Here is a 144,179-nt window from a genome sequence, read left to right as displayed (position 1 = left end):
AAATGCCTTTTCGAGATTGATGTCTGAAATACTCCTCTGTGATACAGACAAGGGGGAGATTGGGTCAATAATTAAATCACTGAAGACTAAGGACTCTCATGGACATTTTGGAATGCCTAGCAGAATATTAAAGTAATGTGCTGCACATGTTAGCCCTGTATTTAGCCATATTTGTAATTTTTCCTTTACGAATGGCCATTTCCAGAACGATTAAAGTACTCAGTACTAAAGCCACTTTATAAAAAGGGAGAAAGGAATAATGTAGAAAATTTTAGACCTATTTCTATGCCATCAGTCTTTGCTAAAGTTATTGAAAAGGCTGTATACGTATAGACAATTGATCATTTTATATCACACGATTTGCTATCAAGTTTAGTTCGGCTTTAGAAGTCGTTTGACAACTGAAAATGCTATATTCTCTTTTCTCTGTGAGGTACTGGATGGATTAAACAAAAGGTTTGGAACGCTAGGCATATTTTTTGATTTAACTAGGGCATCTGATTGTGTTGATCACAAAATATTGCTCCAGAAGTTGGACCATTATGGAGTACAGGGAGTAGCTCATAATTGGTTCACCTCTTACTTAAGCAACAGACAGGAAAAGGTCATTATTCACAGTGTTGAGAAAGGCTGTGATGTGGGGTCTGAGTGTGGTACTGTCAAATGCGGTATGCACCAGGGATAAGTGTTGGGGCCACTCTTGTTCCTTATTTATATAAATGATATGCCCTCTAGTATTATGGGTAACTCTAAAATATTTCTGTTTGCTGATGACACTAGCTTGGTAGTAAAGGATGTTGTGTGCAACATCTGCTCGGTTTCGAATAGTGCAGTTCATGACATAAGTTCATGTCTTGTAGAAAATAAACCTCCGCTAAATCACAGTACGACTCAGTTTTTACAGTTGCTAACATACAATTCAACGAAACGTGGCGTTTTAATTTCACAGAATGGGCATATGATTAGTGAAAATGAACAGTTCAAACTTCTAGGTGTTCAGATAGATAGTAAACTGTCGTGGAAAGATCACGTTCAGGATCTTGTTGAAAGACTTAATGCTGCCATTTTTCTATGCGAACGGTATCTGAACTGAGTCATCGTTCGACACGAAAATTAGTCTACTTTGCTTATTTTCATTCGCCTATGTCGTATGGTATTATATTTTTTGGGTAACTCTTCCCATTCTAAAAGGATATTTTTGGCTCAGAAACTGGCTGTTCGGACAATAAGTGGTGTAAGTTCACGAACCTCTTGTCGACCCCTGTTCACGAGTCTGGGTATTTTGACATTAGCCTCTCAATATGTATATTCCTTACTGTCATTCCTTGTTAACAATATTAGCTTATTCCCAAGAATAAGCAGCTTTCACTCATTTAATACTCGGCAGAAATCAAACGTGCATTTGGATCGGACTTCCTTAACTCTTGTGCAGAAAGGCGTGCAGTATACTGCTGCATCCATTTTCAATAAGCTACCACTATAATTCAAAAATCTTAGCAGTAATCCATGAGCTTTCAAATCCAAACTGAAGAGTTTTCTCATGGGTCACTCCTTCTATTCTGTCGAAGAGTTCCTTGAAAAATTAAACTGATTCTTGTTGTATTGTTGATTCGTTTACTTAAACTTATGGCTTGACTTTTTTCGGGTTCATAAACATTTTATTTTTGTGTGTTATTACTTTTATGTTGTAATTTCATGTGCTGACACGTTCCATGACCGTGGAGATTTGCTCCTCTATTTGGTCCTACAGAACTTGACGTGTAAATAGAAAATAAATAAATAAACAAAGCAGCTGGTTTGTTATCGTTTCTAAGATACAGAGCAGACTTGCAGACGATCTATAAAACCAAAGAGCGTATATAACAGCCTTCTAGATGCATCTCGTGCAAGATTACATGAAAGTAATACGCGTAAGTGTAACTTTAAAAAGTAGCTGTGGCTGATGGTCGCATAACACATTTGATTATTTTTCAGGCGCTACAGATGCGTTTTTACCATTGAAATTTTGGGAACTTATTGAATATGAGTTCCCCTAACAAATAAATTTCATGAACGCCTCTCCCTTCAGGCCAGAGGTGGTTCTGTGATGTTTTAGCGGTGTATTCGTACCATAACTTTCACAGGGCTACACTAATATGTTCATGGTTTGCCGAACACTCACGCAGACTATCACACTGTGACGAACCCTCTAAAACACACTATCTCAAATGGTTCAAATGGCTCTGAGCACTATGGGACTTAACATCTGAGGTGATCAGTCCCCTAGAACTTAGAACTACTTAAACCTAACTAACCTAACGGCATCACACACATCCATACCCGAGGCAGGATTCGAACCTGCGACCGTAGCAGTCGCGCGGACCCGGACTGAAGCGCTTAGAACCGCTCGGTCACCACGGCCGGCACACTATCTCAGTCCCGTGGAAATGCAAGTGACACGTAGCAGACATCATGTCCGCAATTTGGTAGCCTTTCAGGAGGTACACTGAGGTGACGTAAGTCATGGGATCGCTCGGCATAGTGCAGCAACACGACGTGGGATGGACTCAACAACCATGCTGCCTCTACAGCCGTCCATAATTGTGACCGCTGCGGGATTTTGTACACGAACTGCCCTCTCGATTATGTCCAATAAATGTTCGATTGGATTCATGTCGTGCGGTCTAGGTCGCCAGATGTTCTTGAAATCAATTGCGAACAATCTTGGCCCGGTGACATGGCGCATTGTCATCCATAAGCATTCCATCGTTGTTTGCGAACATGAAGTCCACGAATGGTTGCAAATGATATCCAACTAACCGAACATAACCATTTCCAGTCAATAATCGATTCAGTTGGACGAGAGGACCCAGTTCATTCCAAGTAAATACACCTAACACCAATACTGAGCCACCACCAGCTTGCACAGTGCCTTGTTGACAACTTGTGTCCATGACTTCGTGGGGTATGCGCTACACTTGAACCCTACCATAAGCTCTTACCAAGTGAAATCGGGACTGATCTGACCAGGACACGGTTTTCCAGTCCTCTAGGGTCCAACCGTTATGGTGACCAGCCTAGGAGAGGCACTGCAGTCGAAGTCGTTCTGCTAGCAAAGGCACTCGCGTAGGTCCTCTGCTGCCGCAGCCCATTAACGCCAAATTTCACTGCACTGTCGTAACGGATACGTTCGTAGTACGTCCCATGTTGATTTCGGCGGTTATTTCACACAGTGTTGCTTCTCTGTTAGCATTCACAACTCTATGCAAACGCCACTGTTCTCGGCCGTTAAGGGAAAATCGCCGACCACTGCTTTGTCCGTGGTTAGATGTAATGCCTGAAATGTGGTATTACCGGCGTGCCCTTGACACTGTGGATCTCGGAATATTGAATTCCCTAATGATTTCCGAAATGGATTGTGTCATGCGCCTAGAGCCAACTGCCATTCGACTTTCAAAGTCTGTTAATTCCCATCGTGCAGCCATTATCACGTTTCCACATGAAACGCCCGAGTACAAATATCAGCCCTGCTAGTGCACTGCCCTGTTATACCTTGTGTACGCCATACTACCGCCATCTGTTAATGTGCATAACACTATCCCATGACTTTTGTCTCCTTAGTGTAATCATCAGTGAGTGGATACAGTTGGATATGACACACCTGACGAATCATGCGGATCGTCTTTCTCACGGAAATGGGGACTTTATCATGACTAGAGGGCGTGTTATGAAGTGTTAGCGTGCTTTCTCCTGAAGGAGATTAATTTTTTGACCGGTCAGCTTACAAAAACGACTTAAGCCCGTGAAAATTCGGCGTCTCAAATACCTGTTAACATTGCTTTCAGCATGGCACCGATGAAGCATTTTCCAGATTATTGCACTTAAGACTGAACTGCAGTTTGTTGTCATTTCTCCAACAGCTTTCGCATATAGGACTGTGTACCATTTGTGTAAGAGCTGTTACTCACATGGTCATCCTGGATTCTTTCTGGCTCCCAAAATGTTCATTTCATCTTCTGGACATTACTTTAATGGATGGCACTCCACGTTACCTACAGCCATTGTTCATCATTGTTCATTATGTAGTTTACATTTTGGTGCACACACACACACACACACACACACACACACACACACACACACACACACACACACAACATGCCTTACATTCATTGTATGTTATAATTCTGTATATGTTGGGAGTTACTGACAGTTTATAATTTGCATTCATATGAGACAGTGAAATATTAGATATACGGAACAATGTACGTGGTTATTTCATTGAATCTGAAGCGACGAGAAGATGTCTTGTACTTTATAACGTAAGTCAGCAAAATCTTAACGCTCTCAGTGATCCTGGAGTTACAACAGAAACAGATCTCGCTTTCTTTATGCATTTAAAAATGACCACGAAGCACCAATGCATGAATGGTATCGACGAAATGACTGAACCAACCACATAGGGGCGGTTCAAAAACCACCTGTGCCGTCGTGTGATTTTGGAAACTGAACAGGGTAGATAGTACATACCTTCCTCGGCTTATTTTAAAGGTTATAGCAATGACAGTACAAAGTGTTCAACAGTTTCCCGCTGCGTAAGTGCGTTCCCCGAGCGTGCACCATCTTACACGTGGCCGTTGGCTGCAAACGCGTGTTTACCTGCAATCCTGCACCACAAACATTTCGTGCTTGTACAGAGTGCTGACTTAAGATGAATTTTCTACGATAATCATCGATGCTACTGATGGCCTGTGGGAGATGATGTGGCTGTGCACTTGGCAGCACAAAAATTGGCAGGCGTAAATCGCAGCCATAGTTGAAGTCCGTTGTAGCAGCGACGTGAATGAAATGCTACATGACACATTTTGATATTTACCTTACGAACAAGCAGATGAGGAAACTTTACGTCACACATTACAGCAACCTGACCTTGTCAGTATTCCAGGCTTGTTCCACGGAGACACCACGTCTTTTCTGCAAATAGAATACACTGGTATTAGCTATAGATATAGTGCATGTTACGTGAATAGATACAAGTCCGTAAATGGTCACTGTAGCAGAATAAACAGCGTGCAGGCTTTGTACGTAAAGTATTTCGTGTTCGAATCCATTTCTTTTTTCTTCTTAATCACAAGAGACACATTCTTCTTGTTCGGCAATTTGTTGTCTATGACGCCCTTCACTGTATTATATGAACCACATTGCGACTATCTGCAACTAATTTCCCATAGTAGATACGTTCTGTGATAGCCGATGACAAATGGTTCAAATGGCTCCGAGCACCATGGGACTTAACATCTGAGGTCATCAGTCCCCTAGGACTTAGAACTACTTAAACCTAACTAACCTAAGGACATCACACACATCCATGCCCGAGGCAGGATTCGAACCTGCGACCGTAGCAGTCGCGCGGTTCCGGACTGAAGCGCCTAGAACTGCTTGGCCACTGCGGCCGGCAGCCGATGACAAAACACAGGCGAGGACAAATACCTACACCATATCGCTCTCAGTCAAATCGCATTATTCGGGCGCCATGCCTCATCGCCAACAGGCTTTCCGCGACCGTGTCATCGCTCCTATGGAGGAAGGGAATGTGATGGAGTCGGGAGCCGGAGCACAGTATGTCATTCCTGAGCGCACTGCCTGACGGTGGATAAAACGTTATCGAGATACCGGAGAATCAAATAGAGATGTAGGAACTGGACTTTGGCGTGTAACAACACTGTCCAGGATAAGGAACTTGTCAACACGTCACGGCAAAATCTTTCTTAAACGCGATGCAGTTGAAACATACTAGTACATGAACAGGTCGGTGGATATGGTTCGGCGACTACTTCGGGAGGCCAGACTCCTTAGCAAACGTTCGACCAGCAAAGTCCGTAATGGTCATCGACTCTGCCAACTAGCTTTTCCGAGGACAAAGTTAATCGTGAATGTCGGAACGTCATTTGTTCCGACGAATCGGTATTGCCCTTAGTGAATGGTGGTACAGTACGAGTATACAGGTCGTAAGGTGCTCGTTCTGACCTCAAATACATTCACGAGTCATCTCGCAGAGGCCGAGTGGCTGATGCAGTTTGGCTCTGGATGTGTTCTCGTGGACTTGGAATGCTTCACAGTATAGATGGTCGACCTGTTTCTGTCCAGTGTGCCCGTAATGTAGGTAATATTATGGTCCCATCACTGAGACAACTATAGCCTGAGGCAGGTTAAACAAATAAATAAATAAAATGATGTATTTACAGCACGGCCAGTCTCCCATTCACACATGAGCGGTGTTGAGGAGTGGTTTGCAGAACAGAATGAAATTTGTCTTCTCGACTGGCGTCCTTCCGCACCATCCCAACGCACGAAGAACCCGTTTCGACCTTTGTAACGTCCCCTAACCACCTGGGAGGAAGTGCCACGATATGAGAGATTTATTACCTATCTCATAGATTCCTTTCTTCGCAGACAACGGACAGTAACTGAAGCTGAAGGCATTTTGGGAGGATACTAAGTGGTAAAGAAGCCATATACGGTGTCCTTTTGAGAACCTGTTATAGCCGGCGCAAGAGATATGGGACACAACATCTCCGAGGTAGCAATGAAGTGGGAATTTTCCCGTACGAAGATTTCACGAGTGTATCGTGAATATCAGGAATCCGGAAAACATCAGATCTCCGACATAGCTGCGGCTTAAAAAGGATCCTGCAAGAACGGGGCCAACGACGTATGAAGAGAATCGTTCGACATGACGGAAGTGCAACCCCTCCGCAAATTGCTGCAGATTTCAATGTTGGGCCATCGATAAGTGTCAGTGTGTGAACCATTCAACGAAACATCACCGATATGGGCTTTCGGAGCCGACGGCCCATTCGTGTATCCTTAATGACTGCAAGAGACAAAGCTTTACGCCTCGCCTGTGCCCATCAACACCGACACTGGGCTGATGACTGGAAACATGTTGCTGGTCAGACGAGTCTCGTTTCAAATTGTATCGAGGGGGTGGACGTGTACGAGTATGGAGACAACCTCATGAAACCATGGACCCTGCATGTTAGCAGGGGACTGTTCAACCTGGTGGAGGCTCTTTAATGGTATGGGGCGTGTGTAGTTGGAGTGATATGGGACCCCTGATACGTCTACTTACGACTCTGACAGGTGGCACATACGTAAGCATCCTGTCTGATCACCTACATCCACTCATGTCCATTGTGCATTCCAACGGACTGGGGCAATCCCAGCAGGGCAAGGCGACACCCCACAGGTCCAGAATTGCTACAGAGTAGCTCCATGAATACTCTTCTGAGTTTAAACACTTTCGTTGGCCATCAAACTCCTCACAGATCCCCACCCCCTAGTACTCTTACGGATTTATGGACAGCTCTGTAGGATTCATGGTGTCAATTCTCTCCAGTACTACTTCAGACATTGGTGGATTCCATGCCACGACGTGTTGCGCCACTTATGCGTGCTCGCGGGGGCCCTACACGATATTAGGCAGGTGTACCAGTGTCTTTGGATCTTCAGTATATATATATACGGGGTGGTCCATTGACGTGACTGGACCAAATATCTCACGCAATAAGCGTCAAACGAAGAAACTACAAATAACCAGATGGTGCTATAGTTGGCCCGCTAGATGGCGCTGCCATAGGTCAAACGGATATCAACTGCGTTTTTTTTAAATAGGAACCCCCATTTTTTATTACATATTCGTGTAGTACGTAAATAAATATGAATGTTTTATTTGGATCACTTTTTTCGCTTTGTGATAGTTGGCGCTGTAATAATCACAAACATATGGCTCACAATTTTAGACGAACAGTTGGTAACAGGTAGGTTTTCTAATTAAAATACAGAACGTAGGTACGTTTGAACATTTTATTTCGGTTGTTCCAATGTGATACATGTACCTTTGTGAACTTATCATTTCTGTTACAGCGTGATTACCTGTAAATACCACATTAATGCAATAAATGCTCAAAATGATGTCCGTCAAGCTCAATGCATTTGGCAATAAGTGTAACGACATTCCTCTCCACAGCGAGTAGTTCGCCTTCCGTAATGTTCGCACATGCATTGACAACGCGCTGACGCATGTTGTCAGGTGTTGTCGGTGGATCACGATAGCAAATATCCTTCAACTTTCCCCACAGAAAGAAATCCGGGGACGTCAGTTCCGGTGAACGTGCTTCGACGACCAATCCACCTGTCATGAAATATGCTATTCAATACAGCTTCAAAAGCACGCGAGCTATGTGTCGGAAATCAATCATGTTGGAAGTACGTCGCCATTCTGTCATGCAGTGAAACATCTTGTAGTAATATATGTTGAACATTACGTAGGAAATCAGCATACATTGCACCATTTAGATTGCCATCGATAAAATGGGAGCCAATTATCCCTCCTCCTATAATGCCACACCATACAGTAACCCGCCAAGGTCGGTGATGTTCCACTTGTCGCAGCCATCGTGGATTTTCCGTTGCCCAATAGTGCATATTATGCCGGTTTACGTTATCGCTGTTGGTGAATGACGCTTCGTCGTTACATAGAACGCGTGCAAAAAATCTGTCATCGTCCCGTAATTTCTCTTGTCCCCAGTGGTAGAACTTTACACGACGTTAAAAGTCGTCGCCATGCAATTTCTGGTGCATAGAAATATGGTACGGGTGCAATCGATGTTGATGTAGCATTCTCCACACCGACGTGTTTGAGATTCCCCATTTTCGCGCAATTTGTCTGCTAGTGATGTGCGGATTAGCCGCGGCAGCAGCAAAAACAGCTACTTGGGCATCATCATTTGTTGCAGGTCGTGGCTGACGTTTCACATGTGGCTGAATACTTCCTGTTTCCTTAAATAACGTAACTATCCGGTGAACGGTCAGGACACTTGGATGATGTCGTCCAGGATACCGAGCAGCATACATAGCAGACGCCCGTTGGGCATTTTGATCACAATAGCCATACATCAACACGATATCGACCTTTTCCGCAATTGGTAAACGGTCCACTTTAACACAGGTAATGTATCACGAAGCAAGTACCGTCCGCACTGGCGGAATGTTACGTGATACCACGTACTTATACGTTTGTGATTATTACAGCGCCATCTATCACAAAGCGAAAAAAGTGGTCCAACTAAAAAAAAGGTTAGTTACCTTTGAGATTGTGGGTGGAGAGTTGATGTTAGTAACGAATGCCTTTAAGGCTACAAATACACCATTATCAACGCCTCACTGGTTTTAACGAGGTTGTATAATAGCACTACAAGATGCTGGTTGTTGCTTCTGCGATACTGCAGAAAGGCTTGGCTAGAATGCTCGCAACGGTGTACGAGAATGTACAGTCGCAAGAAGATGAGGCGCCGGACGCCCATGTGCCACTACCGAAAGGGAGACCATCGTGTTCGGTGTATGGCACTGGCGCATCGTTCCGCATCTGCAGCAGCAATTTGAGCAGCCGTTGGCACCACAGTGACACAACGAACTTTTACAAATCGAGTACTTCGAGGACGGCTCCGAGCCAGACGTCCAGTAGCGTGCATTCCACTGACCCCAAACCACCGCCATTTGCGACTTCATTGGTGTCAAGCGAGAGTTCATAGGAAGGCAGGGTGAAGGTCTGTTGTATTTTCTGATGAAAGCTGGTTTCTCCTCAGTGCCAGTGATGACCGTTTCTTGATTAGAAGGAAGTCAGCTGAAGGCGTCCAAACAACGTGTCTTCGTGCACCCTGGAGCTGCACCTGGAGTTATCGACTGGGGTGCGATTTCGTACGTTGGCAGGAGCTCTCTCGTGGTTATCCCACGCACCCTGACTGCCAGTTTGTACGACGATCTGGTGATTTGACCTGTTGTACTGCCAGTCATGAACAGCATTGAGGGGTGTGTTGTACAGCAGAATAAACCTCGTCCACATGACTCTGTTGTAAGCCAACATGCACTACAGAGTGTCGACATATTGCTTTGGCCTGCTCTATCACCAGATCTGCCTCCAATAGAGCACATATAGGACATCATCGGACGACAAGTTCAGCAATATCCAGGAACAGCATTAACCGTCCCTGATAGATCGACCAAGTGAAACAGGCATGGAACTCCATCCTACAAACTGTCAGCCAGCACTTGTGTAACACTATGCATGCTTGAATTCAGCATTCTGGCGGTTACACTCGTTATTAATATACCAGTATTTCACGTTTGAAATGGTTTATTTCGCACTTACATTAACCTGTGATCTTGCAATGTTAATCAGTTTATTATGTTACCTAACTCCTCCCGACCAGGCCAAGATGGTCCAATGGTACCGACTGGCCGCCGTGTCATCCTCACCCATAGGAGTCACTGGATGCAGATATGGATGGCCATGTGGCCAGCACACCTCTCGCCCAACCGTATGTCAGTTCCCGATACCGGAACCGCTACTGCTCAATCGAGTAGCTCCTCAGTTGGCCTTACAAGGGCTGATTGCACCCTGCTTGCCAACAGCTCTCGGCAGACCGGATGGTCACCCATCCAAGTGCTAGCCCGGCCTGACAGTGTTTATCTTCGGTGATCTGACGGGAACCGGTGTTATCGTTGCGGCAAGGCCGTTAGTAATTATGTTACCTAGACAAACGTATTCCCGAAATTTCATTACTCTGCATTAATTATTTTTTGGTGTTGCGATTTTTCTTTTATCCGTCAGTGTACTACTATACAAAGGTGTGTGCTTCTAAAGATCCATCTTAGCCTGCCTCGCCCCACTAAGCACCAGGAATTTATGAGTATTAGACTACCTTTCTGCAAAATTATTGAGAACCTACCATTTGACGATAGTACAGAATTTTTCTGCTGCTCTGTAATTTCGAAGGGTAGTTCGAAATGCCTTACTGAGTCGATGGCTAGTCCTGCATGCATAAGTGCTACATCGATAACATGAAATCTCTATGTTTGAGTTTCAACACTCCTCCATAAGATGCTGTTATTCTGTCACACAGTTCAGAGATTTTCACGTTGTCGCAACCAACACTGCTCGCTAGAGAGAAATTAATACCATAACGTCATCGAAGGTTATTTTCGTAACTTCTTGTAGCTGTGATTATCCTTCAAATGAGGTTGGTCTAGGAAAATTTTTGTCAAAAGTAAACTTCAAGGCAGCTTTCCTGTCAGTTTGAGCCATTATTTCACGTTAGTTTGCACAGGAGTTGTCACAATTACAGCTAACAAGGGAAGACCGCGACATTCAGACCACGGATTGACTTCAAAGTTGGTAATTTTTTATAGCCCTTTAGGACAAGATAATGTATAAGTAGTAAGACGTACTACGTAGCCGATTTCGAGAAAATCGCAAGAGAAGCTTTACGCGGCAGTGATTTACCGGCATGTTGCGACCCCGAGCTCCCCGCTGGCGGCGGTAATGTGCTTAGCGTTGAAGCTCCGTAATCGGTGGCTTCTTTCTGAAAGTATTTGCATGGAAGTGAATCATGGGCGATAAATAGTTTACACAAGAAGAGAATAGAAGCTTTCGAAATGTGGTGCTACAGAAGAATGCTGAAGATTAGATGGGTAGATCACGTAACTAATGAGGAGTTACTGAAGAGAATTGGGGAGAAGAGGAATTTGTGGTACAGCTTGACTAGAAGAAGGGATCGGTTGGTAGGACACGCTCTGAGGCATCAAGGGATCATCAATTTAGTATTAGAGTGAAGCGCTGAGGGTAAAAATCATAGAGTGAGACCAAGGCATGAATATACTAAACAGATTCAGAAGGATGTAGGTTGCAGTAGTTACTCGGAGATGAAGAAGCTTGCACAGGATGGAGTAGCATGGAGAGCTGTATCAAACGAGTCTCTGGACTGTGGACCACAACAACAACGACAGTCGGTGTGTCGTTGGAACGAGTCGAGCTCATTTTTTATTTTCTTAATTCATATTTTTTCAACACTAGGATGATGAGGTTGAAAGTTACGTCCATTGACTGGAATAGCACTCACATAGTGCATATTGAAAAGTGTATTAAGCTTGCGTTCGAAAACATAAACGCACGAATATCTCGTCAGGCAGAACTACACAGCTCGTAAGTACACTAACCTGCAAGTATACTAATGTTTATAAAAACCATCTCATGAGCAATTAGATTTTGTAAAAGAAGTAAATCTTTCGTAAAAATACCATTACCGATATGACAACAAAAATATTTCTTTTCTTTCCCAGTGCAGCAAGCGAATAACATAAACAAAACTAGGTCCAACTAAGAATGCTTGTAACCTGCCATCTGAAGATGGATTTGTAATGAAAAATCCGAAACCGGTCATGGTTTGAAGATAATAAACCTTTTTAAACCATACATGTGGCTGGTAGCTGTTTTTTATATAAATTATAAACCTTAAGTACAACAGCAACGTTTCTTTACATGTCGACGTTCGACAAAATAGCGTTAAGCTTACCTAGCCAGGTAATGAGAATGTTACATGCGTTCAAAAAATGTAAGATTGATGTAATGAAAACAATTAACAACATAAAATTCAACAAAAAATGTCTGTTAGAAAAAGTGACCCCAAATTATGTTAAAGTTAAGGTCAATGGTCAAACAAAAGCTGCTAAGCTTGCTAAAGTAAAATGTGAAACTATTTGAATAAAAACAGAAATCAAATTACAATATAAGAAGAAAGATAAGCTGAATAAATTTATGTACAAGCTGCATTTACAATTAGGAAATAGTCTCACACCTCTACAGTTCATATATGTAACACACCATATTAATCATGCTCTTAGCAGAGAACAACAACAAATCTCCTCTAGGCACAAGAAGAAGTTAAAATCCCTCATTCAACTCAAATTAAAGGAACCACTTAACATTGGTGAACAGCAGAAGCACATATTCTATAACAGAGTGGTAAACACAACAGATATTTCTTTCAATCCCAATGAACTTAACCTCTTAGATAAAGGCTTCAAGCATAATATTGCCCCAAGATTAACTAATAAGAACATAAAAGACCTAATAGCAGCTACAAAACTGGCATGTGACACTGCCAAACTTAAGTCTAATGAGAAAAATGCGTTGGCATATAAAGCCAACAAACTCATGACTAAACACATGCTTTCAAAAAATAATATAATTAATAATGAACAAAAAATTCTTAAAGATATCAATGATAAACTTACAGCTAACAAAGCTCTCATGGTAAAGGCTGATAAAGGAAATTCAGTTGTTGTTTTGTATGAATCAGAATACATTGAAAAAACTCTTGAATTTTTTCAGTCCAATAACTTCACAGAACTAGAATCAGACCCCACAGCAAAATTTCAAGCTAAACTTCGTAAATTACTCAACAGTTTTAAATCCCTTTTAAATAAATATGAAATTCGGGACTGCATTACCATGAATCCAACTGCACCGAAACTTCGGTCACAGCCTAAGATCCATAAAGAAAATTCCCCCATACGCCCTGTTGTGAACTCAAGAAACAGCCCAGCATACTACATAAGCAGAAAATTGAAGGATCTCCTTACCACTTATTACATGTTCGTACATAGTTATGCAGTTAAAAACACAATGGACCTTATAGAACATATCAAAGACATCCACATACCACCAACAGCTAGATTTGCCCCACTAGATATTGTAAACCTATACACTAACAGCCAAGTAGAGGAAACAATTAACATAATAAAAAGTAACCTTTTAAAATATAAAAAGATCAATCTACCAGAAATACATGAGTTAATAGAGATCCTCACACTCATCTTGTCTAATAATTACTTCACCTTCAATAATAAAGTCTATAAACAAGATGATGGCCTTGCAATGGGTAGCAGTCTTGCTGGATTATTAGCCGATATTTACATTAACCATCTTGAGCAAAAGTTCTTCTCATCCAATAACCAAATGAACAGTAAAATAATTTACTACAAGAGATACGTAGATGACACTCTATTACTTTTTGATGGCAACAGCAGCGAAATTGATGCCTTAGCTGAAGATCTGAGCAAATTACACAACAACATCAAATTTACAGTGGAGCATGAAATAAATAATAGCATCAATTTTCTCAATTTTCTGGATCTCAAAATATCAAACATAAATAACAAATACCATTTTGGTATCTTTCGAAAACCAACAACCACAGATGTTACCATCAGTAACACATCCTGCCACCCGAACCAACATAAGATGGCTAATTTCCGGTCAATGCTACATCGTATGCATAAAGTCCCCCTCACCCCCACTGAACAGCACAAAGAAATCAGCATAATCAAATCAACTGCCCAAAATAATGGCTATGATGCTTCAATCATAGACACACTCTCTCAAAAAACAAAAGTAAAAATTGCTAGCAATAAGTCTTTGCAACAAGCAACAGCCACAATAACTATGAAAGACAAAAAATCAGTAAAATATGTAGCCCTACCATATATAGGCCCACTTTCATATAAAATTTCCAACTTATTCAAGAAGAAGAATGTCAAAATTAGTTTCTCTACCAATAACAAACTCCAACAAAGAGTCATACACTCACTCCCACACAATAGCATACTCCATAAAAGATCTGGAATTTATAAACTTAAGTGTAACAACTGTCCTAAATTCTACATAGGCCAAACAGGTAGAGCTTTTGAAACAAGATTCAAGGAACACCTTGCTGCCCTACGTCTGAAAAACCTAAGCAAATCTGTTTTTGCCACCCATCTTGCAGAAAACAATCATACAGTTGAGAATATAGAAAACAACCTGCAGATATTACACCTCAAAGACAAAGGTTTCACATTGAATCTCCTAGAGGAGATTGAGATTCATACACATAAAAACAGGTTCCCTGATCTCATTTTGAATGAACAGACAGAGTCAGTTAACACCCCCTTCTTAAATAACTTTGAAGAAGCTTTTACTTTTTTAAAATAACTTAAGCCCAATATTCCATTAAAAACATTCAGTATTCAGGCCCCAAAAACTGTTTATATGTCATTGAAAAATTGCATAATGAAAACAGGTGCATTGCATATTATGTCATATATTAGAATTTATCTCCTACTATTGTAACAAATAATTAGTAACACACAGTATTTCTGTACTACATATAAGGTTTGTAATCTTATTTGTATGTAATTGTATTTATTCCATTTTAGATTAATTTCATACAATAGCAAAGAGATATTTTACTGTACCCATATCGACTACACTCCATCTGTAAGTTAACTTCGTTATGACTGTAAGCTCTTTGCAAATATTGTTTTCGTTTGTAATGTGAAGCTGGGCCACGTTTTGTAAACGTTATTCGTGTGTGCTGCGTGTGAAACTAAGATGATGAGGTTGAAAGTTACGTCCATTGACTGGAATAGCACTCACATAATGCATATTGAAAAGTGTATTAAGCTTGCATTCGAAAACATAAACGCACTAATATTTCGTCATGCAGAACTACACAGCTCGTAAGTGCACTAACCTGCAAGTATACTAATGTTTATAAAAACCATCTCATGAGCAATTAGATCTGTCGTAAAAATACCATTACCGATATGACAACAAAAATATTTCTTTTCTTTCCCAGTGCAGCAAGCGAATAACATAAACAAAACTAGGTCCAACTAAGAATGCTTGTAACCTGCCATCTGAAGATGGATTTGTAATGAAAAATCCGAAACCGGTCATGGTCTGAAGATAATAAACCTTTTTAAACCATACATGTGGCTGGTAGCTGTTTTTTATATAAATTATAAACTAGTCATATTATTTCGTACATATTACATTTGAAGTTAAGACGATGAAAAGACACGTGTAGTTGCTTGAACTTTTATTGAATTTCCAATGTTACTTGGCTGCTCACAAATTGTTATTACGACAACAATTATTATGCGTCTTTTATTTCTACAGGCAAGTTTAAAGTTTATCAGACGCCTTGAGAGTTGTTCATATTTGATTGACAACGAACGGAAAATTGCTTCTCGTGAAGACAGTTGGTTGGTTGGTTGTGGGATTAAAGGGACCAGACTGCTACGGTCATCGGTCCCCGTGAAGACGGTATTAAAATACATTCAGTCTTAGATCGCCAATTTTCGGCACCGGTAATTACGAAAATATTGCGTAACGAATGGTTTGCTTTCAAATTTTAGGAAGAAAGATAATTTTTTTTAAATGTAAGGAACTTTGTTTTTCCTTGTGCAAAGGAGAAAATTTCATTCATTCGATGTAGCAGATGCCTTTTTAATTTATGTTTTCTGCGTCTGTATGAAAAATATCATTCTGCCACTTGTAATGTCGAAAGCACATCTGACGATTACTCATACATTACCATCACATTCTGGCAACTTGTAACTCATTGTGTTATTGATTATGATATTGACGCATTTAATTATCGATGTTTGACTTGGGCTTTCCAAGCCTGTCCCTCGTCCTCGAAACCAGTGTCTGCAGATAGTAGGTCCAGGTGCAAAACAGTCCTCGGTGCCTTACCCGACTGCAGGTATGAGGCATTTCGGAAATCAAGACAGGCATACGTTTTCAGGAAAACTTTATGCGTTTGACGTTTAGTTGTCGATAATTATGAGTATACAATGTGACAATAAAAATTAACAAACCAAATAACATTGGAAAATCAGTATATGTAAATTAGAAAACGGATGAGCGGGACTGTGTCCAGCGACCCACCGATTAAGAGGCTTGAACGCCAGGGTTTCACGCACTGGTACATTACTGACGCGTAGAACTTCTCTTGCGATTTTCTCGAAACCGCCTGAGTAGTACGCAGTACTATTTACACACTATGTTGACCTAAAGGACTTCTAAAAGTGGACAAAGTCTGTAGTAAACCTGTGGCCTGGCTTGTAAGACACGTTGTACGCCGTTGTGCACAGCAACGTGAACACCTCCTGCGACTGCTCCTGACAAAGGGAACGCCTCACACGTCTCCTTGTGTACTACCTAAAATGAATGACTCTAACATATTTTGCCTCAACAATCCCTCGTTTTTGAGAAAACTACCCCTGAAATTCATGGACCCATATCGACTCACAGTTGACGGATCGATAGAAAATTGAAAACTGAACATTTTTCATCAACTTCTATGGGGTCCCATAAATCGAGGAAGTAAACGTTTTCGGCTACCGCGTATGTACACATTCGATAAGAGCTCTTTATCGACAGTCCCGCTGATGTAGTGAACAAGGCGTAGACATGCGTGAAAACATACCTGGATGACCAAGTGTAAGGAAAGCAGCGGCGGACCCTTCTGCATCGTGCTATGTAGCACATTTTCCGCCTCCGCATATATATTTCCTCGGCGTAGGACAGTTTGGGAGTATTTGTTTTGTTTACTTAGTACCCGACGCGGTCCTAGTAGCACATATTCTAGGTGTGCATAAAAAATTTAAAATAAAATACAATAAAATACAAAAAGGTCCCGCTGTTGATTTCCCCTCGCCACCACCGTGGTTCTCTCAGCCCCCCTCCCCCTGCCGCCCTTTCCCAAGAGAAAAGCCGCTTCATAGTCGGTGATCGCTTGGAACGAGTCCCGCTCTTCTTCTTTTTTTATATTTATATTTTAAAAATAAGAAAGAGAAAAAAAGGCCTTTACGTCGAGCGGAGAACCTGCAGTTTTTGTTATTTGTATTTTATTCCGTTCCGAAACCGAGACGCATAGGATAGTTAATCAGGTAAGTAAATCGATAGGTAATAATATTAATAACGTAGGTAAATAAATTTCTCAAACGACTTTTCCATATCTTCAGTTTCCTTCGAACAACTATAAGGATGGTAGTACTCATATAAACTTTCGAAGCAGATATGCTAGCTGCACAAAGAACTTCTAACAAATGCAATTTTCGAGCATCTACGTCGTTCCTTCCGAAGGTTCGGAGGAAAGCAAACTTGGTTTACTTTGTCAAGAATTAATTTTATGCATATCAAGTATACGATAGCGTTGTCTGAAAAATCGGTGGTGAAAGATGATCATGAGTTATGCTATGAATCGTTATTGTATTCACTCAGTTGCGCAATTCCCACTCGTTTTTCAGAAGCAGAATGTAATGTTGAAGCCTCGAAATATTTTCTTTTGGCGAGCAAAATAAACATCACATCGCTGACTCACATGTATGCGGTTTGGCGGTATTACTTGTACCGTGCAAGTAGGTTGAGCCTCGTTATCTACAAACTTGCTATCACGCATGAAGGTGTTAGTTTTTCCACCCCAGGAATCCAGTATCAGATAAAACTTGTTACCAGCAACGTATGAGTTTAAAATTTCTCATGAAATGTTTTGCAAATTGAATTCTTCTATTCACCAGCTTTGGAGCGAGCGAAGAAAACATTTTATGACGAATCGGTCAAACGATTGACCTATACTATATCCCAAGTAATCATTAGTTTCTTACAAGCAGGGGAAAACTTAAGGAAGCAATTTTCCAGATGCTATCGTGGAATATTGTGCCGTGTACGAATGCGTTATTTTATGTACGCGTACACTTCCAATTGCTACAAGGGTATGTTTTTCTCGCTTACGGGGTAACGGCGTCGAATGCTCGTCTTTTCAGCAATCTTACTCAGAATTATTTTCAAACAAAGAAGCCTAAAGTTTTAATTCTGTACTAATCCATATTGTTTGAGAAATTTATTTGTCGAATTTGTTACTACTGCCGATTGATTTACTACCTTTTTAACCCTCCTATTCGTACCAGTGTCAATGTGGGAAAAAATGAAAAAAACTGCAAAATGCAACGGGGAGTCGAATGTAGGTTCTCTGCTTTCCAGCCACATGCCTTGGTCGTCACGTCAGAGGCTCTTTTATTTAATAGCGCACAACTTATGGGTACATAAACGTCTCTCGGAAAATATGCGTTTTCTGATCCCATATACGACGATGAAACGTACTCAGATTTCAGTTAACCCTGTCTGTCGATTATGTCAATTCTGAGTCGATTTCACGTCATGTAGTTAAGGGGTAGCTATCTCTGAAAAAGGAAGTCGGGTAATGCGCCAAAATACCTTAGAGTCTTTCATAATAGATTGTAGACAAGCGACTTGCCAATTATGAACTGAATAATTTGGCCGTGTCCGAGACCTTCCCTTTGTGAGCCACTAATGCATTATGCTGCCGGCATTTAGATAATTCTAACCATTCTTGATTCCACATCACGAAATGAAACGCCCTCACGAGGCCTGGAATGCTACAAATGACGCGGCGCAGTTTTCTTGTGTGTTTGTAGAGGATGCGTCCTTATGCTAAGTGTCAAGAAGATATTAATCCTCCTACTAAACTTACAATTACAACTGATCTTTACTTTTATGAGCAGATCTGTTCACCTCGTAATGTTATTGGCTCCTGTGTAACATGGTGGGCAGTTCAAATTTCGCCCACGGTCATTTTCTGTGCTGTCAAATGTGCAGTCTGACGGTATCATGCTGGTAGACATTTTGAGTGATGCCAGTAAGGGTATTGAGCATTTGTTACGTAGTATACTAAGATAACAAATTGAACATACTGTGATGAAAGTGTGCGTGTTTCCTCTGAGGGCTGTTGCATTAACTCTTAGTTTTGTGTTTTACGTTTTGGTGATTGCATATTACAGGCTTCTTTCACTGATGTGAAGATATTTTCACATAAATGTAGATAACGGAATTAACAGAACGAATGTATCATATCATAACTAAGTAAGGAGCTGCTGGAGAACACACGTCACTTAAACCAAAATACTCATTAAACATATCTGACCAACTTCAATAATTTTGTCAGTGGAGTTTTTGTTCATACTGTATGTACTATGTCATCTTGATTTTAGTGTCTTTTATAGTGTTTAATTGCAGTTTGAATTTAAACTGCAAGAAATAGAAAAACTGAATACGGGGTGATCCGAAACTATTTGTTCAAATTAATACAGGCGTTAGAGAACATTAAAACAAATATATTTCAGTAACGCATGGTCTCTGGAGTCAACTTGTAATATTTGGGAGCATCTCGTTAGTGGTGCTGACGTGTCAGTGTCGGTGACCGGGAATGTATACTGTCGTTTCAAAACTGCTCCGTGTGCGGATGGACTGCTTGGAAACACCTCGAAGGATGGGGTGCCAGCCATTTCAGCGCTGCTGTGAGGAATTATCTGAGAGCTGTGGCTGAACCACCCGGCTCACATGAACTCACTTGCCTTGGCATATGAAGCAGCTCGTGTATGATACAGAAGAACAAAGAATTGCCGTCGGTGTTGGTATCATTGCGGACGTGCCAGGAATCTTTCAACGAACACGATAGTCAATGGTCCGACGATGTACTGCGTGCATCAACCGAATGATCGCAGTTTCTGTGAACGCCACTGAGGTAATTAGCATGCTAGACTACCAAAAAGTCCCTAGCATCAGAAACTGTACCGAGCGAGGTGGGCCCACCGGTTAGCAAGCATGCGATTGTATGGGTCAAGGGGTGGACGGTCACCTACATGTATACTGATGGCGACAAATAACGCCTTGACTTCTGGCAGTACTTACAAACCGGCCATAGTGAAGCTGAGCACCGACCGCGCTACCGCGCCTTCTTCGCCCCCGCGATCTTTGCGTCACCGCCACTCACCTGGATGGTGCCACACTCCGACCACACTCCCCCCCCCCCCCCCCCCCCCCCCGTGCTGACATCTCAGACCCTCCGCGCTACTTTCTATACCGTAGCCTCCTTTCTTTTATGCACTATACCAGAGCACGCTGGTCATTCCGCCAACTCTATTGTCTATTGCTTCACACGTTTTAGCTCACTTCAGTATTATTCTTATTATTTTTTCTGACACCTTGTTAATAAAGACTTTTGCTCGCCTTGTTAGAGTGTAATGTCTCGTGTTGATTCCGCCGGAAGGATGGCATTTCTATTGTATTTATGCTTGTACAAATAAAGATATTTTGTTTATTTACCCTATTCCCGGTAAAAAAGAAAAACAAACCTAGAGGGGAGTGATTCAGGGATTAGAAGGGGGAAGCATTGTGGTGGCCAGGCCTCGGGTTTCGACTCCTGCCCCCCTTGTCTCCACCAGTTCAGGACTGATTACTCTACTGTTTATTCCTAAAAAAAAAAAAGGTGGAAGAAAAAGGAACAGCATATAAAAGAAAGCACACTGGACTTCCATTCGGGACTAGGACGGTAGAAACCCACGTCCGGCCATCCCGATTTAACCTTGAAGGTGGGGCAGCCACAGCTTCATCTTGGATATTATAAATCGCTTCAGTTGTTTTTTTTTGGTCCTTTATTACTGTACCACTACCGGTTTCGTGGCGTTAAAGCCACATCTTCAGGTGACATCTGTATAACAATAAATCCAGAAGAACTAACAACCCTGTTTCGTTGTCCTAGCATATATGCACGTGAGTTCCTCTTTCACACCCTAGTTTTAACATAACTTAGTGGCGTTAATAACGAAAAATGTCAGCTGTCACTATTATATTGAAATTCAACACACGGTCAAAAAAGTTTCTGTTCTTTGTATCCCAATATTCCTTGTTCTCATTCACCATTCGTGTAGTCCTCGAAAGACCACCAACCATTCGGTGGAGCCTGCGCTTCATCAGCGCATCCGCAGGCTAGCTGTTTAGTTTCTGGCCGTCAGTACGGCAGAGCACACGGCTCGGTTCCATATAGGTTGGAGGAGCCGTAAGTGCATTTCTCAGATTCTGCTTTTCCGCCATCTGCTATTTACTTAACGACTTTGTCTAGGTAGAGCATCCCTCCACTGTGGGACAACCACTTCTCGGTTTTTCGTTCTGGCCCAATATCAGGTCTTAATTCTATTCATTTCTTCCCTTCTTACCAATAGACAACTATGATACGATTTGTTTTGGGCTCATCCACTATATTGGAATTTGTCAGTTTTTAATACATGACATACCGTCTTTAGCGGCGTTTTGTATTTGACAGACAACGAATGTTGGGAAAAAGCTTCCGAGCTTTTCCGCTCTAATGTTTTAATCGTGTGAGTAATAACATTTTCATATTCTCATGTAAAAGTTCTTAATATTTTTTAAAATTTTAAAACAATTTAGCATGCGAGTGGATGTGTCAGGGTTGCTATTGTTATACGGAAGTCGCCTGAAGATGCGGCTTTAACGCCACGAAACCGGCTGTGGTACAGGGATAAAGGACCAAAATACAGCTGAAGCGATTATTAATACCCAAGATGAACCCTGATTTAAGTTTTCCACGATTTCCCTGTATCGCTCCAGGCAAATGCCGGGATGGTTCCTTTGAAAGGGCACGGCCGACTTCTTTCCACCTCCTTCCCTAATTCGATGGAACCGATGACCTCGCTGTTTGGTCCCCTCCTTCAATTAAACCAACCATCAGAGACCGCCGTCAAAGATCGTATGTCCCATAGCTTAATATATTTGTTTCGATGTTCTCAATCTCCTTTACTGGTGTGAACGAACAGCAGCGATTCTGCCTGGCATGGATTTTTCAAGTTGTTTTTAGGTTCCCGAAGCAGATGTGAACGCACATCTCGCGTCAATTATGGGCCGCTGGTTTGTGGCCGCGGAGCTTGTTCACGATATGGTTAGCGTCCCAGATGTATTCCATCGTGTTCTGATTAAGCGAATTTGGTGGTTAATACGTCAACGTGCGTTCACTATCGTGCTGTTCAAAGCACTGTAGCACGATTCCACGTGCATTTATCCCACTGGAAAGTGCTGTCGAAGTCGGGGAAGACATCGAGCTTGACTGTATGCAGGTAGTCCACAATAATGGTCACGGAGTCCTAAGCTGTCACGGTGCCTTCGATTACTTCAAATGGTTCAAATGACTCTGAGCACTATGGGACTCAACTTCTGAGGTCATCAGTCCCCTAGAACTTAGAACTACTTAAATCTAACTAACCTAAGGACATCACACACATCCATACCCGAGGCAGGATTCGAACCTGCGACCGTAGCCGTGGGCGGTTCCAGACTGTAGCGCCTAGAACCGCTCGGCCACCCTGGCCGGCCTTCGATTACTATCGCCGCCCCAGGAATGCATAATTGTGCACCCACTGGCCTGTGTGGGTGGCGCGGAACACCTTTCGTGCAGCCGTTCACCTGGATGAGGGTGAATTAGGACACCACCATCGAATTGGTGTAACAACAAACGCAATTCATCCGACTGGGTGAAAAGTTTACGTAGAGCCACGGTCAGTTTCGTGGATCCCGAACCTTATGTCTGCACCATCGTTGTACCAGGTGAGTCAAATAATAACTGATTTCAGTTGTTTATTACAGGCGAACAATGAAAGATAGAAACACATTACGCACGCCACTGGACAGAAGACGGTTCAAATTTTTGTCACAGCTGAGCAGTCGTTACTTTTTAGCAACATGATGACACACCACAAGGGAAATCATTTTGTGTGTCGGACTTGTCAAGTGCAACGTGCATTTCGCCGTCGATTCGTCAAGAAACAGCATCTGCACAAGCAGTTTTATGACTGGTATACAGAATTCTTGGAAGTTTGTCGCATATGCGAAGGGAAAAGGACTGGTCGGCCACTGACGTCTGATGAAAATGATGAGCGTATGCGACATGCGTTCAAACGGAGCCCTCAGAAGTCCACAAGACGGGCAGGCCACGAACTTCGACTTCCTCAAACAACAGTGTTGTGTATTCTGAAACGACGCCTGCATTCGGAGCCTTACAAGTTACTGCAACAACTGCATCCCGGTGACCTAACAGAAGGCACTAATTTTGCATTTCAGTTCTCCAGAATATAGCAGAGGACGCATTTTGAGAACGGCTCGGGCGAATCGACGTTTCATCTATCGGGTAATGTGAACTTCCATAATGTAAGAATTTGAGGATCCCAAGATCCTGGCGTTGTCGTCGAATATCAAAGAGACTATCAGAAACTGTGTGATTTTTGTACTGTTTCTGTTCACAAAGTTTATGGACCTTTCTTTTTCCGGACGAAACTGTGACAGGAATTTCGTATCTGCACATGCTGCAAAATTGGTTGTTTCTTCTACTTCACGAAGATTCCATTGATTTCACTTTTTTGCATAACGTCCCGCATCTCACTATTAACTTCAGATGCGGCGTTATCTTAACAACACCATCCCATAACGTTAGATTGCAAGAGGCGGACAACAAAACCTTGTTCAGTGAGTATAGCCTACCAGGTTACCAGAACTCACACTTTGCTTTATTTTTCTGTGGGGATTCTCTCACCTCTATGACAGTTACTCTTCGAGAGCCGAGAAATCGAATTGTTCAAGCTGTCGATTCATTAAACAGGGACCTGTAGATTCGTGTGAGGAATGAAATGGAGTATCATTTTGATGTATTTCGAGTGTATAACATAGCGTCCATGTAAACATAAAACTTAGGATCTTCCTCCATCCAGTGACATGCGCAATGTGTTTCTACCTTCCATAGTTCGTCTCTAATGAACAATTGAAATCTATTCTTTCTTTTTGAATCACCCTTTACTCTGTCATTAGATCTGTCTTAGATCGCCGTCTGTCTGCCTGCAGAGTCGGTAAACCACCGAGCTCCACTTTATATTAAAAAATTAAATGTCGTATGACGTTGCTGGCTAGAATATCCCATAGAGTGTGTTCATCCACCTTGTGGAAAGAGTGTACTCCCTCAATGCAAACGAGTAGTGAGGCAATAGTGGTGCTGGCTCATTTTTGTTTTTGCAGGTTGCATACATTCTGGGGCAAGCATACATTAAGAGTCAAATCTGCTGTTATGCTGATTGATTTATGTCCCCTTGATGGTTGATTTATGACTCTGGGGATGATCAGTCATTCTGAGAAACCCCCAGCCCTCCCCCTCCTCCTCCCCATCCCTCTAGGAAATCCCTAACACTACCCCTATCCCCCTTGCCAATAGAAGCACACTTTTGATACCAAATTAATTAAATCAATCACTTAATCAATCCCTCCCCCTCTAGGAAATCCTCCAGCCCTCCCCTCCCCCCACTTCCTCCTCCACTCCCTAATCTGGAAATACGTGGGAAAAAGGCTTGGTCTGTACTGAGCTGCAGGAAAAGCAGGACACAGGGTAGGTTATTATCTTTGTTTTTGGTGCATCCCTCGTAGAAATTGGTGGGGGAAGCTTAGCCCCTGCCTCCCCTCCCCTCCCCTCCTCTCCACCTGGCGAAATGGAGGTAAATGCTCAATATGTGCTGAGCTATGGACTGGAAGACTCAAGTATTACCTTGTCCAGCAATCAAATGTCCTACTTACATAATTAACCTACACTGATGCAGATCGGAAGTGTTGCCTTGTTAGAAAATTTTCATGTGTGTGCTCACCTTGACATGCATGGATCGACAGAAATAGTGCACAATGTTGCCACCAGAGGATGTCCCACCCCAACGCTCACCTCCTCCCACCCCACCCCTCGTAGAAAAAACTGGCTGGAAAAATCACTAAGCTGGTGGACTTGAACGAGCCCATGACATGAAATTCATCTAAAATGCAGAGGGGGTAATAATATGCAGTTTACTTATAGAATTCAGTTTGCATTGCCAATTTGTGGGGGTTGGATCTTTTTATTTGTTGAGAAAAGCTCATCATTCTCTGCTGTTTATTTAATTCTGGAAGATGCAGGTCTTTAAAATACACCGAAATGAAGTAATTAAATACAAATAGATAGCTTTTTCCCAATCATGCAAGGAATTCCATAATGAAATCGACATCAATATAACTCACTGCACATAATTACATTGTTAAAAACTCCTGATCATGTCTTCACATATGTGCACACACCATCTGCTGGGCTGTGCCACGTGCCGGTGTCCACTCCAGTGCTCCAAACTGGTGGCGAGGCATGCACACTGTGTCTGCTGGAAGTTGTGGTGTGCCCGGGCTTGAGACACTGCATTGCCCTGCGAGGGACTACCACCATCTACCATTAAGAGCACACCTCCCAGTATTAGCAAGCTGACTGTACAGAGTCTGTCAATCAATACTGAAGTTACTCAATGCTACTCAGAGCCCAAGGATATCTGCTGCCCACGACAGTGGATGCAAGCTACATTTTTTGTGACCATCCCAGTAGCCAAGTCACCCCACAGCCATGGTCCCCTTTATTCATGGTGGAGTCCTTTGCTGGAGAATTCCCACCTCAAGTGGCTACTTTTGGTTGCAGCACCTGCACATTCTGCTTCCAAACACACACCTTCCACACCAGATCAGTGGAAGCAGATGCTCTATGTGGTTGCCCTGCTGTGTAGTTACTGACTGAGTCAGTTCACAATACCACCAGCAGAGGACACTAGGCGAAGCAACCTCCCCACACCTTCTCCTTTCAATCCCCACTTCCCCTTCCCCTCACTGCTCCAGTTACTTTCTATAATACTAAGCATCAGGTGACAGCAACTCTTTGATTCAGAAAGCAGAAACTCCTTAATATTGATACCTGGGAAGTTCCTGTCGAAACACATGCTATCTACCTTCCTCCCTCCCTCCCCCTCTCCCTCTCCCTCCCTCCCTCCCTCCCTCTCCCTCTCTCTCTCTCTCTCTCTCTCTCTCTCTCTCTCTCTCTCTCTCTCTCTCTCTCTCTCTTTCTCTCTCTTTCTCTTGAGTGGCTACTCCCTGCCCAGAGAGCATCTGCCATGTACCACACTAACCCCCTCTTTTGTCCTGAAGGAAGTAGTGGATACCTGGCAAATCCCTTGCTGTGAATAGTCTACTTGCACTACCCTGTCAAATTGATTGACTAATTAATTAAGTCGATACCCTCAGTGTAAGATAGTTTTTCGTTGCTTCCTATTGGAGGATACTAGAACTGTTACATGTGGTGGGAAATTCTGGTATTTATCCCCACAACAGCCAGGTTTGTAAACCCTACTCTCCCCCCTTTCTGAATTATCCTTGCATCCTGCTGGTGGATACTGGCACAGGTTTCAGGTTTCACCTCAACTACATGCAATGTCGTTAAACAATTTGTGGGAGACAGGGAATAGGTTGGAACGATGTGTGCGCTCACAATACCATTGTCAGAAACAATAAATTGATCATTTAGGACTTTGACAATGCAACTGGGTTTTCAATGCACTATTCATAATTCCTAAATTTATTCTCTCAGCTACACCACGATGAAGAATGAGGAGGAGGAGGAAACACCTACCACGTGACAGGATACTGATATCAACAAACCACTCCCACCTTTCTGCTGCAAGACACAGGCTACTTTACTGTATTGAGAAGCAGTAAACACCACACACTTAAACGATGTTCCATTCCAGAGTAGTAGCTGTCACAGATAGACACTAGAGATCACTGAAACACTTGTACATCGTGTGTGCTCCTGTTCTGATGTCCACACGCAGTGCCCCAGGCTAGAGGTGGTGCAGCGCTGGATGCCGCCATGGACGTGCGTCTCAGTGACCATTCCATGTCTGCAGCTGGATTCGGCATGCCAGAGAGGACTGTCCAGCCGTGCATGGCGTCCAGGATTACCAGAGTGGTAAGAATTCAGACGTTATCAATGCATCCATCGCCAACGCTTGTCAGTGAAGGTGTTGAATTTTGTGAAATATCAACGTTTCAGAGCATACTCGTTACACATGATCACCAAGACTGCCCAACACATACTAGTATTATTTCGCTATTCACCCACTCAGAGGGCCACACGATGAGTTGAACCACATCTCCATACCATCCCTGACTGGTTCAGGAGGCTCAGTGGCAGCTTGCACCCTAAGCCAGAAATGTCCATTCATTCTGGATATCTCCACCACGTGCCCACATGTCAGGCAGAGCCATCCTCGGCAACCGACTACATATTTATCAGTGTAATTATAACTAAATATTACGATCATAGCACCAATCTGGTCACATTTGGCAAAGAGCGAGGTATCAGAAATACCTTGTCCTGATGGCCTGGTGACTCTGGCTCTGGAAATATGAATTTCCCTTGCAAATCGATATCCTTCTTAAGAGAGGACATAATTTCCCACGTAAAATCTTTCATCACCCTTACAGCTAGCTATCAGTGGATTGTAATTGCACTTTTCTTCATCAAATCCATACCTCCCTTATGACTGGATGTAGTCATTTTCTTTGCACATGTCAGAACACTGACCACAGTAAAGTACATTCCAACAGCACAATATTCATAAAAAGAGCCGTAATTATTATTTATAGGTGCATAGCATCTGAAAAATTATGGTATGTCCACACTCATACCAGCAGGGTGTCGTTTTACACAGCCTACCACAGCTACACAGCTGCAAACCCCTCCCACAAAATCGTCATTATCACATATTTGTCGAGGAATAAAGGGTGTAATTAAAATTAAAAAGCCCTCACATCTTTTATTTATGTCACAATAGCTGGCGTTTGCCAGAGCAGGAAGAGCTGATACCCCCAGCCAAGTCACAGACTGCTGCCAATTCTCTCAAAATCCTATCACATTCCAACAGCTCTGTCCCATAGTTAGAAGGCTGCCTAGTCCTCCACCATCACTGACTAGGCAGAGAACTATCACAATGAGAAAAATTGCGTACTAACTTACAGGAGGAAATTCACAACTATGCTGAGTGTACATGGACTGCACAAAGAAATTCAGATGCATAACGCTTACAATTCATTGATACTGAATGATAGGCCATAAATATTCCCCTGTACATGTCCTAATCTCCTTCATTGTATTCCTGTGATTACCATGCTAGAACTATGACAGTGAAATTGTGTCAGAATCTCTCTCTCTCTCTCTCTCTCTCTCTCTCTCTCTCTCTCTCTCTCTCTATCTATCTATCTATCTATCTATCTCTTTCTCTCCCCATTTTTTGTAACATCCAGTGGAGTCAAAATACGAATAATAGAAGCTTCGCTAGCATCACCTGTTAGAGAACTCAATAAAATTTTATTGCAACTCTCTCTCACGATATGTCGGAAACAAATACCGTCTGCCTATTGACATTCATCATATGTGGTGAACCTATTGAAAATACATGTATTGGTCCATTGGAGCAGCAGCCAGTGCTCGAAGTCCCTTCCACAGACACGTGTGAAGTTTTTTCCGCACTACTGGAGGAAAACCATAGCTCACAGAGTATCAATCACAATAGAGGGTTCTTGTGTTGTTATTTCATAAGCAGTATGATACTTTGTTGTTCGCCCTAACACATTGATGCAGTGTATGACTACAGTTGTGTACATATCAGTACTTTTTGTTTTTCTACCATGACTCTAAGGTAAACCAAAATTATCTCATTTTGATCTATTGAATCTCACAGAAAGCTGAAAATCATATGATGTAAACTGAGCTACTCCCACAACAAATAGAATGGTTGATATAAAAGACAGAGGTGGTGTTTCTTTTTCACGTAAATGTGTAACACATTTCAATACACAAAGGCGGGAAGAGTTTCGTGGCATTGTGGAGCGTTTCCAAACAGCTATACAAAAGTGATGACTTCTACATTTACTCTCAGTTTCCACAATGATGAGGTGGCAGATACCTCGATGTTCTATTTTCAAAGAGGCCAGAACATTGATTCCTGTTTCAGTGACCTAAAGTGGTAGTCGCGGTGACCACCAAATCTTTGGACATTGCATGTTTTATTTTTATGACTTACAAGACACAACCGCATGTGGAGCAATGGGCTATTCTGCAGGACTTAACCCATCAAGCACAGATAGTATGCACCATCAGTTGTCAATCCCATCAGTGAAGGATTGGAATGATTTTCACACACCGAGGCGAGCATGTAAGTATCCTCATCTCTCCCCATTTCTTGTTGTATTTTCATATATTTTAAGTATTTTTCATCAATTTTCGTAATTTTACCAGGTTTTTCATAATTTAAATGCATTTCACTCAATTACTCGAGATCCAACCCATCACTCTCGATGAATTGTCATGTCAACAAAATGTCTCATCACATCTATATCATGATGTTATCAGCCAATGACATTGCAGCACAGTCCTCAATCTTTCCCACCAATTTCCAGATGGGAAGGGGAGGGGGCAAGAGAGGGAGTGGAAGGCTGGGGGATTTTCCAGAGGGGGATTAATTAATTGATTGATTGAATTAATTAGTCATTAGATTTGATATCAAAAGTGTGCTAGTATTGGTGAGAGGGGGAGGGAGGATTGAGATTTTCCCAGAGGGGTGGGGGAGGGAGAGGAGAAGGAGGGGAGTGGTGGGCGCTTTCTCAGAAGAACTGATTTCCCCAGTGGGTCATAAATCAATCCTTAGGGATCATAAATCAGTTAGCATAACAATAGGTTTGCCCCTCGGTATATGATTACCTCTGAATGTATGGAATCCACATTAACAAAATATGTCAGCACCACCATTGCACTGCTACTCACACGGATACCTTTCCTTGTGACAGGTGTGATGTATGTGTATTTGTGATGTGTAGGTCAATGCAATGGGTGCATTTATAGTGTAGTGGCATATCTGTGTTGTACGATGATGATGAAAGAATGATGAGGCTTCAACCTGAGGCCAGCACATAGCCTACTCCTCTTAAATAGCACCAAGGGGGTCACTGAGCTTAATTTTCCCATGTGACACTGTCTAGATTTTTGGAATTAAATTCAGGACACTGGCGCAAAGACTGGTGATCGGTAAGTTTACTCACTTCCCTTTGCCAGCCAAATACTGTCAGTGTAAAATTCGTCCACAACCAAGATTCGAACCGGCTTATTTCTGAGTTGTGTGCCACATACAGACATTCAACACCTATACGTGCTTTCAACATCCTTCAACGAATTCCATAGATGTGTTTATGACAGTAGCACACCCAACAGACGACCAGCTTCGTCATTTCCGAGATGCTCGTTCCCAGGTGCCAGACCATAATGATCTGCCCTTTGTCATAGTCACTTATGTCAGTATATTCCCCCATTAGCAACTCATGTTATCGCTGGAATGATTTCTGATTCGTTCTGCACCACTTATATACCTACCTTACTGTGTCAAAAGTTCTTGATGCCACCAGGAGGCATTCAGTCTGGCAGTGGGCAGTGGTCACAATTTTTTGGCTCATCAGTGTCTGTTGAATCCTCATGTAATAGACTACACTTGAATCAGAAATGAAACTATATGCTTCTAGACAGCTTTTCAAGTCTCTAACATCTACATTGTATATATGCATTCTGAAGCGATGAATGAAAATTTGCACCAAAGCTGGGATTTGAACTTGTGTCTCCTGTTGCTGCCCGAAGTCCAGGCACAGGCACAGGCACTTCAATCAAATGAAATTATATGGTTCCAGAGACCTTTTCAACAAGTCAGAAATATATATATATGTATACTGGGCAACGGTCTTGCCACAGTGGATACACCGGTTCCCGTGAGAAGTTAAGCGCTGTCACACGTGGTCGGCACTTGGATGGGTGACCATCCAGGCTGCCATGAGTTGTTGCCATTTTTCAGGGTGCACTCAGCCTCATGATGCCAATTGAGGAGCTACTCGACCGAATAGTTTGGCTTCGGTCAAGAATACCATCATAACGACCGGGAGAGCAGTGTGCTGACCCCACGCCCCTCCTATCTGCATTCTCCACTGAGGATGACACGGCGGTCGGATGGTCCCGGTAGTCCACTGGTGGCCTGAAGACGGAGCTTTATATATATATATATATATATATATATGTAAAGCACTCCATCTTCAGGCCACCAGTATGTATCAATGAATGATAATTTCTACCAAGGCCAGGATTCGAGCCCAAGTCTCCTGTTCACTAGGCAGACACGCTAACCACTAGGCCACTCTGGCACAGTGGCTTTGTTTAATGGCACACACTACAGTAGCACGCATCTCTCCTCAATGCAAATTGCCACTCATGCATCAGCCCATTTGGATCAAATGGGCGACTGGATTGAGGAGGGAGGCATGCTATGGTAGTCTGTGCAGTTGTGCAAAGCCACTGTGCCAGTGCGGCATAGTGGTTAGCACAACAGCCTAGTGAGCAAAAGACACAGGTTCGAATCCTGGCTTTGGTAAAATTTTCATTGTTAGCATCAGTCAGCATACATGCATGCAACTAAAGTGTTGGTTGGAGGAAGAATGGGACATTGGAGAGGGAAGATTTCTAATTGTGTTCAGCCCTCCATCACTTGATGCGAATGCCGGGATGCCACAGCTGCTTCCTTCCTCCTCTTTGTCAGACTAGGCCACTGCTCTACCTAACACAGCCTCACTGTCGACGAAGGAAAGAACAAAGATTTTGGTTTAGAGTCTCTCGAGCTGGAAGACTACCTCAGGTGGCGAGTGAAGACGGAAGATATCTGTGATGGCCCAATGGCAACAACAGGCTCGACTCGGTACACACCTCAGTAACTTAGGCACATCAAAATGCTCAGACAGAAAACCCTATCATTTCTGTTTGTTCACTGGTGCAGGAAGTATTGTACGAATTTATATTCGATAATACCAATTTCATAAAAAGATTTTCTTCTGCAACATTTAATAAACAAATTTAAGAATTTGCACACAGCATGTCAGTGTCAATGATTTCTTCTGGTCTTGCTCATTTCAGATTTAGTGTTTCCAGCATTGTGTGTCAGTTCCAGGAACTTCATTTGTGATGAATGAAGACAATTTCTCGTCGAATAGGTTTAGAATTGAAAATTATTTGCTAACACAGTAACAATTTTGTTACTAATTAATTTTCAGTTGCTAGAAAATCTACTCGTCTTACACATTTTTTTAAAGAAAATGGTGGGATTACTTTCATTAGATATCACATACTCCACATAACGTCAAAATATTTCTTTAATTCAAGGAACCTACTAGTTTATAGTAATAGTGTGCAGGTATTCTCAAATTGTGTAATAACTTAGTACATTTATGATAACAGTAACAAATAAATTACTTTTATATGCTCTGTACAATTCATATGGAAAACAGTACAATAATTACTTTTAATGGAGACTAGCCATTGAGATCACTGTTACATGTAAAAGTCTTTGGAATATTGTTTCAGTGCACTTCTTGAAAATATACAATACCGTGTTGTTAAGTCTTGAAATTATTCAGATGCTACTTTCAAGAGGTTACAATACGAAACAGTTATATACATTTTTTTTTTTTTTTACAAAGACACAATCTGAATGGAAACAGGACGCAGATACGTTGACATGCTTACTAACTGCTTATATTAAGGCTCTGCCATTTTCTGTTAGCCGTTCGGTTTTACAGGTAGCGTTCTTACTACACATAAAAATAAAGTCTTTGATTAACGTGCTTCTGTACACTATCTGATACAGTTCAGTTGTTCTCCGCACGAAATGTTTTTCGTTGGATTTTAGATCTTTGGGAAATCATGAGAAAGTAAGAATTTGGCTTCTGCATTTATCATATGGCCTATTCAATTACGACTATTGTATATATTTTATGTTTTAGACATCGCAGATGGTGTTAATACTTATATCGGTAGACCAGTCTACTGTCACAATTGTCATAAATGTTAAATGTTTCAAATCGCATACTGAGTTCAGTTCTGCTGCTAACAGATACATAGACAAAGAAATGAATGTGTTTCACTCACAGTGAAAGGTTCAGAACCAATATTCAATTCAGGAAATCTTCAGACATTATAAAATATTATTTGTAATGGTTAAACGTATTCTGCATATCTACATCACATGTTTAAAAATTTGAAGATCAGGGTATATTTCTATTTTCGACTCATAAGAGAGTTAAATTCTTTTTCAATAAATTTTAATTTTGAATAGTGTGACCATCCCCCTTTATTGTTTCTGACCTTACACTACTTATTGCACGTCTTGTTGATATCACATAAACAACCTTCCTATCAGTTTTCGACGTCTTTGATTGCCTAGCATGTGTTCGTGCAGTGCTTTACCATACGTCAGGATAATTTCAAGTTATGGTGGTTCAACTAATCAGCTATGTGAACTCGATGCAATACAATAATATAAAAGGGTAAGTCTTTCATCCTTGAAAGGCAAGTGTCATATTAATTCACGTTAGAATACATTGGAAACAAGTTGTACTATTTGTCTTTTACGTCTTGCGGAGGATGGGAGTAGTAGTGCTATTGATCAAGTATGGGTTTCCTTACAAACTCCGCTCTCATGCAACGCGCACTACCATTTACATGGGACTAGATAGTCCAGGGTACACTTCTTGTCATTTCCAGGAACATGATCCCCTACATTACAGTGTTTCTTCCGTATCTGTAAATCGGTCCACAACAGAATAGTTTCATGTTTCTGACAACCATTTGGAGTACTTCATCTCATTAAGAAATAAGTGAAAGAGGAACTTAATATACTTCTCCGATTTGCTAAGTCGTCCACACAAAAAGTACATAATGTATGTGTTTATAGAACGAGAAAAGGAACGTTTCTTTGAGCTTCTAAAGGAATAGTGAAGTGTAGAAAGTTGTATTTAACATATACGTTCAAATATTTGGAGCGCATTTTGTCTGTATGACGAAAGTGATGGAAATAGTTGGGCGAAGTCCTTAATAAGCGCATCACATTAATTACTGACGCACAAGGAATGAGGTTATTCAGATCTCTTGTTATGTGGAAGGCAACAGCCTGGCTTGGAAACGCAATTTCTAGTAACATGGAAGAAGCTTTTAGGATAGTGCACTTAACACTGAGTTGTACCACACTGGGTCATGAGAATTCTGCCCCGTAGCCCATGACCTGTGTAAACTGTCTACAAATAGAAGCAGCACACACTATCGCTAAGATTCCAATTGCCTTAAATGCGAGAGTATTACAAATGACTGGAGCAGTTTTTCCATTGTACTGCAACTATATTTTTGACAATATTATATAGTCATTTTCCATTATAGAGAAACTTATAAAGCTTTCTTTGTTGTAACACTTTCCGCTTTCTTCCATCAGAGTGCAGCAGTAATCAGTTAGAAAAGATAGCGACTGGCATTTAGAAAGCTTACGTTGTACACAAATTTCATTTGCATTATTCTATTACTATAGTGCAACTACAATGCTTAAAGATATTGGACGAAGGTACAACCTAGTTGAACTCTATTCTGCGATGGTATGGACAGTTTGCAGACGCAGAATACCTCTCATAGCGGAAATCAGGACGGCCGTTTTATTTTAATGTTTTTCGCGTTTGTGAATGCTATCAGTCCTTTGGCTGAAGAACGGCTTGATTGTACCACCCATAAGGGGCGTGGGGATGAAGCAACAATAAAGGGAAAAATGTGTTTAATAATGCCTTCGCCAAAAGGAAATGGACATGTTACGTCGACGTCGACTTCATTAGAGACTTGAAATCTGCAAAATGTGCACGGAGAAACGCATTGAGTATCTTTGTACGGAAAAAAAGTAGCTCATGCACATTGGTGAAATCATTTCAGTTATTTCTGAAAGTTGTCTACAAAACTGTCAAAAAAAATCTTGTAGCTGCTTTTAGGGGGAATTGGACACTTATTTTCTTTACGTTGAGATAGTTACTTTTTTTCCTAAGAAGGTATTAGACATTCAGTTGAAGCAGGCCACACAGAGTTAAAGACCAAGGCACGGCTGTAAGCCACAAGCGCTCTCTAAAAACCAGTTATTTGTAGTAATGTGCTCAAGCGTATTCTTCATGCCATAAACATTGTACGACATTCCCGTACGCATACTCCTATGTGTTTCTGTAATTGGAAATGTACGATTGTCCGAAACAGTTAAGTGACTTGCAATAAAATATAAATTTTACCTTTAAGTAGTCGCGGTGTTTAATCCTGTTAGATCGTCTTTCGTATTTACATTACAGCTGGTGCACCCAAACGCACAATATAGTTACATTATGTTGATTTCAAATCTGTTGAACCGCACGACAGCCAGAGACATGAAATCGTCTGTCGATGTTTTCTTCTCGGCGCTCGCTACAATAGAAAAGTTGGGAAAAACGTAGTTTAAGGAGATATGTCTCGTTTCAAACTTATCGAATTCCTGGACAACCTCACATTTGTGGTGGCAGCCGAATTATGACATAAATTTTGTTATTTGTCTGAGTTTCGTTTCTGTTCACTCACGAGAAGGCATGTAAAATAATTGTGTATAATGTAAGATTGTAGTTTTCAGAAAGAAACGTTTTTCAGCACACTGTCTCTAGTGTGAGAGCCCACAGATTTCCCAATACATGTTATTTAATCCGCATGCCTACACTGGCTAACCACCTTAGTAACTCATAAGATTATTTTACTGTTTGCAATCTTAATATTCTGCTACTGTCAAAACGTCCTGAGAGATTCTATTTAAACTGAAAGTCTGGCACCTAATTGAGAGAACTGATATTTGTTCATATTTGGAAAAGGAAAGAGAAAAAAGCAGTGTTTGTTTCTTAATAAATAGCAAATTGAAGTTTTTATTGTTTCGTTGCCATTCATTCTTCTTCATCTCTCGTGTTCGACGCGCAAGTCGCCGAAGTGGCGTCAAATCGAAAGACTTGCACCTGGCGAACGGTCTACCCGACGAGGCCCTAGCCACACGACTTTTTTATCCCTTTTTCTTGGTAACTACGATCAGTCCAGAATCCGAACTACAACAATAACGCAAGGCAAAATGCTCCAATGTCAATCGATGCTTCCCTCGTTCGACATGAAACCATTTCACTTTATTTCAGTTTTAATTTCGTCAGCTCACGTTACACGGAATAACTGAACTGACTTGTTTGTGGCCGTAAACTCTGCATCTTAAGACATTTGCACCTAAATATTTGTATTCTCCCGCATGAAGGGATTGGCTTTTCTGTGCGAGGGAAACATTCCTCAGCTTAGCAGGAGTTGCAGTCACGTGAAGTTCAACTTCATGCAACGAAGAGCTGTTGCGTTGTGTAGATTCTCTTCGATTCGTAGGCAGCGACGCTCGGTGTCGGGATCAGACTCGTAGGGTATACACACCCAGATTGCTGCATTTCGCGCGAAGTGTAAATTGTCCTCAGTTATCTCGCGACGCAACTCGTGGCACCAGTCACACGCGAGTGGCACTCCTCGGAGATGATGATGTTTCGTTAGCGGCCGCTCCTCGGAGAGAAACTAGTTCCATGAGACGTGGTCGCGCTACAGTTGGCAGCCGTGCACGTAGGTGACGTTGCGGAAGATGGCGGCGGCCGTGGTGAGGAAGGCGGGCGGCTGGTAGGGGCAGCAGGCTGCCGGCTCTGCGGGCGCATGCGCAGACAGCAGCTCCTTCTCCACCGACGCCTGCTGCCGCAGCTGCTCCAGGCGCAGCTGGTTTTGCCGCTTCCACTTAGTCCTGCAACACAAACCCGAGCTATCATTCCTACTGATCATAGATGAAATAACGCGTGTATCATCAACAGTTTACTTCGACCAAACTGCTATGCCACTTAATGAGGACAAGGCCAAACCTCGGTCGAATAAACCCCAGTCACTACAATGACAATGGATCGTTTCCTTACATTCAAAGCTAACCGTGAAGAAACGAAGCTCAGCGTATCTATACGGAACAACACATCTGCAGACTTACAGGAACCACCTGTGGCGCTAAACCGAGCTTCGACCATCTGCTTTGGTACTAAACTAAGGCGACGAAGTCACGGAATAGCGATGTAGCGATGTGGACATCTGCAGATGGCGTTAGTATTGCATACACGAGATATAAAAGGGCAGTGGTGGAGTTGTCATTTGTACCAAGGTGATTCATGTGAAAAGGTTCCCGACGCAGTTAAGGTCACATGACGGGAATTAATAAGACTCAGAACGCATTGGTAGTTGGAGCTAAACCAATGGGACATTCCATTTCACAAATCGTTAGGGAATCCTATATTCCGAGATCCACAGTGTCAAGAGTGTGCCGAGGATACAAAATTTCAGGCATTATCTGTCACCGTGGACAATGCAGAGGCTGACGACCTTCACTCGAGGACCGAGAGCAGTGGCGCTTGCGTAGAGGTGTCAATGCTAACAGTCAAATGGCTCAAATGGCTCTGAGCACTATGGGACTTAACTTCTGAGGTCATCAGTCCCCTAGAACTTAGAACTACTTAAACCTAGCTACCCTAAGGACATCACACACATCCATGCCCGAGGCAGGATTCGAACCTGCGACCGTAGCGGTCACGCGGTTCCAGACTGTAGCGCCTAGAACAAATCCAGTCGTGGAAGACGCAAACCATGTGAGAAGCGCCCCGTCGGCTTGGAACACATCATCACATTGTACGATTGGATGGACCTGATCAGTTAAAGCGGTGACGTAATCCTTGACAATAATGCGATTTTGCAGGGGAACTATGGGGCCCATGGAATACCACGTTATGACTTCCCAAATCATCATTTTACGCAACTAACGTACTATTTCGTCACATCGGCAGTCTTCAAAAACAACTGCTGAAAATGATGAACAAAAGTCTAGACAACAAGACTGGTCTTTGCAGTGGACAGAGATGTAATCGGCGCTTGTCGCTACCAACAGCTACTGCAACGTTTAGCTTCACCGCGCTGGCGTTCGCAGAAATGAAAAACCAGGGAAGTCGATACGAAGTTTTTCGGACAAATCCGACCCATGGGACACCTTTTATTGCGCCACTTATATGCAGTTACCATTGTTAGCACAGTGGTGAACGTACGTATTTTTCCTTTCAATTCTTGCTCTAAGGGGAATAGGCAGGCTGCTAGTTTGTCGATTACAGGATATATAATAATAAATCAATACTTACATATACAACTCTAAAACCGGCAGTATATTTACAAGTTGAAGTCGATATTTTTATGGGCCGGTACGTAGACCCTCTGCCATCAATGGTTGATATGTCGATAATTTTTCTCGATATATGAAAGCCAATGACGAAATTATGTTAAATAACGATATATCGGACTCCCTACATTTTTAAAAATACCAGAGTCCTACTGCGAAGTAGCCCTAAGCGCCTACAGGTAGGCAACTGCTTGACACACCTCAAATGTCAGTCGCCTGCCTACTTGACTGACAGTTCTCATCTCGATTTTATCTTTGGTTTGAGTTATTTATCCGACTGTTTCTGCGACGCATGCACAACATACTACGTAGTATAGCTTTGAATGACGAGGTTTTATCGTGGCAGCGAATGAATATGCCCGCTGGGATACACCGAACGCAGTCACCGACTCGCCCTGAACATGGCTGCAGAGTTCACATACGAACTGTCACGACGGGAAGCGTTAATGTCGCGGATGCAAGTACGTAAAATGACGGAAGACGATTTCTTTCTTCTGTGTGCGGGGTTTTTACGCCTGAGCTTTCTCGTTCGTGCCGTCATTATGAAAGCAGTGTTCGTGGTTCTTACGTGATTAGTCAAAGTATCCTGCATTTCAGGTCTCCACCCAAGCTATAACAAATGTTAATTCAATACTTGTTTCCATCTTGTTTCTTGACGATTCTCTCTCGCCCCACAAATCACCAACATTTGCGTAAGCAAACTCCCTAATACAGTTTCGTACAACTTTGGAGGCAGCATGGCAATACGCTTTCGATGCGCATCTCATTGACGGTTTCCACTCCTCTGACTGGTGTCCAAATCTCTGGAGATTACAGGCCACTCTGGTGATACTATCAACGACAGCGTCAGATTTAGGGAACAGTCTTATATCAGTGATACAGTTTAAAAGGCATTGCAGTGAAAACTGTCTCCACGGTGATGCTGCCTGTCTGACAAAATGTGTATTAGGTTGTATCTAACTATTGTACTCACCAGTTTGTCAGACTGTTGAGAATTCTGCATCGAGTGACTGAAGTTTGTTTTGTGCCCTGACGAGGTAAATATTTCTTTTTCAAGCTAAGCATCTGTACTCTTATAGGTATTTAAATTCTATTTATAATTTATATAGCAGATAACTATACTTATTCAGTGATAGAACAGCGTAGAAACATTTAAAATCGCCATAGTCCCTCTGCAGTGAAAGGTAAGTTAGAAAAGTATAGCGCCGTTTTCTAAATTGCACTATCACTTTTCTTATATATTGTACCGCTACAGTTTAAAACAGTGTTCAGTATACATGCTTCAACTACTGATTTGTTCTAATAAATGACTTAATAATTATGCTGCTATAAGACTTGACAATAGTGAAAATATAAATATAGGAGGCACATTTATGGCTCATCTTTCGAAGATTGAATTTCGCACGTTTTGCTATTTCATTTCATTTAACCACGAAAGAGAATAGATTACACCTGATCTGTAATTACAGTTTTCACATCTTGTCTTACTACAATTCATGTGCTGAATCATTCTATCGACACACGTAATCATAAGACATGTTAATTGGCAATCACGTAATGAGAAACAAGAGATTTATTCTTTTTTTTTATCAGAATAACAAAGTGTTACTTTACTTACCAGAGCCCCAGTGAAGTAGTAAAAGTGGTTTAGTAATTATAAATAAGAATAGTATAAAGTTGTCACATTTTTCAACATTGCAAATTTTTCACATGATGACACCTACAAAATATGGTTTCTGATCCCGAAAAAGACATGGAGATGGGTATTGATATTTCAGAAATATTCCAACAGAATAAGGAAAAAGAAGCAGAGCAACATCATTTACTGTTGAGATCGCTGATAGTCCTTACAAGAGGCCATCCTTGACAAAAAATCTGAAGAAAAAAAAAACAAAAGTACCGACTACCGTTTTGTGGCAGTTTGGGCATTTATGTGGTTATGTTTGGAAGTTATTTGCGTGTGAATTTTCTGGTCGTACTTCAAACTCCACGTGACGTGTTTCGTGAACATCACGGAACACTTGGGTGAGCACTTCTTTATAAGACGACTTGATGTAGTATCTCGCAAACAGCTGTGGGTCAGTAACTCTATAGAACGGGTCGGGCTGGTAAACTTCTGGCTGCCTTAGTGTGTACAACCTGTCGTAAAAACGGTGACTAATGTACAACAATAACACTTTGATAGTAAATGTGGACTTGATAGCCATTTACAACATATTCTGCAGGCAATAAAACCTAAGAAGTTGAACTTTACAACATTTTCAAACAAGTTATTAAAGAGATCTTCACAGATTCAGTAATACTGTCAGATTGTCAATATATTGACCGTCTGAGGGCGCGTATTGACGTATTGTCAACCGTAGAAATGTTAATGAGCAGTATTGATGGGCTTCAAAATATTCTCAGTATTGTCAATATGTACTGAACGTTTGAGGTCAAATATTGACTGTTTGACAATATTCCCCATTAAGATTGTGACAGAGCTTCAGGAATCAACCACGCGGAGTTAGTGTGCACTACTTATTTTTTCAATTCGCCGTTGTGTAAATCACACCTTAGATTCAATTCTTAAGGAGTCTTTTAACACAAAATAATTTTAATAGGCCTATTCGAGGGTAATCATTGTATATGCCACTTTAGAATGGTTAACGAAGGATTCACTATGACGTTGCTTACTGCATTAATTTTAAAATATAGTATAGATTGTTGTATCACTTAGCAGTTTTGGAAAACGCACCCATTTCGAAAAATACGTCACATATCTGCAGTGACTAGTAAGAGGTCTGGGAAGTGAGTGTCAATTTCACCAAATTATCACAAAGCGTAAAAAAGAAATGTTTGACGTTAATTTCCTGAACAGGTCCTTGCTAGGTTTCCATACAATTTTTTGCAGATATTACAGAACTAAACGTCTGGGAAGTGAGTGTCAATTTCACCAAATTATCACAAAGCGTAAAAAAGAAATGTTTGACGTTAATTTCCTGAACAGGTCCTTGCTAGGTTTCCATACAATTTTTTGCAGATATTACAGAACTAAACGTCGAGCACTAGAATGACATGTCTGTCGCCAGACACCTTTAAGTTACTCCTAATATCTTGTCGAATGCGATTTCCTCTCTCATTAAAGTGCTTTCCTATTTTATCTCGTATCAACAGTAATAACTTGTCGTACGATGCAGAACCATCGGAGAATAATATATAAAATCTTTTGTGGGCCGTGATTCTGATATCAGTGAATAAGTTAACATGTGACCACTGGCTCCTTTTTTTCAGCCAATCTCTGACCCATTTCCTCATTTTCGTTGTTTTCCGTTGCTTGCAAGCTATAGTTCACGTAAGTGCAGCACACGGTTCCTTTTGGGTCTTCGACATCGTAACCTTGTACAATCATTCTTTCAGCTGACCATTTTTGTCAGTGTTATTGATAGTCTCAGGTCGCTTCAATATATTGAAGGTTTGACAATCTAGTGTTGTCAATAAATAGTGAATGTGTGCAGGCCCCTTTAGAATTCCGAACCGCCGATATTTTTACGATCTGTCAGATGCTGCCTCCAAGTCTGAGTTACGCTGGGTAGCTATTTAACCGAATTTCCCTGAACGCTGCTTTTGCAGGCTGAGGCAGTACCTATCAACGGAGAACGAAGGAGCGGACAACAACAAGCCTATTGCGGTAGGTGAACTGAAAGTTAGGGATGAGAAGTTATTATCCTTGTGGAAGATTCCATCGCTGTCGGGGAAGAACTGAAGCATGCAGGGATTAACACTCGTGTAGTAAGCAGCTGTCATGGTGACTTCGATTACTACCATAGGTGCATGGAAACGTTGGTGAATGTCCCCCATTGCATAATACTGCCCAGACCGGCTTGTGTCTGTGGTGCAGTTCATGTTTGCATGTTTGAATCCTGGAGCATCGACTTGCTGTAACAAGAAACGTGATTATCAGCCAATTTTCCCTCCATCTACGGTCGAATCTCGATGATACCGTGCCCATTGACGAGGTCGTTGTGTCAGCATGGGAAAATGTAGGTGGTCACCTGCTGCAAGGCCGCATTTTAACAATGCCCACTGAACGATGTGCTCCGAAGCACTTGCACCCGCGCCAGAATTGTTCCCTGTCGTCCGATCGCGCCCTACCGTACTTTACAGAGCGGGGCAGCCTCTGCGATGTGGCGTGGTAGTGCAATAACTTGTCGCCCACTCACAGTTTCGTCGTCCTTCAACAACTTTCCAAATATGCTCACACCACTATCGTGCGAACAGCCCACCATCATCCCCATTTCCGGGATGCTCGTTCCTAAGATCCAGGCAACAACAAATTGCCCTTTATCAAAGTCGCTTATGTAGATGAATTTGTCCATTTGAGTCCCGTATGGTTGGCATAATTATTCCGCTTATATTCTTTTCTTAGCACGCCACCTGTCCGTAACGGTACCACGCAGCATATCGTCTCTCGGTGGGAAGTGGTCGTAATTTTTTGAGTTATCAGTGTACGTAGGCGGCAGGTCCGGATTTAATCCCAGTTCGGTTTTATAAAGAGTACTCTATGGTTTTGGCCCCTTACTTAGCTTGAATTTATCGCGAATCTCTCGCTCAGTGCAAAGTTCCAAGCGACTGGAAAAAAGCGCAGGTGACTACTGTATGTAACAATGGTGAAAGAACGAGTTCACAAAATTACATTTCTGTAGTTCCATCTTGCATAAATGGAGAAGGACTGCGGCTGGTCGAAGACTTGAAGAAAATAAATACCGACAGCCGTAATTTTATTAATTGTTTTATTGGCTACCCGTTTCGATGCCTTATTGGCACCATCTTCCGGCCTCTACACACATGGCTAGATAAGTAAGCTAAACGTCCACGCTATTATAGGAACATTAATTTCTGCTGGCTTCCATACATTTCTGACACTTCTCTGTAGATGTGGACTGTCCACACCTCTAGTCCAATAGAATAATTAATAAAATTACGGTTGTCTGTATTTATTTTCTTCGAGCCACTATGTTACAGAAAAATCTCCCTAACATCGGTATTCTGCAGAATCTTTGAACAAAATGGTTCAAATGGCTCTGAGCACTATGGGACTTAACTTCTAAGGTCATCAGTCCCCTAGAACTTAGAACTACTTAAACCTAACTAACCTAAGGACATCACACACATCCATGCCCGAGGCAGGATTCGAATCTGCGACCGTAGCGGTCGCGCGGTTCCAGACTGTAGCGCCTAGAACCGGTCGGCCACCCCGGCCGGCAATCTTTGAACATATTCTCATTTCGAATATAATAAATTTTCTGAAGACCGAGAAGATTGTGTCCCCGAATCAGCACGGTTTTAGAAAGCATGCGAAGCTCAGTTAGCTATTTTCTTACTTTATATACTGCGAGCGAACTATGAATGAGGGGTAACGGGCAGAGGTTTCCGGAAAGTATTTGATGCGCTGCCCCACTGTTGACTGTTAACGAAGGTACGAGAATATAGGATACGTTCCCAGATGTGCGAGTGACACGATGACTTGTTAAGTAATAGAATTGAGTGTATTGTTCTCGACAGCGAGTGCTCATGAGAGCCAAGGGTGTCGTCAACGATCAGGCGGACGGGCTGGGCAGCAATCTGCAATCGTTTGCTGACGGTTCTGTGGAGTACGGTATGGTGTCAAAGTTGAATCACTGTGTGAGGATACAAGATGATTTAGACAAAATTTACAGTTGGCGTGATGAATGACAGCTAGCGCTAAACGTAGAAAAATGTAAGTTAATGCGGATGAGTAGGAAAAACAAAACCATCATGTTCGAATACAGCATTAGTAGCGTCATGCTTGATACACACACGTCGTTTAAAGATCTGGGCGTAACGTTGCAAAGGGGTATGAAATGCAACGAGTGTGTGAGGGTTGTGGTGGGAAGGCGAATAGTCGACTCCGGTTTACTGGAAGAATTCTGGGAAGTGTAGTTTATCTGCAAAGGAGATCGCATACAGTACGCTGGTGCGACCTATTCTTGAGTATTGCTCGACGATCCACCCTAGGTCGGATTAAAGTAATAATTCGACACAATTCAAAGGCGGGATACCAGATTCGTTACCAGAAGTTGTGAACAACACCCAAGTGTTACGAAGATGCTTCGGGAACCGAAAAAGTTATCCCTGGAGGGAAGACGATGTTATTTTCGAGGAATAAAACTGAGAAAATTTAGAGAAGCTGACTACAGATCAATTCTACTGCCACCACCACGAAGATAAGATACGAGAAATTAGGGCTCATACGGAAGCATATAGATAGGGTTTTTTCCTCGCGCTATTTACGAGTGGAATAGGAAATTAAAAGACTAGTAGTTACTGTAAAGTGTCTTCCGGAGTATATATGTAGGTGTAGTGACTTCTTTACGACAAAGTGTACTAGGCGTGATAAAAAAGTAACAAGGAATTTTCTAATTTCGCGGGTTTTATATATCCGATTTTCAATTTTTTTTTACATTGGTGGTAAGCATGTTCCCGATGAATGTTTGCACTTTCGGCTGCTCGGCGAATTTTTACTTTCTAAAAAGATGTATCAAAGAATTTGCATTAAATTTTACTTGAAAACTGGAATAAAGTGAAGCAGCTCATTCATTCGAAATGTTGATTATGGATTTTAGCGAATCTGTTACGAGTAAGACAAGAGTTTACAAGTGGTATAAACATTTCAAAGAGGGTAGAGAAGACGTTTTAGACCACGACCGCCCTGTCCCCTCCCCCCCCCCCCCCCCACATTAAACATTAATTACTGACGAAAATATGGTAGAAGTAAAGAAAATGGTTCTCCAAAATCTCCAAATGAGCGTCAGAGAGGTTGCTCATGACGTCGGCATATCCTTTGGCTGAGGTCACGCACTTTTTTCGGATGATTTGGGCATGAAAATTGTAGCAGCAAAGTTTATTCCGAAATTGTTGAAGATCTACCAAAAACGACGTCGTGTAGACGTCGCTCAGGAATAGCTGAATGAAGTGGACAACGATCCGTAACTTCTAAAAAAAGATTATGACAGGTGACGAAACGTGGATATACGCATATGACATCAAAACCGAGGCCTAATCGTCCCGACCGAAAAAGCTTTGACAAGTTCGATCACACGTGAAGGGACTTCTCACTGTTTTCTTCCATTGCAACGGGATAGTGCTTCACGAGTTCCTGTCTTATGGTTTTACAGTCCATAAGGAATACTACCTGGAAGTCACGCAGCATTTCTGTGAAACAATCCGAAGAAAGTGACTAGAACTGTGGCAAAACCAGTTGTGGAAACTGCATCACGATCATGCTACCGCTAACACCTCGACGCTTTTTCCCGATTTTTTGGCAAAAAACAACCTTTACGTTGCCTCAGCCACCGTATTCGAGGGACATGACCCCCTGTGCCTTCTTTTTATTCCCGAGGTTGAAGAGAACAGTGCAAGGACGTCGTTTTACCACCGTTGACGAGATAAAAACGGAACCACTGAACGAGTTCCGACATTTGTAAAAGCGCTGGCACGGGAATATCATATCTTAGGGGGATCACTTTGAAAGGGACGAAGATGATATTGATGCGTGAATAATCTTTTTTCTTTAAAAAAAATAAAATTCCCGTTATTTTGATCACATTCGGTTTTTGGTGCAGAGGGAGCCGAGTAAGAGAATGCAGGTACCTGCGGTTCTGGTACCAGGTCTTGACCTGCGTCTCGCTGAGGTTGAGCGCGTCGGCCACGTCGCTGCGGTCGGCCACGGAGAGGTACTTCTGGCAGCGGAACTTGCGCTCCAGGTAGGCGAGCTGCGCGTGCGTGAACGCCGTCCTGCGCCGACGCGGCTTGCGCCCCTTGCTTGCCGCCGCCGGGCCCGCGTCGCCCCCGCCGCCTCCGCCGCCGCCGCCGCCGCCGCCCCCGGCCGCCTCCGCCTTGGCGTCCAGCGCGCTCACGACGCCGCCATCGTTGCCGCCGCCCCCCGCGCTGCCGCTGCTGGCGCTCGCGTCGGCTACGTGCTCTGCCTCCCGATCCTCTTCCGACTCTTCTGCTGAAACAGTCACACACCGGATTCGCTAACAGTTCACGTAAATACGAGTACGCGCTAGCTCGACGAAGGCAGTCGACAGATTTGGACTACCATTGGTGTTCGGCCTATCATTCTCACCAAACCGATAGGTCGGGACCGAGAGATTCGGCCTCGTGGAATCGCAGCTGGCGCAGATAACTTGTCGAGGCTGCTCTCTTTTGTTATTGTGGTAAAGCAGCGTTTCAGTATCAATTCCACCGGCCGATACGATGAGGGAAGAAGAGGATTTACTATTCCTTACATGCGCAGTTTTTATTTTACTGCAAGAAACTGACAATCGGAAAAAGAAGAAGATACGTCGTTCATGGACGACCTCTCTTTTAAAATGTAGGCAGCAGAGTGATGGGACAAAATTAACGTTTCACCTTAAAGCTGAAATGGAATATGGGCTGTTTCATAATTTTTTGCCAATGAGAGCTACGGATTTCAAATTTTTATCGAACTGTGTAAACCCTAAAATTTCCAAAGATGACCCCTCCTTTAGAAGAGCCGTTCCTGCACTAAAACGATGTGCATAAGGAATCCACATTCTTTTTCACATCGTGCACGTTATTTTCTAACAGCTGACTTATTTCCCTCCGCGCGCCTAATCTTTCCAGTTTTTTTTTACAATCACAATTCGTAGGCCCCATAAACATTCCCGTTCACGATAAAACTACCAGCTTTAATGATGTCTCCGTATTCCACTCAATACTCCAATATTTTTAGATACAGTAAATACATATCTGTACGACAGGCAGCAAATCGCTACTGGACCGACGAACAGTGGACCCGCCGTCAGCACTAGGAGCTGGGTTCCAAGCCTAACTCACCGCCAACGCTTGGATGCTACCCCCGGGGGTCAGAACCCCAACCGAGGCCAACCGCTTCGTACACGCTAAGCAGATTTCGAACAATGAAGCGGTTAGTTGTCGTTCGTTGCCTTTCTCAAAAAAAAAAAAAAAAAAAAAGCTTCAATTGGCTCTGAGCACTATGCGACTTAACATCTGAGGTCATCAGGTCATCGGTCCCCTGGAACTTAGAACTACTTAAACTAAACTAACCTAAGGACTTCACACACATCCGTGCTCGAGGCAGGATTCGAACCTGCGACCGTAGCGGTCGCGCGGTTGAGGCTGAAGCGCCACGAATACAGATTTCCGTGATTTAGCAGATTCCAAATCACGACCTATAAGTTACAAAGTCAAATAACGTCTTTCTCATATCTAGACAATCGGCAAACGTGTCTTCCACCTGCTAGATGCACACTCTACAATCGACCTCCTCTCAACTAAATAAAGAAGTCAAATGCGAAGAAGCACTCGTCTGAACAATTTACATGATAAAAGAATAATGAGCCAGCGCAAACACACATCCATTTCAATCTTATCAAATTCCCACTTGATAACGAAAGCTGTCCAACACATACTAAGCATTAGTTCGCTATTCGGTCGTCTGGACGACAACACGGTGAAGTCAGATACATTCCCGCATTGCAACAGCTCTCTCCGGTGGATGGCCTCCCACTGTCAGCGGGACACTTGAATCATTCCTACCACAGGCCCCACATAGACACAACCATCAAACCAAATCGAACACATGTATATTTAACCGCTATACTTACAATTGAATGACATTAGACAATGAGCAAAGTATCCGAAATACACCCTGATTACGGCTCTGGAAATAGAAATATCATACCATTCTTATCACTTGACATACTCTCCCCTTTGGTATTACAGTATTCCACGTCAAATCAAAGCCTTCCTACCACTGGACATAGTCATATCCTTTACACACATCTCAGAACACAAGCACATACTCTATAAAATAGATGCTCCCAGTTTAGAAAATTATTCTGCTAAGGAACGTGTTATGAAACCGGTATTTTCAACCACCTCAAACCATCGTGGCTAGATGTTTATCCAGTATTTGTAAAGCATTCTCTCTCTCTCTATGCCATTTCAGAAGTTCCGTGATATATCTACAGGCTATAGGCGATGCTTTATTGAGAAAGATCGCAAGCAGTGGATGATGCGTAAGAAATGTACACTAGCTTTTCAGATCTCTAGTGCTACGCTATCCGCTAGAAATGAAGTGTCCGATTTTGAATCAACTCCTTGCATTCAAGCACATACCTGTGTAGCATCCTATGGAGAAGTCCTTTATTACAGCCACTAATGAATCATATTTCTAGCACTCTCATATCTCGAAACGACTCACATTTCTCTAGCCAATCTGCTACAGTAAAATCCCAGCCTCGTTTTAGTTAGCCACCATGCAACTGCTGCCACTTTTCCAGCTTTACGGATCTGATATTTCCAATTTAAATCGCAACTGGAGTCGGAGGAAAATATATCTACCACATTTTGCAACCCATGTAGAAACAGGCTAAGCTGCGTTACTGCGACAGGACAGTGTTTTAACCACTCGATGCAAACTGGAACTGCTGAAAGGACAATGATTTTTTCTACCTTACTGCAGTGCACCCCCCCCCCCCCCCGAAGCTACATACAGGTACTAAAGATCCGAGTCTAATCACATCTATCTTCGTTATTCTGTACCATCCAAGACAGAAATATTAGCAACTATAAAGCTCCACTGACTTCATCCGATAGACAACCAGATAAGATTTTCACTGCATCTCTCTCCTACCATATATCGAAAACAAAATACCGCATGCGTGCTAGCATCGAGCACATGTGACGATCCTATTAAATATACACGTTTTTATCAACTGCACACCTCAGTTTAATGTTTCACCACCTGTACCGTAGGACAATGATCATATCCTGATGACCATACTGTAAGTCGCAAGAGGCACACCCTGTGACCCTGTCTCGTTGTGTGAAACATTAATTTTTCTGCTCTAACATGCTTTGTACACTGTCAAACATTTTATTTATTTTTCCCCGCCACGACTTCGAGGTCTGTGTCAAGTTCTAAACTGACATTAACACAGCCTCTCGCAGAAAACTAGACTTCGCACAGTGACGCGATTGAAGTCATCTGATGACGTGAGTACCACTACCCAAGATCATAGGAGAGTGCCACGCCCCATGCCAAGCCCCCCTTTGCGGGAAGTTTGAATTTTGGAGGTGAGATAGGTGAATTGGGACACCTCTACACTTCGCACAGTGTAAATAATTTTTTTACTGCTGTTACTATAACAGATACTCGATGATTTTAAATAAAATTCACTTACAAGATAACAAAATTGGAATATTTCCAGAATGAGATATTTTCACTCTGCAGCGGAGTGTGCGCTGATATGAAACTTCCTGGCAGATTAAAACTGTGTGCCCGACCGAGATTCGAACTCGGGACCTTTGCCTTTCGCGGGCAAATGCTCTACCATCTGCAAGGTTCGCAGGAGAGCTTCTGTAAAGTTTGGAAGGTAGGAGACGAGATACTGGCAGAAGTAAAGCTGTGAGTACCGGGCGTGAGTCGTGCTTCGGTAGCTCAGATGGTAGAGCACTTGCCCGCGAAAGGCAAAGGTCCCGAGTTCGAGTCTCGGTCGGGCACACAGTTTTAATCTGCCAGGAAGTTTCGAAATTGGAATAGTTTTACCACATTCGCGTGGGTTTCCAAACTACAGTCCAAATCTGATTGCTATGCGTTCCGTTTCGACTGATTCCTCATATTGCAGTCATGTACGCAATCACTGTTTCGGTGCCAGCATCCCCCAGAAGGTATCTCCCCTCAACAAAACTGTTTCTCCAACTCGAACAAGCATTGTGAGTCAATCATAATGTGGTAACCAACAACGTCACAGTGGACGGAAAAGACACTGCCGATCTACTGAGATAATAAGCATTACAATTGATAATATGAACAATTTTACCAATTCTAAATTAATTTCAACTCTGATGTGAGAGCTTGTTTCCCAATTTCAGTATCATAGCTAAACTACCCCTTGGCCACTTTGCAAATCTGTATAGATGACTGTGCAGTACGTCCATTCATTGTTAATTCTCGAACACATATATCATCAAAGTATATTAGACAGCGCTCTACATATTTCTAACACCTATAGCATATAGCTTAATTTACGATCTATGTCTATGCTGATGGGACTCACAGAACATTCCCATAGTCTTATGCCAAAATTAGAGACTGAAAGACCTCCCTCACACTGTCATCGACCAACCCGCCCTGCGTCACTGGTACCTGTTTAATCTGCAACCGATCAGAAGTAGTCAGCTGTATTTCACGTCTCGTGAATGGATGGAGCTCGCTGAGTCCTCGCCCATCCAAGTGTACAAGATTTCTCGAAATGCGTCCATGTCGAGGAGGTTAGCATTTCTTATCGATGTACAGTAACAGATTTGATAGTGTTGTCCATCAATTTTAAACTATTATTCCAGAGTCTAGGATCAATAGCTGGAAGGTACTGTTAAGAGAGAGAAATAAACACACGCACTCCTAAGGCAACAACGTTCCTCACTTAAAACGGGCTATTATGTTAGATCACATAAGTTTCCAATCTATCACTCATATGTAAGGTAGCCCTGTTAATATTCCAATGTAAGAAGTATATTTTAAGCGCATGACATACATCCTTCTTCCCGATTTCTCTAGGATAAACTATGCTATCGAACAGTAAAACGAAAAAACTATTTTCTTAAAACTTTTGCTCTGTGTGATACAACATAGCTTTCCAGTGATAGATAGCGACCACTGTTCACATCCGATCACAGTTCAGAAATTATGCTATCCGTGAATCAACCCTATATATAAAATGACCGTTACTAACGGGGAAAGCCTCTTACAAGGAAACAGGTAAACGCATAGCAGCAGCGCCCGACATGCGAAAAATACCAGTCATTCTATCGCTAGCTCTGTCAGGCTCATATAAAAAGGTTGGCCATTGATCGTTGCCGGGCCAAATATCTCACGAACTAAGCGTCAAACGAAAACCTACAAAGAACGAAACTCGTCTAGCTTGAAGGGGGAAACCAGATGGTGCTATGGTTGGCCTGCTAGATGGCGCTGCCATAGCTCAAACGGATATCAACTGCGGTTTTTTTAAAATAGGAACCCCCATTTTTATTACATATTCGTGTAGTACGTAAAGAAATATGAATGTTTTAGTGGGACCACTTTTTTCGCTTTGTGACAGATGGCGTTGTAACAGTCACAAACATATGGCTCACAATTTTAGACGAACAGTTGGTAACAGGTAGGTTTTTAAATTAAAATACAGAACGTAGGTACGTTTGAACATTTTATTTCGGTTTTTCCGATGTGATACATGTACCTTTGTGAACTTATCATTTCTGAGAACGCATGCTGTTACAGCGTGATTACCTGTAAATACCACATTAATGCAATAAATGCTCAAAATGATATCCGTCAATCTCAATGCATTTGGCAATAAGTGTAATGACATTCCTCTCAACAGCGAGTAGTTCGCCTTCCGTAATATTCGCACATGCATTGACAAAGCGCTGACGGATGTTGTCAGGCGTTGTCGGTAGATCACGATAGCAAATATCCTTCAACTTTCTCCACAGAAAGAAAGCCAGGGACGTCAGATCCGGTGAACGTGTGGGGCATGGTATGGTGCTTCGACGACCAATCCACCTGCCATGAAATATGCTATTCAATACCTTTCAGCCGCACGCGAGCTATGAGCCGAACATCCATCATGTTACAAGTACATCGCCATTCAGTGAAAAATCTTGTAGTAACATCGGTAGAACATTACGTAGGAAATCAGCATACATTACACCATTTAGATTGCCATCGATAAAATGGAGGCCAATTATCCTTCCTCCCATAATGCCGCACCATACGTTAACCCGCCAAGGTCGGTGATGTTCCACTTATCGCAGCCATCGTGGATTTTCCGTCGCCCAATAGTGCATATTATGCCGGTTTACGTTACCGCTGTTGGTGAATGACGCTTCGTCGCTAAATAGAACGCGTGCAAGAAATCTGTCCTCGTCACGTAATTTCTCTTGTGCCCAGTGGCAGAACTGTACACGACGTTAAAAGTCGTCGCCATGCAATTCCTGGTGTATAGAAATATGATACGGGTGCAATCGATGTTGATGTAGCAGTCTCAACACCGACGTTTTTGAGATTCCTGATTCTCGCGCAATTTATCTTCTACTGATGTGCGGATTAGCCGCGACAGCGGCTAAAACACCTACTTATGCATCATCATTTGTTGCAGGTCGTGGTTGACGTTTCACATGTGGCTGAACACTTCCTGTTTCCTTAAATAACGTAACTATCCGGCGAATGGTCCGGACACTTGGATGATGTCGTCCAGGATACCGAGCAGTACACATACCACACGCCCGTAGGGCATTTTGATCACAACAGCCATACATCAACACGATATCGACCTTTTCCGCAATTGGTAAACGGTTCATTTTAACACGGGTAATGTATCACGAAGCAAATACCGTCCGTACTGGCGGAATATTACGTGACACCACATACTTATACGTTTGTGACTATTACAGCGCCATCTATCACAAAGCGAAAAAAGTGGTCCAACTAAAACATTCACATTTCTTTACGTACTACACGAATATGTAATAAAAATGGGGGTTCCTATTTAAAAAGAACGCAGTTGATATCCTTTCGACCTATGGCAGCGCCATCTAGCGGGCCAACCATAGCGCCATCTGGTTTCCCCCTTCATGCTAGACGAGTTTCGTTCTTTGTAGTTTTTTCGTTTGATGCTTACTTCGAGAGATATTTGGCCCGATCACTATCAATGGACCACCCTCTATACTCAGGGGGTTGCAGTACCTCACAAGCACCTATTGCTAACTTAGTTATGAAGCTGAAGTCTCGATTTTACACCCAACATGCGACAGGGGGGTTGGAGACATCACATAAATCATAGTTCGTTTAGAGGTATTGTCACGTTTTATCACACGTGAGATTGAAGTTATCTGATGCAGGAGAGGTTTACAGTTAACGATCGCAAGTAGACAGTGCTTTAAATCATATACAGAACACGTGGCTGTATGCATGTTTAACGCAGGCTATGTCACGTGACGGCAAATGCATGTAAGTTTATAGACGAATGGTTCTTTTTCTTCCAAAAATGCGTCAAAACGATAGGTAACTATCCCCCCTCACTTTTCTCAGTTCTATCTATTTTATGTCAGTTCTATCCATGTGATCGTGTAATAACCTCTCGTTCTGTTTTCTAGAATTGGTTTTAAATTTAGTACAGCTGCCAACATCTAGCCCAAATGCACTGATGGGTAGGCATTGTATGGCGCAGTACTCGATTGTATCCAGTCACCCACACATTTGGAGAGCGTTTGCCCTGTTTTCTGTATGAGTGTGTATATGCATGTGTCGCAGAAAACTCCCCAGGACGCAGTACAACAGAGTTAGTGTTCGAGTGTGGACCCCCCGCGCGTTTTTCCCTGACCGATGTTGGCGTGCGGTCCGGGGGGTCTTCTGCGACACATGCATATACACAGTCATACAGAAAACAGGGCAAACGCTGTCCAAATGTGTGGGTGACTGGATACAGTCGAGTACTGTACTATACTACGCCTCCCAATCAGTATATTTGGGCTAGGTGTTGGCAGTTGTACTAAATTTAAAACCAATTTTAGAAAACAGAACGAGAGGTTATTACACGATCGCATGGACAGGACTGATATAAAATAGATAGAATTGCGGAAAGTGATAAGGGACATAGGTATAAAATGACCGAATGTAAATGCTGCGAAATTGAACAGATACTTACGTATCTTCTGGTTGGTGCGGAACAATTTGTACATGTGATCAAGTATGCTGCAGCAAGAGGAATCTGAGAAAATATCGACATGGTATTGAAGGCAATGAGGGAAGCAGTCAATTTTTGTCCGTTGAGGCAGCATTATACTGTATGTCTATTGAGGTCCCTGTGATAGGCACGAGTTGACTACTGTATTTGACGCTTTTCAGGAAGACAGAGAACCATCCGTCCATAAACTTAAATGCATCTGCCGTCACGTGACATAGCCTGCGTTCGACTCGCATACAGCTGCGTGTTCTGTATATGATTTAAAGCACTGTCTACTTGTGATCATTAACTGTGAACCTCTCCTGCATCATATAACTTCAATCTCATTTGTGATGAAACGTGACACATTCCTCTAAACAAACTATGATTTATGTGATGTACTCCAACCCCCCTGTGGCATGTTCGGTGTAAAATCGAGACTTCAGCTTCATAACTAAGTTAGCGATGGATGCTTGTGAGGTACTGCAACCCCCTGTGTATATATTTGCCTGACAGAGCTAGTAGTAGAATGACTTGTAATTTTCGCATGTCGGGCGCTGCTGCTATGCGTTTACCTTTTTCCTTGGAAGAGGCTTTCCCCGTTAGTAACGGTCATTTTATATATAGGGTTGATGAAAGCATAGCATAATTTCTGAACCGTGATCGGATGTGAACAGTGGTCCCTATACATCACTGGAAAGCTATATTGTAACCATATCACACAAAGAAAATGTTTTAAGAAAAATGTTTTTCGTTTTACGATCCGATAGCATAGTTTATCCTAGAGAAACTGGGAAGAAGGATCTATGTCATGCGCTTGAAATATATTTCTTACAATGGAATATTAAGAGGGCTATCTTCCATATGAGTGATAGGTTGGGAGCTTAAGCGATCTAACATAATAGCCCATTTTAAGTGAGGAACGTTGTAGCCTTAGGAGTGCGTGTTTTTACTCTCTCTTAACAATACCTTCCAGCGTTTGCCTGAAGCTATTTAGGGAAATCACGGAAAACCTAAATCAATCAGGATGGTCGGACACGGGTTTGAACCGTCCCGAATGCGAGTCCAGTGTGCTAACCACTGCGCCACCTTGCTTTGGTATAAATCCCCTTGATTATTTCCTTTGGGGATATCAAAAGTCACTTGTGTATGAGTCGCCAGTGGATACGGAGATGGGATTAAGTGGTTCAAATGGCTCTAAGCGTAATGGGACTTAACATCTGACGTCATCAGTCCCCTAAACATAGAACTACTTAAACCTAACTAACCTAAGGACATCACACACATCCATGCCCGAGGCAGGATTCGAACCTGCGACCGTAGCAGCAGCGCGGTTCCGAACTGATGTGCCTAGAACCGCTCGGCCACATCGGCCGGCAAGTGGAATTAGTTGCTAGAATAGTAACTGCCTGTGATGTGATTCGAAACGCACCCGGGATATTTGTCAGGGTGCGTCAGAATCTTGTTCGCCAATTTCATGCTTGTATTGAGGTTGACGGCCGTCAGTTTTAGCTCACTTTGTAAGATACAGTACAAATGGTATGCTCATAGTGTCAATGATGGTATTTGCAGTCAAGTGTAACTAATGTAAATAAAAAAGTACACAGTGCTGCGATTTTATCTCTCCAACCCCAGGTTTCCTACCTCAAATTGTTCAGTGGAGCATCATCTGTGTTCTGTTAAATTTTTGCACGCTTTTACGGAAACACCCTGCACAATGCAGTCAGATTACATACAGTGAAAGAATGTCTGCTTTTCTGACAATTATTAGTTCTTCAAAAACAGATTATGAGAGCTGAGAACCCCAATGGAAGATAAAAGATGACTGACAACTAACCACCACAAACGCACGTAATATCATCTCTGCGAACTAATTCTGACACAGAGGATGTTGCGAAATTACGATACTTCCAGTTTCAAGCCTTAAAATTAAACATAACTTTTGAAGAAAAGATAAATCGCAAATTACAAAGTTACAACAGAAAGGAACAATGCTTATGGTACGTGAAGAATTCCATAACTTATTTAATCTGCGAACCACTAGATCAAACGTGCTCCTATTCAGCAGCTTTACTAGACACATTAATAGCAATTTTCGCTGTGTAGTTCACCGCAACATTGAATTTATATTCTCAGATAAGTGTGCTCATTAAACTGATAACATTTCTACATTTTTCTGCAGCTCTGCTGCTCGAGGTTACATCAAAAATTTCAGAGCAAATAAACTGATCAAAAACCCCTCTAGTTTGGCGTGAAATAAACTACGTCACACTTCAAGAAAATCTTTCTACGTCTAGGGCTACTTCATGTTCGGAAAGTTTCACAAAACTTTTCTGACGTCTACACGTCACGCAGAACAATTTTCATATCTGTTGTGAAATAAATATTTCCCTTTTGTAGTATTCAGGACAATCTTCCGCGCTCTCTGAAAGTACTGATAACTGTAGAACTAATGACCAGTCTAATCTGCAAAGAAGTGTTATCACAATAAGGCACTGATTTCCTAACTCTCCTGTACACACGGAGCTGGAATCGCTCCCTTTTCCCCCAGTCTTTACGTTGGTGATAACTCGAGGTGCTACGAATGGAATCGGGGTTGCAGCAGCTTGAACGCACGAACTCCGTTAAAGTTAAAGTTAGCAGTGCTGAATTGAATAGCAGACGGCGTGCTTGATGACATAAGCCGGTCGTTCTTTAGGGAAATAAAGGTGGAACGTGTTGACATTGAGTATATGCAGAAGGCACGCATAACGATGTAATGGGGCACAGCACACAACCACTCCGGTCGCATTCGATTTAAATTGAAGCGCTAGATGCGGGCGAGCACCGACGAGAACCGCAAATGAAAAGAGCCAACACTACACACTTAATTTCTGTTCTGTGCAAATGAACGCTCTTGCCTCTTACGCTTGACGGCTCGGGCGAATATGCCGGAAAGCTTCGGTGGCTTATTTAAGTGCACATTTGTAGCTCATTATGAACTGAAAAGCGGGTCGCAGCGTTGCTGCGCCATGAAGTAATTAGCCTGGCCAGATTTGACGTATGTTGCGAACTAATTTGCTTCACAGAGGAAGGTCACGGTTTCTCTGTCAAATAATCGAGAAACATCAAAAATGTCTGAGTGATGCTCCCGTTTTGTAGATTATATGAAAACGCCCGATAAGGCTACTCACGAATTATGTAGAGCGCTCTGATTTTTGCTGTCCACAATTTTCTAAGATCAGCCAATGCAAATGATGAGATGTTTCCTTTTATCAAATTACAGCCAAATTTTTCCTTCACTTATGTATTCAGAAGATTTATAAAAACAGGAAAATTCTTAATATTATTACTTTCACTGCATCTTTAACTAGAGAGTTCCATTGCTTCACTTTTTATTTTTATGTTTGCTAATCCCCTAAATTCTGTTTGTCTAATTAACAGTTGTGTGACTTTGATACAATGACAATACAGAGGCGTACAAAACTGTGGACAATGACAACACATTACTATGCCTATTAGTGTGTAGTAAACCAGATGGCATTGAAAACAATCATCTCGTTATGTATAAATGCAGGTTCTTTGTGGGAACGTTATAGCATTCCTCCTGCAACATTGTGGCAAGTTGCAGGTTACGACGATGGAGGTGAATAGCGATCCGGGACACTTCTCTCCAAATTAGACTACAGAGGCTCAATAACACCGAGACCTGCTGGGTGGTGGCGAGTGGAGACGCGTGCTCGCAAAACCAGTCCGGGACGATGCGAGCTGTGTGAACACGAGCGCTGTCATCTTCGACCACAGCATCGTCTTTTGGGATCCAATTTGTACCAAAGGATGGACTTGATCAGCCAAAATGGTCATATAATCCTCGAGTAAGAAAAATAAAAGCGACCTCGTAGAGCAGTCACAGAGCCCACGATATGGCTGCCCAAATCATCACCGAAATCCCCGTCATGTTTCACTCTTGGGGCAACGGCCTTGCCGCAGTGGATACACCGGTTCCCGTGAGATCACCGAAGTTTAGCGCGCTGTTGGGCGTGGCCGGCTCTTGGATGGGTGACCATTCAGCCGCCATGCGCTCTTGCCATTTTTCGGGGTGCACGCAGTCTCGTGATGCCAATTGAGGAGCTACTCGACCAAATAGTAGCGGCTCCGGTCAAAGAAAACCATCATAACGACCGGGAGAGCGGTGTGCTGACCACACGCCCCTCCTATACGCCTCCTCAATGAGGATGACACGACGGTCGGATGGTCCCGATGGGCCACTTGTGGCCTGAAGACGGAGTGCTTTTTTTTCAATCTTGGGACGTAAACTGTACCACAAGTTGGAAACGTACAACCAAAGGAATATCTTCCATTGCTTCGTAGCTCAGGTTTTATGGCTTCGACACCACGTTTTCCTATTACGGGCATTTGCATCTCTGATGAGTGGTTGTGGAATTCCATCTCGCCCTGCAATTCCCTGCTTATGGACCTGTCTCCGTGTTCTTCTGGTGCTGACAGGTTTACCACGTGTAACTTCAGTTCTCGAGTGTCTTTTGCAGCTCTCGTCCTCTTATTTTTGCCCCAGTCCTGTTCAATGACCATCCTTCAGAATTACTTAACACATCCTTTTGTCCGCATTGTGACTTAGCGGATGATGTTGTTCTACTTTCTTTTTTTTGCCGTATAAATCTTCGATAGGCTGCCTCTAAACACTTCCGCTCCCTCGGTTATAGAGGCAGCCACCATACGAGCACCAGAAATTGGCTCTCGTTCCAATTAACTTCGATTCGACATAATGAACTCACAACTGCACAGAACGCTGTTATAATCACGAATGTGCTGAGCCCATACTATAGTCGACGTTCGTGGTCACAAACAACAGCGCGACCAGCAGGCGTGGCTAGTATCTGCACTTACATTAAAACGTGCGTTTTTCTTAATGTAATTATATTTTTGTCCAACACCTGTGTGTCCTATAAAAAAGAATGAAATAAATAAAAGAGAGGAATGAATTTCCACTTCATAAAAGTAAGAAACTAGCATATACTAAGACTGAGATAAAAGCAGTGTTGTGTATTAAGATTCTGATGGAGAAATAGATCTAGGTAACTAACAGCATGCTTGTTTCATTTTTATTTCAGCGATGTGTGTATAATATTAGTGTTAAGTATCATTATTGAGTAATAAGTACAGGGTGACAATTATTATACACTACTGGCCATTAAAATTGCTACACCAAGAAGAAATGCAGATGATAAACGGGTATTCATCGGACAAATATATTATACTAGAACTGACATGTCATTGCATTTTCACGCAGTTTGGGTGCATAGGTCCTGAGAAATCAGTACCCACAACAACCATCTCTGGCCGTAATAAAGGCCTTCATACGCCTGGGCATTGAGTCAAACAGAGCTTCGATGGCGTGTACATGTACAGCTGCCCATGCAGCTTCAACACGATATCACAGTTCATCAAGAGCAGTGACTGGCGTATTGTGACGAGCCAGTTGCTTGCCCACCATTGACCATTTGGTGAGAGATCTGGAGAATGTGCTCGCCAGGGCAGCAGTCGAACATTTACTGTATCCAGAAAGGCCCGTACAGGACCTGCAACATGCGGTCGTGCATTATCCTGCTGAAATGTAGGGTTTCGCAGGGATCGAATGAAGGGTAGAACCACGGGTCGTAACACATCTGAAGTGTAACGTCCACTGTTCAAAGTGACGTCAATGCGAACAAGGGGTGACCGAGACGTGTAACAAATGGCACCCCATACCATCACGCCGGGTGATACGCCAGTAAGGCGATGACGAATACACACTTCCAATGAGCGTTCACCGCGACGTCGCCAAACACGGATGCGACCATCATGATGCTGTAAACAGAAGCTGGATTCATCTGAAAAAAAGGCGTTTTGCCATTCGTGCACCCAGGTTCCTCGTTGAGTACACCATCGCAGGCGCTCCTGTCTGTGATGCAGCGTCAAGGGTAACCGCAGCCGTGGTCTCCGAGCTGATAGTCCATGATGCTTCAAACGTCGTCGAACTGTTCGTGCAGATGGTTGTTGTCTTGCAAACGTCCCCATCTGTTGACTCAGGCATCGAGACGTGGCTGCACGATCCGTTACAGCCATGCGTATAAGTAGCCTGTCATCTCGACTGCTAGTGATACGAGGCCGTTGGGATCCAGCACGGCGTTCCGTATTACCCTCCTGAACCCACCGATTCCATATTCTGCTAACAGTCATTGGATCTCGACCAACGCGAGCAGCAATGTAGCGATACGATAAACCGCAATCGCGATAGGCTACAATCCGACCTTTATCAAAGTCGGAAACGTGATGGTACGCATTTCTCCTCCTTACACGAGGCATCACAACAACGTTTCACCAGGCAACACCGGTCAACTGCTGTTTGTGTACGAGAAATCGGTTGGAAACTTTCCTCATGTGAGCACGTTGAAGGTGTCGCCACCGGCGCCAACCTTGTGTGAATGCTCTGAAAAGCTAATCATTTGCATATCACAGCATTATCTTCCTGTCGGTTAAATTTCGCGTCTGTAGCACGTCACCTTCGTGGTGTAGCAATTTTAATGGCCAGTAGTGTACAATACAAAATACACTCCTGGAAATTGAAATAAGAACACCGCGAATTCATTGTCCCAGGAAGGGGAAACTTTATTGACACATTCCTGGGGTCAGATACATCACATGATCACACTGACAGAACCACAGGCACATAGACACAGGCAACAGAGCATGCACAATGTCGGCACTAGTACAGTGTATATCCACCTTTCGCAGCAATGCAGGCTGCTATTCTCCCATGGAGACGATCGTAGAGATGCTGGATGTAGTCCTGTGGAACGGCTTGCCATGCCATTTCCACCTGGCGCCTCAGTTGGACCAGCGTTCGTGCTGGACGTGCAGACCGCGTGAGACGACGCTTCATCCAGTCCCAAACATGCTCAATGGGGGACAGATCCGGAGATCTTGCTGGCCAGGGTAGTTGACTTACACCTTCTAGAGCACGTTGGGTGGCACGGGATACATGCGGACGTGCATTGTCCTGTTGGAACAGCAAGTTCCCTTGCCGGTCTAGGAATGGTAGAACGATGGGTTCGATGAGGTTTGGATGTACCGTGCACTATTCAGTGTCCCCTCGACGATCACCAGTGGTGTACGGCCAGTGTAGGAGATCGCTCCCCACACCATGATGCCGGGTATTGGCCCTGTGTGCCTCGGTCGTATGCAGTCCTGATTGTGGCGCTCACCTGCACGGCGCCAAACACGCATACGACCATCATTGGCACCAAGGCAGAAGCGACTCTCATCGCTGAAGACGACACGTCTCCATTCGTCCCTCCATTCACGCCTGTCGCGACACCACTGGAGGCGGGCTGCACGATGTTGGGGCGTGAGCGGAAGACGGCCTAACGAAGTGCGGGACCGTAGCCTAGCTTCATGGAGACGGTTGCGAATGGTCCTCGCCGATACCCCAGGAGCAACAGTGTCCCTAATTTGCTGGGAAGTGGCGGTGCGGTCCCCTACGGCACTGCGTAGGATCCTACGGTCTTGGCGTGCATCCGTGCGTCGCTGCTGTCCGGTCCCAGGTCGACGGGCACGTGCACCTTCCGCCGACCACTGGCGACAACATCGATGTACTGTGGAGACCTCACGCCCCACGTGTTGAGCAATTCGGCGGTACGTCCACCCGGCCTCCCGCGTGCCCACTATACGCCCTCGCTCAAAGTCCGTCAACTGCACATACGGTTCACGTCCACGCTGTCGCGGCATGCTACCAGTGTTAAAGACTGCGATGGAGCTCCGTATGCCACGGCAAACTGGCTGACACTGACGGCGGCGGTGCACAAATGCTGCGCAGCTAGCGCCATTCGACGGCCAACACCGCGGTTCCTGGTGTGTCCGCTGTGCCGTGCGTGTGATCATTGCTTGTACAGCCCTCTCGCAGTGTCCGGAGCAAGTATGGTGGGTCTGACACACCGGTGTCAATGTGTTCTTTTTTCCATTTCCAGGAGTGTACAATCGTCATAACTTCTGAACGGTTCGCATTAGGTCATTCAAACTGCACGGTTGGCCCCGGGGCATGATGAGAATTAGTATGCGCTGTATGGTTTGATTTAGCGACGGTGCCCACTTTCATTTGGATGGCTTCGTCAATAAGTAAAACTGGCGCATTTAGGAGACTGAGAATCCGCATTTCGCCATCGAGAAGTCTCTTCACCCTCTACAGGTGACTGTATGGTGTGTAATGCCCAGTCACGAAATAATAGGTGCGATATTTCTTGATGGCACAGTGACAACCGAACGGTACGTGAAGTTTTTGGAAGATGATTACATCCCCATTATCCAGAGTGACCCTGATTTCGACAAGATGCAAGACGGAGCTCGAACCCGTCGAAGCAGCAGAGCATTTGATGTCCTGGAGGAGCACTTTGGGGACCGCATTCTGGCTCTGGTGTATCCAGAGGCCACTGGCATGGGCCTCGATTGGCCGACATATTCACCAGATCTCAACAAAGACGACTCCTTTCCGTAGGGCTATATTAAGGACAAGGTATACAGCATTAACCCCAAAACCAGTTCTGAGTTGAAAACAGTTATTCAGAAGGTCATCGATGATCCGACACTTCAGCGGGTCACGCAGAATGTCGCTATTCGTCTGCGCTACACATCGCCAATGATGCAGTCACATCGAATATGTCATAACCTAAATCCGAACATCTTTAGTGACGTTTACATGTTGAATAAAGTGTGTGCACCCCGTAGTTTGTAACTAATTTAAATTTCTTCATATAGTTCAACAACTGTCGCACTGTACCATACATGTATCATTAAAAATATAATTATTGCAACGAACATAACATATGCCGAGGTGCTTTACCAATGTGCCATGGAAGGAAACCTTGCGAAAGTTTTCGACACTCTTTGGAATCTTCCGAACGATGCGATAATCGATAACCTGAATTGTGAGTAGAAGAAAAAGGACGTCATTTGTCACATTTCCTTAGTTATTATGAATTAATGACACTGAAAAATATCAGTGACTTGTTATAATCTACTGCCTGGAATCTCATTGACTGGAGTGGAATCGTGTTCAGTGATGACCAGCGGTGACGTGGTGGGATACCAACCCGAGTACTGCCAGACAACCGGAAGTAATGGTCTGGAGTGGCATTTCTTGTCACACAAGGGCTCCTTTGTTTGTCACAGCGGTGCATCGACTATAATCTGCGCCTGTTTTGTTGCCATTGCTATCAAGTCATTCTAGGCTTACATTTCAGCAAGGTAATGCCTGCGTTCACACGGCGAGAGTCTCTATTGCTTGTCTTCGCACTTGCCAGCAAGGGCGCCAGCTCTCTTCCCATTTGAGAACGCATTATTGGTTGGGCCCTCTAGCCAATCCGAGATTTTGACGATCTAATGTGCCAATTGAACAGAATTAGGCAGAATGACATACAAGCACTCTATCAATTAATGCCAAGCCAAGTAACTGGTTGCATCAGGACAAAAGGTGGACCAACGCGTTATTAGCTTGCTCACTTTGTAAAGATCTTTCTCGTGGATAAATCATCTAATTTTTCTGAAATTATAATAATTTGTCTGTACATGTACACCATATCTGCCGAATACCGATTTCCATTCGGGTAATTCTTTCGTGGTGGGCCTTTTTTTTCTTAGAATGTATGTTAATTTTAGTTTCAAGCTTGTGTTCACTGTAGCACCTTTAGAACAACAAACGAAATGTTTGCATGAACACTGACTCACCATTACCACTGACACACATAGAGTAGGAAACGTGCTAAGTGTACAGTGATCGTTTAGTCAGGTTTCCAGAGGCATGAATTACTTAACACATGCATTCCCCCACCACTATCCTTGTATGCAAGTTACGTTTTCGCATACCGAATTTGGAATTTAAAAATGGTGACAAGTGAAGCTATTCATGTGGGAGTTGCGCAGCTTCTAGCCGAAGAGCGTATAGTGACGTTGACGAAGAAAAACGGACCCTCAAATGCTGCGTATGGAAATGAGTATCTAATACCAATCATTTGGGAATAGCTAATACGTTAGTAAGAAAGTTATCTACGAAGAAAGACGTTTCATACGAAAATCGTCTAACGGTTTATACAACAGTCTGATACACGTATGCGAGTACACAAGTAACATTGTAACTTCCGGCAACTAGAGGCACTACAACACGCTTATCGCATTCTGAAGTGCACTGTTTCTAAATTTTCATTTTATCTACAATACACTGAAGGTACATGTGAAAGTAATTTTATTGTCTCAACGATTCCGCTTTATTTTTGTTTCTAAAGTTAGTGAAGGTTCTGATAGGTACTGTAAATACAACGATACAACGTTCCCTTTGCCGGTAGGATACATAATATTGTAACCAAACTTTGTACTATTATGCAGAATATTCATTATTCAATGATACCGCCAATACGAACACTGTTGCAATTGCCTAAGATTTTATTGAGCAAAATCTTATCTGTATTCTAAAAAAAATGCGTTTTCGATATTGACAGTTCTGGAGTAATCTGAACCTCAGGAAGTCCACACTCTCAGCTGCGATACTTTTAGAATCCGTTCAAACAACGGTGTGCTTGATCACAAATGACTGATTATAAGGAATTACTGATTGCTACAATGAGATTCCTATCGCAGAGTCTAAGAGCATTTTGCCACTTTACAAAGGTATATCTTTACTTAGTTAAAGGCTAAGCCCCTTGTTTTGGCAATAAGCTAACTTGTCATGTGCATAAACAAATGATTCAAGATCTGGGCTGTGGAACGAACCAGAGCAGAATGAGAACATATCCACCTAGCGACACTTTCTGAAACTCGTAGGTGATGGTGGGTAAGCGACATCGTGCTAGAAAGTTAACTTTCGTAACTTATGCGTAAGTTGGAATGACAGTGTGCAGGTATATCGCTTCAACATGTAAGGTGAGTTACTCGAGTGGTTGGAAGAATGCATCTGTAAGCATTTCATGGCCGTGGAAACCCGGCTTCAGATTCACAGTAACAAATACGCAGCACAAGTTACATTAAATTTATGTAAAGCACGAGAAGCTTCCTGCATTTATTCCGGTTGTCAGGCACAGGGTAAAGATCCGTAAATTTAAATTTTAGTTTAGTCATCCTACAAAGTCGCTTTGTAACGGGAAACATGATGGACACTGCAGTTTTACTGAAAATTTTCCGTCAACCTCCTCTCCTCCCTTTTCCAACCGAGTACTGACGGTGAATATTTCTTTGGATACCAGGGGTCGAACCTGGCCGTCTCCAAGTCTAGTGCGTCAGCAAAATCATGCATTTGCGATTTCCGCTAAGCGTAAAAGAACCGCGCTCGTACATTCATGTGTTTTTTTGCTCTTTACCCACTTGAGTCCGCCATCAACTTGTTCAGTAATACGTTTAGTGTTAATTCTGGTACAAGAATTAACTGAATGGAAAGGAAACTCTAGAAGATTGATTGTGAAAAGCTGAAGGAGAGAGTCACTTCGTGAAAAACATGTTTCGTTAGACGTAGCTTACGTACATAGGGAAAATCTATGGGATGCATTTAACGTCTAAGTGAATTAATGTCTCATTATCAATGTGAATATGATGTACCGACAAGCTACGGTATAGTGAATAGTGAATAACAACAATCGCGTGTTCATTTAGAGTGTGACGCAATTTTGGCAGTGGTCATAGCTTTTGCTCGTTAACAGTGTGTGCGGAACTGAGCTGATATATTATTATTGGAGAGTCCCGTAATGCTCCCAGAATTTTAGACGAAGACATAAAGAAACATAATTTATTAATTTCGCAACTATTTTAAAATGACAGCAAGTTTACTAACATTGTCCATGTTATCAAAAAATACGTTGGAGCACGTACAGATGTCCATGGCACAAAATAAGTTGTATATTTAAGGTAGCGTCAGTACTCACCCTTGCAGCTAATTGAGTAACGCTTTGTACATACATACTAGTGAAATCTTTGTAATGTAAGACGAGAATATCACTAACTCATCTGCAATTAATTTTTTTGAATAAGGCTTTTCTGGTACATTACTTTTGAACAATATATACTTTTGCTTAAATGCAAATGCATAACGTATTAATATTACCATAATATCTGCACGTTTCCCATAGCTGATGTGTCAGCAGCTAACATAGTGAAAATAATTTGGCCTGTCTTGCCTAGTGCAAGATGCTGATGCAACTGCAGATGTTACATCATTCCATCTCAGAACTTGTTATTAAAACTAATGCATTGCAACGGCTTCCGTCTGACTTCTGATAACTCATGGGTGAGAGTGCCATCTTGTAAGGTATCAGGCAAATCCAACACCTTCCATGAAAATCCTGACACAATAGCAAATACGGCAATATGTCACATAGCTCCGAATAAATCCTGACATTAAATTAACCAAAGTAATACGATCAATGAGTGAGTAAATGGAATACCACAGACTAACACAAGAATGCCTAAATACATGTCATACCTTCTCACCGTGAAACAGACGGAGTTCCGAGGGGAGAAACGAGAACAGAAGCCGAGAGCAGAACTGTGTAGGTTAGAAGGCCCTACGATAAAGAGCGGGACCATGGGACACCCACATCGCCGGCCGACCGCCTGGAGGTCCATCCCCCAGCCCACGTTAAAAGATAGGGCCCTCCAGAAGAACAGTATAGATCTTACGATAACACTAAAAGGGCCACACCAGCTGCAAGGTTTAGCGTGAGACTGTACGCGTCTGTTATGTAGCACACATTAAAAAAACTGCCTCACCACGAAAAGTATAACGTTTCTCATTGGATAGACAGAATTTTTGTAGGCGGAGCTTAAGGTTAACATTGAGACGCTGATTGGTCAGTTGAAAACACAGCCAGATACCTTTTTCTTAAACCAACTTCGGTAAACAGTAGTAAGGATAAGTTCGAGAGAGTTGCTACCGAGATGGCGAGGTGTATGGAGCCGCGCCTCCCGCCATCCCTGACGCTGCCTAACCACTGACAAGGTAATGAACGCACGCGATGCCGCATAAGAGCGCATAAGGCTTTACTCAGAACTGCAGAAGTCTCATCTGTTAATTCCCTTTTTACGTAACGCTAGTGTCGATCGTCAATTAAACTTCATGGTATTCACATTTGCTACTTTAAGTTAAAATCTGAAACGCGATGATTTTTCTGTTATATAATTATTGAGAAGCCACTTTAATTTACGACAAGTTAAATAAGTAATTAAAGATAACTGAGGGTCACTGTAGACCATTTTTGATCGTTTTCTCTTTTATGAAACTTAATTTAAACCTATATTATAGATGTGATATGGCATAGGTCATCCTTCGATCCATTATAGAGCTTGGAAACACATTCGGGGAATATTCGTTCACATTTTTGTTGAACGCAGTTGGTTTTTCTCATCCTGTATTAAAATATTTCCTTTTATCAATAGTACAATTTATAAACAATGTTTTGTGAGCAGAATAAAAATTCCAATGGTAAACTTAATTGCTTTTTCGACGTTATTTTACCAGCTAACTAAAAACAGGAAAGCCTTGAACCCCTTCCACTAAATTTAGTTAGTATTAAGAGTCTCTTACAGGGAGTACGGTAGAACTGACGCTGAAGTCATTAAGTATTTGATTATATCATCGCTAGTCTCACTGAACTCTTCTGAACTCTACATGTCATGTGTGGTCTGGCGTCTCCTTACCACCAACAGGTTCCAGGTTCAAACTAGTCAATTCCCTAAAAACACGCTCAGAGCGTCGTTGCGCGAAAATGGTAGGGAGACACGACTTAGAACAGACAGACACCACTCAGAATCTTAGAATCTAAATTTCTGTAAGTGGGCGCTTGTAACTATTACATTGCAGTTAGTATTTTAAGTATTTTGCTATTCTTTTCGAATCCATATTTTTTTCATCCCACATAAATTAAACATTAATGATTGTTTAAGTATACGTTAGTAAAGAAAAAGATAACTTGTGTCATGTGAGACGATTAATGAATCAGCTAGTAAACTTCTACCTGCTGCTTAGTTTCAAGTTGAACGTAATTTGTGGCCGGGATATAGTTGTTCTTCCCGTTCTTAATACATTGCACACGCACTGCTTTTGTTCTGTTGATTTTATGCCCGACGAACATGTTACTGAATCTGGAAATTGTGTGAATTAAATACATTAAAGAAGAATTCTTTGAAGATAAAAAATCATAAGTGTAAAATGTACTCACATCACAATGTCCGTAGCGACAAACACACCCATCACAAGGCGCAGGTCGGCAACCACAACGCACGTATGACACAGTTTACAAAACTCAATGGCGGCTGAAATGTTGTCAGAAAGAACTGCACAACTATTGACGATAGTGGCATCTGCAGGTAGAACCCAGACTCCACCTACGGTTTCTTCAGGGATATTTTCAGAGTATTTCAGTGTACACTGAGGTGACAAAAGTCATAGTATACCTCCTAATATTGTGTCGGACCTCCCTGTGCCACGCATAGTGCAGAACACGACATGGCACGGTTTCAACAAGTCGTTGGAAGTCCCCTGCAGAAATATTGAGCCACGCTGCCCTTACAACCGTCAATAAATGCAAAACTGTTGCCGGTGCACGAACTGACTTAACGTTTATGTATCATAAATGTTCTATGAGATTTATGTCGGGCGATCTGGGTAGTCAAATCATCCGCTCGAATTGTCCAGAATGGTCTTAAAACAAATTGGGTACATTTGTGGCCCGATGACATGGGGCGTTGTCATCTATAAAAATTCCGTAGTAGAATGGCTGTAAATGGTCTCCAAGTAGTCGAACATAACCATTTTCAGTCAATGATCAGTAGAGTTGGATTAGAAGACCCAGGCCATTCCATGTAAGCATAGTCTACACCATTATGGAGTCACCAACACCTTGCACAATGCGTTTTTGGCATCCTGGGTCCATGGCTTTTTGAGGTCTGCGCCACATTCGAACCTTACCATTAGCTCTTACCGACTGAAATTGGGGCTCATCTGGCCAGGCCACGGTTTCCCAATCGTGCAGGGTTTAACCGATGTCGTGCTGTTAGCAAAGGCACTCGCGTCAGTCGTCTGCTGCTATACTCCATTAACTCCAAATTTAGCTGCACTGACCTAACATTCATTTCTCCGGTTATTCCGCGCAGTCTTGCTTGTCTATTGGCGCTGACAACTCTACACAAACGCCGCTGCCCTTCATCGTTGCCGGCCGGAGTGGCCGAGCGGTTCTAGGCGCTTCAGTTTGGAACCGCGCGACCGCTACGGTCGCAGGTTCGAATCCTGCTTCGGGCATAGATGTGTGTGATGTCTTTAGGTTAGTTAGGTTTAAGTAGTTCTAAGTTCTATGCGACTGATGACCTCAGATGTTAAGTCCCATAGTGCTCAGAGCTATTTGAACCATTTCTTTACTTCACAGTAAAGAAAAAATTGCTCTCAATAAACGAATAAAGAGGCTAAACAGCGATGAGAATTTAAACAAAAAGTTCGAAGGTGGGGAAGAGGTAGAGGGATGCCAGTTACCCAGTAATGGCACTGGCTTACGATGAGTGAGGAATATAACTCGGGACATTGATGTAAAGACGGTCATCAGGCACTGAACACTGCCACCTCTCCTCCCCAAGCTGGCCAAATGCCAGTAACATAAAATTTATTCCACATTCACAGTACGAGCCGAACGTCAATTCACAGGCTCCCATTAGAGATACCGGCTAACGAGACTGCGTTCTAAGGCAGGAAACAAATCTTGAGGTTAAAAACAGCAGGCGTTCCCAACGAAGAGTTCAGATATAATTGTTATGGATTAGTCGAATACATATTTAGCTGCCGGTGTCTCCCATTTGTCCAGTTCAATCCACAGGACGTGCATTGACGAGCAAAGAGATTTCGATAACTGACCACTGTAACACTGAATGCCGCCTGCTGGATTTATGGGCACGTGAGGAGAGTATTAGTAAATCCTACAAACTGCAGAGTTGGATTCCTGACTGGAAATGGCAGAAAAAAAGGTCGTATGGACATGTGTCCGGAAATGGACGGTGTGCATACAACGTCAACAAATCGTCCCGGAATAAGATACAGAGCTGCATCGCACCCACGTCGCAACAGGTGTTCAAAGCGGTATCCGTGCTGTGCAGTGTCATACAGGATACACATAATCGTACTTGGGAGGGACACTTGCCTGAAGCTTATATTAGGGTTCTTCTCAGTACCCTGTAGAGCAACGTGCTCCAAATATGATGTACACACAGTCCATCACCTCCTTGCACGTTCGTCTGTTTGAAAGGATCCGTGATCACACAAACGGCCAAAAAGAGCTTGTGATGTTGTGTGACGTGGTTGGTGTCTGTGTTTTGGTATAGCCGTTCTGCCTCTCGACCGTTTCTATCTGCTTGGTCGTACACAGACACCACATAGGCTTGTTGCCGTCACTAATAGCGGACCATTCCGGCGATTACAGGACGTTGCGTCCATCACACAGCCTGCAGCAGACAAGGAACACAGGAACTGTCATATGTCGGCGCCATCTATCGTGGCAACCATGTATTTCCGGAAACATGTTCATAGGACCTTTTTTTTCTCCATTTCCAGCCAAGAATCCGTCCCTGCAGTTTGTCGGTTTTATTAATATTCACCCTGTACGAGCGGACAAGAGACGAACGCGGATTCACTGTAAAGTAGATACGGATCGCAGATGCTGAAATCCACTCACACAAGCGACTTTCACAAACAGGAAATCGTTATGGCTCGGAACGAGCTTATCAGAAACGGCGAAGTTGGCCGGCTGTTTGCGAGCTAGTGTCGTGAGCATCCGTCAGAAGTGATTGAATGACGGAAGGCAACGAGTAGATGACGAGGTGTTGGATGTCCACGCTTCCTCGCTCAATATGGAGGTAGGAGGCTCTGTAAAGCAGGATAGGCGGGCACCTGCGGGGCATCCGGCGAGAGAGGCCAACTGTTTCAAAACACGACATAGTCAGTTACAGTGGCAGTGGATCAATGGAGACGTCTCAGATAATTCTCATTTCTTGTTACACTAGGTCGATAGTAGTGAACAGATACGCGTCATCGAAGCGAACGTCTGCACGAAACACGGACCATATTACAAACGCAGGCTGTGGGGTAGTATTATGCAGTGCGAACATTCACCTCGGCTTCTATGGAAGCTGTGATTGTAATCGAAAGCACCGCGACAGCTGTGGAATGCACGAGCAGTGTTGTGAACTGGAACGGTTTTACTTAACACGTACTTTGTTTAACCTTTAAATCTAAAGGGAGTAGAAGGACTGACCCAATAAAGTGAACATTTCAATTCCAATGTGTTTATTAACTGTCAGAAACAATCACACATACAAATTGACTGACGCCACTCAGGCAAGATTATTTCCGAAACGCTCATTACATAAAATCATAAGCAAGTTAATAAATCATTAGCCAACGATCTCCCATAAACATTGAGAAACGCCACTAAGGCTGAATTTCACCATAACTTTAACAAAACAACTCTAGTTAAGGCACGTTATTTAAGATCCTTTCAATTCCAATACTTTAACATTACATGAAAAATAACAGTGGACACACAGCCTCAATTTTAACACGAATACTTAGAACATATTTATTAAAACGTAACTTGGGCAGTCTTGCAAATTACTAGACTAGAGAACCTTGCAGAGCGAACCACGAAATTATTCAGATGCCCATTGGCTTTTAAGATGGGCTTTTAGGACATAGAAAGTTAAAACTTTGTACAATCATTAACGTGTAACAACAGAAATAAGGCCCAAGCTTCTAAGTCGGAAGTTTAACCACGAACGGTGGAGCCGATTGGGGGAAGTAATACTTAACTTCGAACTAAGACGTGGCTCCGTTTGCAGCCCCATATCGAGTAGTCCATCGAAATGCGAACCCAGCAAACGCTACAGAAGAGGAACACACGAGCTCAAGCGAAGTCTACCGCCCGAAAGCCAAACTTTTAATCTAAATGGAAGTTCTGCGCTTCGGTTGCCCGCTGCCTCAGCTCACTGAAACACAGACCACACGCGACAACAGGAGGCCAAAAAACTTTTCTTAACTTTAACATTAAATATTGACCAGTAAATTAACACTATAAAATAAACGCTAAACAACTAATTTCACTCGCAAGTCCTTTAAGTGAAACAGTACCTGATAAACAAGCGCGAAGAGTGAGAAATGAACTGGCTCACGAGAGCCGACACTCCCTAACATATTGGCCACCTTAAGAGGGCCTGCAAAGCTCAACACCGTAACCTTTAGAAATAAAAACTCAAATGCCCGCAGAGGACATATTGACATGGATCGTAAGCAAATTAAACACTTGCTAATAATAGCTAATGAACTAACATTCTGCAAATACATCAATATTATGCGGAAGCAGAGCACACGCTTAGAAAGAGGCATCAAATGAAATTGAACACACATGTCACGCGTCCGGCAACGTCTTACTATGCCGAGAGCGATCACAATCACAGTTAACTAAGCGCTCTTAGTAATTAGAGTACTTAACTGGGTGTCGTGATGCTGGGGCAATTTTGCGAAGATGTCAGACCGTCACTTCGCAAGACCTTAACAAGGTGTCCCTCCAAGCTCACGAGGTTACCGGAGAATGCACAGCGCCGGCCAACTCCCTTCGGCTCCAGTATAACCACGTGATAAGCGCCGCCGTCTTCGCTTCTGCCCGCCAGCCAATCACCGACTCGCGCACCGCCGCCTTCCGTTCTCAAAGCGTTATTCCCCTTACTCCTGAGCCAGCCCAAGCCCCGAGACAAACCTCTGTACTAGGAAATAGATGACTCATGTCAGAGATACGCCACGGCTCACCAACCACTTGCAACCCTTTTATACACGATACCTAAGGGATAGCTAAGGGATCTTCCAGCACCATAACTGTCCGTGTCACAACGCAAGAATCGTGCTATGGTGATCTGTGGATCACGATCGTGAACTCACGTTGATGTCTTCGCCACCAAATTCGCGTGAGGTGAACCGGTCGGGAAACGTCGTGGATGCTACCGGGCACCTGTCCTGCGACCAAAAATCAGTGGCCCGAAGAATCAAATAAGGCAGTCCAGGCGGGGAAAGCGAAATGCGAATGATTCTGGGGGTATACGGCAGATGCATGCGGGTGAAATATGCAACGATCTACCATTGTGATCGAAGGAGTAATGTGGTACAGATTCCATACTTCTAAATTCCCCACACGGTTCCCCACTGCAGACTTAACGAAGCTACGAGCATAGGAAATACGTGATTGGCTCGAAACCTTCTTCAGTAACAGAACTCAGTATGTCAGTGTTCATCAGAGACAAGGGTATCATCAGGAGTGTGATAGGACCGCTATTGTTTTCTGTATACATAAATGATGTGGTGATAGGGTGGACAGCAATCTGCGGTTGTTTGCTGATGACGCTGTGGTGTCTGGGAAGGTGTTCAAAATGTTCAAATGTGTGTGAAATCTTATGGGACTTAACTGCTAAGGTCATCAGTCCCTAAGCTTATACACTACTTAACCTAAATTATCCTAAGGACAAACACACACACACACACACACACACACACACACACACACACACACACACACACGTGCCCGAGGGAGAACTCGAACCTCCGCCGGGACCAGCAGCACAGTCCATGACTGCAGCTCCTTAGACCGCTGGGAGGGTGTCGAAGGTATGTGACTGTAGGATGATACAAGACGACTTAAACAAAATTTCTAGTTGGTGCGACGAATGGCAGCTGCTTCTAAATGTAGAAAAATGTAAATTACTGTGGATGAGTGGAAAAACAAATCAGTAACATCCAGATACAGTGTTTAGAAGTTTCGTGTCTGACACGGTCACGTCATTTAAATATCTGGACCTAACGTTGCAGAGCGGAATCAAATGGAGTGAGCACGTGAGGATTGTGGTAAGGAAGACGAATGGTAGACTTCGTTTTATTGGGAGAATTTTAGGAAAGCGTGCTTCATCTGCAAAGAAGATCGCATATAGGGCGCTAGTGTGACATATTAGTGAGTACCGCTCGAATTTTTGGGATCCATACCACGTCGACTTCAGAGGTGGGCTGCTAGTTTTGTTACTGGTAGGATTCGACAACACGTAAGTGTTACGGAAATGTTTCGGGAGCTCAGATCGGAATCCGTGGAAGGAAGGAGACGTTCTTTTCGAGGAACACTATTGAGAAAATTTAGAGAACCGGCATTTGAAGCTGACTGCAGAGCGATCCTACTGCTGCTAAGACACATTTCGCGTAAGGACGACGAAGATAAGATACGGGACGGAAAGTGACGTCATTTGACAAATTTTTGCACCCCGAGTCGCGTGCTTTGGTGGTGCAGTGTAACACTGACGAAGCGGATACGTGTCTGAGCCTTCCTTTGTTAGAAACTGATCCTAATAGGACACACTTCACTACGAACATTTTTGTGAGAGAAGTCGATAGTGACAGCTCGTAGCAACCGATCTTTTGAAATCCCTGCGGGTATGCACGTCTCAGATGTTTGGATGTGCGGGTGTGTTTCAGGGGATCCCGTGAAATGTGTCGCCACGGCTGTTGATCGGCGCGGCTTTCAGCGGCCGGTGTATTCAGTGCGAGGCACTGCGGTGCATTGTCTTCTGGCGCCAGCTCTCGCAGCCCTCTCGCCCCCCGCTGCGTCGCGATAACGACAGCCACGTGCTCAAAGAGAAGCCACCGCAGCTCCAAACGCAGCTCCCCAACAACTGCAGTCTTGCAGTCCCACTCGTTGTACTAAATATCTCCTGGCTTTTCTAGTAAATACTCTGATGGGCTAAAATACGAGAGGTGTTCGAGAAGTAATGCAACACCTTTTTTCTGGAAGCAGGTTGATTTTATCCAGAATTCGAATACGCCATACGCTTCATTACTCTTTTAGATACGAAACCCTGTCTTTCAACACAATTTCCGTTCAATTACTGGGTGGTCCTGTATGCCTGCACAGTACCACTCTACTGGTCGGCGTCCGAGCAAACTTGTAGCAGCATGAATAACGTCTCCACCATGCACGTATCCTTCAGTTGTGCAGTTTACACCTCTGAGTACCGCGACTGGCGGACGAGTGTCCGTCCATCACCTCGAACGAGACACAGGTGAGTGCTGCAGGCCGGGACATTGGACAGTTTGTGCTACCTCGGTGCGACGATGACAGCCTTCCCGCCCGACGACTCACAGAGCTGTTGTTCACAGCCAGACATTCTGCAAGCGCCTACAAACACCTGCGATGCTTTGGTTTTCCGAGAAAAGAAACTCAGTGACAGCTCTCTGCTTGGAACGCTCCTCCATTACAGACGCCATTTTGAAGGCTACGTATAGTGGCGCACCCTATCGGAACTTCAGCCGCTATAGTTTCGTGAACATGGAATATTTCACGATGTCTCACAACAAATTCCGAATTTTTCAACCTAAACTGACAGAGAAGAAAAATACAGCTGCGATTCTGCGTGGCACGGAATCGACAATCTCCTTTGTAGGTTTCCAGTGGTCCGTGATGCCATTTGTCTACGAATAGGTCACGCATTTCTCGTAAATTACGGGCTGGTAGTTTGTAGGCGTGGATCTGGAGGATGCCTCACCGTCCGCGAAGATGTCAGCGTGAAGTGATGCAAGTAATGTGCAATAGTGTTCGTGTTGTCCGGTGCCTTCGACTACCGTCACAGGTCATATGGAATCCCCGACGAATGTCCTCCACACCATAAAACCCATAATAGTGCCCCCACTGATCTGTGTCCACGATGCAGTGAAAAATTTCGAGCAGCCATACAGTTGGGTGACAGCGTCTCCGGACTGACCGTCTATCTGGTTCAAATGGCTCTGAGCACTATGGGACTTAACACCTGTGGTCATCAGTCCCCTAGAACTTAGAACTACTTAAACCTAACTAACCTAAGGACATCACACACATCCATACCAGAGGCAGGATTCGAACCTGCGACCGTAGCGGTCACGCGGTTCCAGACTGAAGCGCCTATAACCGCACGGTCACACCGGCCGGCCGTCTATCTGGTGTAACAACAAACGCGGTTTATGCGGTTAGGCGAAATGTTCCCGTTGGTCCACTGTCCAATATCGATGATCCCGTGCCCACTGCGATCGTAACTGACGATGCTGTTGGATCGACATAGGAACACGTGGAGCCCCATCTTCGACAATGAGTGCTGAACTCCGGAACACTTGTACCTGCACCAGTAGTGTTTTCTCTCGTCTCTTGAAGAATAGGAACATCGCGCGGCGAGGACAGAGAAGTGCCCTGGTAGGCTGTCAGGAGCTTTCGACATCACGTCAGTGGAATCACTCTGCGTGGTGCTTGGAACTTTCCCTATCGACATAGCCGTTCAGTTTCCGGCTGCAATGTAGCGGATGAGGAGGGAGAGATAGGATATGGTAAACGAGATTACCGGACAGGACATCACCGAAAAGCGCCAACTCGTCAAATCGGAGGTGGATGCCTGGCAAACGGAATCGGAGTCAAGCGATAAGGGCCGCGAGGTGTATTATTTCTTCCCGGACATGAGGGAACGTCTGAGACTGAGCCATATGAATACCAGTCGGGGTACGGTTCACTTTCTGACGGGTCTCTGTCCTTACGCTGCGTAGGCAGCAGCCAGCATGTGGAGAAGGTGGATCCCCAGAACACATACTTTTTCATTGTCACCGATACAGAGCAGCGCACAAGGCTCCAACGCAGTACGACAGTGACATAACACTGGCAATAACAGACAAAGAAAGATAAGTGGGAGATAATAAACGAAATGGCTGATGATGTTTCAAGGACATTACATGACGAATACAGACAGTCACTGCCGTATAACAGAGCACAATAACACACACGAAGCAAGTAAAACAGCAGTTTCAGTTCGTACACCAACACAGACAACAGTACCGAAACACACACTAACTCAAACAGCGAACACTTTTCCATAAAATTTCTGGCGTGCAGCCGCATAAATTCAGCATTTATTAATATTCCCGCTGAATACCGTCCAGCCATCTTCAGAGTAAGCTGAGGTGACTAACGTTCCAGTACTTGCTCCGTCCTTTTCAACCCGAGGACCGAACCACTGCGTATGCGGCCAAAGATACACAAGGCGCCAGAGACGTTGATAGGCGGGAAAGAGGTGTAATATACGGGTGGAAATTAAATCTGTGGCTGCGCATTCGATTCACACGGTGATACCGATGTGTTACGGATAGCTACACTGTCGTGATTTCTTTGTGATTTAATTACAGAAATTGCCGGATTCCATGATTTGTACAAGCTGAAGCCGCTGTCTCTATTAATTAAATTCGTTGCCAACTGAATTTCAATTGCTTCTTTCTCTGCAAACTTTAAGAATTTCTTGCAGTAGTTTACCTAATATCACAATAACTACGAGCATTAACGAAATGCTACGCCGTGCATCATGAAGCCGACGAATTAACCTACAAGATGTGCGAGAATCAGATGTTTTTAGCTAATAGTCGAGAAAGATTGGAGATCGGCCAGCTTGCGCTGTCACCTGCTGACGCTAGCAACTATGCTTCCCTCCAGTCATTCAGCACTCAACTGTCAAAAGTCGCAACTAATTTTAAACGCACTATAGTCCCATGTTTTCATGTGCACCCTGGATTTCCCGAGGTAAATTTTTAATTTCAAAATGACTTCATCAGGCTGGTAATTACGTAAACAGTAACATAACTCATTTATCCATCTGACTATGAAAAACGTGACATACTGCACAAAAGTTTTCAACATAGCATTTTAAGATGGCTATTACCACACAGCAGCGTTTTTTTTTACATTTCAATAAGTTTTGTGGGGCATATATGTCTCACTACATACGAATTATGAACAAAACTCTAAAATTACTGAGGTTTGTAATAATGCTTCAAAACAGTGTCTAAGACGTATAAGAAAACATTATTAGTTATTTCAGACATTCTTGGAGTGGAGTAGCTGGTGATGTGATCTGATTTTCGTGAAACAGGTGCACTGTGCCACCTATAAACAACGTCGCCCCATTTGATCGCTAACAGCCTTCTGTATATCCACACCATGACCCATCGTATTTTTCTCCAAGTTCTGAAAGCATTTCGCTACATGCTAGCTCTAGACGGACACAAGGTATAGACTTACTAACGCTCAAAACAGCGTGGGGCTTTAGTGGGACATATGTATCCCATCAACCACGAAACTGTTAAGGTAAATAACACTACATCGACAACAAGGATATCCATTAAATGTACATTAATATGCGGAACGATAAGTATTTTCCTTATTTACAGAACCTGATGATGAAACTGTGTTGTCCTGAACTTTGTTTTCTTCTTCTTTCATCTTTTTTCTCTGCCTTTTTTCCACATTGGTGCAGGGTCAGCACGGTTATGAACGGATTTGGCATGGTTAATGTAAGGGATGGCCAGATACCCTTCCTGTGACCACCCAGTTATTCCCTGCGGCGAAATATGTATACCCTAACTGTCTGCGTGTAGTGAGCGAAAGATCTTTTTTTTTTCTAAATGTAACAGTGGCAGGACTTGGGTACAAGCCCAGTATTCACCTACTGGGACGGGAGAAACCACCTAAAAACCACATTTACCACATATAGACTGGCCGACACACACACCCTCGTCGTTAATCCGCCGGGCGAAATCAATACGGAGCAGTTGCACCTCCCCGTCCCGGAAGTGGTGCTTTAAAATGCACGGCTATCCGGCAGAGCGAACCTTGTTTTGTTTTACATTAAATAAATCACATTTTTGGACAACTGGTATGTCATAATATCCGAACCGTTATCGGGATAGACTTGTACTATGGCTTCACAACAAGTACGAATAAATATTTGTCAGTCTTTGATAAAATGTCAAATTCACGTTAAGCAGTTAACATTCCTCCACTATCCAGTTCACTACAGGCATAGTTTTTTTTACGGTTCCGAATACCAGTCGGTAAAAACGGAAATTTTATATGATCACTTTGTTGTCTGTCCCTCTTTCTCAGGAGCGGGTAGACATATCAAGTTGAAATGTATGCCACATACCACGGCCTGCCGTTCCTTGGGGGTGGGAAAGATTAAAGCTTCTAAATCAATGAGGTCAAAAGATACGGCCATTTGTGTTACATATTTTGACTCTCGTAAACTCGCACATCAAAACCTAGTGAGTGCTTCCCGTTGACCTATAATCATGAGATTTGGCAAGAAGTAAGGTTTCACAGTACAACTGTAGGAAAAAATCCGAAAGCTGGTAATTTATAATTATATCACGCGAAAACATTTTTTTGACATTTGTTATCCGACTGTTTGTCTGTCCATCCGTCTGTGGAGATTCATTTTTCTCAGGAACGGTTATGCATATCAAGTCTAACTTTGTGTCACATACTAAGGTATAAGGTCATCTGGAAGCATAATTAATATAAGCTTCTAAGTTAGTAGAATCAAAAGATACGCTCATTTATGTCACATATTTTGATACTCTCACACTCACTGATCAAAAGTTGTAGTGTACTTCCCGTTGACCTAGAATCGTGAATATTGGCAAGAAGCAAGGTTTTACGGTACAACTAAAGGGGAAACTTCGAAAATTGTTAATTTCTTATTATGTTACACAAAAATATTTTTGTCTTTTGCTATCGGACGGTCTCCCTGTCAGTTAAGAAATGGTTCAAATGGCTCTGAGCACTATGGGGCTTAACATCTGAGGTCATCAGTCCCCTAGAACTTAGAACTAATTAAACCAAACTAACCTAAGGACATCACACACATCCATGCCCGAGGCAGGATTCGAACCTGCGACCGTATCAGTCCTGCGGTTGCGGACTGAAGCACCTAGAACCGCTTGACCACAACGGCCGCCGATTCATGAGTTAAGACCCCTTTATCTAAGTAACCGGTAGACGTATCACTTTAAAATCTGTCAGATGCTGAAGTCTACGGTCTATTGGCTGTGTAAAAAAAAAATTAAGATTCTATGCCACTGTAATCAGAAGATACGATCGTTTACGTCACATATTTTGATACTCGAAAACGTACTCATCAAAGCCTGTAGGGTACCTCCCGTTGACCTGGAATCGTGAAACTTGGTAAGCAGCAAGCTTCCATAGTAAAAGTTAAGTAAAGTAAAGCAAACCGAAAATTGTTAATCTGTAATTGTGTTACACGAAAAAAGTTTATCATTTATTATCTGAATATCTGATTTTCCGTCCGCCTGTTAAGCCCCCTTTTTCTCGACATATTAAGGTGCGCCAGCCCTTTGCTGCATAAAACATTTAAGCATCTACGTCAGTGCAATCAAAAGATACACTCTGGTTATGTCACAAATATTGTGATACTTTCTAAGTATCGATATCCATAGCTGGCAAAAGTCTGTAAAGTTATCGATTCGTGGGATGGACGAACTGCCTATACACATTATGAAGATTGTAGGAAACCTCGATACGTGAATCCTACTCGTACCTACCAGAATTTTCATCTCTAGCTCTTAGTGAAAAGTTATTAGGGAACTGTTGTTTACGAGTGAGCCTCAGTGATTGTTAGCTGCAGCATTTGGGTATCTCTGGCTGTGGCTGTGGGTGGGCGGGAAGCGGGGAGCGGGCAGCGGATCGGCAGCTAAGCGCCGCAGCGCGTTTTGCGGTGTTATATTAGCGCCTAATTTGTCGCCGAGAGGCGCGTAACGAAGGCGGGCGCGGCCACGTCCTCGAGCACGTTCGCTGCCGGCTTTTACCCGCTGATACCTCAGCCTCGTTAGCAAAATATGCAACACGGCCGCCCTGCCCTCGGCGAGCCGTGTGGCAATTATATTGTTAATTGCGTCTTCTCGCTGGCTTCCTCACTTGAAGCGCCAATTAGTGGGCGCAGGTGGGGGTGGCGGGTGGCTAAACGCCGAGCCGCTAATAAGCCCGATACCACTCCTCCGGCCGCTCCCGGCGCTGCCAATCGAACGCCGGGACACATCCCCGCCCTGAATAAATTCCGCAGCCGCGAGATCCAGCCTCCCGGCGTGAATGAAACTTTTCGCTCGCCACCCCGATGTTTGCCAGAACACGATCGATATTCTGTGCGGACTGTCTCCTCGCAGCCGAGAAACGAAAACAGTGCATCGAGGAAAAATTGATAAGACCCAGTCGACAACGAGGCGTAGTGCGAGCTCGGATTGGGAAACGATCGCGCAGTAAATCGGCCGTAGCCTTTCAGTTAAACCATCCCGCCATTCGGCCCCGCGGGATTAGTCGAGCGGTCTAAGCCGCTGCAGTCACGGACTGTGCGGCTGGTCCCGGCGGAGGTTCGAGTCCTCCCTCGGGCACGGGTGTGTGTGTGTTTGTCCTTAGGATAATTTAGGTTAAGTAGTGTTGTAAGTAGGCTGTTTAGGTTTTTATGTTGGTAACGCCACGTGGCGCTCTGTATGAAAATCACTGACCGTGCTGTGTGCAGTCTGTGGCTGGTTAGCATTGTTGGAATATTCGCTATTGTAGTGCTTGACAATTGGAGGTGAGCCGCCAGCAGTGGTGGATGTGGGGAGAGAGATGGCAGAATTTTGAGAGCGGACGATCTGGACGTGTGTCCATCAGAAAGAGTAAATTTGTAATACTGGATATCATGAACTGATATATATATATATATATATATATATATATATATATATATATATATATATGATGACTTTTGAACATTATTAAGGTAAATACATTGTTTGTTCTCTATCAAAATCTTTCATTTGCTAACTATGCCTATCAGTAGTTAGTGCCTTCAGTAGTTAGAATATTTTATTTAGCTGGCAGTATTGGCGCTCGCTGTATTGCAGTAGTTCGAGTAACGAAGATTTTTGTGAGGTAAGTGGTTAATGAAAGGTATAGGTTATTGTTAGTCAGGGCCATTCTTTGGTAGGGATTTTTGAAAGTCAGATTGCGTTACGCTAAAAATATTGTGTGTCAGTTTATTGTTGATCAGAATAAGTAAAGAGAGTAATGTCTGAGTACGTTCAGTTTTGCTCAGCTGTTTGAAAATCAAATAACGTAGAGGTTTATCAGCACAGTAATTCATTAATTTTTCTAAGGGGACGTTTCAGTGTGTAAGCTTAGGGACTGACGACCTTAGCAGTTAAGTCCCATAATATTTCACACACATTTTGAACATCCCGTCATTCAACTTAAGCTGTGAAGGGAAATCACGGAAAACCTAGATTAGCATAACCAGATAGACGATTTGGCCCGTCGTACTCACGAGTGTGTTAGCAAAGTACAACCTTATTCGGACCCATTATAAAGTACTAAGAATTTTCGTAATCTGCTGGAACGTCAGCAATTGTACTTAATACACTTACAGAAAAAGTCGCAACACTGGGAAGGAGTGGTGCGACATAAACGAAAGTTGGTAGGCGTGTTTGTTCATCTGCAAGACGATGTCTGTTCACATTTTGCACCAGTCGCTTAAAAGTGGCGCTAGTAGCGCCCTACTATGGGGATACAAATCAGCCTCGCTTTAAATACACACTGCAACTGTGGTGTTCGTTAGTTATCTTTGAGATTGGACGTGGTGAGGTGATGTTAGTCAAGAATGCCTTTAAGGCGACAAAGACTCCACTATCAGCACCTCACTGAGTTTGAACGAGGTCGTGTAATAGGGGTACGAGAAGCTGGGTGTTCCTTCTTTGTTGCTCCGGAAAGACTTGGCAGGATTGTAGTCAATGTACATTATTACTGGCAGCCTCGGTCACGAGAATACGCTGTCGCAAGATTACCGGTCTGCGAACGGCCACGTGACACTACCGAGAAGGAAGATTGTCGTGTTCGGCGTATGGCTCTTGTGCATCGTACTGCATCTGCAGAAGCAGTTTGTACCAGAGTGACACAATGAACTGTGCAAATCGGTTGCTTCAAGGAGGGCTCAGAGACAGACGCCATGTAGCGTACATTCCACTGACTCCAAACCACCGCCATTGGCGACTTCCATGGTATCAAGAGAGAGGTCATGGAGGTCTGTCGCATTATCTAATGAAAGCTGGTTCTACCTCGGTGCCAGTTAGAAGGAAGCAAGCTGAGGGCCTGTAACCAGCCGGTCGGCGTGCTAGATACACTCCTGGAAATTGAAATAAGAACACCGTGAATTCATTGTCCCAGGAAGGGGAAACTTTATTGACACATTCCTGGGGTGAGATACATCACATGATCACACTGACAGAACCACAGGCACATAGACACAGGCAACAGAGCATGCACAATGTCGGCATTAGTACAGTGTATATCCACCTTTCGCAGCAATGCAGGCTGCTATTCTCCCATGGAGACGATCGTAGAGATGCTGGATGTAGTCCTGTGGAACGGCTTGCCATGCCATTTCCACCTGGCGCCTCAGTTGGACCAGCGTTCGTGCTGGACGTGCAGACCGCGTGAGACGACGCTTCATCCAGTCCCAAACATGCTCAATGGGGGACAGATCCGGAGATCTTGCTGGCCAGGGTAGTTGACTTACACCTTCTAGAGCACGTTGGGTGGCACGGGATACATGCGGACGTGCATTGTCCTGTTGGAACAGCAAGTTCCCTTGCCGGTCTAGGAATGGTAGAACGATGGGTTCGATGACGGTTTGGATGTACCGTGCACTATTCAGTGTCCCCTCGACGATCACCAGTGGTGTACGGCCAGTGTAGGAGATCGCTCCCCACACCATGATGCCGGGTGTTGGCCCTATGTGCCTCGGTCGTATGCAGTCCTGATTGTGGCGCTCACCTGCACGGCGCCAAACACGCATACGACCATCATTGGCACCAAGGCAGAAGCGACTCTCATCGCTGAAGACGACACGTCTCCATTCGTCCCTCCATTCACGCCTGTCGCGACACCACTGGAGGCGGGCTGCACGATGTTGGGGCGTGAGCGGAAGACGGCCTAACGGTGTGCGGGACCGTAGCCCAGCTTCATGGAGACGGTTGCGAATGGTCCTCGCCGATACTCCTGGAGCAACAGTGTCCCTAATTTGCTGGGAAGTGGCGGTGCGGTCCCCTACGGCACTGCGTAGGATCCTACGGTCTTGGCGAGCATCCGTGCGTCGCTGCGGTCCGGTCCCAGGTCGACGGGCACGTGCACCTTCCGCCGATCACTGGCGACAACATCGATGTACTGTGGAGACCTCACGCCCCACGTGTTGAGCAATTCGGCGGTACGTCCACCCGGCCTCCCGCATGCCCACTATACGCCCTCGCTCAAAGTCCGTCAACTGCACATATGGTTCACGTCCACGCTGTCGAGGCATGCTACCAGTGTTAAAGACTGCGATGGAGCTCCGTATGCCACGGCAAACTGGCTGACACTGACGGCGGCGGTGCACAAATGCTGCGCAGCTAGCGCCATTCGACGGCCAACACCGCGGTTCCTGGTGTGTCCGCTGTGCCGTGCGTGTGATCATTGCTTGTACAGCCCTCTCGCAGTGTCCGGAGCAAGTGTGGTGGGTCTGACACACCGGTGTCAATGTGTTCTTTTTTCCATTTCCAGGAGTGTATATTGGGAGTTATGGTCTGCTGTGCGATTTCGTATGACAGCAGGAGCAGTTGGTATCCCAAGCAACCTGACTGCAAATGTGTACGTCAATCTAGTGATTCGATCTGTTCTACTGCATTCGTGTAGAGCTTTCCAGGGAATATTTTCCAACAAGATAACGCTCGCTCACATACCGCTGTTGTAACCCAACTTTCTTGACAGTGTCGACATGTTACCTTGGCCTGCTCGATCACCAGATCTCTCGCCAATCGAGCGCATACGGGATATCGTCGGACGACAACTCCAGTGTCACCACAACCAGCTTAACCGTCCCTGTATTGACGCATCAAGTGCAACAGGCATGGAACTCCATCCCACAAACTGACATCCGGCGCCTGTACAACACAACGCATGCAAGTTCACATGTTTGCATTCAAATTTGTGCCCGTTACACCAGTTATTAATGTTCCAGCATTTCAAATATCAGTGGTTTATCTCGCGCTCACATTAACCTATGTTTTTCCAGTGTTAATCACTTAAATGTGTTATCCACACAAACCTATTCCCGAAATCTCGTTACTCTCTAGTTTTTTTTTTAATTTTTTTTTTTAACCGTCGCGGTGTGTAAAAGATGGATCAAAGTCTTTGCATCAAACATATGGGTGTGATAGATCACGTCATGGCGAATAAGTTTTGTTAGAGGCAAAATGTTGGCTGATGCTTCCTGGCGACGCTTCGCGTGCTTTTGTTTTCAGCATCCTTCATTGGGCAAAACAGGAGTAAGTCAGAAGGTGCGAGATTTGGGCTTCAGGCTAGATAACGAAGAACAATCCAATGAAGATTCGTGAGGTCCTCTCGCATGCGCGGACGTGTGCGACACCTTGCGTTGTCGTGGATAAGGAGAAGTTCGTTTGAAGTTTTGGGGCAACGAACACGTTGAAGTCATTTAGTCAATTTCCTGAAGGTAGCTCAATACACGCCAGAGTTCATCATTGGACCACGAAGTAGGACGTGAAAAAGAATAAGCCTGTAACGCACGAGAAATTCCACGCAGAAGATCGCTCGTTGCTCTTTACGGTCTTCTGTTAGGAGGCCAGGAACCCAAAATGCCCAAACCTTTGAGTACACCAACTGGTGCACGACTGCATCAGCACTACCAGCAGAGACTTCCAACTGAGCAGCGATTGTCATCCGTAGATCACCTCGAATACGAATGTACGTACATTTCAACATTGCAGCCGGCCGGCACGCCAGAGGTCGGACAGGTTTACGCGATTTGTTGCGACGACGACAGACGCCTCGCTCAACGACTCACCGCGCTTTTGTTCACTGCCAGGTGTCTGTAGACATTCAGCATGCGTCTATGAATATCTGTGATGCTCTGGAACCAAAAGGAAACAAATGACAACCTTCTGTTTGAAACGAACATCTGTTACAGACGCCATTTTGAAGGTTACGTATAACTCTGCCGCCTTTCTGAACTTGTTGTAACTAAAGGGGCTGAAGCGGGACCATTCCACGATGTCCCACAAAAAATTTCGTATTTTTTAAATCGAAATTGGCAGAGAAAAAAGTGTTGCATTTCTTGTTGAACGCTTCTCGTACAAGACATAGACATAAGACATCAGTGGATAGAGCATCTCTTCAAGTACTTAACTCACGTTAGAAGTACTCAATACGGGCATCGTTCGTAACGTGGCAAACGTCAACACGGGTGGAAGAGCACGTGCGTGCAATTCAGCTAGTCGCAACGACAGGGCTCGCTAAGGATATTGTTGTCTGGGTTGCCCATCTGCAGGCGCGACTAATTAAGTGCGACGTTACGGAGTGGATGATTAGTCTTCACGTTGCGACATGTCCGTCTAGTATAATTACGCCACGGCGACAATTACGAATCGAAACTTGGAGAGATGCCCTGTCCACTGATACGCTCCATTTTTCCGTATGTGTTGCAGTTTCCGGGCAATCGTCTTTTGTAACCCTGGAGATGAATAACCTTCTATAGGGTAAAAACGAATTCCCGCGACAAAATTTCGGATGGTATTCACTGATATTTTCTGAGTGTTTTAGTATAAGACATCTGTGGACTCCGGAGGCTCTTTACAGAGTGATTACGTTTCCTGTGACTTCTTACCCCCGTTTATTGGTTAGTTGGTAGATTTGGAGGACGGGACAAACTGCGGGGTCATCGGTCCCATCGATTAGGGAAGGATGGGGAAGAAAGTCGGCCGTGCCCTTTCAAAGGAACCATCCCGGCATTTGCCTGAAGCGATTTAGGGAAATCATGCTAAACCTAAATCAGGATGGCCGGACGTGGGATTGAACCGTCGTTCTCCAGAATATGAATGAGTCTGGTGTGCTAACCACTGCGCCACCTCGCTCGGTTTAGCCTCATTTACCTTTGTACCGATATAACACTAAAAAATCTGCCCAAAAGTTCTCTTTGGAAACAAACTTATGTCATTCACTCACGGTACTTGCTGTTGGCAACATTAACGCCCACTTCGCACTTCCAACTGAAGTTCGCATTTAGTACTGTTCGCTTCTGTTTCGGTTTTGTTTTTACGGTAGTGATAGTTGTACGTTAGCAATGATACACAGCAGTATTGACAGATGCAATAATGAATAGTTGGCCAATATACACTTCGTGTATAGATTCACTCAATGGAAGGGCAGAGTGCCGTAACGAAATTATGCCGAGCCGTACCAGCACCGACAGCAACCACATCTCCGTACTTTTATATCTGAGAGTTGTTGCATTACTCTGCGTTGTACGTTTTGGTCATTGTATTGATTTTTTCTGACTGATTTCCTAATATCTTTGCTTGTAAACTCTTGGGTCGCATATTCCCTGTAAAACTGAATTGCAGCAGATCGACTGTTTTTATGAGTTGAAAAAATGTGGAGTCTTCGTGCCCAGGCTATATTTCGTGCACACGCTATATTTCGTACCTAACCGTGCAAATTAAATTTTAATCTTAATTTGGGGACGCTAGATCAGCTTTCGATACGTCTAGATGGGAGGTGATATTTTTTTTCTAAGAATGACGTAGTAATTATTTTGGTTATAAATAAAACATCTGCTCTGTAAATGAAACCTCTGGTCTGTAAATTAGAGGCAATTTGAGAGACTCCATAACGCAGAGGAATATGTGGTAAACCTTTTTATTTTCTCTATTATGACTTGACATCATTCGTATCCGTGCCAAGAGATGACGTAAGAAGTTCAACCTTGATGTAGATGACCGTAATGTGTCCACGTGGAAGCACTATGCAAGACTTCGAGAATATTCTAGAACATTGGCATGTAAGAGACAGTTAATTTGCGAATATATCCCACAGCCGAGAGAATGGATTCACTCGTCGGAGTTGAGTGGAGATATAAGATAATTGTGTGGTGCGAGGTAATAGTTTTGACGGAGAAATAAAGCGCGAATAAATGCATGCGTTAAGGTCTTGTTACAGTTTAACGTGTAATAGAGCAACGCCTAAATCTGAGTCAGTCACAATGTGTGTAATGATTATGTGCCACCACAAGACGTCACAGAACCAGACCGAAAGTAAAAAGTACGAGTGAGAGTTTTCTGTGCGTAGCATCGGCTTGCGGGCTAAGCAGAAACTCAACTGGTGGATGGCTGAGAGAGAAGATAGACATGCAGATGACGTGGCCGGAGACTGCAGCGAAATCGTGCAGTAAAGGCACTAGATTAAAAACATGTGAAGCCAGTTAGAAATCGGATAGCTTAAGAAGTTTAGTTGGTTTTGAAGCAAACTCTGAAAAATACATTTACAGACTGATTTGGTCATAGAACACTTCGCTTCCCTTCAGGACGAGTAACTACCGCTACGTCATGCGTTTCTCTTGTGGCGTCTGCATTGCTCAGTTGAGCGTTTATGCGGTACAGTGCGGCTTGTGAATGCGTATTGGTATGTTAACATTGTGACCTGAATTTTTCTTGTGGCAGGGCCAGTATTCTAAACGTTGTGCACTTTTGTTTAAAAACCCGCACGGCAGAGAGAGTGTTTATAGTATTGTATTTTCATGAGTGGATACTGAAGCTCTCTCCTGTCAGGCGTATAATTCTGAGGGGAGTAACAGTTTCCTACTTCTTCTTCTTCCTCTTCCTCCGCCGTTCGCCTCACGCCCTCACACCTCCCCCCCCCCCCCCCCCCCCAAGCACATGTAATTTGCTGTCACTATTATTTTTAACGTATCACAAAAGCATAGGATTTTAATAATAGTAACAATAAAATATTACGTGGAAGAACCAAACAAACTGGAACACCTGCTTAATATCGTGTAGGGCTCCCGCGCGCACGCAGAAGTACCGGCATGGCATGGATTCGACTTCCGTCCGAAGTAGTGCTGGAGGGAACTGACAATGAATGCTGCAGGGCTGTCCATAAATCCGTAAGAGTACGAGGAGGTGGAGATTTCTTCTGAGCAGCACATTGCAAGGCATCCCAGATATGCTGAACAGTTTTCATGTGTGGGGAGTTTGGTGGCCAGCGAAAGTGTTTAAACTCAGAAGAGTGTTCCTGGAGCCACTCTGTAGCAATTCTCAACGTATGGGGTGTCGCATAGTCCTCCTGGAATAGCCCAAGTCCGTCGGAATGCACAATGGACACGAATGGATGCAGGTAATCAGACAGGATGCTTACGTACGTGTCACCAGTCAGTCGTAACCAGACGTATCAGTGGTCTCATATCAATCCAAATCCACACGCCTCGCACTATTACAGAGCCTCCACTAGCTTGAACAGTCCCCTGCCGACATGCAGGGTCCACGGATTCATGAGGTTGTCTCCATACTCGTACGCGTCCATCCGCTCGATACAATCTGAAACGAGGCTAGTCCGACCAGGCAAAACGTTTCCTGGCATCAACAGGTGAGGAGTAAAGCTTTGTGTCGTGCATTCATCAAGGGTACACGAGTGGGTCTTCGCCTCCAAAAGCCCATATTATTAATGTTTCGTTGAATGGTTCGCACGCTGACACTTGTTGATGGCCCAGCATTGAAATATGCAGCAATTTGCGGAATGGTTGCTCTTCTGTCACGCTTCCCGACGGGGTCAGGGATTTTCTCCGCCCAGGGACTGAGTGTTTGTGTTGCGCTGATGAGATCATCATCATTCGGGTAGTGGCGAAACTGGAAACGGAAAGATTGGAACCTGTACGGGCGCTGATGAAACGATGTTGAACGCCCCACAAACCAACATCATGATGACTTATGTCGCATTGAACGATTCTCTTTAGTTGTCGTTGGTCCCGTTCTTTCCGGATCTTTTTCCGGCCGCAGTGATGTCGGAGTTTCATGTTTAACCGGATTCCTGATATTCACGGCACACTCGTGAAATGCTCGTACGAGAACTTCGTCGCTACCTCGGAGATGCTGTGTCCCATTGCTCGTGCGCCGACTGTAACACCACGTTCAAACTCACTTAAATCTTCATAACCTACCATTGTTGCAGCAGTAACCGATCTAACAACTGCGCCAGACACTTGTTGTCTCATATACGCGTTGCCGACCACAGCGGCGTATTCTTCCTGTTTGCATATTTCTGTGTTTGAATACGCATGCCTATACTAGTTTCTTTGGCGCTTCAGTGTATAATGATGATAATCCGTTTACATTAGCGTGCAGTTCAGAGCCTAGGCTTAATTTGCAAGAAACTGTAATTCAGAAAAAATATTACTTTAATCCATAATTTAAAAACGTCAAGTGAACCTTTACGTAGCTCAGGAGTTTACAAAACAGTTTGCGATAGTTGCCCAGTGTATTATATCGGACAAATCGGTAGGGGTTTTAACGTAAGACATAAGAACGCTTGCTAAGGAAGAAAGGAACAAATGTTCATAATTCTACTTTCGTGGAACATTTATTAATATCGGTAGCAATCCAAAAGGAGTAAACGTAAAGACCATACTACATAGAGAGAAGAAAGGGTGGATACTTGATGTCTCGGAAGAACCTGAGATCTTCAGACTTATGGTCAGTAACAATGGCCCATCTTAAACGAAAAACTACAGTCACGAAACAAAAGCTTCTTTAACGCCTTTAAGCCATTGCTCGCAACTATATGATGCTTGGGTTCATGTTTCCGCTCACATTCATTTCAGAACCGTTGGTTCTCCCTTTCATTTCTTGACTCTTTACTTCCTGACTGATTGTACGCCAGACAGCACTGTGTACTACATTCTGTTCAAATGGTTCAAATGGCTCTGAGCACTATGCGACTTAACTTCTGAGGTCATCAGTCGCCTAGAACTTAGAACTAATTAAACCTAACCAACCTAGGGACATCACACACATCCATGCCCGAGGCGGGATTCGAACCTGCGACCGTAGCGGTCGCTCGGCTCCAGACTGTAGCGCCTAGAACCGCACGGCCACTCCGGCCGGCCCACATTCTGTATTGAATATTTCGTGTACAACACATTTTCCACATTTTTGCTTGTTGCAACACTTTGATAAAAATACTGTTACAGTACGTTCGTTATTGCCAGCTCATATTTATATTTCACCACTTTATTCATTTTTGCTACATATTATCGTAGTCATTTTTATAAAAATTATTTTGTTCCTTGTGTATCTCTTATACATCCTGTATTCTCATACCGTATACAATTTACTCTGTTTACAACGTTTAAACTTGTACCATACTGATGTATTACTGTAACAGTTGCGTATTTCAAACGAGGCCCACGAGAAAGACAGGCAGCGGCGGGTACGTCACGAACGTAGGCCTGAACTCGCTCGCTCGCTCAGCTCAGCAGACAAAATACGTTTCTAAACATGTTAACTCGTAGCTGGGCGTGTACGTACTAACGAGGATTACGTCTTCTACTAGAATCTGCTATTATGAAGTCTTACGGATCAACAGTACTGCAACAAAATTTAACACCAATACTTGATATAAATGCTATAACGGCTTATTTACAACATTCAGTCTCTTCCGCTTAACAGCCATAATTTCATACAAGAAGTGGTGCCGTATGCAACTGATAACCATTTTGGCATGATTTAAATTTTATTGTACCCCAGCACAGCAGTAGGCCTATGTACGGAAGATCATTGTAGGACTAATAACAGTAAGACTCCATAATAGCGGATTCCAGTAGAAGATGCAATTCTCGTTTGTGCGTACACACCTAGTTACGAGTTAACAAGTGTAGAAACGTAGTTTGTCTGCTAAGTTGAGTGAGCGAGCGAAGGCCTCGATTTCATACAGATGAGCGTTTATCACGCTAAAGTGGCCAGTAAGTGGCGCGCTCTACACCATGTCTATCTACCATCGTAACTAGCTGCCATACATTTAGTCTAATGTCTGCTCATTTAACAAGCTGCACTTGTGAAACAATTTTTACTGTTTCCATAGAAGACTTTATTTCATATTTTCTACTGTCTGACTTGAGCTTTTTAGTTCATCGTGTATGTCTAAAATTTTAACGTCATGTAATTTATGTACCAGTTTTATTCCATGTTCTTCTTTTGAGTGTTGTCAAGCATTAAATACTTTATACTGTTATTTTATATATGTTAAAAAGAACTTGCTAAGAAAACCACTCGCGCTATTGATCAGAATTTACAACGGTTGAATCCTGAAAAATACGTCCCTACATTCTGGAAAATCGCTAAAATAGTGACCCCTAGTGGTTGATGGTACAATTCTGGCAGAAAGATACCGTTTTCAACGGAAATCGTCATCGTAGCTGCCATTATTACGACTTGCGGAACATCTTACAAAGAGCCTTAACATAAACAGTGCCACCGCTGCAGTTTCTCCAGACATAGAAAAGCTTACGACAAGGTTTGGGGAGAACACTTAATCCGAAAACTAAAAACAATCGTCAGTACTAACTTGTTACATCAAATTCATTGCTGATTACCTGACAGGTAGAAAAATGATCATAACAATCCAAGGCCAATCACCCGACACCCATCCGGCAAGAGCGGGGCTGCCCCAAGGATCGGTTCCCTCACCCCTGTTGTTCAGTATTTATGTCAACGATATGCCAACAGTTGTTGGAGTGCAAGTAGCACACTTTGCTAATGATACGACCTACTTTACCAGCGGAAGACACATTCAGGCCAATATCGGACGACTGCAAAAAAAAAAAAAAAAAAAACTCGACGCTACAGCCACATGGTGCAAGATTAATAAAAGTAGAGTTAAACCCGGCTAAGGCGACTGCCACTTAATTCTCTAAAAACGCCCGCAGATACCTGTTACGCTGAGACTGAATGGACAAGATATTCCAGGCAGTATCAAGGCGACATACTTAGTGGTTACCCTGGAGAAACAATTTTTCCTCCTCAAACATATAGAAGACCTGAGAAACAAGGCCATTGGAATAAGTAGGAAACTTCCCTTTTTTAAAAGCTCGTACCTAAGCACCTCAGCCAAATTACGATTGTATAAAGCCACAGTCCTTTCAATAATGCTGTACGACAGCTCTGTTTGAGGTATGGCTAGCCAAATACAGATCAGTCGCCTACAAGTAGTAGAATACACTGAAGAGCCGAAGAAACTGGTAGAGCTGCCTAATATTGTATAGGGCCCCTGCGAGCACGCAGAAGTACCGCGACACTACGTGGCATGGACTTGACTAACGTCTGAAGTAGTGCTGGAGGGAACTGACACCATGAATCCTGCAGGGCTGTCCATAAATCCGTAAGAGTACGAGAGGATGGAGATCTCTTCTGAACAGCACGTTGCAAGGCATCCCACAGATGCTCAACAATGTTCATATCTGGGGAGTTTGGTGGCCAGTGAAAGAGTTTAAACTCGGAAGACTATTCCTGGAGCCACTCTGTAGCAATTCTCGACATGTGGTGTGTCGCATTGTCCGGCTGGAATAGCCCAAGTCCGTCGGAATGCACAATGGGCATGAATGTATGCATGTGATTAGACAGGGTGCTTACGTATGTGTCACCAGTCAGTCGTATCTGGGGTCCCGTATCACTCCAACTGCACGCACCCCACACCATTACAGACATTCCACCAACTTGAAGAGTCGCCTGCTGACATGCAGGGTCCGTGGATTCATGAGGTTGGTTCAAATGGCTCTGAGCACTATGGGACTTACTTAACTCCTGAGGTCATCAGTGCCCTAGAACTTAGAACTACTTAAACCTAACTAACCTAAGGACATCACACACGTCCATGCCCGAGGCAGGATTCGAACCTGCGACCGTAGCGGTCGCGCAGTTCCAGACTGTAGCGCCTAGAACTGCTCGGTCACCACGGCCGCCGATTCATGAGGTTGTCTCCATACTAGGACGCGTCCATCCGCCCAGGCGAAGCGTAAAGCTTTGTGTCGTGCATTCATCGAGGGTTCAAGAGTGGTCCTTCAGTTCCGAAAGTCCATATCGATGATGTTTCGTCGAATGGTTCGCACGCTGACACTCGATGGCCCAGCGCTGAAATGTGCAGCAATTTGCGGAAGGGTTGCACTTCTGTCACATTGATCGATTCTCTTCAGCTGTCGTTGGTCCTGGTCTTGCTGGATCTTTTTCAGGCAGCAGCGATGTTGGAGATTTGATGTTTTACCAGATTCCTGATATTCACGGTACACTCGTGAAATGGTCGTACGGGAAAATCCCCACTGCATTGCTACCTCGGAAATGCTGTGTCCCATCGCTCGTGCGCCGACTATAACACCACGTTCAAACTCACATCTTGATAACATGCCATTGTAGCAGCAGTAACCGATCTAACAACTGCGCCAGACACTAATTGTGTTACATAGGCGTTGCCGACCGTAGCGCCGAATTCTGCCTGTTTACATATCTCTGTATTTGAATACGCATGCCTATACCACTTTCTTTAGCGCTTCAGTGTGTGATACTTCGGTGGATACTTAGTCCCAGGCGTTACACCAGAATAGTTGATCTACATAACGAACTCCACATGTATACAATAAATGAAGCGATCAGGAAGCGGTCGACGAAATTACAGTGTAAAGTAGATAAGTTGAGAGGCTTGGCGTATCATTTAGGAACATTAGGTCGGACAATGCCACTCCCATGACACTGTTATAATGTATCACGATCATTAGTACAATGAAAATATTAACTATTACATTAGCTGGAGGTACGTTATGGACCAACACAAAGGCCCTAAGAAGTAAACCCCAAATTTCAGCATTAAATAAAGTGAAAACTCATCCCTACTTGACACCAAAAGGGGTGGCTCGTCGCTGTCGGTGAGACTTAATTCTACGGAGCGACGGAAAAAAAAGAAAAAAGAAATATTTTTAAAACATTATAGGTGACTCCCTTTTGAAAAGTTACTCTTAGTTATATAGAAACCTGGTCAAGGTTTCTACATTGAACTTATGCAACCGGTTGGCTGTGTATTTCATAGATTGAAAATGTATGAAATGTCCCCACGTCGGAAGCTCGAGTCCTCCTTCGGGCATAGGTGTGTGCGTTGTCCTTAGCGTACGTTAGTTTAATAGTTTAAGTTAGATTAAGTAGTATGTAAGCCTAGGGACCGAAGACCTCCGCAATTTGGTCCCATAACAACTTAACACTGCCAAGTACTGTAATAGCAACAAACTCGCACAATTTTATCAACGTGATAGTCAATGAGATGTAATGTCGACTTAACGTTTGTTACCAGTATTTCAGATAGCACAGCGATTGTGAACACAGGTCTGCAGACTGTAGGTTTGTGAACGTGTAGATGGGATAGTGAGAATGAGTAGGGGCTTGTTTCTTTCAGTCGTTTCCACTTCCTTTTGAGAGAGTCACTCTTTCTGGGCTTTTTCCCTGTTGGTCAGTCTTCCCCTTTCTGTCGTACTTCTCTCAGTTTGCTGTGTTTTGCCGTTTCCGCCTGTAGACGCACGAACAATGTCGGGACTGTTGGCAGCAGGTATGCCTATCCTGTGTATGTACTCGTTTTCCTGACACAAACCCACCGACGTGTTCGCTCTCTTGCAAGCAACTGAGCAGTCTCCTGTGTTAAACACAGTTTGTGACTTTCTGGATTGCTCGCCATTTTGGAGATACATAGATTTCGTGCCACTTTATTTTCCGCATGTTATCTGAGAAACTTGGAACATGATATATGCAAATATATCTAGGGCATATACATAAAGGGCAACAGGTAGATTCAATGTTTATAGATTCCCAAAAACCATTTGACACGGTACCTCACTGCAGACTATTAACGAAGGTGTGGGCTTACGTATTAGGTTGCCAGTTATGTGAGTGGCTCGAAGACAGAATGGACAGCAATGTGCGGCTGTTTGTTGTGGTGTACGGAAGGTGTTCAAGATGACTCAGACAAAATTTCTAGTTGGTGTGATGAATGGCCACTAGCTCCAAATGTAGAAAAATGTAAGTGGATGCAGACGAGTAGCAAAAACAAACCCCTAATATTTGGAAACAGGATTAGTAATGTCCTGCATGACACACTTACGTCTTTAAATTATCTGAGCGTAACATTGCAAAGCGATATGAATACAACAACGATGTGAGGATTGTGGCTGGGAAGGCTTCAATTTATTGAGAGAATGTTTAGGAAAGTGCGGTTCATCTGTTAAGGGGACCGCATATAGGACGCTAGTGCGACCCATTCTTGAGTACTACTTGAGTGTTTGGGATCGCCAGTAATAATTAGGCAATGAAGAAAAACAAATAAGCTAATGCAAACAACTTAGAAACAACTGATGACGATTGGTAAGCGACAATAAGCAGTCTAGTACTCGGGGCCGAATTTTCGTGATCCACCCTGTACCACTGAAATAATATTGTGGGAGTTATATTCTCTTTACAAAATGTGACACCGTACACTGGATTACGAAGCTTTGGCTTCATTCGGTTGTAAGTCGGTCTGCCTTCCATAACAATCAACATGCTGTTTTACCTCGGATGAAAGAAAGACGGAAAATGGCCACTGGTGTGTGCCGTGGCGACGTCCTTTGCATTGCCTCCTTACAAGTATTTCTTCTGCTGTTTATCGAAATAGTGAAGTAAGCTGATATGCCGTTTTGTTACCAGAAAAGATTAATGTATTACATACCACGTAATTTTTATGTAATTTACGTAATTATAAAACACATTTTAATTACCGGTCGTGGACGCTGAATAGAATACGAAAAGAACCAGAAGTTCAGATTTCAAAAAAGGTTTGAAACAGATCCAGATTAGACGTTCGAAGCGAACGAAACGAACAGCTCGATACTGAACTGTGAGCAGTCGACAGTGGAACTGCGACGAGTGACCACGCGAAGGACGACGAGTCCGGCCGAGACGGAGACCGAGACAGATGGGAACGGGAACGAGACCGGCCGACGTGCCGCCGCGGGAACCACACCGACAGTTTCCCGTTCCCGAGAACTATAAGTAGAAAGCCGCCACCGAAGTACACTACCAAAGATCGTTCCTTAGAATCCGTTCCTCTCTTGTTCCGTTCATCTCGGTGAACAGTTCCTTTGGATCCGTTAGTTCGCGAACGACCCGTCTCTACCCTCCAGCACGCACGGTACGGTAAACGCTATTATTCAGGGAAGCAGCAGTCGAGACCAGCATCAACCAACCTTTCTCGCATCGCTTCTTGGATTCTATAAAGATAATGTGTTCCGTGGGTTCCGTAAGGTCGGATAGAGCTTGTAGGAAAGGCGTTTTATGGTTTTGTAGTTAACAGACGTCTGTTTGCGAAATGAATGTCCAAACTGTAACATACGCCAGGAAAGAGTATTAGAAGCTACAGCGTATCGGTAATAAGTTACCTTGACACAGGGTGGGCGAAATAAAACTTAAGAGGGATGGCGCGGCCGTGGAGACGACCAGCGACTTTCCTGCGATCAGGGGGCGACTGGCCAGCACGGCTCACTCTCGACTGGATGCAGCTGGTCGCACGGTGGAGGTTTCCTGTGCCTCTGGAATCGTGAGGCGAAACGAAAGAAAGCGAAATAGCAGGTTGCAATCCCGTTCTGCAATGTCAATGTTTGTTAATTTTTTGGTGGTAAAAAGAAGTACGCGGTTCATTTCAAAAGTTTTGTACACTGTAAAATACGATTCGAGAAAATAATTTCGCAAAATACCTTTACAAGCCTTCGATATAATCTCCATTCTTGCTCATGGCATCTTCCCAATGTTTTGGCAATTTCCGTATTCCGCGTTGGGCAACTTCATTGTTGAGGTGTCTTATTACTCCGTCGCGTCACTGGAAGCTTCATCGGTTGTAACGTTATCCGCGGAGTTGTCCCGTAATTTTGGGAAAAAAATCAGTCTCGTGGGCTCATACCAGGATTGTATGGTGGGTGGGAAAGTATTTCCCATCCGCGTTTGCCGGATGTTTCTCTCGCTGGCAGTGCAGTATGTGGTGTTTCACTATCGTGCAAAATGAGCGCACCAGCTGCAAGCGTGTCAGGCCTTCTTTGACGAATTTTCGGGCGAAAAACATTTTGCAGAAACAGCCTGTACGAGTAGTACGCGCCGGTTGCAGGCGTTCCCTGGGGTACTCCGTTTGTAGCTATGCGTCCATTCGTGTCGTACGCAAAGATCGTCATCAGTTTCACCTTTGATTGTTGGCAGCGGAATTTTTTCGTGCGTGGACAGTCGGGACTTTTCTATTGTGACGAATTAGACTTCAGCTGTGGCTCAAAATCTCGTATAAAGGTTTCATCAGTTGCAACAGTCCCTTTCAGAAATTATTCTTGTTCTGTTCGACGACTTTGAAGCAGTTCTGCAATTCTACTTTCTACTCTTCAGTGACATCATGCGGAACCCATCTGGCAGCAACTTTTCTTATCTTTAACTTTGCATTTTTAATTCTGTAAACCGAAGTAACACACACTCTGGACTCATACGCAGTTCCCTCACATATTTTTCACCGGTCCTCCCTCAAAGTGTCATTAACAATAATCTGGGATGTTTAGTCTGTTGCAGCTTGTGGCCTTCCCCTTCTTGAGCTGTCCTCAGTGCTTTTCCGACCGACACGGAAACAAGCAGACCACCGTGATACTGTGCTACGATCCACTACACTATTCCAACACACCTCTTTCAAAGTGTTGGGTTCTTTCCGCGTAGGGATTCGATTTTGATGTAGAAACGCTGGTGACTACGCGTAACCCGACCCTGCTCGGTTTCAGATTCCATTTTAAAACCGAATTACACACAAGACAGCCTCTAGAACCAGCAAACTCGTATCTGACCGTCACGCCCGAAGTCTCACTCACGACTTAATCACGCCACCGTGACGGTAACGCATGTGCAGTTTTGACCCTCGTTTCATTTATAAGCTAGACGTTTCGCTGAGCGCACGTTAGGGATAACAGCAAATAAGTGGAGATCTTTCACGAGCCGATGAATGTAGACCCTGATTTAGCTCTACGCCTCGTTAAGGGACGTTGTATTCTACAAAACTACGTACGAAACAGAGATGGTGTACACTTTATGGATACATAGTACGGATATCCTCCAGTTTATCGGGACATTCTACAACGAATATGCGGTCGTGGGTCAAATCCACACTGTTGTTGTTGTTGTTGTTGTTGTTGTCTTCAGTCCTGAGACTGGTTTGATGCAGCTCTCCATGCTAATCAAATCCACACTACAGAAACGTATTTAACGATTACTTTGTAGAAGAAGGCAGTTGGATTACATTCTCTGAATTATATGTCCATGTTGGGCTAATAAAATAAAAACCAAAGCAAAAGCACTTACAAACTGCGTTTTGTTCCCGTAGTGTTGTGCATTCGCTGCTACCGAACATCATAGTTATTTCGTTCCTATTTTTTTTAGTTTATCTGCATGTTCTTCCGATGTCAAGTCCCACAAAGCAGGCCTCTTCCTAAATAAAAAAAATAATCAAATGTAAACAATCCACGTTGCTGCATCCGCGTCGATAGCTGGCCGCACACGATCAGCCTAGCGTGGCTTCTGGTACCAGCAGCAAAGACCGGCTGGCATAATTTTACTTTGATTTTGCTACCAGCAAAGTTCAAAGTTGATTGGAAGATGAAAATAACCAGCTTGTTTCTTTGGCCCGACTCCAGTAGATTTCTTCTTGTGGGTTCACGTAGAAAGTCGTGTGTTCGAGCCTTCTGTCGGAACCAAAAAGTATCTCCTGTGATATACTTTAAACAACAGACAGTGCTGTTATCTACGAGAACGTTGGTACGCCAGAGGACCGCAGCGAAATGCAAGCAGACAGTGCATCGGCTGGCATTTGACCTCGAACGTAAATAAATGTAATGTATTTCACTTAAATAGGCGAAGAGGTAAACCACTGTTCGACTACGCTGTTGGCGAGAAATCACTGGAAACACTAGCTGACAGGCAATGGTTAAGAGTAACTATCCGGAGCGACTTAAGGTGAAATGACCACGAAAACCAATAGGAAAAAAGAACCTAGGCTGAGATTCATTGCGGAATCTTATTCATCACCGAGCGAACTGACAGACAAAAAAACTCTTCGTCCGATTGAGTAGTGTTCGTCAGCCTGGGGCGCTTACCGAGTGCGGTTGGGGAAGATATAGCGAAGAGAGGCGTGTTTCATTCCGGGATCGTTTAGTTGGCGCAAGAACGTTACGGATATGCCCAACAAACTAAAACGGCAAGGGCCACAAGAAAGGCATTGTGAATTACGGAGAGCATGTTTTGCAAGAAGAGTCGGGTAACATATTACTACCTTCCTCATACTTCTCGCGGAATGACGACGAGAAAATCAGAAAAATTACAGCTCATATAAGGACATTATTATATTATGTTATGAGACAAAACTTCTGCTATGTTTGATTGTACTGTTTAATACAGTAAGCCTATTTCGGGTGATTGCCAATTACAGGTTGTATCAGTTGGTCCTGATATCCATTTTACATCGATATCTCTGTCGCTGTCATACAATTGTGTAAGTTTGCTCCTTTGGTGCTGTTGTAGCTATAGTAGACGTTGAACTTTTTATTGGAGCAGCTATTTGTGTAGTTGCCTAATTGTGAATGTTTCGTGGCACCTGACCCAAATGTCCACACAGCTGCCATGTTGCCTGCCTTCTGGAAAGTCTTCGATACAGTTTCGCCCCCTCGAATGATTAGCGAAACAAGAGTATACGGAATATCGGACTAACTGAGTAATCGTATTGAAGAGTTCCTGGCAAACAGTATAACGCATGTCTTCTTAACGGAGAAAAACCATCAGATTAAAAAGTAACTTCGTGTATACACCTAGGTAGTGTTAGTAGACCATGACTCATCACAATGTACACTGGCGGAAAAAAAATGGCAAACGTAAGAAATAATTAATGCAAAGTAATGAAATGTTTGGGTAACATATTTAAGTGATTAACATTGCAAGAACGTAGGTTAATGTAAGCACGATATAAGCCACTGTAAACGTGAAATGCTGGGACATAAATGACTGGTGTAACCGCCAGAATGTTGAATGCAACCACGGAAACATGCACGCGTGTGTTGTTCAGGTGGCTGACATCAGTTTGTGGGATGGAGTTCCGTGCCTGTTGCACTCGGTGGGTCAATACAGTGACGGTGAATGCTCTTTTTGGATGATGCTGGAGCTGTGATCAGATGTCCGGTATTGGAGGCAGATCTGGTGATCGAGCAGGTAAAGGGAACGTTTCGACACTCTGTACAGCCTGTTGGGTTACAACAGCGGTGCGTGGGCGTGCGTCATCCTGCTGGAAAACACCCCCTGGAATGACAGCACGACAGGTCGACTCATCAGACTGACGTACAAACTTGCAGGCATGGTGCGTGGGATAGCCACGAGAGTGCTCCTGCTGTCGTACGAAATCGCACCCAAAGCAGAACTAGGTTTAGACCGTTGTGTCTAGCACGCAGACTGGTTTGGGGTCAGTGGAATGAGCGCTACAGGGTGTCTGTGTCGGAGCTTTCCTTGAAGTAAGCGATTTGTAACAGTTGGTTGTGTCACTGTTGTGCTCAGATAGCTGCTGCAGATGTAGTACGATGGTCTTCCCCCTGGATAGTGCCACGTGGTCGTCCGTCTTGCGCCTGTACATTCTCGTGACGACAGCTGGCAGCAGTCATTCACAGGGGCTACAGTCCTGCAGTATCGCAAAAGGAACATCCAGCTTATCATAGCCCTATTATACGACCTGGTTAAAGCTCAGTGGGATGCTGATAATGGCGTTTTTGTTGGGCGCTGCTAGCTCCGCTCTTACACGACTGACCAATCTCAAACGTAATTAACGCTAACGACCGTTACTGCGTGTATCCCAAGCACACCTGATATGCATCCTCATAGTCACACTACTATTGCCATTCTTATATGACTGGCGCAAAATCTGAATAGGCATCATCTTCCAGGTGCAGAAACACGTCTGCCAACTTTCGTTCCACCGAGCGAGGTGGCGCCGTGGTTAGACACTGGACTCCCATTCGGGAGGACGACGGTTCAATCCCGCGTCCGGCCATCCGGATTTGGTTTTCCGTGATTTCCCTAAATCGCTCCAGGCAAATGCCGGGATGGTTTCTTTGAAAAGGCACGGTCGACTTCCTTCTCCGTCCTTCCCTAATCCGATGAGACCGATGACCTCGCTGTCTGGTCTCCTTCCCCAAAAACAACCCCAACCCAACTTTCGTTTATGTCGCACAACTCCTTGGTGTTGCGATTTGTTTTTTTCCGTTAGTGTACATTTGTGACCTGTCGGATAACATCGGAAGTTTCATAAGGCTTAAGGTCTACACAACTGTAGCGAAATGCAGGAAAACATGCAGAGAATCGACGCTCGGTACAGGGATTGGCACTTGCCGTTCAACATAGGCAAAGTAGACACAAAGACCCCTTATTGTATGAATACACGATTGCATCACACCCAGTGGAGTATGGAGTTATTTAAAGTGGAACGACCATATAAAACTAATCACAAAAATGGCAAAAGCTAGACTCAGCTTCATTGAAAGAATCCTGAGGAAGTGTAGTCCACCCACTATGGAGGCAGCATACAAAATCCTCGTTCTGCCAATATTTGAAAGTTTGTCATCAGCTTGGGATCCTTACCAAATAGGGCCGAAAGACGAAACAGAGATGATCTGACGAAGAGCGATACTTTTCGTCACAGTTTCATTCAGTAACCGCGAAAGCGTCATGGAGGTACTCATCCAGCTCCAGTGACGGACGTTACAAGAGCCATTGCGCACTGCGGTGTGATTTGGTTTTAAAATTCTGAGTGCATACCTTCCTCCAAAAGTCAACCAGTGTGGTGCTACCTGCTACATATATCTTGCGAAATTACCACGAAGGTAAAATTAGAGACACCGAGTTCACACGGAGGAGTACCGACAATCGTTCTTCCCGCACACCATCCGGGATTGCAACAGGAAAGGGGGATGTATCAGTGGAACACGAAGTACCTTCCACCACATCCTAGGACTGTTGATATTTTTAAAAATATCGGGAATCAGATATATCAATATTTAAAAGATGTCATTATTGATCCTCGATATATCGAAAAAAGGCATCGATATATCATCGGAAAAAATGTCTATGTATCGACCTGTAAAATTATCGGCTGCACTTTATTAAATGTTCTGTACATCAACAAGGTACCAGCTTGCTTATTCCCCTTAGAGCAAGAACTTAACAGAAAACGATGCACGTTCACGCTTGGCGATAACCACTTTGCTCACTGCATGTGAGTGGCACAAAAAAAGGCGTCCATTGGGTCCCTCGTCTAGTTTCGTCACATATCGGATGCGTCCCGTACACGTCATGTCCATTTCTCTGTTTTTTCATTCCTGCCAACGCCAATGCCCTAGCAGTTGTAGCGTCAAAATTCCATGGTGAAATTAAACATTCCAGTTTCTGTTGGTAGCGCCGAGCGCCGATTACGTCAGCATTTCCCACCGCAAAGACCAATCTTCGCAATTGGATTTCTGTTCATGATTTTCAGCAACTGTTTTTGAAGAACACCAATGTGAAGAAATAGCACACTAATTGCGTTACAAAAATTTTAACGCAACTGGAGTGCTGTTTCTTCACATCGGAAATCTTATTTCATTCAAACCGCCATCTCCCACTGCAGTCGGACTACTTCTTTGTGCCACCTATATTTGCTTCATACAGTCAAAGAGAAAGACTGGACGTGACTAAAGCTCAAAAAGTAGAAATACTCGTTCACATAGTGAAAGTTAAATTACGTTCCACTACAATTTCAAATATTTACCGAAGATTGCGAAAAAATGTAATATAAAATAAAAATATCGACACTCGATAATGATATTTGGATACCGATATGTTGATATATCTGGAGGTAATACGTCGTCGAATTATCGATGCTTTTGGAAAAAATATCGAAGTATTTATGTATCGATTTTTATCAACAACCCTAGTAGGCGTATTAAGTCTAAGCATGAGAGACAAAGCTACCCCGATCTTTACACTCTTCTACAGCAGCAACCATCAAAAGAAACTTAGCTGACAATCGAAAAGGAAAGCCGTATAGAGTCTTGAGGTAATCGTAGGGGTAAATTTGGCGACCAAATTGGAAAGGTCTTCCTTCATCAACTACATTTCATATTCGTTTCGCCAAATGTGCTATTGAGATCTAATTGCAGTATGAGACCAGAAAGCGTAAGTAGAATTTAAGTGCAACAGCGCTTTCTAAAGAGTACCGTTCTTGCGAATACAGCTGACTTGCACTGAGTACGAAAAGGATTCAGGCACCCGTAAGACCATAAAGAAATCCATAGCTTTCCTTAAGGCGGAATGGTTACTTCAACGAACCCGCCCTTTTCCATCTGATGTACATACTGATTCTTATTAATGTTTAAAAACTTTCTAAAGGACGTAGCTCACGCTGAGATAAGTAATTTAGTCTAAGACAAAAGGGCACAAATGTCGCGAAATACTCAAAACGTGGATGACAAATGTTTGACTGTCACTGCGACACGCTATAGATATTGACGTACTAAAGCCCTCCTAACATCCTAAAGCACAGGAAACAATCTCGGTGATGTAACTACTTGTACCTTCGACAATATTATATAGACTTTTGAATTCATCAGATCTGCGAGGCCAGCAATAAGCGTGACAGTCACGGATGTGCTCATCAACTTCCACTAGAAGAAGGTACAACAATGGCGTGTGCATTACGCATTAGTTTCCTGTAATCACGCGACTCACAGCTGGGCTAAATATCTTCAATGTTGCTAGTTGGCTGTAAAATATTCCGAGACCATATGTTCCAAGAAGAGTCGAGTAACATATTACTTCCTCCCACTTAAGTCTCGCGATATAGCCTTGACGAAAAAGTAGAGCTCATGCCGAGGCTTATCGACAGAGTGTCCTGCTTGTGCACTATTCGCCACTGGTACCGGAGAGCAGAAGAATTATAATTCTACCGGAACTATGAAAGCTGTTCATGGCGCTAATAAATTTAAAAAATTTAAGGAAACAGATTTTGCATAATAGTCAATGTGGATAAAATATCATTTTAATGTTGTAGTGAGGAGAGAAATCGCTATTCTGATTAAATTTGCTGTTTTGTTGTGATTGTTATTCTTGTTGTTATCGTTGTTGTTGTTGTTGTTCTGTCCATTAGTTCTTAGACGTACATTGACTCCAAGTAGGAGTTGTGCGACGTAAACGAAAGTTGGTAGGTGCGTTTCTACATCTGAAAGACGTCTATTCAAATTTCGCGCCAGTCGCATAAGAGTGGCACTAATAGCGCCGCTATGGGGATGCAAATCAGGTTGGATTTAAATACACGCTGTAACGGTCGAGAGGGTCAGTTATCTTTCAGATTAAACGTGGCGAGGTGGTGTTAGTCAAGAATGCCTCGAAGGCGACAAAGACGACATTATCAACACCTCACTGAGTTTGAACGAGGTCGTGTTATACGAGAAGCTGGATATTCCCTCAGGAACATTTAGCAGGAATGTAGCTATCGTACATGATTAGTGGCATTGTTGGTGTACTGTTGCAAGAACAACAGACTCCGGCCGACCACGTGGTACCATTGTTTGGCGTATGGCTCTGGCGTGTCGTACTGCATATGCAGGAGCAGTTGGCACTGCAGTGACACAACGAACTATTACAAGAACACCTGCGACACAGACGCCCTGTGTTATAGAATGCATTCCACTGACCCCAAACCTCCGCCATTTGCGACTTCAGTGGTGTCAAGCGAGGGCTCAGTGGAGAGCACGGTGGAGTTCTGATGAAAGTTGGTTCTTCCTCGGTCCCAGTGATAGCTACGTTTTTGTTAGAAGTAGGCCAGTTGAGGGCCTGCGAGCAACCTGTCTGCGTCCTAGACACGCTGGACCTACACCTGGTGTTATGGCCTGGGGTGCGATTTCATAGGACAGCAGGAGCACTCTCGTGGTGATCCCACGCACCCTGGCTGCAAAACTGTACGTCAATCTGTTGTGCTGCCATTAGAGAGCAGCATTCCAAGGCGTGTTTTCCAAAAGGTTAACTTTCACCCTCGAACCGCTGTTGTAACCTAACATGCTCTACAGTATCGACATGTTGTCTTAGCCTGCTCAATCGCAAGATCCGTCTCCAGTCGAGCACATATGGGACATTGTGGGACGACAACTCCAGTATCATCCATAAACAACATTAACCGTTCCTGTACTGACCAATCAAATGCAACAGGCATGAATTCCACGGCACAAACTGACACCCGGCACCTGTGTAACACCTTGCATGCACGTTTCTACAATGTGTCGGTGACGTATTTCTGCTGTGGCTAATAACACACGAGTCTGACGTATGTTGTGATGTACCTAAGGAATATACCTATTTTGTAAATTTCAGAAATATTCTTTTTCGAACACAAATTTTTTTTTGGGAACTGTATTGTCAAGTTTTATTCGTTCCATCTTAAGTGGTTTACAGTAAATTGGATCACTCTGAAAGCATACAATTTTAATTTGCCACATTTTTGTGCTCTCTTTCATATTTATGGAAAACAGTGGTGGACCATAACGAATTCTTGTATCAAAATTAACGCCTTAGGTTATCATTTGCTACACCTGACGGGCCAATAAATTCATTATACGATCGCTATTAATTAATTCATTTGTCGCTGCTGAAGTGACATATTCTACGTTACAAAAAAGTTATTTTCCTGTCGATTGTTTTAACTAAAATATACAAGACTAAATCAATACTGTGTAGCCCCAAACAACATTTCTAGCAGCGAGTATGACGTAACACTGTGGAGACAGACGATTCCTCATATAGGAACCGCTGCACTATTAGACACCTCACTGTCGACGCTGCTGTTTGCAGGGATATCCCGTCGCTGGATGATCCTAAAGAAACGCAGAAATACTGTTACAAAATTTCCAGTTAGTGTAACGAGCGGCAGCTGTCTATAAACGTGCGTAAGTTTAAGATAATTTGTGCAACGAAGAGAAAGAACCGAAAAGAATACGATTACAGTATTCGTGGTGAATATGTTATGCACTCCACATCGTATACATATTTTAGCGGTAGTACTAAGAAGCGATATGAAATGGAAGGCTCAAGTAAACTCAGAAATAAGAAAGACTAATTGGAAAGTTAGATTTCTTGTAACGATTCTGCGAAGCAGCAGTGTAAAGGGAACCGCATCCAAGACGATAGTGTGAGCAATTCTATAGTACTGTCCAAATTTTGGCGACTTTTTCAAGTAGGCTTGACAACCGACACTGAAATAATTCACAGACTCACTACTCGCATCGAAATAAGTCTGTATAGGCCATAAGAAAGCGTAATAGAAATTTTCGGGAACTTAAATATGAGTCTTTGGAAGAAAGAGGACTCAGTTCTCACGAAGTTCTGTCGAATAAATTTCAAGAACAGTGTTCCACCATTATGGCACGACCATTGCGTATCTCGCGTTTGTATCATGACAATAATATGAAAGAGATTACGGCACTTACAGAGGGAAATAGAAAGTCAGTTTTTGCTCGCTCAGTACCAGAATGGAACTTGACAGAAAATCGATAATATTGATATGAGATACCTTCCGTTATACACAGTACAGCGGCTTGTGGAGAGCACAGTATATTTAGATGTATATATAGATGCTAGTTGGAGCGTAAACGGGAACGTACATTTACTCTGAGACGAGGTTGGTCATCCGAGTGCTTAGTTACTATAAGCACGCAGAAAAGATATGATAACGCATAGGGGCTGGTCAACAGGTAGCACTTCTGCCCGTGTAAATGCAACTCATTAGCACCAACCGTACGCTTAACCAGCAGCGGTCGGTAGTAAGGCATGCGATGTCCTAGAACCTAGGCCTCAGTCAGGGCTGCCTGTCAACTAATGCATTCTAGACGTGGCACGTACGGATGGCGTTTACATCAATGAAGTCTTGTTATTGGTATGTTGGTACATCTTGCTCAATAACCTTATATCAAATGTCGACTTGGTCTGTGCGAATTTTTAAAGTAGTCGTGTTGCATTCTGTGAGAATTCATTCATGTGGATAACCTGTAATACTGCGCTATCACTCGCTTCTAATTTTTAAAATGTCAGAACAGTTCATCGACAACGGATTACCATCTAAAATGGCGAAGGTATATAAGGAGTCTGTTCCTTCATTTTCAACAGTTGAGATTTGCGAGGCTGAATTCAAATATAGCTTTATTACTCTTGAAAATAACAGATGTCAGCATTTTTAAAGATTTTGTCACACGATTTCTTAAAAATAGGTGTAATGTTGATCCTGAAAATTGTTATTTTGTTATATAATGTCAGGATTTTTCAGAAAATAAAATATCGAATTTTTAAGATAAATAACAAATATTAAAACAAATTTTCTAGCAAGGTCTAGCTTTTTATAATTATTGCTTCTTAGGCGTATACTAAAAATACTATGAATGGTTCCCATAGTAACTGTTGTTTCCTCGCAGAACATCCTAATTTACTGTCCCTCTTCCACATCCAACAACACTCGTTCGTCAAACTTTCATTTCATCTTCCCTAGTACCGCTTCGCCACCTCCTTAATGTCCTAAAAATGGTTCAAATGGCTCTGAGCACTATGGGACTTAACAGCTGTGGTCATCAGTCCCCTAGAACTTAGAACTACTTAAACCTAACTAACCTAAGGACATCACACACATCCATGCCCGAGGCAGGATTCGAACCTGCGACCGTAGCTGTCGCGCGGTTCCGGACTGAGCGCCTAGAACCGCTCGGCCACCACGGCCGGTCCTTAATGTCCTTAAGGTCGCTTACTGCTTGCTCTTCACTTTAACGTCCCAGGTTTTCAGGAATGTATTAAGTATGTGAACTTAGGAAGAGAACTTTTGTCATGTTACACACCAACTTCCTAAAGTATTCTAACATAGTTTTGGCAGTGTTCTCCTTGTAGAACAGACCTTAAAAACCGCTTCATCCAACTTAATGTGATGTGTAGTGGCGCAATCTATATTTCGCTTTGTGATCTGAAAGTGGTTCATGCTAGCTTTTGGTATGCTAAAGGGATTTATCCCATTTATTACCTAGCAATAGGATAAAACCGTAACTAGCGAATAACACTAGTATCATCTGGACCAAGTTGATGAAAAAAATATTTGTTCAGATATCTTGATTGCACAGTTTTAAGGAACATCTATTATCAGGATTGTAAAAGCTGCTTTAACTATTAGAAAATGGAGGGATTTGAAGTAAGAACTATTGTTAATACTACCCATTTTCGGATGTGATTTAGCGACTGTTATACTTTATCAGCAATAATTATTTACATAACGTAACCTCACTTTACGAGTCAAGAGAGTTCGACTATGCCTTTCAAGGGACAATGCTATCATCATCGGGTTGCTGACATTCAGTTTTTGGCATTCATAAAATTGAATAAAACAAAATAATAAACACATTACAATTTAGGTCCTCGTTTTATGTAAAATAATCCACTTTACGCACTACTACCGTACAGCAGGGCCTGTCTTCTTCTTTAGCCATGACTGGACGCTATGGACACTTAATGTTTTTCTTTATAAAAAATTATTGCTGCATCCATCCTGTTCACAATGTTCGGCGACCTCTTACTTCTATCGATTCCCACAGTGAAACAAATTTCTGATGGAAGAACAATCTGAGTACAGAGAACAGTTCTGGTAACCCTTTTTCCCTGTTACTTTACTTAATTTCTTTCTTAAATCGCATTTAGCAACTCAGAAAATATTCATTTGAAGATATGTACAGGAATGTTTTGTAGGTAGCGACGCCTCGTTTATTACCAACCACAGCAGGCACAGTTCAAATGGTTCAAATGGCTCTGACCACCATGGGACTTAAGTTCTGAGGAGATCAGTCCCCTAGAACTTAGAACTACTTAAGCCTAACTAACCTAAGGACATCACACACATCCAAGCCCGAGGCAGGATTCGAACCTGCGACCGTAGCGGTCACGCGGCTCCAGACTGTAGCGCCTAGAACCGTTCGGCCACTCCGGCCGGCGCAGGCACAGTTGTCACGCTACAAAGGCAGATGGCTGATACAGCATGAGAACAAACGTCGAAACCGACAGGTGCGAGGCACCAGCGGTTGGGTCGCTGTAGGAGCTAGACTGAATGTTCTATGATTTATGGCCCGAGTAGCTTTCAGAAGTAATGAATACGTCGATGAAAGGCTCTTTATTAATTAAAAGTACCTCTATTATTCAGTAATATCAAATATCTGAGCTGATAGAAACAACTTGTAATCCATTGGCAATCGATCACTCACGAACGTATACAAGATTGTATAAGCATAAAGTTGAACTCTCAGGGGCTGGACTGATTTTGGAGATGAACGAAGCGTCGTTGTTCCGACACCGTCTGATTCACACTTTCGCGTCGGTGGATCGCAACAGTGGAATGTGCAATGCAAAGTGGCTATGACTGTCACTTTATCACTGTGTTACATCGTAACCCTTTGGCTACCAATACTTTTTCAGAATTAAAGACATTAATGTATGTTTGTTTTAATTAACGTCGTAGTCAGAAGTAACGACATGACAAAAAATATTTTCCGCTGTTTCATTTTCCAAGGTGGGGAGGGATGGGGCATACTGATTTACTCATAGTCACCTCCGTGGTTTCAGAAACTACAAGGCGTTCACAAAACAGACACATACATCCCGTGTCTCCAAGTTTGTAACTCATATTACAGCTGCTCAGTATGGGTGCCGTTTGGGACGCAGAGAACGTCAATAAGTGCGTGCTATTCAACCACACGAATTGCCCGAGACGGCGCAACATCAGCTCGATACGCACATCTGTTCACTGCGTTGCCTACCTGTAGGCGCGAACTAATTCGATGAGACCATACGGAACAGAGGGTTAACAGAGAAACCTGAAGACACCACAGTCAACAGGAGCAATCTGTAATTAAAAGAAATCTGCAAACTATTAGCACGTTTCCCATTATCCGTGGGACATTAGTACATAGCAAGATCGTGCAGCATGCTCCACTAGCTCCCTCATAGCCTAACGTGGAACACATACGTCCCAATTGCAGACAAAGGGTTACATTTTTGTAAATGTTATAGGATACCATCAGAACGTTACTTCGTCTGATACAGTGGGAAGTATTGGCGACTACTTTGAACCTTACACGGACATACGAGAAGGATGCGGTGCCGAATAAGGTCTAAAGTCAGAGTACGACATTTTTATGGTAGTTTCTTCGCATTCCAATCAAAGTTATCTGTTCTTTGTGTTTTCTTATATAGCCAGGCTGCGGAGCAACGGAGCAAACGCAAGACGCTAAGTGGTAACAGACTCTTAGATGAACAGACTTCACAAGAAGGCGCCTGGCATTTCGTTCATAACAGGAAGTTAATACTGCATTGGTAGGTTCCCAAATATGGTAGTACACAGCCAGAGGTGGGCATTCTGCAGCTCTTTCAAAATCGTTCTCCAAGAGTGTGATCTACTCACTGGAAAAAACTTTGAAAAACCTGCGGTGACCTACTTCCGCGTACAAGTATTAACTTCCATTACGTCTTCAATTTATCCATTGTGAAATATCGGAGATAATACTACATACAAGCACTGTGATATCACGAAATTATGCCTGGCGTTAGAAGAAAATATCTTCTGTGCTCCAGCGGAGAAGCAGGAAGCGCTACCCATATTTGCTAACAGAATAAGTGTACTACACTCACTGTTATATCACGGGGCCTCTATCAATACCACAATTTCAACATAATATTTCTGACTTGACAATTAAATAGACAGACATCTACCTTTCTATTCACTGCAGACAGTAGAACAGAATATCATACAACGTTATATGTTGATGTGGACAGTTCGAAAGAAAAACATTTATAATGATTTGTTATAGCTATTACATAACTGTTTAACCCACGTTTGAAGGATCACAGGTTTTTGCAGACTATGATTACTAATGTTACATGAAAAAGGACGTCAATCTAACAGCTTCTGCTTGTACAATTACAGGATTGCAACCGAAAACAAAGTTGTGACGGAATCGCTTAGAAGATACAGGGCTACCAACTGTGGTCAATGAAAATACTACACGCTGCAACTCGTTTGTTTCGTAGGAAAAACAGGCAGGTAAACTCCAGGGCCTCACTCAAAAGTGATGAATCCCTGGAGGCTTGCAAAGGCAGCTAGTGATGAAAGTGTGCAGCCAACGTCGAAATTAAGGGTCATCAATTTGTTTCGGCCACTGATATTCATTATGGCGAAGATAAACTGCAGTTGTTAGTAAATGGCCGGCCGGTGCGGCCGAGCGGTTCTAGGCGCTAGAGTCTGGAACCACGCGACCGCTACGGTCGCAGGTTCGAATCCTGCCTCAGGCATGGATGTGTGTGATGTCCTTAGGTTAGTTAGGTTTAAGTAGTTCTAAGTTCTAGGGGACTGATGACCTCGGATGTTAAGTCCCATAGTGCTCAGAGCCATTTGAACGATTTTTTGTTAGCAAAAAATAAGTCAATATTTCTGGATAACTGATCTTAAAACAATTACAACAGATTATAAGACAATTTGCCGTATCTCATTCACCCACGCTATTCCTCAAAATAAATATATACCTGTGTACAGACACGTAGAAATTGTAAAAACTGTCATACAATATAAAAACATGTTCTAGAAGGCAAAGGAACACATCGGAAGAAATGTTTCAGACAATATAATAAACTAAAGAGTTTGTGTAGCCTGTCATTTAAAAAAGCGACTGTCAGTTGCGCACTCATATAATTGACTTTTAAAATAAAGAATGTATTAGATGACCCAACTACGATGCAACTTTATTATTATGCGTGCAGGTTTTCGAAAATGCGAGTGGTTATTCCATTTTAATCATCGCCTAACGCCCATCTTGGTCAGTTGACATCAACTGCCTTGTTTGCTTAATGCTCTCGAGTCATCTTCATAAACTCGATACTTATGTTTGCAGGGGCTAGAACTACATGTGCCGAAAGTACGATCTTAAAAAGTTTCTTTTTTATGTTTTATCGTGGATTGGTCTCGCAGTGCCAGGACGCTAAGTTTTGTTCACGAATATTCGAGATATATAACAATTCGTTACGTAATTCGTCTGACCCTTAAACAGTTGTGAAGAAATGTATGCAGTACTACCTCCACCATCTGTATGTTTGTTTCTCGATATTGAACTTTCACAGAATAAAAAATTTTGATTATCCTCTGTGCGTTTTACAATATTTTTTGAACGGAGAGAAAAGCTTTTCTAGATTTAACGATGGATATTCCGGTACGATAGCTATAATGAGAATAAATATAAACTGATTTACTATTTCGCCTGCTTGAGCAGACGAATGAATGTTACAACGATTATTACGACGCTTTACGTGTATTAAAAGAGGAGATCCTTTCCGTTCGAAGGCCTTACGGTCCAGAATCGGTATGCCAATATGCAAACTCGCCGTGAGCATTGAGGCAGACATCCCAAGAACGCACTAGGCTGAAAAAACCCATTTGGAAAACACCATCCTGCTGTGAACAAGTCCAAAACAACCCGCTGCATATCGTCGTCCCTCAGGAATCGTCGTCCCTTTGAGCCTTTAAGGGACCAAAGGCGTCATAATCGCATGGGGAGAGGGATCAGGACTATAGGACAGGTACTCGAGTGCCTCCCATTTGAGTTGGTGTAACTTGTGAGTTACTACGTTTACAATGTTGGGAAGCAGCAGCACCCCTTCACACAGTTTTCCACAACGGTAGTTTTCGAGAGATATGCTGCCCTGTACACATTCTTCATTCTCCGGTGGATATCTACCGGTGTTTTTCCTTCAGCAACAAAGGAAAAATATAACAGCATCCATCCTGTTTGGACGCAAATGGTAACATCGCCTTACTTCACGTTTTCGTGTTTGCAGAACGACACGAATGCGCCACTAATCCCTTGCCTGCTTACCGGAGTGGCGCTGTGTTGCATGTATGCTGCAGGAAAACTTTTTGATCGCCCCTTACACAACACTAGTTATTAACTATTGTGCGGTTTGCGTCCATAAAATGATATCCATTATATTTCTCATAAGACAGAAACAAAACCGTCTCAGAAAACGAAGTTTGAATGTCTTACAATGTTTGTGTGAGGTGGACAGTATATTTATAATCACTAAGGGCGCATTAGGAGTAGCCGAGCAATCTGACACAGATTTGCAACACCACACTGTCTGAAACATACACATAAGAGAGCTACAATAAGGCGCATACGGGCAACCGAGGTACTCCTACACGGATGCCCAATGGCTATATTGATCGGAATACAAACATAACAGAAAGATGTCTGAACGACAGTAGAATTCATTTCGAGAACATCTGAATATAAACCTGGTAAACACGTTTCAATATTTGCATGAGCAGCGAGACAGTTACAGCTAGAAACTTTCATTTTATAGTAAACGGACTGCGAGCTGAAATGAACCTTCACGACAGACTGAAACTGCCTGTTGGGGTATAGTCCAGATCTTCCCCCTAACTATAGATGTGCTAGTGTAGTATGTAGAATGCTTCGGGATCAGATAATTCTAATATATCTAAATCATGTCATAGCCACCCTTTTTTACGTAATGGATCTCTAAGATAGTCATGGGATAGCACAAATTCTGGACAACATATGCACGCTCGATAAAGTTAAAGCTGCTTCGTAAAAGTGTGTTGCCGTTTTAGCGAATTCCTAGACGTAAAAATATTATTTGTTGTATATTGGTTGCACGATCCTGTCGCTTAGTAGCCTCCTGTACTTCCAGGTACCCACCGAGGGCACCATACGCCTAGAAGCCACTTAAGCTTTTTTTTTCTTTTCTTTTTTTGTGCTGTTGAAACGATGCTGCTTGTGCTTTTGAGGCGGAACTAAGGAACGAGGCAACCATTTCTTTCAGAAGGAAGAGGATGGACCACGAAGAACGACACCCAAATTTGCCAGTGCAGGAAACTTTTGTCCAAATGCTTCTTTTCAGGATTGAAATTTGGTGACGCAGCATGAAATTGAGCTTTAAATTCCTCTCCAGTGAGCGTGATCTTCCAACTTTCGAAACAGTTGTCCTTGCGTTTGGTTGGTTATCTTCTCGGTTTGGTCAAATCTCCTTCCAGAAAGTCTCTATTGTGGTCTTTCCCCTCAGTTTATTGTTTTCTCTAAATTATCTCCTTGGCTTCAGATTCCAACGACTTGAAGATTATGTACAGTCACATAATCCTTTAATTCGTTTACAACTAAAGCATTATTTCTTTCAGTCCATGGTACTCGCAATAATCTCTTATATGCCCACGTCTCTAATGCATCAAGTTTTCTTCATTCAGCTTCTTAGGTGGCCCGTGTTTCGTATTATACGGGAACACTACACAAATTAGCATCCTTAAGAGGGATAATTGTTTATGTCTACTAAGAACACGACCTTCACATACAGCCGCCCTTCGCTTTGATGTTACTTCTCTCGCAAGTCTCATTCTTCGTTTTAGTTCGTTAGTGCAGGTTCCATCCTATCAGGCCATTGATTCCAGGGAGACGAAATTATAGACCGTTTTTCGATCTGCTAAAGTATCCATTTGTGGCAGATTCAACGCGATCAAATATAATGGTTTTGGTTTTGCTTAGGCTACATTTGTTGCTTTCTTTTTCCATCCCTCTAATAGCGTTCTGTCATTCCTGTTTGTAATATTAGTAGTGAAAATCTGATTTACCTCCCTCCCCCCTCCCCCACCCGTCAGTAACAAAGGTACAGAAGCTAAATTAATAAAAAGACAGAGAGAAGTTAAGATCCATACGAGACAGTCAAAGAATTCCTTCTTTACGATGTTGTTGAACTCGCGCGTCACATTTCCGTGAACGTCGGTTATGACGTCAAAGCGTTGGCCCTTCATGTGGGTTTCCGCACTTGGTCGTTTTGATAACACAGTCTCGTCGCCTGTGATGACTTTTTCCAGGAAAGAATTTTCCGCGTTTTGCTTGCTAATCCTGTCGCGGCAAGAGTCCATGTGTCGCTATTTCAATTGGGAGTCATGGTGTTCGGTACAAACTTTGCACACACCGTTCTCTTCTTCAAGAAATTCTGGAGAATAAAGTAAGCAGCAGTACATCTATAGATGTAAATTGTGAGCTCTTTTATTAAGATACTATATTCGATGTTACATTACATCGTCATCAGGCCCCTTGACTAAAGTAGATCGGTTAAAACCCAATTGCTTGTAGTCACTTTAGGGGCCACCATAAGATAACCAATGTCCACAGTTCTCTGACGTCAACTACGTGGTCACTAAGTGCATCTACCGACAACTGTTGGAATCGATGTTGAGAATGTCTTGAGGTAGAGACGTTCACTTCTTTGCGCTATTGCGATGCATGACACAAGATCGTTGACTGCCTTCTAAAACTGGTCGAATGTACATCAGCTGTTTAGAGCTGTTAGCTGAAGCTGCTACCGGACAGGAATAAAATCAGTCTCTGAATTTACTGGAAAGGCCGTGTATGTCACATCGCATAAGTATTAGGAGCAATACTTAGAAGCAGTACAATATGAGAAGAACACGTAAAATTAATATTAGGGTAGGAGAATGTGTTACTTACATTTATTGGAAGATTTCTGGGAAATCGCAGTGCATCTGTAAACGAAACTGCAACAAGACGTTAGTGTGACTAATGCTAGAGTGCTGTTGTAACATTTGGAGTCCCTGTCAAGCAGACGTGACAAAAGACATCGAACAGTTTCAGAGACGCACTGCTTATGTCGTAACAGGGCGATACAGCCCGTACCGAAGTGCAACAGAAATGCCAGAGAAGATTAAATGGGAATCCTTGGAAGACTGTGAAATCATTTTGCCGCCATAATAATAATGTCGTGTGACGAGGGCCTCCAGTCGGGTAGACCGCTCGCCTGGTGCAAGTCTTTCGATTTGACGCCACTTCGGCGACTTGCGCGTCGATGGGGATGAAATGTTGATGATTAGGACAACACAACACTCAGTCCCTGAGCGGAGAAAATCTCCTATCCAGAAGGGAATCGAACCCGGGCACTTAGGATTGACCACGCAGCTACCGGGGGCGGACGCCGCATATCATCTTGTGCATGCGAATAATATAAGAGAGATTAGGGTATGTTCAGTGGTATACAAACAGTTGCTTTTCCCTCGCTAAATACGCGAATGGTACAGGACAGCCACTCATTAATGCTCATGCCAAGTGTCCTTTACCATGCACTGTACAGTAGCTTGCGAAGTGTATATGTAGCTCTGATTGAAATTTCGTGAGAAGGCCCTGCCGCAGCGGAAAACGCCTATGTTTTAAGTACTGCCACCCCAATTCGTGTATCATATCTGTGGCACCCTGTCCCGTATTTCGCGATAATACAAAACGAGCTGCCCTCCTTTGAACTTTTTCGATATCCTCCGTCAATCATATCTGTTGCGGGTTCCACACCGCGCGCCGGCCAGAGAGGCCGAGCGGTTCTAGGCGCTACAGTCCGGAACCGCGCGACCGCTACGGTCGCAGGTTCGAATCCTGCCTCGGGCATGGATGTGTGTGATATCCTTAGGTTAGTTAGGTTTAAGTAGTTCTAAGTTCTGGAGAACTGATGACCTCAGAAGTTAAGTCCCATAGTACTCAGAGCCATTTGAACCATTTTTTCAACCACACCGCGCAGCAGTATTCCAGAAGAGGCCGGACATGCGTAGTGTAGGCAGTCTCGTTAGGAGACCTGTTACATTTTCTAAGTGTTCTGCCAACAAATCGCGGCGTTTGGTTTGCTTTCCACACAACATTATCCATGGGATCGTTATAATTTGAGTTATTCGTAACTGTAATATTTTAAGTATTTAGTAGATTTTTGAGCCTCCACATTTTTGTGATTTATCGCGTAACCGAAATTTAGCGGATTCCTTTTAGAACCCATGTGGACGACTTTGCACTTTTCGCTATTTAGAGTCAATTGACACTTTTGGAACCATACTGTATCTTGCCTAAATCATTTTGCAATTCGTTTTGATCATCTGATGAATTAACAAGAAGGTAAATGATAGCATCATCCGAACAATCTAGCAGGGTTGTTCAGATTGTCTCCTAAATCATTTTTATAGATCAGAAACGGCGGCGGGCCTATAACACTTCCTTGGGGAACGCCAGATATTACTTATGTTTTACTCGATGGCTTTCCGTCAGTTGTTACGAACTGTCACCTTCATGAAAGGAAACTACGAATCTAATTACACAACTGAGACGATACTCCTTAGGCATACAGTTTGATTAGGAGTCGCTCGTGAGGAACAGTGTCAAAAGCCTTCTAGAAATCTAAATATATGCAATCACAAGAACGATATTTTCTGTATCCGTGTTGGCTATTTGTCAATAATCGTTTTCTTCGATGTAATTCATATTGTTCCAGCACAGTATATGTAGACAGCTGCGAAAAATTTGGAGCCGTACAAATCATTACGGAAAGTTCTAAACCTCCATGAAGTGAAAAAATATTCTGAAATCATCTTGATAAACCGCTTGCCAGTGAGAAGACTTACAGAGCATCAATTTAGCTGAATAACATTTTGTGCTATTAAAACGAAAAAGAAGTGATCCGCTAAAAAATAATTAGCCCCAACGGAAAAACTGGAAGCTAAGATAGAGCGAGAAAACTAAATTTCTATGAATAATATTATTTGAGTGCGTTACGGTTCCAAACGAGCACTGTTTTAACTCTTACTGCACTTTTTACATTTTTTTATTTGAAATTTCGCAGTAACCGGTAGGTACGCCGGTATCTGCGACGTTGTCCGGTTTAAAAATCAGTGAAATGTCATGGCATGCCACTAACTAAAGAAGCGTGCCTAGTGATGTATAGTACGTTAAAAGAAATATTCTGGTTGATAACCTCTTGAATTATAATTAACGTAGCCGCATGTGGAGACTAAAGAAGGCAAACATGGTGTTTTTTGGCCCATGACTCCTCTGTTATTAATCAAAACGCCCGCAATTACCGATCCCAGAAATAACAAGCGGTGCGGGCCTGCGTTATGAGACATGTCTTTTATTCCACTTTCTGGGTTATAATTTAACTTCACTGCTGAATCAGAAGTGTAGGCGCTGTGTATCAGGACACCTACACCTGCAGTATGAAAAACTTTCAGTCGGTGGGAAACTTTGTCCTGGAGCTACGGCAGAGTGAACAAACTCCAATACTCCAATATAACAACGGGAGCAGTTTGCATTAAGTCCAAATGTTAACAGTTACTAATTAACATATACATATAGGATAACAATACTGGTATCAGAATGATACACACCGAGCGAGGTGGCGCAGTGGTTAGCACACTGGACTCGCATTCGGGAGGACGACGGTTCAATCCCGTCTCCGGCCATCCATATTTAGGTTTTCCGTGATTTCCCTAACTCACTTCAGGCAAATGCCGGGATGGTACCTTTGAAAGGGCACGGCCGATTTCCTTCCTCATCCTTCCCTTACCCGAGCTTGCGCTCCGTCTCTCATGACCTCGTTGTCGACGGGACGTTAAACACTAATCTCCTCCTCCTCCTCCAGGATGATACTGACGCTTCATATTTATATTATTTATTAAAAAGGTCTTTCGGAAGAAAAGCTAATGAATCAAACTGACGTGTCGAACATCGGCGGAAATGGCCGATGTCTGACACAAACGCGCTCTTAACGGACAAGTGAGACTGTAGCCATTAAGCTGTCTAGCTCGGTGTTCGGTGATGTCAACACATAACTCATTGAAATAGTATACAAGTTTAGTTTTGTAGTTAAAGGTGAAACAAAAGGTAAAAGTGCCTCGGACAGTGTTTGATGTGTATTAAATAACTCTCAGGGAAAGGAAGTCATATTAGATGTAATAGCTACAGCGATCGGAATACTGACTTACTGATTTTTACTGGTTCTCACTCGGCAGTGACTTCACTATGTCACCAGATACAGTCTAAATGTTTCCTAATGGTCTATCACTCAACTGAACAAATAAAAACGTGGTATGCGTTTTTCTTAAATCAAAATTTTGAACATTATTGTTGTGACCATAATAGCGATCCTAATGACCAGATTTACTTTCACTGCTGAAAATAGCTAGATTACAAACAGAGACCCGCGGAGAAGAACTGCAGTGGCCGCAACGAGACACCTGGAAACATGAGGTAAGCATACCTCTTTTCCAACAGACAGCAAACCACCGAGTGCAGACTGAACTCTTCCTGTTTACCAAACCTAGCCCTCCATATGCGACTTCCCGTCGGGAACAATTTACAGAGTCAGCATACTCAGGCGCAGTAATGTATCGCGGCAGAAAGATTCCACACACTTTTACAAGTCCAGAACCGCTACAACGTCACAAACGCCATATTAAAACAATGGTTATTTCAAAGCTCGAAGAATTTTAGCATCGCACTCCACTGGAGAATAATTTTCGAGGGGTAGTTTTTGGAACTGTATCAACCGCAAAGCTGTGTCAGCTAATCAGATGAGTTTCTGTAGAAGATGGAAGAAAGAGTTCACGGATACAAAACTAAATGTAATATATCACTGGCTTTAGAATGAGGTTTGCTTTCGCACTGAGACTGCGACACTAACAAATACTAATATCCAATGCGCCTTGTCCTCGCCGTCATCGCTTCCGCACGCCATAACGATCACACACTACGAAAAGCGCTAGACCGCCGTAACGGCTCGTGCAGGTCGCCTGTTTTCTGTAGACAACGATCCGGATAAACGATTAAGAACAACATGAATTATTGTAGAAAGCATTGCCACCGCGAATATTCTGTGAGGAGCAGTCATTGCTAATGGAGTCCGATTAAGCAAAAGTTCAAATGTGTGTGAAATCTTATGGGACTTAACTGCTAACGTCATCAGTCCATAAGCTTACACACTACTTAACCTAAATTATCCTAAGGAGAAACACACACAGCCATGCCCGAGGGAGGACTCGAACCTCCGCCGGGATCAGCCGCACAGTCCATGACTGCGGCGCCTCAGACCGCTCGGCTAATCCCGCGCGACCCGATTAAGCAGAGCGTTTCCTTGGAGATAGAATGATGAAAGGTTGTCCTTAGCCACAGTGTATCAATGCGTCGACAGTATAGCATACATGGCATTTGCCGATTATTAGTGCAAATATATTTGCTACAAATATAAGATTATACGACTTCCGGAGGTGCTCCTATAGTAGCTGCCGGCACGGTAGCTCAGCGTGTTCGGTCATAGGGCACGCTACCCTCTGTAATAATAATAATAATAATAATAATAATAATAAAGCCGGCCGAAGTGGCCGAGCGGTTCTAGGCGCTACCGTCTGGAACCGCGCGACTGCTACGGTCGCAGGTTCGAATCATGTCTCGGGCATGGATGTTTGTGATGTCCTTGGGTTAGTTAGGTTTGAGTAGTTCTAAGTTCTAGGGGACTGATGACCTCAGCAGTTAAGTCCCATAGTGCTCAGAGCCATTTGAACCATTTGAAGCAATAATAATAAAGAGTGAATGGATCAACGATGAACTTGAACGAGTGTCATGGGACGTCCGCCCTGAACAAATGCAACGAACAATATGAGACTTAGAAAAAAATGATCAGAGCATATGCATAATAAGCAGGAGACCCATGTTCAAATCCCAATCCGGCACAAATAAAAAAAAATTAAAATAAAATATAGAGCAGTGAAACAGGGAAGTAAGACAGATTCACAAGGGGCACTCCCCTACACGTCATCATCGATTTTGTCCACATTTGCAGTTTATGTATAGCTTGGCCGGAAATGAAATTGACAGGGGTGAGAGCTCCACATGGCCAAGTTTTAGGGGAAAAAAGTAGAATTTTTATCGGGTTTCGAGTGAGGCATCAGCCATTCATGTCAGCGTAATTTCCAGACAGTGGTTGGCGTAGCAGGAAGATTACACAGCGGTAAACCGATGGTCGTGGGGTCGAGTACGTACACGAAAACTTTACCAATTTTTTTTTTCAATTTACCCGGTATTTATACTGAAAATAAACCGAAATAATGCTCAACATATTCTGCTTATTAGTATTTTCCTAAGCGGCGTGAAATGGAAAGGCAAACGATGTTTTGGTATTGGAAATGAATTTCAAAGAAAGGATTTTACTTACAGCGTCCACGAGAGTTCTGCAAGCAACGTTTCAAGAAGGGACTGTAATTAAAGAGTCCAGGACCTCATACTATGTCAGTTTCATTTTGACCTCTGAGAAGACTGCATCAAAATACGTTTCATTGTACATCACCAGCTATCCACCCTAATATTTGGAGAAATTTTGCGTTGTCTGTGGTTTACTGCCAAACTGTGCGACGAGAGAGAATCTTTTATGTACATAAACAGTGTTTGTTTTTCTACAGAAACTTTAAACAATCAAGTAATTGTAAAATGCAGTATTCACAATGTTCGCAAGATGTCTAGACAATGGTTCCTCTGTTTTTACGAAGTATATGTAAGTCATCAACTGTAAAATAATAAAATTGTCATTTTATATACGAAGTTCCTTTGGATTTCCTTTTAAAGCCTTTTATGAAAATATTGGTAAATACAAGATATTGAGCATTATTTCGGTTTTTTTATATTGGAAGTAACATAAAAACTGAAAATAAAATAAGTTTCCGCTGAAGGACTCGATACCGCGATCCTCGAGTTACCATTCTGTAACCTATGTTGATCCATCATGGGTCTGTAATCTTCCCGCTGTGCTAAACGCTGTCTAGAAACTACGCTAGCAAAATGGCTGATGCCTCGCCTGATGCGCACCAAAAAAGAAATGGGGGAGAGAGTGGAACGGATATGATGCGCCAATTAGTGTCGCAGTCATTAAAACAAAGGCGTTTTCCGTTGCGGCAGAATCTTCTCGTAAAATTTCAATCGCCAACTTTCTCCTGCGAATGCGAAAATATTCTGTTTGCTTATAGGTACATAGCGAGAAATGATCATCATAAAATAAGAGAAATTAGAGCTCGCACAGAAAGATTTAAGTGTTCGTTTTTCCCGCACGCTGTTACAGAGTGGAGCCGTGGAGAAATAGCTTGGAGGTGGTTCGATGAACCCTCTGCAACGCACTTAATTATGAATTGCAGAGTGATCATCCAGTAGATAGATGTAAACGCTTGGCCTTCTGGAGGCCCAACTTCTGTCACTTTCATTTCTGGCCTAGCCCTGCACGTATCAGTTTGGACGAAATCGATGACGACGATAGGTACCGTCCGCTTGTCACATCGAATCCGCGCAGTGGACTGAGGACCGCGATCTGATTCATTGGGCCAGTCTGAGTGTGGTGTTGAGGCGGTTTCTCACGCTCGTTCGAGCAAATGCTGCGCTGGAGTCCAAATTCCGACGTAGAATAAAATACACTAAAGTTGCGCTGTACCAAAACTACGGTTCGGTAGTTTTAGTACACTGCATAAATGACAAAGCATATGGTAGGGTTATCGATAGTACTTCGACCATTGGTAGGGAAAGAAGCAAATGAATGTGTAAGACAGAAAATGGGAGCCGACGACTTCGCTTTGTTTTCTTGTTTGTTTTTCAAATAATTAGAGTCACATATAGTTCGGTGTCAGTCCACTGTGTATTTTATATCCTCACAGAAAATAAATTTCATTTTATAAGTAGTAAAAATCGTGTATAAAATGTAACAGTCAGCCAACCCGTTGCAAAATGGGTAAAGTGGCTCTAAGTACTATGGGACTTAACATCTGAGGTCATCAGTCCCTTAGACTTAGAGCTACTTAAACCTAACTAACCTAAGGACATCACACACATGTATGCCCGAGGCAGGATTCGAACCTGCGACCGCAGCAGCCGCGTGGTTCCGGATTTAAGCGCCTAGAACCACTCGGTCACAGCTGCCGGCAACCGGTCGTACACAGCTTTTAAAAAACACATTAACCAGGTTTCGATAGCTCTAAGACTACCTCCATCAGAATGGTAAAAGTTACTTCAAAGTTAAGCTGTTATATGAGTTCATGTAACTTTTAGCATTCTGATGAATATATTCTTAGAGTTATCGAAACCTGGTTAACGTATTTTTAAAAAAAGTTGTGTTCAATCGGTTGGCTTTCTGTTACATATTATATATTTGCATACACAGTTGTTGAGCGCACTGCTAAACAATGTTTAAAATATCTAATAAAAATTGATTGATCGTCTAACTTCTGCACTTTTATATAATCAAAGCAATTACTTAGACGCAAATACAGTTTTCCATGCACAAACATTATCTATATATTTATTGTTGTTATTTTGTACTCAATAGAACGTTTATTCGTCATGATCAAAGTCGAGTTTCCTATTATTATTGACAAATGCGAAAGTTGTTAATGAATAATAGAAACATGTGTTATATACATTCGACAGGGTATTGAAGCGATGTTCGATATATTTTTGTTTCGCGGTCTTTTTAATTTTAAGTTTTGTTTAGGAAATTGCTATTTCTAGCACTATCTCATAAATCTGTATATTTTTCTTTATTGTTACTACGACATCCCCCTGTTTCACGTTACAAAGCAACAGTTTTCGAATGAAACCTGAATTAAATACTGACAGTTTCCGTTTCGCTATAAATACCTTTATTCTTAAGTAGCAGACTCAAGGGGAACTACGTAGAACAAAAATGTTCCTTAGGTTACCTGGCCCTTCATATACCCTTAATCAGTTTCTAGACGGTTCACTGCTTCCGAGTTTTGGGGGAATCTAGTAAGATACTGATCGCGTAAGTAAAAGAAAGCGATCGTTCTCAGGTACGCACCACACGTAAGGTACAGGTAACGTGGGAACGAGATTAACTCACCAAAGCTACCACGAAATGTACCCTAGTGTACGCTTGCTTATGGTAGCTTACATTACTTCTACAGCTCTACGACACACAGTACAATAGCACACGGAACAGAGTTTAAACGATTCATAGAAAGATGATGCACACGACTTTCCTCTTCAAGGTTATCTTGGCGATTGTGGTAGCAGGAAGGGCATTACGCCACAAGGCTACATAATAAAATTAAACTTTGCGAAATCCTGAAAAGGCAAACCAGCAGTAAACGGGATATGCGATAGAGAAAAAAATAAAGAAAGAAGAAACCATTGTATCATTTCCACTGACGACGGCCGGTACACTGTTAGATTTGACTACTGTATAAAATTATGCAGCAGCAACCCTAATTCTCTAGTATGCTTAAATGTAAAAGTAGCCAAACAAAGTGGAACTGCTCTGATACTTAAAGATACTGCCGCTCGTGGAGCCGTTTTCTGTGCCGCATTCATCACCCGACGGCACGGGACTACAAGCTAATACTGTACTCGGAAGCCGGCCGAAGTGGCCGTGCGGTTGAAGGCGCTGCAGTCTGGAACCGCAAGACCGCTACGGTCGCAGGTTCGAATCCTGCCTCGGGCATGGATGTTTGTGATGTCCTTAGGTTAGTTAGGTTTAACTAGTTCTAAGTTCTAGGGGACTAATGACCTCAGCAGTTGAGTCCCATACTGCTCAGAGCCATTTGTACTCGGAAACAAGTATTTTTGTGTATTTTTTCTTTTCTCTCTGCTATGAAACAGGTCTGCCAAATAAGACTTTCCCGAAAATTTAACGAGCTCAGATGAGCTTGGTATCCGTGGTAGCTAGAAAACTGTTACGCGAAATAATGTTACGCTGCGGCACCTGTTAGCTATACAGAGTGATTCTTTTTAACGTTAAAAAACCCCTGAAGCGATGCAGAGACAAATGATTTATTACAAGACACGGGGGGTCGCAAATGTTGGAGAACAGCCCAAAAGTGGATGACAAACACTGGACAGATGACATACTTCACCGCGCGTGAATGGATGATTGAGCGATGCAGTACTTATATTTGGGCGAAGGATGTATATTTCGAACACTTTTTGGAAAAAATTGGAAATTTGTGGTAAGTTTTATGGGACCAAACTACTGAGGTCATCGGTTCCTAAGCGTACACACTACTTAATCTAACTTACGCTAAGGGCAACACACGCACACCCATGCCCGAAAGAGGACTCGAACCTCCGACGGGGGAAGTAAGTAGAAGTTACAAAATTATTGTACTCGTTGTAACCAAGGAAAAGCTGTTCTTATTTTGTATTTCTTTTCTTTTGTCCCTTCCTTTTTTTGTTTACAAACATTATTTAGTAAATAAAACGCAGAACATTTACTTGTAACAACGTAATTCGAAAGCTTATACTCATTTGCTTTGACGCAATACGGTAGGTTTTTGCTGTACTGTACTTTGCAATAAACCAGCGGAGACCGCGAAACCGATAAATAAAATAATAATCTTACAAGAGTGTAAACACATAATTGTCTAACTCAATGAAAGAAATTCTGCCTACCAGACGTAAGACTCGGAGCTACACTGGCGTGAATACTTGACCAGTGTTGGGATGATCAGGTGTGACAGACCGATAGGCATAGCCGCTGCACATGCGGCGAGGTACACCATTTGGTGACGTCACATGTTCAACATTTCTCATCCACTTTTAAGGTATTTCCTGACATCTGCGGCGCCATCTGTCTTATATTCAATTACTTTTCCCAGCGTCATCTACGTCGATTCAGAGGTTTTTAAACGTTAATAGGAATTATGCTGTATGTGCAACACTATCGCAGCTGCTGTTAAGAAATGCTTTAATTTCCTCGAACGATTACTCAATGAACATCTTCAGGTGACAGGTGCCTAGGAATTTGCCGATTGCTTTAGTACACATGAGCACAGTTTCAGGGCATTTGCACTTGCTGGTACTATATCATGAGGCTTGGTATAAAATCACATGCTACTGAAACTGTTTTCATGTGTACTAAGGCACTCGGCAACGTCCTAGTCATGTGCCACCTGAGGGTGTTCAATGAACGTAACCGGTAAGCGGAAATTAAAACATTTCTTAATAACAGCTGAGGTGGCGGTTTACATTTAGCTTAAACTGTCACAGAAATGTTGATGCATACGGGTGTACCAAAAATTAATACACAATTTTTATTATGTCATTGTGCGAAACGAAAAACACGAGATAGTTGACGTGTATCTGCTGTTTGCAACGATATGCAGGAAAACAACGGTAGTCTCTTAAGATGTTGAGAACTATCAACACGAAAAAGAACATTCAGTGCTTAGTAGCCAATGCTTACCAGCCGCATCCAGTCACATAATGAGATATTTGCTTACCTTTTACTGACACACAGAAATTGCTTCATCTGTTTTATAAAATACTGTTCCTATTGAGAAACCATTTTCTCAGGACAGACTGTGCTCATGAAACACTAAAAGAAACTATTCGTAACAGTGTGTCGTATCAAGTCTCTAACTTTGTGGCTGAAATATAACGCTAATGGAAGCTGCTAGTGGGATATTACCATCAATGCTAGCTATACAGCCTCAGTGAATAAAGTAGTTGAACATGCTACGTAATGTGCAGAATAATTATAAATCAAAGTGCCCTAAGCGAAACATTCTATCACAATGCAGCAACCCCTAGCGGCGATCACTTTGGTTTAAGAATCACAATAAACACTTTCTGTACACCTCATCCGAAAATTTAAATTTTCATGTACATCTACTGTATACTCTTAAGTGCCTGGCAAAGAGTCCATCGAACCACCTTCACAATAATTCTGTATTATTCCAATCTTGAACAGCGCGCGGAAAAAACGAACACCTATATCTTTCCGTAAGAGCTCTGATTTCCCTTATTTTATTATGATGATCGTTTCTTCCTATGCAGGTCAGGGACAACAAAATATTTTCGCATTCGGAGGAGAAAGTTCGTGATTGAAATTTCGTGAGAAGATTCCCCCGCAACGAAAAGCACCTTTGTTTTAATGATGTCCACCAGAAATCGTGAATCACGTCAGTGACACTTTCTGGCCTATTTCTCGATAACACAAAACGGGACGTTGGCGCGCCAGATACATACAGTCCGCGGCCGCGAGCTCGTCTCCAGTTCACCACCGGAAATGGAGGGTGAAAATCATCAGACGGACGTCAGTCGAAGAACCCGAGACAGAACCCAACACGCAGTTTGTGCTACTCTTCTTTGAACTTCCTCGACGTACTCCGTTAATTCTATCCGGTAAGCAGTGTTGCAAAAGAGGACGGACAAGCGTAGTGTAGGCAGTCTCCTTAGTAGATCTGTTGCATCTTCTAAGTGCCCTGCCAATAAAACGCAGTCTTTCGTTCGCCTTCCCCACAACATTTTCTATGTGTTCTTCCCAATTTAAGTTGTCCGTAATTGTAAGTCCTAGATATTTAGTTGAATTTACGGCCTTCAGATTTGTCAGATTTATCGCGTAACCGAAGTTTAATGGATTCCTTTTAGCACTCATGTGGATGACTTCAGACTTTTCGATATTTTGGTTCAATTGCCAATTTTCCACCATACATATATCTTTTCTAAATCGTTTTGCAGTTTGTTCTGATCTTCTGACAGCTCCACTAGAAGATAAACGACAGCGTCATTTGCAAACAACCTAAGACGGCTGTACAGATTGTCTCCTAAATCGTTTATATAGATAAGTAACAGCACAGGGTCTATAACACTCTCTTGGGGTACACCAGAAATAACCGACATGATATTCCATAAGCACGCAATTTGACTACATTGTGCAATGGCTACAAAAACCAGTAATGAAAATAAACAATGCTAGCTGCTACGAATCGTATCTATAAATGATCTAATATACGGACATGGTGCTGAAGAATGTCCACAATGAATAAGCATAAATTGAAGCACGCGTTAAACAATCAAAATTCATGTTTAATGTTTATGGGTGTGCCAAATTCACGGCCGTACTGAGAGAGAAGACCGATGGTGAAATTTTTCAGACGTGGAATTGCTCGAGATGTCACATACGGAAAGCTGTCAGCTACATAGGCCAGAAGTATTCCAATTAGCAGATGAGAGAAAAAGTGAATATCACTCTAATTTAGTACGACGTAGGATCGGAGGATTGGAGGTAGCCTACATTAGGGTATGACGAAATGTTGGTTCATCAGTTTACAATATGACCAGGTCTGCGACCCAGAAGAACGTTATTGAATTTTTAGCAATAGTTCGATATTAGATAAAGTTAACAGCAGTACTGACTTGATGAACTGTGAAATAGGTCACATCTAGACTTTCAATCGGCTGCAGCGATATACTAACGTCATAAAAACGCAGACGAAGCAAAGAAAGATTATTAAGAACGAAAAAATGTAACAGCAGCGTTGTAGTTCATTTTGACCGAAGCTACTGTTGGTCCACTCGGCTGTAGCGATAACGAATTTCTTCTGATCCGGATCTTTACGTTACACGTCTCTATGTGAGAAACATTGTCACGAGCGAATCTTGTCATCCATTTCTAAAATTATGACCAATTAGCAAATCTACTGAACATTTCTCCATCCTGTCGGAGAATAATAACTGTCTCTCGGTCGATTCAAATCATTCTGATGAACTTAATGTTCAATTTATAGAACCACTGCTCTCTTGTCATATTGTAACATTAGAATGCGATACCACAATGAAAAATTCAGCCGTGCGTTTATAAATATGTCGTATTTCTAAAGATGGTATAAATTTCTAACATTTTAGAAAGAACACGTCTCTTGAAAAACATAAAATACTATCATAATTCCTAGTCCAAGTATTTGTGAGTAAGAGTACGGCAGTCACATGCATCCGTCACGTATATTGGGTACTGTGCTCCAAATTTTCGACTGTCCCTAATTTCTGTCCCAAACTGTTGCTGTAAATGACTGCTCATCGACATTGAACTGATATCGTACAATCTATTAGACTAATCCACGTTCCGTATGATCAATGTATGCCAACTGGGAAGCTGAAGACATCAGCCGAATCTAACGAAAGAACTGATAAAATCTTTGAATGGTTCTAGTTTCTTAGAGCTAGCTATAACTCTTTGTTTCATTGGAAAGGCATTGCTCTCACTGTCGGAGAATGACTCAGGTAATTAGACATGTAAAGTCCGTATGAGCATGCTGTGTGACCAAGTACAAAAACAGAACAGGTGCGACACGAGTCCTTTTGAGGAAAACTTATGTGACAATGGAATGGAATGTAAGAAACAGGTTGAGATTAATAAAAATCAAAACAGTGACCTTCATATGAGATGTAATACAGATGACTGACTGAAATTATTGAAAATACTCACCTTTATATCAACAAACGTGTGAATTTATGGTATAACCGTCAGAAGTTGATGGTATGAGCCATTGATTTAATTCCAAATATGTGACCGCTGCAACTAACCGTTTTATCTTCATTTTAGTTTAGATTTCTTTTGCACCTTAGCTGTATCGTTTCTAGTATATGCTCAATTAGATTAATATATTACGGATGGATAAAAATTAGAAGCAATGTTTTGTTAAATTTGATTACATTACATAGGACTGCCGTTTATCTTGTTTTGTTTTATTACCTGTGGTTCTTGTGAACTACCACAAATTTTGCTCTTTCAAGTGTATCGTCTCTTTAAATTTATTTTATTTTCTTCTTAAGGTCACGGTATCAGAGCCTATGCTATGTGTAATATAGAAATGTGTGTCAAGCGTCCATTTTTGTCGAGTGGTTGTCGAGAGATGTCGTTATATGTGGTCTCTATACACACTATCCTGATACCCACTCATCCTGTGTGTTTCTGTGATCTTGCGACTGCAAATTTTCACTCTCCAAATCAGGAATGGTTTCATCTGTCGCAGCTATGTAGCATATCCCCGTATGGTCGTCCTCATAATAAAAACCGACATCAGACTAATTTGGGCTTGGAGTTCATGTTAAAAGCGTTGTGAATTTCGTTCCAAATGTATGTCTGACATAAATAACTGTTTGCGGATCAAAGTGCTGTCATTTAGAATAAGAAATAGTCTTTGTTTTAATACCATGTTGAATCTTAATACTGCGATGAGATGAAGACGTAATTATTTTGTGTGAGCTTACTGAGATGAACTTTCCAGTGGACAGCTGATCTGACTTAAATCACTATTCGCTTCTCAAACAACGCGCTCCCTCGCGTTAAATTCCCAGTGGCGCTCCGTCTAATGTGTGACTCTCCAGTTAGCAAACTCCTTAAGACTTTTAAAATAATAGTTAACAAAAATGTGGTGGTCTGAAATGACGTTATAAGTAGCCTCACTGTTACTAAGTGTGGACGCAAACAGATTTGGCACTAAGATCATTTCTTTTTAACACAGATTGCTTGGGAATGTACTATATTTGAATTAAATGTAAGCTAATTTTGTTTGGTTGCTACATTCCTTTTGTTATCTACACTACGCTTGTCCGTCTCCTCTGCAGGACTGCTGATCGGAATGGGGTCCTTAACAGATAGGACTGACAGGGGACATCGAAGAAGTTCAGAAAGGGCAGCTCCTTTTGTAGGCGAGAGGGTATCACGGATATAATAAGCCAGTCGGGGTGGCAATTTTCCGCTACAGCGAGATCTTTTCACGAAATGTCGATCACTAACTTTCTCCTACGAATGTGAAAATACTTTTTTGACTCCCACCTACACTGGGAGACATGACCATCGTGATAAAATAACACACATCAGATCTCGCGTGGAAAGATTTAGATGTTCATTTTTCCGACGTGCTATTCGAGAATATTCCGGTCGAGAAAGTTGTTCTATGGACCCTCGCCCAAGCACCTAAGTGTGACTTGCAGAACAGTCATGTAAATCTTGCACTTTCCTAAAAAATATGTTTCTTTACAGTTACAACGTGGTATGTTTAAAATTGGTATAATACTGATTTTTTCGTGGAGATGAAACTCAACATTTTGTTCAAATGGTTCAAATGGCTCTGAGCACTATGGGACTTAACAGCTATGGTCATCAGTCCCCTAGAACTTAGAACTGCTTAAACCTAACTAACCTAAGGACAGCACACTACACCCAGCCATCACGAGGCAGAGAAAATCCCTGACCCCGACGGGAATCGAATCCGGGAACCCGGGCGTGGGAAGCGAGAACGCTACCGCACGACCACGAGATGCGGGCCAACATTTTGTCCTCGGTTTTAAACATACGGTTGTTCGTAACGGTGTTAATATATTATGTTGAGTACTGTAATGATTCAAGTTCTTTTCATTTCTCTTTGATGTCGTCAATTTATTAAATCGGAAATTGCGTTGCAAAATTTTATGCAACTAAATTGTAAACTTCAAATACAGGTTTTTAATTCTCGTCTTGTGGCAAAGCGCGTACCTGGAACCCAAGAGGTCATGCGACCGAATCACGCTCGGCCCACGGAACGTTTCAGTCTGCCTTAACTCTAGCCTTCACCTCTCAACAGTGTGAGGAGCCGCCGGGAACGACACTTGGCTCGGATCCCACGTTAAACCGTAGGTCCCCTTTCCCCGGTTGGATAGGTAGGATAGGTTAGGGATACGCAAGTCGCCGAAGCGGCGTCCAATTGAAAGACTTGCATTCGGCCACTCAGCCACACGAAATTATTATTAATTCAAAAATTGCTATTATTGTGGATTAGTTATCACAAAATTTCAACCTAGGGATCTGTAGGAGTTAAATATGGCCATGGGTGCGTGGCTGAACTGGAGCCGTTCTCAACAAAAAAGTAATGTTTCAAATTTCTCGTCTCGCGGACATCGAGGTCATTGATGTCTGAAGATGGGCTATGAAGTCTTCCACGACGTCGCACGAGGAACATTCGAGCATTCTCCTCAATGGATGCAAGGAATCCAAAGTCTGGATGGTCGGCCGCACATTTGAATCCGAGAACGCAGCACTGCCTTGTTCCGCAGTAACTATATCACCTACCTCTGCGAGATCTTCAGATAGAAGGAAGATAAACGTTATACCCCGAATTAAATCTCCGCCAGTCAACACCTAGGTGCGACAAATCTGAACATCGCGGTATGTACGCAGCTGAGCTGTCCACTGGGAAGCCTGTTGTATCACATACGATGAACACTTAATTTAAAAAAAAAATATGTTTGCTATTGAATGGATGTTACAGACCATTCTTTAAGTGCCTGGTTTATCTTATGTACTGTTTTGTGATCGTAAAGCTCTTACTGAAACATCTTGTCACCTACCGCAGCAGTTTCGGCAGCGCAGAACAAGTTTCCATTAATGATCGTAGACAAAACCTTCGCGCAACGGAAAGAGTAATTTATTCTACCATAGGTACTAACGCTTGGATTTGCAGTTACTGTACACAGTTTGAACGTCACAAGCACTTCATACACTGTCCCACTGTTTATTTGTAAATAGGACGTATCGTGTCCTTATTTGTAAGACACAGGAAAACCAGAATTTAACTGTCACGTTCCGGCAGAACCACGGCAGAATCAGCGGTGAAATACTAGTACACCATCAAAGAGTGGAAACACTAAGTAAAAAGAGAGGAATCAGTCACGCGCTACTTAGTATCACAAAGTAGGCGGTTATAAGTGTACTTTTAATATGTACATTTGTTCGAGGCACATGCACTACAAATCGAGACTTCAATCTTGACAATTTCTAGAGATAATACTTGTGATAACACTTGGAAATTCCCGTAAGTGTACGGACCACAAGGAAAAATAACGAATCAGTAATATACATAAGTGAAACATTCGGGAAATACAATATTACAATGCGTTTTCGAAATCTATGATAGTGAATGTCAACAAAATTTCGTTGCAAGGACGCGCGAGTTTGAAGCCGGTAGCTCGGTCCCTCCGATTCTCGCAACCAGTTAAATCATGTTAAGCTTAAATTAAATAATGTAACACACAAATTCTCAACAGAGATCCGTGATCAAATCAGCGCGAAAATAATTTCTATTAAGCCATGATTGGACAATTATTTTGTTGGGATCCATTTATGCGTTTCAGTGGGTTCACCTTCATGATAATGACGACATGAAGAAATTAAGACATTAAGAAGACATTCGACTAATAATTTAAGAACATGAAGAGTGTTGTCTAGAGAGCTGTTACATCTATAAGAGTAAGCAAGATGAATTTCATGTAACAGGATTATATCTCTATACTGTGTTTCATTCATGCCTATCTACAACATGCAAAAGTTGGATATAACAGCCTATATTTTATTTCTAAACATTTAATTTACTAATGAAAGTGAGCATTGGGAAAGTCCATAGCTGTGACCAATACAGCCTTAACTAAGTGCAGTGGACTGATAAACAGTTGCTAAGAGCTCAGTAAGAAGCACTGTTAAAGGAAATCGCAAACTTCTTTTATAGTCCAGCGTAAAAAGAAGAAAGAAAGAGAGAAGAAGAAGGAGGAGAATCTTCACTTACAACTAGAAAATTATTTTCAGTAGAATCACTCCTTAAATCTGTAACATTTGTTCTAATTCTTTAGCTGCACATTTTCACAGAAAATAAAAACAGTTATATAATGACACTTCCAGGCAGTCTCTCAGAAATTCCGCACTAAAAATCTGTCTCAAAAAAATAGAACGTACTACGTGTCTCTTCTGCCATGAAATACAGGCCTAATTATGGTATTGAGAGAATATAAATATGAAAGTCAAGTTAGTTTTTTAATGGTTTACATGCTATCTTTCACAAACATAAGCCGTTATCGTAGACCGTTTCGAAGTGTTTCTTCCATTCTGATGTGTACGAACAGTCACTTCAGAAGTAATGTCTCTATCCAGTACACATCAGAAATCAAGGTAAGGTCTACAAGAGCTCATGAGTGATTTGTACCAAGAGTACCCTTTCTCACGAAACCATATAACGCCTAGGAATTAAGGTAATCTCAGCAAAGTAATTATATGAAATGAAAGACGAAAGAATTGTAAGTGCAAAATGAAACCAAATGTTCTGAACCCGGCTTAAGAAGCTATTGAGACACAAAAGTGTTTTCAGAGGCTGAAAAACGGGGAGTAAGTCCACGACGCGAAATAGTCAAAGCAGCGATCCGCGTGTAATAAAGGCCACAAGTGAACAGGTGCAATTTGAGGAAACGTTTTACCTTATTTAATGTAATTCTAAAAAAGTGATTTTGAAAAATGCCTACCAATATCAGATACGTGTCTAAGGCTGAAAGTTGAAGGCAGGGCGTTTCTTAAAGAGTCATAAGATACTTTCATATATAAATAAATAATTTAATAAACACGAATATTTCTTCCGTTAATGGAAAAAATGGTTCCCCAAAGTGAGACATGATAACAGAGACTGAATTGTTCCATTGTCTTTTAAACTTACGTGAATTATCTGGCAGTACAATTAGCCGGTTTCACTGCGACGGGGAAGAGAAATTAATTACGCAAAGATGCATTGTATTCCCCACGCACTGAACGCCTACACCATTTTACGAAAATATTCTGATACATGGTGACAATTTTTTCCTTTAGACTGCTAAGGTTTCGTATTTGAAACTATTCATTAAACTAAATAAAATCTATAATTCCTTCATACATATTAGTTTTCCACTTTTGAAAACATATTTGATTATACTTTGAAAGGTTTAGAAAATAATGTTTTTACTATGAAATGTTTATTCATGAAATTGCTTTAACGCACTTAAAAAATATTTCAACGGCAAAACAACGTTTCCATAATGGGGTATAGCACGAAACTTAACTTCACTCAAAGATATTTTGCAAAGTTGAGATCTTGTTCTCATCATATCTCTTTTCTTCAAAACAAAAAAGTAAATAAATAAATAAAATTATGAAGAGAAAGGATTGGTAGAAAAAAGTCACCACGCACTGAATATAACTGTTTTGTTACATATTTGATTCGTTTCTGGTACGTTTATCACACTTTGCCTTAGTTTTTTTTTTAAATTCGCCATTCGTGTTTTTTAATACGCAAAGTATTACCTTTCCCTTAAAATAGGTGCATACTTCCGCTAGCTCATCCTGCGCAAGATCTGTAAAATTTATAGGAATAAGCAAATTGCAAGTGAAAGTGGATCCACAGCGCCCGATAAGTATCTTGAAGTGAAATAAAATACGTGACTGTATGATTAAATATTGGTTTTTTTACGTACACATTCTGTATATGTCATGCAGTTGCGGCTACACGTGATAGTAAAAATAAGACGATGTTAACAATCTACCTCCACAGCTGTAACAGCTGCACGTCAGAAAACAATTTTTTTAATAGCTCGTTCCTTGTAAATATATACTTAGAAGAAAAGCCTGTCATGAAGTAATTCTTTATTAAGGACTAAATATGCCTCGCTATTATATAATTATACAGCTCGGAGAAATTTAAGACCAACTGTATAACACTCTGATTATCTCGGTTGACAGTGCGCGTTGAAGAGGCACAAAAATGCCACGTGACACCTGGCTTTCATGCAGTTTCCCAGGCATTTAGCTGAGAGCTGGGCTGTACCCAATTTACGCAATACCTAAGCCGTTCCCAGATGATTCTAAACCCTTGTCATAAGCGTCTACTGTTTGTACTGTATAATGAATAGATACCATTCTGACTAAGAAAACATGTTCGAAAAACGGGTATTTTCCTACTACTGGTACAGCAAATCCAAAACACATAAAAAGCATTGTTCTCCATCTATTTCACTTGACAGGCGCCACAACTTCGGTCGTCGTATTGTATGAACATTCAGCAACTGCGCACCTGCATTAGTTGTCTGAAACCATCTCAGGCATTGAAGGATAGGATGAGTTCGACGAATTCAACTGACGCGGTACTGCACGGAGAGTGTGATTTGTGAAATTCTGTCAAAGCCAGAGGAAAGGTGTCTGAATGACGGAGGCAGAGCTCTGGCAATCAGGTTATACGAACATGAGACAGGCTGCAGGTTATGAAAGCCAGAGCCAACTTCTTTCAAACATATTTTAAGAGGAAACCACCCGTATGATGTAAAGTACGAAAATCTACAATCTCTTAAGAGGAGCAAAATACTGGAAATACTGGAAATCAAGAAACATATGATGCAAAATGCAAGCTTAGTATTAAATGACTAAACTCAGTTTCCTCCAGAAAGATGATCCTATTGGTAATATTTGAAATCAATAAACATTAGACACAGAATGCCAGCTTAGTATTAAATGACCAAACTCAATTTCCCTTTCCCCCTCGGCTAAATTGAGTTTCAGTTATACAAATATTAAATTACAATTATAAATTCAACTTTATTTTTCATTAATTATTTATTATAACTCGACATAAAAGTTTATTTTTCGTTTTTAGTTAAATGTAACTATTTCTGCGCAACGTAGAAAAAATGTTATACTTTCCTTTGTAAATACTCTGCATGCCATCATTTTCGTATCTTCTGTATGAGTAATGTCTGTGTCAAGTCACAAGTCATTTTACTAGTATTTGGAACGGTAGCCTAAGAAACCGAAAGCCTATTCGTTACCAAATATATATATATATATAATTTTGCTGAAGATTACAAAAATGTATTCTATTTAATTACATTAAGTTTTGATTTCATTGTTAACGACGACTAATGACCTAATACGCATGCTGTCATATGTGGTCACAGGTTTAGTCCATAGTTTTCCACATACATGACGTAGAATGTGCACGGCAGTTACTCAATGACCCAGCCAAAAGTCAGTCTAGGCGAAAAATATTTACGCTACAGTAATACCGCAACATATTCGTTATTGTTGTAGTTCCTCGAAATGTAAGCCTCATCATGAGCTCTTGGAGTTTAGAACACACCTTGTATTAAATAAACGGCACAATAATTCCAACTGGTAGCGGATGTATGAAATAAAGAGATATTTCAATTTCTTTTACCGCAACAATATCGTGTCACTCCACACAGTACTATTTACATAAACATAAAGATCATAGAGTTTATTATCAAATTGTGTACTAAGGTTCCTTTTCATCATCTAAACTAGGAGTAAAATGAGCTATATCTAATGTTTTCTTTCTCGGCGATACTACCAACATCAGTAGTGTAGAGAAAACCTATTTCAAACATTATCCATAGCCTACTGCACTGAGAAAGTTGAAACTGATGAGAGAACGCAAAGAAAGTCATACTCTTATTTCACTCGTTACTCTTTCGACAGACACATCATTATCAAATGGATTCCACTGTTTTTCCTTTTTTTTTTATCTTTATCTGCTTCAGTGACATCCCCATCCGATGTGTATCTGTAGTCTGCCAGATTATGAAAATGTTGTGCGTCGTTTTGCGCTGGTGTTAAAACTCTAATATCAAAAGCCGCACTCTAAAAAATGTGTTTTAACATGTGTCACTGCTGTATTTGCCGTTAAGATGTTTCTTCCAGCGCCAGGAAGCACACAACCTTCTGGACATTTGGCTGGCTGCAGCTAAAGAACGCACTAATGTAATATGGGAAAAAAACTAAGTTCACCGGATGCAATCAGCCTCGAAAAGAGACGACTTACAGAAGATTCGTGGGACCCATCCTGGAATATTGCACAAGTTTGCGGGACCAGTTCCAAATAGGATGAACAGGGGATATTGAACGAGTACAGAGAAGGGCAGTACGAATGTCAGAGGTTAATTGGACGCGTTGGAGTGTCACGGAGACGCCAAAAAACTTGAACTATTCCCCGAAAACTAACTTACAAAGTTTCAAGAAACAGCAATAAATGAGATATCTAGGAACACACTACAACCGTCTACGTATCGCTCCCATAAGGATCGCGAGGACGTGATTAACTACAATACGCACTGAGACAACTAAGCAAACACTTTTCCCGCTTTTCATACGTGGACGGAATGGAAATAATTCCTAATAAGTGGTACAATGTGGAAGTACCCTCTTCTCTGCACTTGATGGTTGTTTGCAGAGCATAGATGTAGCTGAACATCGACTCTCCTAACACATACAGGAGAAGTGTCGCATTTGTGCTTTGCCCACCAACTACCTTGGATACAAATCGTAGCAGACATTTCTTAAAATCTAGGAATATACTAGAATCCCCTTCCGCCGGGACCTCGGTGACAACCTCTGCGCGTGCAGAGGCATTTAAGCACTAGCTCTTGCTACACTACATACGCGAATGACAAGGGAAGATTCCTTAATAAGTGCTACAGGGGGAAGTACTCTCTTCCCTTAGTTCACAGCGGCTTGCAGCGTATATTTGTAGATGTCTCGATCGCAGCTTCTATCAAATAGAGGAAAACTGTGACAGAGGCACAACTGCATTGGGTTGGTCAGAGGCTCCTTTCCACTCCTTGCTTACATCACATACACTTCATATTCTCGTATGTGTCAATAGTCACGCAAACGTCGTACGTATAATACATTCGTGCCTTATTAACAGACATAAATCCACCTGATGGTGGAATTTTCACTCTCCGAAACGCGCGCTGGAACTACAAGTAAAATGTTACTATTTATAGTAAATTTTAGTTTCGTTTGAAATTTCGTAAAAGTTACGGCAAAGCCTTACTTAAAATGTTCGCATTTGAATGGATATTTAGTGACATTCTGTCACTCTCGAGGGTGGGAAATCTTTAGGCGTAAAAGTAGGTTCGCGGGTACCCCACGGGTGTGTTACAGAACTTTTCACGGTATACATGAATGACCTGGTGGATAACGCCGGAGGTTTTATCAGGCTTTTCACAGAGGTTGTTGTTGTATAGAGGTAAATCGCAAGGCTAGAAAATTGTGCCGAAATGCAGGAAAACCCGCAGAGAATCTACGCTAGGTGCAGGGATGGGCAGTCAACATGAACATAAGTAAAAGTATCGTGTTGCGTATAAACAGCCATAAAGAATCATTATTATATCATTACACGATTGCTGAACAATCACTGGAAACAGTTACGTCTATAAAATATTTAAGAGTACGTGCGCGAAGCCATTTAAAGTGTAACGACGAAATAAAACCAATTGAAGATAAGGCAGATGCGACGCTGAGCTTCATCGGAATATTCTTCAGGAAGAGTAGTTCACCCACAAATGAGAGAGCTTACAAAACGTTTACTCGAATATTCCTCGTCTGTCTGTGATCCTTACCAGGCAAGACTTGTAGAGGGAATAGAGAAGAACCAAAGAAGAGCAGCGCGTTTCGTTACAGGTTTGTTTAGTAATCGCGAAAGCGTCACGGAGATGCTCAGCCAACTCCTAGGGCAGACGCTAAAAGACAGGCGTCGTACAGCACTGCGCAGTTTTCTGTTAAAAATGCCGAGGGCCTTCGTTCCCAGAAGATTCGAACAATATTTTGCTTCCCCCTGTGTATATCTCGCAAAAAGGATACGATTGTAAAATTTGAGAGATTCGAGCTTACACGAGGGCTTACCAACAGTTAGTCTTCCCTCGGTCCATTCGCGACTGGAAGAGGGAAGGAGGGAACTGACAGCGTCATACAAAGTACCCTCTGTCACACACCGTACGGTACCTTGCGGACTATAGTTTAGGATGTAGAAGTTTACATACGGATGCTGAGACGTGCAGTGGCTTTTAGGAAGAAGCCGGCGTACCTTCCCTGTCGGTGAGGACATCCCCCAGCAGGTCCTTAATGAGGAAGGACTTGCTGTGCTGCATGGCGCGGCTGTCCGCTGGCAGGTCACGACGCGTCTGGCAGTCGCCATGTGCTCCGCCGGCCGGCCGCCGCCTGCCGCGCTCCCATTGGCTGGCGCCCTGCGGCCGACGCCGCCCATTGGTCGTCGCGCAGCATCCATTACCACTGTCGGTGGGGGAGGGGAGGGAAATGACGAGTGCACCGCTGGGAGGAGACGGCTTTATGCGCCGGCCTACCATTGGTGCGCCCATTGCGGACGCGTGAAAACGCCCGGTCGCCGGCGAACATGGAGCACGCCAATTATTCTGCTTATGCATTACGACTGTGGCTGATATCGCTTCACCGCTGTTCGGCGTTTGCAGCCCGCGGCGCCCCCTCCCCGCGCATAAATACAATCGCCAAGGCGCGTCGAGCGGAGCTACCGTTCTCCCTTAAAAAGCCCTCTTTGATTTTTGTCGCAATTTAATTGCGAGTGCGGGCTCGAGTTACTTGAAACTACGCGAAACGAACTGTAACGCTGTATCAGCCGTGCCTCCACTATTACTTTTCACGTACCGAGTGCTGCAATTCCTATAGCCAATTGCTTAGACACCAGTTAACCTCCAAACGCGAATGAGGCACGGTGACCTCGATTCCGTACATCTGTCGCGATAACACAGTGAAGTGCGTGGCATTACACGTGAGCCCACTATACAGTGCTCTTCCCACTTCCGTACATCTGACTCTACGGTCGCGTGACCGCCATGGTCGCAGGTTCGAATCCTGCCTCGGGCATGGATGTGTGTGATGTCCTTAGGTTAGTTAGGTTAATTAGTTCTAAGTTCTAGGCGACTGATGACCTCAGAAGTTAAGTCGCATAGTGCTCAGAGCCATTGAACTCTACGGTCACCGAAAACTACTTTTTGAAATTACGAGAATAAAGTTGCGTGCATCAGCTTTTAGGCAGTAGTTCCCCGTAAGATACAATTCCATCTATACTCCACAAGCCACATTCGGTGTGTGGCGGTGGCTACTTTGTCAACCACTGTCACTTCATTCTTTCCTGTTCCAGCTGCGAATGGTTCGCGGGAAGAAATGGTTCAAATGGCTCTAAGCACTATGGGACTTAACATCTGAGGTCATCAGTCCCCTAGACTTAGAACTACTTAAACCTAACTAAACTAAGGACATCACACACATCAATGAACGACGCAGGATTCGAACCTGCGACCGTAGCAGCAGCGCGGTTCCAAACTGAAGCACCTAGAACCGCTCGGCCACAGCGGCCGGCCTCGCGGGAAGAAAGATTGCTGGTTACCCTCCGTGTGAGCTAGAAACTCCTCACTTTCATATATATTTAACATATTTCTCACTTATTTTTACACGTATTTCACCTGTATCTCTTGCGAATTTCGCCCTGTAGGTTCACTTTGACGCTATTCAATGTTTATGACGTAGTATCTCCTGAACTATGAGCTGTAGAATGATATAATTTTCCTCGTACGTCCAGCGGTATATGTAGCTGCTGTAGGAGAAATGTGTTGTGAATAGAAATAGAAGTAAATAAATAATAAATTAAAACGTCATGCATGACGCGGCTGTTTTTCACGCATCTCAGTGTTTATGGCGTCATACTCATTAACTATCTGTCATACAGTGACATATTTTTATAGGTACATTCAGCGGCATATGTGGATACTATCTGCGACATGTGTTGCGGATAGAGTTAATAGTAAAGAAGTAACAAACTAGAACGTCATACATGACACGGCAGTTTTTCACGCATCTCAATGTTTACAACGTCATATCTCCTGAACTGTGTTTCGTACAGTGACATAATGTTTCTGGTGCACTCAGTGGCATATATGAATACTGTCTGTAAAGTGTGTCACGAATACAGCTAGTAATAACGAAGTAATAAATTAAAACGTCTCGATTGTACAGCTATATACTCCACAGGCCTCCGTACGGTGCTGGGCGGCGTGTACCCTGCATCCATACCAGTCCTTTCTTCCTGGTCAATTCTCAAACAGAGCGAGAGAAAAACGACTATCTACAAACCTCATTATGTGCCCTGCCTGAACAGCGAAAAATGTGGTGAGCGGTAACCATTTTTTCTTTCATCATTTTGTGGGTGTCGTCAGCGATAAAGAGTTTAATAGGAGTTTGAAATTATGTTTAAATTTTCCTGCAAGTCTCTAAGTGCTCTCGTTCTCAAATACTGGATAATTAAAACATTGGTATTCGCGCGTTGTCATCTACTCTGCTTCTTCAGCCGCACCCCTTTGGTAGGTAGGTGGTTCTTTCCCCCATAGCGATGTTTCACAGACGGTAAGCGATATCTCCCTCCCCCCCCCCCCCCCCCCGAATCGCGCCCTCCTAAGAGCCATGGACCTTCCTGTCGGTGGGGTTGCTTGCGTGCCTCAGCGATACAGGTAGGTACAACCACTACGGTGGGGTATCTCTTCAGAGGCCAGACAAACTTGTGGTTCCTGAAGAGGGGCAGCAGCCTTTTCGGTAGCTGCAGGGCAACAGTCTGGATGATTGATTGATCTGGTCTTGTAACATCAACCAAAACGGCCTTGCTGTGCTGGTACTGCGAATGGCTGAAAGCAATGGGAAACTACATCCGTAATATTTACCGAGGACATGCATCTCTACTGTATGATTAGATGAGTCGATCACGTAACTAATGCGGGAGTACTGAATAGAACCGGGGAGACAAGGAATTTGTTGCACAACCCAACTACGAGAAGGGATCAGTTGGTAGGACACATTGTGTATTGGAGGGAAGTGTGCGTGGTAAAAATCGTAGGAGGCAGAGAGATGAATACAGTAAGCAGATTCAGAAAGATGTAGGTTGCAGCAGTTATTCGGAGATGAAGAGGCACGCATTGGATAGAGTAGCATGGAGAACTGCATCATACCAGTCTTCGATCACAACAAACAAGTTATATGTGTACCAAGTTTGGTTAAAATCCGACCAGTTGTTTAGCAGTATATCTGGAATATACAGTAAGTGATATGTCCCCACAAGAGCCACGAACCTTGCTGTCGGTGAAGTGGCTTGCGAGCCTAAGTTTTGTATGAATTTGAAAAAAAAAGCTGACAATGTAATACGGCTGTTACTAAATGAACCTGTAACGAAATGCGCTGCTCTTCTTTGGGTTTTTCTATTTCTCTATCAATCCCATCGGCTACAGATCCCAGAAAGCGGAGCAACATTCAAGCGTGGGTGGAAAGATTTTTCCAATGAATCTGTCGAATTTCTTACCCGCGACTGATTTTATGTGGTGTTTCTACTTCAAATCGCATCTCGCACACACGCTCCTAGATATTTTATGGAATATAGTGCTTCCAGTGATTGTTTTGCAATCGTGGAATCATACCACAAAGGGTCAGCCAGATTTTTTTTAAGGAATTTGTCCACCTGAAGATGAAAATGGATCTCTAAATAGGTTGTGGATGAATCTTAAACGGTACAAAGTGACTCGTTATAGTTCGGCTGATTAACAGTGATCAGATATTAACCACAATCGTTGTCTTTCACCTAAATTCTA

The 144,179-nt window shown here is 42.9% G+C and overlaps 1 protein-coding gene across 1 annotated transcript; it reads right to left on the bottom strand.

The window, feature by feature from the left end:
- Window positions 1-36,911: 36,911 nt before the first annotated feature.
- Window positions 36,912-140,683, bottom strand: LOC124722783 (barH-like 1 homeobox protein). Its single transcript, XM_047247917.1, has 4 exons — window positions 140,600-140,683; window positions 46,517-46,576; window positions 46,219-46,423; window positions 36,912-37,104 (listed from the first exon to the last, which is right to left on the bottom strand). The coding sequence occupies exons 1-4, from the start codon at window positions 140,661-140,663 to the stop codon at window positions 36,912-36,914; spliced, it is 522 nt and encodes a 173-aa protein (XP_047103873.1). The 5' UTR covers window positions 140,664-140,683.
- Window positions 140,684-144,179: the final 3,496 nt, after the last annotated feature.

This window comes from Schistocerca piceifrons, chromosome X (assembly GCF_021461385.2).
Source record: "Schistocerca piceifrons isolate TAMUIC-IGC-003096 chromosome X, iqSchPice1.1, whole genome shotgun sequence".
Lineage (NCBI taxonomy): Eukaryota > Metazoa > Arthropoda > Insecta > Orthoptera > Acrididae > Schistocerca > Schistocerca piceifrons.
The sequence above is the reverse complement of the archived record's forward strand: the minus strand, read 5'-3'. Positions and strand labels throughout refer to the sequence as shown.

Coding starts and splice junctions, on each gene's coding strand:
- LOC124722783 (XM_047247917.1), bottom strand. CDS start 140,663: ATGCAGCACAGCAAGTCCTTCCTCATTAAGGACCTGCTGGGGGATGTC. Junction 46,577..140,599: donor TGTCCTCACCGACAGGGAAG/GTACGCCGGCTT, acceptor CTGTTTCAGCAG/AAGAGTCGGAAGAGGATCGG. Junction 46,424..46,516: donor CGCGAGCGCCAGCAGCGGCA/GCGCGGGGGGCG, acceptor GCGGCGGCGGAG/GCGGCGGGGGCGACGCGGGC.